We start from the raw sequence: 144179 nt of genomic DNA, 5'->3' as shown, positions 1-144179 counted from the left end.
CCAGAAGGTTTCTTGATCAGAGTTCAAGCCAATGAAAAAAACATTAAATACCTGCTTAATGTGCTATGCATTAGGATGAGGTGAAAACAACATAATGCTCATGGCATTGGTCCCTGAATTGTTTGGTGATCCTGGGTATAATTACTAGGCAGAGCATGCAGTTCTTCTGGATTTATATTGCATTCACTGTCAATTGCAAAGTAGATACGGTGCAAAATGGGCCCTTATAGTAGAGTGAAACCCTCTGGAGCCTTGTCCAGTTCAAACAACTAGAAAAAAGAGCAGTTCTCTTGTTCTTCTGTAAAAAGGAATAAAAAACTCTGATGTGTTTCCATCTGGGAGCAGTACTGCTTCCTTCTACCTATCTGTGCCAGGGAAGGTGTAGAGCCTCTGTTGTGGTACTGTTACTGCATGATGTGTTTATCACACAACAGCTCCTGTCCCAGGAAAGCAGAGAAACATCCACATGAGGTTGATGTTGCACCAGAGACATGGAACACTCCCTGTCTCCATAACTCAGCACAGCTCTGCTTGGGTTTGGGTTTTCACCTCTGACATTTCACTGGGAAAGAACTGGTGCATCCCAAGCACATGAAAACCTTGCTACTCAGTGGGCAAGTGAAAATCAGCATCTTCCCAAACATCAGCTGTTCTGGGAAGAGGGAGACAGTTCTACAGGGAAGATCAGCTCTTGCCTACCCTACTCATTAATGGCTCTGAGGGGGAGTCTTGGATCAGTCATGGCAGAGGGTCAGGGTCTTGGAGCGTGCTCTGCTCCTGGCTGCTCAGTGTCCTGCTCCGCTCCTCATCCTGCTGGAGGGTGATGAAAGTTTTGGCAGCGATGTTCACAGTTGTAGGACCAGCCTTCACAGCCGCCTGCCTACGGGTCAGATCTTCACCGTGCGGGGGTTAATGGAAAGACTATTATCTGCTTCAGTGGGCTCCAGAGCAGGCCCTGCCTGAGTGGCAGATCCTTCTCAATAAGTATGCAAGAAATGTTTATCCTTCTGAGAACTCTGACTACAGAACTGGCGTTAATTTGCAGGTCAGGACATTTGTTTCCAGCAAAATGCCTGAACTTGTTTCTTTAAGGGTTTTAATTTCTGTAACACAAAAGCAAAATATTTAATAATTTCTAAATATCCTCAAAGATCACACAAGAAAAAGGGCTTGTTTTGAAAGTATTTTCCCTTTCCCTCTCTCAACTGGAAATAAACTTTCCAATGTAGGTGTTCTAAGAAAAATATTTTTTTGGTCAGAAGTGCCAAAACAAAACTGGTGCTTTCCCAACAAGTCGGGGCTGCTTACACGAATGTTTACCAACATCCGTCTCGAGACTATGCAATTGTTCTCTTGTATTTCCTTAAAAATATAATAGAAAGGCAGAATGTGATTTCTCAGTTCTGTGCCTCTGATAATCACTAAAGTCTTTTGTCTGAGAAATTCTCTCTTGAAAATTTTTTTTTATATTTAAAATTAAATATTTCAATATTAAGAAGTTCTTACTGGTTTTGTGAACAAACAGGCAAGAAGCAATTCTTAGAACTGCTTATCAGAGCACTGGCTCAGTTCCGCAGTGAGGCAGGGCTGGGGGAAGCCACGCAGCCCAAAGGGCGCTCTGAAAGGTAATTTTAGAGTTAGCTGTTTGACAATCTTCAGTTTGTTTTCTGGGTTTGCTGAAAAGTCCTGCTCAACACCTTTGTGAACTGCCTTAAAACAATAAAAGCAGCTTTTAAACAGTGTTTGTTTCTTTGGCATATATGATACTGCCTTCGCCTTCTGATACAACCACTTGGGATGCAGCCTCATAATGCAGGTTTCCTGTCACACTGGCACCTAGCAGGTTGCCATAGTGACAGACATAAGAAACATTACTTCAGAAATGTTGCTTTATTACAGTTAAAGTGCATTTTGAAAAAGGATCAAATTTCGAGTTACTCCCTGTGTTTTATATAGGAATAAGCAGAATTATTGACTTCTACTAATAAGCATTAGTTTGAACCTGTCTTTCCCCAGCACACGCTCCAGAGTTTGTTGCAATGTCCTGGATGTGCTTCCCACTGTTTAGGTAAAACCGGCCCAAAAGCCCCCCTCTCTCTCTCGGTACGTGCACAAACACATTTTGCTGCTTTGCCACATTCAAAACAGCCCGAGAAGTGCTCAGTCACTGCTGCCTTTGACGTGCCATATCTTTTATTTATAAAGAACATCTTGCTTCAGACTCCATCGATTTTGTTCACATTAATGTAGAAGATACACAGAGGGGGACATCTGGGGAGATTTCTGAAGTATTCCTGGCTATGTTATATTCCAACAAATTAATCAAATAACAAGCGCTCTGTAAGCAGCCACACTGCCTGGCCGGCCCGTGCCGAGCCATCTCTCACATCTAGGATGGGGTTCCCCACATCAGCGCCAAGCCTGTGGAGATTCAAGCCGAAAATCTCATCATCCATCGTCTCCCTGCGGCGCAGGCTCCATGGCACAGCTGGGGCAGCCCGGGGCTACCAGCATCCCCCCTCTGCCCTGATTAAACCTATCCCCACCGTTTTGCCTAATCAATAAGATTAAAGGGTGCGCTGTGGAGGGGGAGGAGCTGGGGCATAGCTTAGAAACAGGTGAATTGCGCGTTTGTGGGAGGAATGTGCAGCCGCTGAGAGCCCTGCAGCCACTGGGCTCCCTGCCCCTCCGGGGCTGGTGGCCAGGCACAGGGGCTCCTCCCGGCACGGCCAGCACCGGGACAGGGCTATTTGCCACTGGGGAAAAGCATTCTCCTCTGAAGCAGAAAGGCCTGAAGTATTTCACTTTAGATATTTGGAAACGTACATGAGAGGTGATGTGCATTAACGTCCGTGGGGGACCCGGCTCTGCCCCCCCCGCCCCAAGGAGCAGTCGCAGCAGCTGGTGCTTTCGCAAGTGCAGAGAAAAGTTAAATCTGCACTTTCCTCAAAGTTATACCTTTCCACTCCCTGTTTAACATCACTTTGCTGTACACAAGTGGTAAGCAGTTAAACCAGTTTGGAAGTACAATTCATGCCCCGTGACCGTTGCTGACTGTGCATTTAAAAACCTGGTCTGAACCAACCACAAAAAAAGTGCCCATTTCACTCCCATGGCTGATAGTTGTCCTGCCCAGAAGTTCCTTTATAGGAGAGCAGCTGGCAATTATTAATACCATTGTGATTAGTTGATTGGCTTCCTAACATAAGAGGAACACAGGACAGAAAGATCCTGCTGCATTTTGGAACGGAGCTTAGACCTATGAGTCAGATTTTACAGCCTCTTCTTTGACATCCTTTGCTTTCTCTTTCTGTAACTCGTAGACAGAAATTATTTATTTCATAGTAGATAGCTGTGAAGGCTAAAGGCAGTATTAAAATCCTATGCTCTTGTGCATCATTTATGCTAATATTTTATACTAACAGTATAGTTACAAAGTAAAATGCTGGTTTCAGGCCTATCCAGCACGCTCCTTCCAGAACACACCGTCCAAGTCAGATTCCTTCACAGAGAATGGCCTCACTGTTCCAACAGCCCCTTCCCTCCCGGCTGCTGTGACCCCTTGTTCCCCAGGCTGGGAGCTCTAATGAGTTACTCTGAGATTCCCCCAGTGCACCCCATGCCGTGAATGTTAATGGTCTTCCTATTAGGGAGATTAGACTTCTTATTTTACTTCTTGCTCATTCCTCATCTTTCTACTTAAGCAGACATGACTCTATTTCCATTTATTTAACACAGATCTTCAATTACCAAGACAAGCAACAAGCACTGGCATCAGATGAATTCTTGTCTTGCATGATTTTATTTTCCTGTCCAATGGTTAGCAACTGGGCAACGAGGTAGGTTAATGTGTAATGCTCCAGGTGTGTTGTGACAGTGGAGAAGAGTAAAAATAGTTAACATAGGGGAAAACACTTTTTTTCCTGTCTGGAAAAGATTAAACCTCTCTTCTACTGAAACTGTAAAAATAAGAGCAGAAACCTGGCACGGGGAACTGAAGACCACAGCTTCAGGTGGCCACAGGCAAAGTGGTGATCGTGGGAAGTGTCTGCAGCTGTGATTGTAGGAGACCATCAGTGGTTCCTCCAAAAGATGGGCCATGATTTGAACCATTTGGTGAATGAGGTGGATGCGGAGCCAAAGGGTAGGATCTGCTGTAGCTTCCAACAAAGCCTGTGGAAGAAAGCCTGCCCCAGAAGGAGTTCCAGCATCAGCTTGCTGCAAAGAGCAAAGGACTGAGCATCAGGAGAGGTGAGGCTGGCTGAGGGTCTAGCTCCAGAGCTTGAGTTAAACTGTGCTGTGACTTTTTTCAGGTGTGGGAAATGGGCTGAAAGGAAGCAAAATGTGACAGACTATGTCTGATGGTATTCTGTATACCCTCACGCAAACATTATATTTCTTTCCTTATATCCCTGCATGAAACCACACACTTGTGGTTTGCTGTGTAATTAGTTTTGGTGCTGAGAGAAGACAAGAGAACTTCTTGTTAGATGGATTAAAGGGATCTGTGCTCTACACCATTTGAGTGACAAGAGTCATGTCAGAGCAGAGGCTGCCAAGAGTGACAGCGCACCCGGAGCCAGACGAGCTCTCCCGCTCGGAGTGGCGAGGGGCAGGCACAAACTAGCCCCGTCAAAGAGCAGCCACAGGTGACTGGGTCAAAACAACTGGGGCTGAGCCGACAGAAGTCAGTCCTAAAAGCAAGCAGCATGATTCCTCCCTGGCTTGGTTGAGGCTCTCCTGCTGAGACTTGTGTCTTCCTACCAGGAGAATCAGAAAATGCTTTCAGGTCTAACAGGGGGAAGGTGAGGAGGTTGGCATCGGTTTTGAACAAGTATTTCCTAGGTTGCAGCCACCAGTTTGGAACAGTGTTTACATGCCATGTGCAGAAACAGAAATTCTTGTAGGGTAAAAGAGGATGGAAAGTAAAATATGATGAGGAAAACAGAGCTGCCTTTTCCTGTGGCACAGTGTCAATGTATCTGAAATCCCGTCTTCAGGTCCATCGGCATCTGAAGCCAGAACAAAAGACGGAGGAAGGAATCAGAGATTCCTTTCAGTTTTCATTTCCCAGGAGTTCTGCTAACAACAAATGTCAGTGCAGCTGACAGCACAGGAGCACTGCAGGGAGGGTGACTGTCCACAAGCCTTAGGCCCAGTGATGGTCTACCTGGATTTCTTAATCCTGCTTATTGCATTAAGACTATTGTTCAAAATGGTTGGTTCCCAGCTTCCCAGGCTCTAGCAGCATGCCAGCAGTGTCACAATTATTCAAGATCCATATCCTTCAGGTGCTGCGGAAGTCAGCTGGTGAGGAATGAATGCTCCAGACTTGGATTCACAGAATTAATTCCTTGCTGGAAATAAACGTTCTCTCCCATGGAACCTTAGTTCTGAAATCTGCAAGCAAATCAAATCTGCCTTTTCTGTCTGTAACTTATATAAACATACATACAGTTTAATGCAAACTTTAATAAGCATGAAAATCGGTGCCCTGAAATTATATGATAAAGAAGAGCCCATGAAACAATGGGGTTTATTTAACAGCTTCATTCCAAAGGACTGGAGAAGGGAGAGCGAGCTCTGGCCCAGCCGGTGCGGAACAGCCGGGGCTGGTGTGGGCACGAGGTGCTTCCCTGTCACTTTGTGAAGCACTGAAGCGGCGCCTTCCCGGGGCTGGAGGAGCGTCCCCAGTTCCCCGCACTCTCCCCGGGCACATGTGGAGCTGCCGGCACAGGCTCCTGTGTCCAATACGTGTCTGTGGCTATAAAAGCCTAGGCAGAGCTTAGGCTGCAGATGTGCTGCGACTGCACAGACCATGTGGATGAGCATCCTCTCATCGCTCCCTTATGTTCCGCAGATCTTTGTGATCTTTACCTGTTGTGAATCATCTTATGCCTCGACTGTCAGCTCTTCAGGGTAGATAATAATGATGGCAACATCAGTAAAGCTGCAGTTTAGATGGATTCATGTGTGGCTGAAAGATGTGTGCCAAAGCAGCGGTGAAACTGCTGTGAAATGTATAAGGAGTAATAGGGCAAGAAGGGCAAAGAAAGCGATTTAAATGCTCTAAAGAAGAATGAACAGCTGTGTAATACTGATGCAGGAGATGAGGAAATAAATCATTTGGTGATGATCAGCAAAATAATGGCATGAAAATAACCAGCAGGGTGACCACAAAACCAGACATGTGCAGAGGGTGAGGCTCAACATAGCAGCATCACAGCCATTTGATCAATAGTAAGAGTGTTGAAGCTGAGAATTGCATGCAAAGCTGTCAGGGCACATATAAGCCATAAAATCTACAGTCTCTGGTTACAAAGTGACAATTGTCTTTTTTTTTTTTTTTTTTGCACCTTACTCTATGACTCTGAAATGTGGACAAGTTTGTACAAGAACATCAGAGGAACTAGAAATCATTAATCAACAACACCTCCAAGCTATTATGCTTATAAGTGTCAAGACAAAATAATGAGTAATGATTTTCTGCAATACATTTTCACAAACTGTTTAAAAAAAAATACTTAGAAAAAAATCAGCTTTTCTGGACTGCATTTTTTTCCTGCCGAATGAAACAAATATATTAAACCACAGTGATATTTTAGTGGACAGATATAAAATGCAAAAAAGGGATAAAAGATCTAGGAAGAAGATCTTGTCTGCAGTGACTCAGAGCTCAACAGAAGTCCGTACAACACGAGAATGACTTTTTCATGTTAGTTACAAACCAGAGAAGAAGGGCATCTGCATTCATTTGTCATGTTGTGAAGTAGCTTAAAAATCAGGAATCAGACTTTATACCTGTCTTGCAACTCACAGAAGCCTTTGGAAAACTGAAATTCATGATGGACTAACGCCACTAGAACTTCTTCTGTTTCATGAATTCTTAGTGCATTGGGTTGTCTCTAATTTAAGAACATCTTTCAGCTTTTCTGGCTGGGAACTGTAACTAAAGGCATGCAGGCATCTGATATTTTCCTGTCGCCCAGGGTATTTGCAATATGATGGATGAACATTCAATGCTTTGCATACATCCTACTTCTCTTACCTCCTTTTTATCATCTGAAAATAGAACTTGTTGAACTTTTCCAGACCAGGAATTTCTTCATTGCATTTGAGATGAACAAACACCTCAGGAGAAATAGTATCATCATGAAAGGTCAGAGTGGTTGCTCTGGAAAACGGCTTAAGAAAAATATTGGGATAGGTCAGACAAACTTTTCGAAACTCAAATAACTGGGAAATTGTCAGCCCACTTCAATTAAATGATCTTACATTTACATTATTACCTGAAATAACAGTTATTAGTATTCTGTGAATTTTAAAGCATTTTATACTCTTATACCGTGGTGCTAAGAAGCAGAAGGGGCAGCTACAAGTTGTGCCCGAGGCCATCTCTTGAGAAGGTCTCACTGCCTGGGTTCGGTGTCGGGGCGGTGGCTGCGGCCGGTCCCCTCCCCGAGGGTGCTGCTGCGGGACTGGCCCCGTCCCTGGCCCAGGGCCCAGCTGGTGGTCACGGGTCCCAATGTGCCCGGGGTGGCTGTCGTGGTGTTGTCAGGCACCGAGGGTGTGCACAGCCATGCCCCACGGGAGAGCCCTTTGCCAGCCGGGGACCATAACAGCTCCTTCCCCCGTCCCTCTCTGTGAAATGTCACTCCATCGTGCCACACCGCAGCCGAGGATCCCACATCCTTATCTTGACATTAAAGAAATAGATTTAATTGTCAGTCCTCTTAAACAAGCGTTTAATTCCATTCTGTGGGGACTAAAGACACTCTTAAATAATTGAGTGGCCAAGAGATTGGTTATTTCTGTTTTCATTGCCCATATTGATTTAAGTGTAGTTAATCCTTTCAAATACCCATGTCACACAGGGCCTGATGGCTCTCTTTAGGGCAATATTGTTCCTCTGGCTAGATTATTTGACATCAAGCATTGTAATGTCACAATAAATCCTTCACGTGGGCTGTTCTTTTCAAAGAGAAGTACCAGATGGGGACTTAGCCTCTTACATTAAACTCTTGGTTTTACTAGTCAGAAGTTGGGCTTGTGAATAATTTTCATTAAATTTTCTTTTGTGCCTCATAAAAGCTACCTCTGCAGCAGTGACATTAAATAATCAGAAGCCCAATTAAACAGGCATGTGGACATAAAACAAACTAAGGTGTTCCCCTCACTGCAAATTAAATATAGTTGTGTGTAAAATAATCTCATTTGGGATATAACCCAATACAGAGCTTGTGGAATGGATTTTACAGACAGAAGTGGGGATGGCTGAAGCCAAGAACTGACAGACATGTTTTACAAGTCATTGCGTCTTTTCTTACTTTGAGTCAAGTCCTAAATCTGTCTGTCTACCTTGAGCTCCATCCAATTAGTTGGGTGATACTCCACCTGTTACTTACAAATGGATCCGAATGGACCCAATGAATATCTGTTCTCTGAAACTTCCCTTGGTTGATGCAATCGTCTTTGTTTCCTCTTTTGCTGTACTTTTCATCACCTCAGAACTTCTTTATTTAACCCGAGTACTAAGTACCAGAGTACCTGAGCTGATGTACTCCATCAGCTCCCGCCGCAGTGTCCAGGGCCACCCTGCACCAGCCCCCCAAGGCTGGCACCGCTCCCTCTCCCCACACATCACAGACACAACTTCGTGCTGCCCCCGAAAGGGTTGGTGTCCCGGGGGGGTGCATCAGGAAGCGCGGGACCAGTGTGACTTTGTGACACCACCGCAGCCGTTGGGGACGGGGCCAACAGTGGGACTGACCAGGCAAGGGTTCTCGTCCCACTAATGAGTGGGCACAGGCTGCTGGCCTTTTCCTCTGGATTGATTTTATCAAAATATAAGATAATGTTTCTATTGGCATTTGTGATAATCAGCCAAGAGCTCTGAAGTCCTGGTCAGCTCAGCTGACGTGGCTCTCTCCTCTACTGATTCAAGTTTTACCATGGCATTTCTTTGGCAGTAGCAATAGCAGGACTAGGGCTCATGGATTTCAGTCTGTTCTGTGGGGAGTGGGTCACTCCAATGTCATAGAGTCACAGAATAGTTTGGGTTGGAAGAGAGCTTAAAGATCATCAAGGATCTTGATGCTACCTGGACCAGCAACCTTCATATAAACCAAGGAAAAATGATTCTTTATTTATTAATATGAAATTCTGCTTTTATTGCTGCCTTTTTAGTAACCAGATGTGTATTTGAATTTCCTGAATTTTATGCATCATCTGGATGAAGCATCTGGATCCACCTCATTGTGTACTGACAGAAAATATCTTGGACTGGCAGCTAAAAGGAAACAGAGGGAATCAGCTGGTGGTGTTCAGTCAGCTCCGGAGCGTGCTGGACCGTCCCCAACGACTGCAGGGAGCTGATCTGAAGCAGAGGGGAGCCCGTAGCCCTGCAAGATACCGGGGTTCCTTTCTGACCCCGTTCGGGCAGACGCTGATTTTCTACATCCCTGAGCAGCGAATTCTCACTTGGACTCACTCGGGAGGCAGAAATTTTCTGTCTATAGAACTGGAAGCCACTGGTAAAACCTGCAGGAGCAATGAGCTCACATTTCTGTGGACACCTACCAAAACCACTAAGCACCATTTGGAGCTGCGGATGGATGTTCCTTTCCCATATCCTCACAGCAGCAAGTATCGAGCAGTAGGAAAACTCTTACATCAAAATGATCAAAAACTCATTGCATCTGAACCTGTCATTGGTGCACAACCTCCATGGAAGAGGTCCCCTCCCTTTTCTGCCTTTTGAATGATGTTCAAATACCTTCAGGGGTATTCTCTGAGGAGTTGAATTATATGTTCTGTGTGGTGCAGCGTGCGATAAATGCCGTGAGCTCCTCCCCTTGAGCGAATGGAACAATCCCCACAGACCTGTGCAGGTGTCACAGACTCATTCTTAATGAATAATGACTTCTTAAAGTCCAGAAGTGACTTCTACAGTGGCGTGGTTACAAGGCACGTTGTGTCATCGTGTTCCCCACCTGGGGGAAGAACATGCTGCCCAGGGGTCAGACGGTGTCGGCACAGAAAAGGCCACCGTCAGCGGCAGAGCGCCGCATCCTCATCTGATGGCCCTGAATGCCCGAACGTTGGAATTTGCACGGAGAAGAGCTGCCGGGTTTGCTCAGTGCCCTCCATTAACATGCTGAGCTGGACAGTGAGCAGAGGTGTACCTTGAAGGGGATGCAATGCTAGAGATGGACAGCTGTTGGCCTAGATGGACAGGCAGGAGCTCCACCTTGTCTGGAAACCTCAGCACTGATAAAGTTTCCTCAGGCACATCACACCAGATTCCTGCTTTTCTTCCACAGTGTGACTAATGCACTGCCAACAGTCAGAATGAAAATATCATCTCCTCCTTCAGCAGGAGCGGCTTCCTTGTGTCAAACGAGGTTAAAATCTCTCCTCTCTTGATTGTCACGTGTCACAGCTGTCCATTCCGAGTAGAAAGATGATGTCCAAGAGCAAAAATGTGTTAGAAAACCAGGCAGACAAGGATGCTCTGCAAACCCAAATAAGTACGTGATTTAGGCTTTGGTTTTGTGTGCAAGGGCACAGACACTCATTGCACTGTGTGTTATGCCAAATCAGTTTCACGTTTGTTCACTGAATAGTGAATTGATGTCTGTTACCTGCCTGGGGTGTTTACAGCATAGCAGTGCGCACAACACGTTTTTTAACCTATTGGTTGCCATTCTTGCATTATCTTGCCACAGAGCTGCCCTCAGCTCTTTCTGGGTGGTCAGATCTAGGACCTGCAGCGAGGCACAGATGAACGTGCAGTTCAGTTCAGTCTTTCTAACGTACATTCGATCGCTTTTTTTCACAGTTAATTTTAAGAAATACATGTTACTGTCAAATCCTGTCCTTATTAAGTAAGAGTTTACATATTTGATGCATTTTTAAATGACATTTTAAAGAAGTTTTCTTAAGATTATAATGGAGACAGTCTGTCAAGAATGCAGCGAGCAGCAGCGAAGGGGAGCATTCCAAGGGCATTACCGAGGCCTCTGCAGCCGCACACCCAGCACGCAGGCTTTGCTTCGTTATGCCTAGAGGTGTAAGAATAGCTGTGAACAGCTAATAAGAATCAATGCTATTGGAGACATCTGTTTCAGTTTTCATTTTTCAGTGTTATTAGTGCTTATTGGTACAAGGCTCAGGAATGCAGCCAATCCCTTTGAAGTGAAGTGTATTGTAAGGCTAGAGGCGTTGTGAGCCTTGTTGATGACCCTGTGTGTAACCTTTCAATTAAACATCCGTAATGCACGGAATGAGAAAAGACCTCCTTAAAAGAGAAGACTGGAATACTGAAAATCACATCGTTGGCATTTTAGTATTCATTTTGGATTTTAGAAAGTAATCTCCAAACAAATAACAGGTTCTTTAATTTTCCAAGATCCTTTAGTTTTCAAAGAAAATCCGTCACTCTGGTCACGTGAATATGCCACTGTTCTTTTAGTTATTAATATATAATAAAAACCCTTAATCTGTGCACAGTACAAGTCACCAGAGAAGAGATGGCTGTTTTCCCTAAGCCTAGGAAGTCAGATGGAGACCAGCCGGAGCTGAAGTCAGCCAAGTCCTGTTTCCCTCAAAAAATCAGTCCTCATCACATCCACCTACAACAAAAGCTGGGATCAGGAGGACAATCTGACTTGTCAATAAATTGATCTGCATAAACTCTACAGATGAGAGTGAGGTTTTCAGAGAGGCGTTTTGCTGATCACAGGGTGGTTGGTGCAGCTGTGGGAGACAGGTCAGGCTGGGACTGGTGGCCCAGTACGGGCCAGTGGCCCTGCATGCGCCGAGCTCTCTGCGGCCACCTCCGAGCAGAGACTGGGTTGGTTAAAGACACAGTCCCAAATGCAAAGGTAATGCACTCTGGAGAAAGCTGACAGAGATGAGCTGTGTGGGAACAATCACTGTTTTGAAGTCAGTGCATGCTTTAAATCCATACACGGGAAAAGTTTCTGAGTCCCTCTGACGTGACAAAGTAGTTCCAAACACCAGGCAGCAACCCCTGTGAAAGGTACTTTTGCCAAGACAAGCAAAGAGAAGTGTGTCCGTCTGTCCAGTGTCTGTGCAGGGGGATGGCTGGTTGCTGCTCGCTCATGGAGGACAGCACGAAGTTTTGTTACTCCTGTGCACAGATCTAGGAAGTCTATTTTGGTGTTTATCTTACCCTGAAACAATGTGAGTCCTCCCCCCTACCTGCCTTGAGAGAAAGCAAGTGACAGCGTCTGCCCACCTTTCCCGAGTGGACAACCTGGTCCATGGAGGAAGCTGACATTCAAGTGGCACAATGCAGCTCCGGTACCTGGCATGCTTTGCTTAAAGAGACCCAGCGCTGGCTGAACGCAATATCGACATGTAAATGTAGATGAACAGAAGTGGAAAAAGCCTTATGGCACGGCAAAAAGTGGTGCAGTAGGTGACCAGTGGCAGTGGAACCTTCACCACAGTTCTCTGCTCCTCATTAGCAGTGGGGAGGATCAGCTCGGGTTTTTTAACAATTGGTGTGAAGTTTGAACTCATTCACTTGATTTTTTTTCATAGAGTGATTAATACAATTATTTAATTGTACTTAAATGGAAGGAATTACAAATATTAGCAAGAATCAAAACATAATAAAAGTGGGCCAAGAGGGAGATGAGAAAAGTGGCAGAAATTAGTTGGCCTCAGAGATGAGACGTTACAGCCTACACGTAAGTGGGAGAGGAATTACTTAGGATCGTAAAAGCAGGAATGATGGAAGGAATGAATAATGGCAAACCTTGGGCTGGCAGCGAACTCTGCTGGGCTGTGAGAAAGTCTCATAAGCAAAGGGTGTAGTACATCACTAAGGACATTAAAATCAACAAGAACGAGGTAGAGAGAAAACATTTTCTGAAAAAAACACTTATCAGTGCTTTGGGATGAGACACAAGATGTTACAGAGCCAATAAGTTCAATCTGTGTTTTAGAACAGACAACCAACAACCAACAAACACCAACTTTGCTGTTGGGACGTAGCTTGGCCTCAGCTTGGCTTCAGGGCTGCCAGACGTACGCAGGCAAGGTAGAGCAAAGCCTGCTCCGGAAACCTCCTGTGAGCCTGTGGAGGTCTCCTGTGGTGAAGCAGCACATTTATGTGTGCAGAGAGGAATCACCAGGGTGTAAAGTTTTTTTTGGCTTTTAGGGTCTTCAGGGAGAAATTTCCAGGAGAGAGTACATGATCTGAGTGGAGGGTAAGGATCTGCCTGTGGTGCCCTGAAGGCTACATCCTCAGGTCCCAGGTCTTGGGTGTTGTAGGTCATTTTAGTTTTCTGCAATGTTTACCTGCTGTGAGAGTGTGTCAGCAGTGCCAGATCCTGTTCTCCATCCTCAACTTTATCCAAGAAACATGTCTTTTCTGATGCCTAAATTTAGCCTGGGACATGACACAATGCAGCATCATCTGTGGATCTCTAGTTAATAATTAGTCACACCTGCATTATGTTGTACTCGTGCTGCTCAAGAGGGACATGGGCACTTCCATTATGTTAAATGTCATTTTCTGTCACCATTATGTGCGCAGCCTCCTCCTGAGGCCAGTCTCTTAGTCCCAGTCCATAAAACCCTCTGGCAGATGACTCCACGATGCTATACAGGGATAGCTTTGGAGAGCATCAGTAGTGCAGGCTTAAGTTCACCCTGTGACTTCTGTCAGAAAAGTGACATGCTCTATGGGAAACCAAGGCACATTTAAGGACCCTGTTCTCACACGAGGATTAATTCACTGAATAAAATCATATATATGCACAATATTGTCTGACCCCCCTCCCACCCTTGTTTAAAACAATAGGATGAAAATCAATGCCTACATAAATCCATTAACTTAATAAAATGCATGAAAATGGAGAAATGAAAAAAATTAAAAATTAATTTAAGTAACTCCTTTTGGGTTTTAGATAGCAAGACTTTCAGCACCATTTAAGGCTGTGCTTGCAAAATTCAGATGTATTTGCTCACCTGTACGTATGTATGCATTATACAAAATTCTAGCAGATACAGGGAAAAAGTAACAGAACTGTGTGTAGGTGGGGAGCCTTTGATATTGAAATCAAGTTTGATGTGAAAAATCTTTAACAAAACTGGGTTTTTTAAATGGTTGTTGGCTAGGGGGGGTTATTCACAGAAAATGTATTGGGAGAGCAAATGAAAACTGCAGAGTGCTTAAGGTGCCTTCTAGCATAGTTCATTGACAGGAAAAACAGTGTATTTTTTATCATTTGCACATATCACCATTGAGGAAAAAAAATTAAACTGAAACCACAATAACAACGGCAATTTTTTTAAGAAACAAACTGTCCTGATTATGTTTTAAAAATTTTGATATGGAGGAACATAGCCCATATTATAACATGGTGGCATCAAGATTGGAAGCGTTTCTTGTTCTAATAGCAATAACGGATGTTGCTGAAAACAAGATTTTGCTCAAAGATTCCATCGAGAACATTCTGTTGTAACCGAATGGAAACATACAGTAGGAGCTGTAAACAGTTCTTAATGGCTCATCACTTTCAGATTTCTTCAGAAAAGATGTAGACATGATGAGAAACTAACTGGAAATCTGTGACCTTCATTGTCTTAGCAGAATGACCAATCAGACCAGGAAAATGTTATTCTAAAGGGAAGAACTGGTGCAAATTGGAGCACCATTTGTAGAAACACAGGGAACTTTTTCACCCAACTTCTGAAAGATGTTTAGAAGCTCCTAATCCTTTATCTCGTCAGAGATACACTCTCTGCGGCTTTTTGACAGAAAGTTACTCATTGGAAGATACTTCTTTAATTTTCTTCAATTTTTTGATCAGCTGTGGCTCAAATTTTTACATTCTATATCTGTGTTTGCTGAGATGGGAATGAGGCTCATGAGTACCTGGTGATTACTCTGCACTGGATGAACAAAAGAGCATGAAGATTTAGTTAGAGCTACACAGCAGCACAGAAAGAATGTCTGTCGTGCTGCAGAAATACTGACTTGTTTAAAAGTTGTCCTGTTCAATGCATGCTTGCAGGAACCCTTGAGTAGAAACAATAGCAACAAATCAAGTAAAGCTCCTGAGGGAACTTTTCTTCATATGGAAAGAGTCATCTATGAATTTTTTTTAATCTTCTAGTCACCGCTGAATTGCTCTTTCCCAGTACAGACAGCAAGGATATGTTTTAAGCCAGGAACATTTTTTCTCTGATAATCCACATAAGAATGCACTTACATTTTCTTCACCTGATGACTCGTTACGAAGAAACAAGGTGGCACATTGGGACAGTGGATAAAAACGTGGAACAAAGAAAACTAGCCCACCATGGAAGTGGAAATAAGAAAACTGCACATTCCTATGCCTGGGGCTTCTTCGCACCTCAGTATCCTTAATTGTGTTCCAGGGTATTTTGGCGTTCCTTCTATTTGCATTTAGATCTTTCATCAGGAAGTTAATGTTCTCAGAGCAAGTAAGATCTCAAACCCCATAAATCCTAATGTTTAATACGTTAACGATATAGAGATAAGTATTTAATTTTACTTTATGCATGACAGAGAAGCCAATGACAAATAGCGCTGAGTAATATTTATGAGTTCCACGCCTGGAGGAATAATAAGCACCTTAAATTATTGTAAATTCTGACAAGGCACATACATCGAAGACTTTATAAAACTTTATACTTTATGCATGTAACTACAACACTGCTCTTCTCCCTGCCACAGTTCAGCTCCAGACACTTCCAGCAGGATCTTCCCAAGCTGAAACAATCTGTGAGGCTCCAACTGTCCTGCTTCCCATTGCCCTGGCCTGCAGATTCCAGCTACGCTCGGACACGGGCAAATCTGTCAGAGTGCTATGGAAATAGCATCAGGTTCTTATACGTTCATCATGGCTAGAAACATAATAGTGTTCTTCTTTCCTTCTTTTCTTTCATTATTTGCATATTAGTGTTACATGTTCTGTATCTCCCTCCCTGGAATAATTTGCAAACCCTCCCCACCTGCAACACCCCAACAGGTTCCTCTACCAATGAGCTGGTCACGTCTTCTAGGAGTGTCCAGGAAGCATCAAGCACCTAGTTTTAGGAAACTCCAAATTCCTATACATTTCTTATAAAGATAATCAAACAAAGACCTGGTAGAGCATTTGCATGCATTGCTAACTATTCAGCTTCACAAGGTTCTCCAGGTTTTGGTGCAGTCAGCAGCGGTGCTTGAAATGGGACAACTGTGCAGGTGAACATCCTGTAGGCATAGTGTTTGCTGGCTGAATGACAGCTGGAGGAGCAAATCTCACACGTCCAAGAGCACAGCAGAAATTTCTGTGAGTGTCTGAAAACACTTCAGCAACGAAGAATGAAGGGCTACAGGAACAGAAGATGGACTATAGCAAGGAAATCTATAGGAAGCCACTTATCTCTTGGATTTTCAAGTGCAAGCCTACAACTGGATTCAAAAGAACAGTCACAAATGTACATGAAGGTACCAATTCCTCTGGCTGTATTTGGCTCTGATAGCGATGGCAAATTGAAGCTGCCTTGGTAGGCAAGGAAATATTTACAGATACTATTGAGAGAGCATGACAAGGCATGAGCCTTGTTCAAAATGACACAGTTGGCAATTCCTATCATTAACAGTAGTTATACACTGTAAGATTTAAAAGATGTTTCCCATTGTACTATTTCAAGAGCATTGTAGTAAGGAGGCAGCTGCCAGAATGAATGGAAAGTAACCTGCTGCATGAATAAAAATGTTTTTTTCCTCTGCTCTAAAAAAAAAGAGAACAACAGAGAATTGGCTACTTTAATTCAAATAGTTTTTCTTTGAAACATGTGTGGAGCAGAGGCAGTGGCTGGCACATAAATGGGTGCAGTTTTGTGACTGCATTTCATGACATCATTTAACCAAGCGTGATGAAACGAAAGGGGGTAGGAGGTGAGAATTTTCCTGTCTGGAGTCGTGTTTAGGCTGGCAAAGAGGTGGTTCCCCCATCTCTAAACACCATGTCTCACCACCCACCCTTGTGCCACCGCACCACATCGAGCCCCGTGCAGCCCGACAGCTCTGCTCAGAGGATGTCCAGGAGTCGGGGGTTCCCGTCTGCTGCGCCAGCAGGAAACAGAGCAGCAGAACCAGTGTCCCAGTCCTGCTTGGCAGGACTCCCTCCTCTCCTCCCTCCAACTGTTTGGTAAAAAAAATAATAAAACAAACCTTAAAAAAAGCCCACAACAATTCCCCAAAGCAAGCGTCCTTTTTCCTCTTTTCCTTAAGGGCAATTTACACAACCTATACCTTGGATGGGACCTCTTCCAACAGAAGCTGAGTTTTGTTTTTACTCCGTTAATCAGGCGTGGCAGGAAACTGTTACCAGTTGTGCACAATGCATCTAGTTTCTTCCCTTCTCTGTTCCAAATGTGCTTGGATTTATTAAGGTACTGAAGACTTTGAGAAATGTGATGTTGTGGGCTTGCCAAAATAAACCACAAGCGATGATGAAGCAATAATGTATTTAACAAAGTGTCATGGAAAAGACAAGCTGCAAAATCTATTTGCTGGGCTGCTATCTACACTTTACTGTCTGCAGCTGCATAAAACAGAATCCTGTGTATTAACTGAGCATTCTACACACAGAACTGCCACATGAATTAACTCAAGTTCATGTGCTTAGCCCAGATCCTGATCTTGGTTACAGTTCTTTAAATTCTGATACCAATAAAGACATGTTGGGTACAGAAACCTGTGGTCACGTCCATCCTTTGATAACAGGAACAAATTATTCTTGACAATACCTTTAGAAGAGACCTTGTGAGCAAGACATGGCCACAGAAGGAAGAAACCCCCTTGAATTCTTCAAACGCCAGTTGAGGCACGAGGACGTGACTGGACTGTCAGAAGCAGCACATCCAGGAGATGCCTTCTCTAATAGTTATGTTCACTTACTACAGGTGTAACATCCAGGCCTGCCACAGTGACGGATGCTCGAATGTTTACATTTAAATGCTCTTCCCGTTGTGTTACAGGTCTCTGAGTGTGTTGGTTTGCCCCTGCCTTGCTTCAGAGAAAATGCATAAAACATCTATGATACCTGGTTAAAAATGTGATTTCACTTATGCCAGGCCCCAGGGCTGTCGACTGCACTTGTGATAGAATCCTAGGTTATGTCATTTAATTCTCCTTTTGATTTCCTAGGTGATTCTTTTGGCTATCTGTTCCAAAGGAAGATACTGAACTTCACCGAGGGGCTCTGCCCTTCCTGAGGAGCGACACGGAGAGGGAGGTGCTGAGCTCTTCTCCTGGGATCCAGGGATAGGACAGGTGGGAGTGGTTCAAACTGCGTCAGGGGAGGCTTACACTGGGCATTAGGAAGCGTTTCCTTACTGAGAGGGTGCACAGGGATGCGAGGGCTGGGCTGAGGAATGCGGGATGGAGGTGTTTTTGGGGAAGAATGTTCAGGGCAGCAGCGAGCGCCGGCTGCTCGGTGTCACAGCGCAGACCATCCGCTCCTCCCTGCTTGGTGGCCTGTTCCCACTGCCCATCCTCCCTTTCAAGACTGGTTTTCTAAAAAGCAGATATACATATTCTATTAATGTATTTTTAATTCTATTTTTCAGTTGAGCAGCAGAGACTGGCCGTCTCTTGCCAGCTCTTGCTATGTTTTGCATTTTGGGTGAAAGACGTCTATATAGAGGGTCTTGAACAAATAGTAGCATTCTGTTGCACTCAGTGCCCATCTGTAACTCATTTTCAGCTCATTCTAAGGCTTGAACTAATGAGAGTGCTGAGGACACTCAGCAAGAATAAAACAAAATTCAGAAAGTTGGTGAAATGTTGTTTTTCTTGGCAACAGGAAGGAGCATGGGCTGCCACGGGGAGGTGCCTGGCGAGTGAGGGAACCATCCTCCCACGGCCGGCGGATGGGCATCAGTGGGCACCTGGGAAACAGAGACCCGCTGGTGCGAGTGGGACCTGTACTTGGCTGTGGGACCCGTACGTGGGCAAACCCCCCTCGGCTCGGTGCCGGTGGCTGCGTGTCACCCATTGCGTGGAGACATGCTGCCCCTGGGCTCTGCTTCCCACTCTGTTCAGCCCATAACCGAAATGTTTTCTAATGCATTATTTCAATTAATGTATAACTAATACAGACGGTAACACTGATTTCTTAAATTTAGTAATGCTACGAGTCTTAATGGAGATGGGAATCAGTACTGCAGAAACAATGGCAAATATGGAATGTAATAATCCAATTAACACTAACAACTCTTGTGTGAGGACAGCATAACCTCTATTCACGATTGTGACTAAAATGCATCTACAAGGTGAAGAAGAGGTAAAAAAATTACCAAAAGTCACAGCGCATCAGGAGCCCTGAACGTGAGTTACTAGTCACTCAGACACCTCTTTCAAAGCCCATTTTAAATTTTTCCCGTTTGCTGTCACCCTTAAAAAGTGTCCTACTGAAATCAGGGGCTTTCCAGGGTGTACAGGTGTTGAAAGGAGGTCTGGCTGATTTGAGCCAGAATAGAGACTCTAATCAGCCAAATTGTTCTAAAAATAAACTTTGCTCCTTGCTTCCCACCCTCCGATTCCCTGCCCCTGTCACTGGGACATCCCCTCCCGCCCGGAGCAGCCCTGGTGGAAGCTGCTGGGCTGGTCAAGGTCAAGCACCTCAAAAATTGCCAACTCCTGTGCTGCCGTTGGAGGCTGTGCACGGGGACTCACTGGTGGGTGGTGGTACCCCAGGGGTTGGTATCGAGTCAATAAACCCACATTTGGGGCTGTTGTCTCTGCTATGGGAGGTCAGGTCCTGGCTATGGGTCAGACAGTTTTTACCAGCCTCCACTTAATTTATGAAAAAATTAATAAAAAAACCATAAAACATTTTTTTTTGCTGGAAGTGTTGCAAAAAGATTTTTAAAAGCATATTTCAAAGCTCTGCTTAACAGGGATGCATGGCACCTGTGCCTTTCCTCACTGGTGTCACAGGATGAAGTGAGGATGCTGTTCCTCTCCAGCCTCTGTTAGAGTGACCGAGTTACCTCGATGTGGAGGAGAGTTTTTAAGTGTTCAGGGTAGAGGCAGGCTGGGAATCAACCAAGTTTTAAATCTGACAAGGCTGTATTTCTCTGTTCTCCAAATGAATGAAAGTATTTCTTTGGGAGGAGAATTTTCCTGCACTCCCAAACAAGTGTTGCAAGAGAACATTTAAAACATTGCTGTCGGTGCCTTCTAGCACTAAACCTAATTAAGTTTCTTTCATGTCTTGGAGGACTGCACACGCTTGCTTTCAGGAGGATGGCGAAGTGCCGGCACTGCCAGGAGATGTGTGTCAATGTGTGAGGTACCTCTGCAGTAAAAAGTAAATGACAGTCAGAAATTGGTAGCTGGTGCTTGTAACATAGACCCAAGAAGCTAAGATTGACATTTTCTGGCAGCAGGTTTGTTGTGGTTAAATATCTTTTTTCTTTAGCCAAGGAAAAATACTCACACAAAAATTACTTGATCCGCAGCAGAAGAATAGGATTAGCATCAGGAAGGGGTGTCTGGTGGCAGCCTCCACGGAATGAGCCTCCCTCCCTGAATGGGATTCATTCTTCCCCAGCTGGGCCGGTGGGAAGTTCTTGCTCTTACAGGAAAGTGCACAGACTGCTGCCGTGGTGTTGTTTTTGCTCTCATGTTATGCCCTTTTGCAGGGGTCAAGAGTTCTTCCATAAAACTCACTCCAGGCTGTGGGTCCTAGCATAAGTAGCCTATGTTGCCTGTCCTCCCAGAAGGGGTTTATAGATGGGGTGCTGGAGCCCTTGTGAAACGCTTGTCAGCCCAGCACTGTTTGCTTATTCCAGGTTCACTGGAAGGAGACCTCACTTCACTCTTCAGCCTGTCGTGGCAATTTTTTTCACACATTTTCTCTATCTTTTTTCCATAGCCATCTCTCAGTGAGACCTCCCCACCACTGCCAACCAGCTCTTCCAGGCTGCGCACTCTGGCACAGAAGGAGACAAAGCCAGACTGAGTCATTTACAAAAACAAGGCGCCGCCCATTATTTTAGCAGGCTGGAGTGGACTACTGCTGGGAGATCTCGACTGCCAAACAATAAACGAATCCTCTCCGGTTAATCGTCATCCCTGCCAATGAGATGGAGGTTGGTCGCTCTTGCAATAAAGGACAAAAGTCTTTTCTTCTGCCCTTTGTTGCCTGTAACAAAGCTGGTTGGATGCAGCTGGGATCAGGCCCACAGCTGATCCTCCTCTCCCCCGCCCCTGGGCCATTCCTTTGGGCTCAGCTGGGGTCGCTGGGACAATGGGGAGGCTGGTCGGCTGCAGCTCAGGATGCTCGCTCTATAGTTTGGGCAGCCCGAGAATACGCGTGTATTCTCCCCATTGATGTTCAGGGGCTTGGTACCTCTTTGTTTGGTTTGCTTTATTGAAAGGTAAGACGGAAGAAGGGATAATGCCCCTGCTTAGAAATATAGATGCATGGTGACATAAAAGGGACAGGAAAGGAACATTTCAGACATGAGACCTGAATCCACGCTCTTTACGGGGGCGGGACGGGAGGAGCTGCTGTACCAGCTGTGCTGCCCCACTGCAAGGTTTCCTCAGGCAGGATACTTTCCTCCAAGCAGAGCCCTGGTCCGTGTCCCGATAACAGGCTGCCTGGGCATGAGGTGTCCGGACAATCTGGCAGCTCCTCTCGCCTCCGGCAGGTACCTCTCCGAGCAGGTGGGTCTGACGCAGCTGCAAACAGGTAAGCCACCAGAAAACCATGATCAGAAATAGTGCTCTCCGTTTTCCGGTGTTGGGTCTTTGCTTCCCCAATGTGTTTGATGTAGGTGCATTAGAAGTACAGGATTTTTTCCAGCCTCTGTTCCTGTACTTTTGTGGTTACCTTCCTCCCAGCTCAGCAGCCAGCAGGCAGATCCTGGCATGTCCGTGTTCTCCCCACTCATGCCTCAGCAAGAGGCAGAGCTCCCAGAGCCAGCAGCGCAGGCTGTGCCCCTCTCATTAGCACCTCACCTTGTTACCTGCTGCCCCACGGTTTGACCTGCTGGGCCTTATAGGAAACCACCACACAGTATCCTCATTTCCACAACACAAACTGTTACCAAGAGCACCCCAGCATCTCGCTGCTGTTTCCACAGTCTATCACAGGTGGTGGATAAATTTCATTTATTCTGCGTATCAGTCTGAGAAGCAGTCTGTGTTCACATCTGCACTGGACACCTAAGGGACAATGCCCAGTGCTGCACGTTAAATAAAAATATGCCATTTTCCAGATCATACCCAAGGAGCTGGAGAACAGTCAAAACTGCAGTGTTCTGCTTCCCCTTCTCCTGCTGCTGAATAACTGTTTTTGTGCCTTCTGTGCAAAGAACAGCAGAGGCTGATAAGCATCTTTAAAGAGATCATTTAAGTTGTATTTACCTATGCACACAAATAAAGCTCGAGACAACACAGGCAACATCACATTCTCTGGCACCTAATGTTAAAGATATGAATGGCTCTTAGTCCGTTTACTATTCTGGAATAATGTATTTCCTGATTTTTGAGGTGTCATTGGATTATTGATTGTTGTTGTGTTCTATCTGCATATCAATGCTTGTACTCCCTCTGCAAACGAAGCTCACCTAGAAGCCTGTGGAAATCGAATACATATTCAGGACTCAAAACAATTCTTGCCTGATGTATTCAAACACAGGAGCAGAATTTCATCACCTACCTCACCACCAAATTCTTTTCAGATCTTATCTTTTCCAGTCATAAGCTAAAAAAGATGCATGATACAATATCCTACCAGTGCTGCAGGGGATGTGACTCCATAGGTAATTTGTGAGATAGATGTTGGGAGTGTCCCTCACTAAAATTGTTTGAGGATAAAATTACCGAGTGCAGTGCTGAAATGGTGGATCACCCACTGGCCTGGCCTAGGATTTCCAGAGGGCTTCTAGGGTCTAGGTGCCAAAATTCTACTGAATATCAATTAAAATTGTGTTTCTAATTCAATTCCATGAAACTCAACTAATCCTTCCCAAAACATTTCTTTCTGCTTTTGGATGGTGATTACATTAAAAATCCTATAGACTTTGATCATAACAGACAACATTGCTATAGCAACTGAAGTATGAAACGCTAATAACTGGTCTGACCAGACAGACTGAACAATTCGGTGGCATCATGATGTGTGTGGGGTAACGAGACCCAGAGTCCAGTGCCTCTGTGCCCCACCAGCTCACGCGCCAGCAACGCCTGGGTCGGGAGCAGAAAAGGGCCACAGTCAAGTTTTTCCATAGGGGGTTTCTTCTATAGTTCAGCTCTGAGGAGCCTGAGAGTGGCAAGTGAGGAGAGGGGGCTGGAGATGGGTTTGTGGTGTAAGCTCAGTTTTCTCTGAAGCACTGAACATGCAACTATTTAAAGAACCAATCTCTTCTAAGTGCATGCTGTCTCATTGTCTGAATAATGCGAGTTCTTCCCTAGCCTTGCACTGAGTTCACAGATAACTAGTACTGAAAACTGATTGAAAACCATTCCGTTTCACTAGAATCTAGGGAAGAAAGAGTTAGTCCATGGAAGTGTTAGAAAAAAGGAAAATATTTTCTGTATGGGAGAAAAAAAATGTGGGGTTCACGAGGAGCTCTATTAGGTGCTATATTTAAAAGGTTGATTTTTTCAGGTGGGATGGAAGATTATTTTTTTTTCAGATTCAAGGTGTTCCTGTGGCTCAGCTCCTTACCTATGTGTTGTCTCCTGTTTGTTTGCCAGCCACATGGCAAGTGGTTTTTGAGCCCTTTATCCTGTTGAGGTTCCAGGTGAGATCACTCACAACAGCAGGATGTAATTAACACAATGGTAGCATTCTTTATTAGAATTCCTTACCTGCATAAAAAAAATCACTGCAATTGATTATAACATAGTGTTTTGTAGTTTTTTATTGCAACTTATAACTTCATTCAAAAGACACTTTTGGAACGGAGAAAGATTACAGCTACTGTCTCTGGCATCACCTGGTAACACTATATTACTAGTGGATTATATACAATTCTTCATAGAAAGATATTAAAGAATAAATTGCTCTTTAATAGGAAGTTATTAAACCACTCAAAATAGAATCTTAATGAGAGATTTTTGCAAATTAATATTTCAAGTATTTCTACTATATACATGCTACTGCACCTTTTTACTTTGGAGTCAACATTTTTGAAGTTTAGACTATTAAACCTTGAATTGCTTGTTTACTGTCTCGGTGCCATGTGAAAAAGGGCAATAATACATCAGCAGTGATCAAAGCCCACATGTGCTGATACTATCTCAGCGTCGATTTTTGTGTCCATGCTGAAATGGCAGGAGAACATGTCTTCACGCAGCTTTCCCAGCTCATTTGTCTTACGTAAAATTTCACTCCTGATTAGAAGCTGTTCACAGGGGTGGCCCTGTTGAGCTTTGGCCTCAGCTGCATCATATTTTAATGACCCAAAGTTTGAAATAAACAAAAAAAAAACCTACTTTGGTAGTAGAGAGAGTTGTCGTCTTCTTAGCACTCGTGAAGAGGATGGGCAGGTAGTGTGTCTCTACGCCAGTCTAGAATGAATAAATCTGAAATTTCTAGACTTGGTTACACCAAAAAATACACCACAAACACTGCAGCACAGCAGAAAATACAAATATTTAGGTGAGAACTTTGTGCAAAGAATTTGGATACTTAGAAATGGATGGGTTTTTTCCCTCTCAGTTTTACTCATGCAAACATGGAAATGTTATTCATGGCTCTGAGTGACACAAGATGTTCAAAGAAGTGGGTATGATATGGTTGAACAACAACTTTTGCCATCACAACTGCATTTCTAGAGACACCACAGGCAGCAGCTTCTAAGGCAAGACGCATATGGACTGATGAGTGAATCCAGCAGATCCTGGAACGGCAACAATCAACCATCTGACATGGAACATGCAGTTGCATTTCTGACCTGAGATCAAAAGTTAATGCAGTAGTGGATGAGTTGTGTGAAGAACACAGCTCATATATGGTCTGATCAGGGGTGGGACTTTGGAAGCCACCCTTTGTCAGAGGTACTCCTTCCAGCAGGGCAGAGAAGCCCAAGGCTGCTTTTTTACCAACAACATTGCAATACTAACGCGAGCAGCCTCGTCAGATGTTGCTAAGTATGTGGAGAACTTAATGGCCAGAGTGTACAGCAAGTCAGAACATCCACTGCGAGGCATGAATCTGATGCCCCCAAGATGAGTTATCCTGGAGACATGCTGTTTTCTGATGTTTTAACAAGAGCCAGACTTACCTGTATTTGCTTTGATGTGTTAGAGCTTTGATACCCACATCAACATGAAATCAAATCACGAGAAAAATTTAGCGATTTGTATCAGCTTATTATGGCAGCTACTCATAAAAATATCTGATAGAAAGAAGTGCATAACTGATGTTTACATACATTCTTAGAAGCACAAGCCAGGGGACAAAGGTCTGATGCAAAATTGAACTGTTAATGACAAAAAACCAAGCACTATCATACTTGGAAGTAGGAATGATAGAAATTATGAGACTTGTGAAAACCTGTTCCAGACCAGACTGCTGGTCTGGGAGTTGCCATCATCTCCTTATTTGCCACCACAGACGATAACGTGAGTCTTTTTAACAAAGAGGCAAGAATCATCAGTTGGTTTCCTGACAGAACATCACCAACATTGACTGTGAGCCTGGGACCTGTTCAGTTATGGCTGCTGGTCCTTTAGAGGAGGACAAGATCTCTGGTACAGATTTACTTCCCGAGTGCAGGTGTGCGGAGGGAGCACCCAAATCTAAACCCTTTGGTTTCTTTGTGATACTGAGAAGAGGCAAGAGTTACTGTCTGAAATTACCTGCAAAGAACATTTGCCTGAATTTGATTTTTCCAGCATCAGTAATAATGACAGAGCTGTTAGGCCAAGAACTGTTGAACTGCAGGCTGCGAGTGAGCAGAAGAGCAGGTCAGTAATTCCCCCTTTTCCCAGGAGATACGTGAAAGGAAAGCTAAAGACCAGTGTAAGAGGGAGGGGGAAAGAGCCATTGAAGAAAGGCAAAGGATGTTTTCAGGCTGAAAAGAGTGATACCGGAAGTCACCATATGAAGGTGGACTCATTCAGTCCAGCACCGGTGTCTCTAGTACCAGCTTGGCTCTCCAAATTTTGTTTTCCGTGTTGAACAAAACCTTCCCTGCCAATTCACCCATTGCTGCTCCTCCTTTGATTCTTCAGTAAGTGGGTCTTGACTGGAGGGACCATGCTCACTAGAGACGGAGCCTGCTTGCTGCCATGTTCTTCCTTATTCCTGCATTGGAAACTGCCCTGAATTCTTCCAAACTAATTATCTGGAGAATGAACTCACACAAAAGCCAAGCTGTGCAGGAACAGGAATGTGCCAATGATTTTTACTTTGCAGGACCAAAGCGCTGGAGAGAAGGCTGCCCTGTGGAACGGAGTCCTGCCCTCCATCAGCATCTGTAGAATCCACCACAGGGTCATGGAAGGCATTGTGTGTAACTGGAGAACAAGATTTCCCTTTTGCTGGTCACAGTGTTTGTACAAGAAAGACCTGCATGTCTGATTGGGAAGAAAAGAATATTTGTACCTCATATATTGGAGAAAATGTTCAAGAACAGTTAATCCTTGTGAAAATCTTGCTGTGAAATGCTGCCAAAAGCAGCGGCTGTGTTGTTACCTGCCACCTCAATGCCAGTCTGTGAGCAGCAGCTTCTTGCTATGTAGCATGTAGCTTGGGCATCTGACAAAAAGAGCAGGAAGTTTTTCTTCCAGATGGATGCAGGGGATTCCGTTGTCAATGCTGCCCATTCCCTGGGTGCTCTGGCCTTTCCTCTTCCCCAGGCATGTTCTGTATCTGCTGCATAACACTGGAAATGCTGGGTTTGTGATGTCCTACAGGTGGAGCACACGGGGCACTGTGTTTTAAATCTGCCTTACCTGGATCACCCTCTCACACTGTATGAACATACATGTACACTGCACCTCTGTTTTATTCCACTCATCTTTTTGTTGATCGTGGCATCTATCATAGTTTCATACTCAACTGTGTTCTGCACTCTTCAAAGCCAGGTTCCGCTCAGGCTGCTGCTGTGGGACGGGATGTGCTGGTCAACTCTGCTCACCTCAGTGACCATGCTCATCATTTAACATCACCCTGTGCTTTCCTTCATGGTTCATTTGTCCCGCTCTTAGCAGCCATAACAACTCTGAAAGGTAAATAATGGGAAGACCCAAGTACAGAGGGGAAGATTGTTTGATTCTCCTGCAAAATTGGGAAAGAAACGCCACAAACACCTTTTGATTTTTGCATATATAAGTCATGGTTCATGTCACAACCATGCCAGGCTCAGAAAGATGCTTCCATTTTTCCCCCTAGCCACCCATACAGTCCTTACATATAAACTTATTTTCAACAAAAGAATATTTTTAATTCATTAAACATTTCCCTGCCCTTTCTATCTGATTGGAATAACCATCTATGCTCTTTGGCAGCCTTTCTGAAAATAAATGCTGTTCCCTGAATCGCAGTGCCTGTAAATGCCTCCTCTGACTGGAGCCCACGACTGCTCTGGAAGTTGCTGCAGGACTTAACTCCTTACAGGGTCTTAAGGAGAACGTACTAAAGATATTTTTCTCTAATTCTTGCTATACCTAATATACAAGGGCGCTCTAAATGCTTGCATGCTACTCTCAGATTGTTGTGCAGTGTATTAGACGGGTTGTTCATATTCCTATTTTTCAGGCCCATTTAGGATGCTTTCCTGTTTGCCTGGGGCTCTGTGCCTCCGCTCTGCCCCTCTCCTGGTCCTGAGCTGGCTTCGGCTCCCGGCAGCAGGAGCCCTGGCAGGGCAGGGGGTCCCCACCGCCCGTGGGTGTCACAGTCCAAAACACCCGACCCCTCACGCTGGATGCCAAGGGAGAGCCCAGGTACAAAGGCATCGGGGCATGGCGTCAGAGACTGTCACTGCGGTACCATCGTTAGAGACCATCACTGCAGTACCAGCATCAGGGACCATCAGTCAGTACCCCGTGTCGGCAGCGGGGCCCAAACGGCCAAACGGGTAAGGAAAAGCACTGGCACTGATTCCTGGGAAGCTGTGAGCTGGCTCCAGTCTCCATCCTGCCCCGGATAAGGATCTAGGTCAGACTCTGATTTGGCAAAATAGGAGATGGGTATCTTTTCTTTTGGAGGAAATAAAGTGTAAGAAATCCTCAGGTTGTCAGAGTGAAGCAAGGAGACTGCTTTTTATATGGCTGCGAGGCAGAAAAGAGACAGGAAAATCAGGACAGGTATCTGGAATATACTGTAGTTTTGCAAGAGCAGGTTTGGGGGAAAATTTGTCTCATTCAGATCTTCTTAATTTTATTTCATAAATAATAAAATAATGATTACATAGGAATGTCATGTCGGGTAAGCTTTTTATTTAATTTTCAATTATATTAAAATATTCATGTTACGATTGCATTTTCATTAGTAAAAGCTTTAATCACTCGTATATGCATTTGGTTCAAAACTAACCATCTAAGATTTTTTTTTTTCCCAACCTTCAGAAAGTTAGCTTTTCTTCCAGTCTGTCAGATTTTTCACTAGAATAAAAAATCCATTTTCCTCCAGTGTTATAAGGTAAGGTCTGGCAAAGCAAAATAATGATGATTGATAAAATATTATTCCCTTGCTTTGATTAAACCTGTTCATTTTTATCTACTTAGTCTGTGGAGGTTTGTTTTTCTTCCTATGGTGTAATTGTTGCTTTTGGTACAGAAACACAAATATTCCAGACTTGCAGATACCAGCTCCAGCTTTCACAAACTCCCATCTGGCAGCTAATTGAGGCATTGCTTCATTAGTAGTACGAGCAGGAGCTGCAGTCGTCCTGACCCCTGAGGAGTGATTCCTTTTGGAGCGGGTCTGCAGAATAACGTAGGGAAAAGTGGTATCTGGTAGAATCAAGGACTGGTGAATCTGGAGGGGTTTGTCATGGGGTGTGACAGTTCTGGACTGAGTCCTGGCCGTCTGGAGGTGGGCTTGATGTCGTGCTCTTCACTGTGCCCCTTCAAGCCTCCAAATGCTGCTGCACGTTGTGAGCAGATCAGAAAAGAAGGAGGCACAGCATTCTTTACTGGAAGCTGCACGTTGCTGAAAGCAGTCGTAGGTTTGGTGTGCAAGTCTGAATAATGGTTTGAACATGTGAATTAAGGTCCAGAAATTTAGCACGATGCCCTCAGGGGCAAGTCTTTGCAGTAGCTCTATGCAGAGATAAGCAAGGAACCATGAGAATGAATTTGTGCTTTTTGTAGGTACGGTAATTTGGGCTAATTAGGGCAGGCTCAGCACCACCCTGGTGCAGAAGAGAAAGCTGTACAGACATTCAAAGAAACTAAGCTGTCAGCTTCAGCAAGTTCCTCATCCAAAAGACCTCACTCACAATCACCCATGGAAAAAAGCTACTTGCACAGGCAGGCCATCCTGAAAGCATCCAGATCCACAAAAAATAATTCAGTTCTGAAGAAGGTGAGATGTTTAGAGCCTCTTGCCAAGACTCCCTGGTGATGCTTGCAGCATACGTAGGCTGCTGACAAGCCCGGCAGCAGGAGATGGGCAGCCCAGTAGACAACCCAGCACCTGGGGACCCCTGGGATGGCTGCCTTGTCTCGATGGAGGCAGAGAGAAGCCAACTTCACTTCTCATCTGCTCTGACCAGCTCCCAAGCCCAGCAATGCTCGGCCACGCTTCCAGCAGTACCTGCAAGATGAAAGGCCAAGATCTGCCCTTGGTTACGACACTTCCCTCCACCCCAGCCCAGCACAGGCATCGGTAACGCCCCTGGGGCTGCCTGAATCATCGCTGCAGCACCCATACCTGACACTTTGCTTTGCAAAGCATTCGCTGCTTAATGCCTGTCTCTGCTTCAGTTCCCACTTTGTTGGAATGACGAAACCCTGCGCAGCATCAGCCTGAAACGGCTCCTTTCTGCTGGCGAGGACTCATTTGCTGTATTGACAAAGTTGCCAGGTATGTGGAAGGGGAAGGGCTAGGGCTGCGCTCACATGCTCCGAAAGCAGTTGAGAAACCTGAAAACACAGCATAATCTGATGTAAACAAACAAGTTCTGCATATTCTCCTTTCCCAAATATTCAGAAGTCTTAAAAGAATTGGGCGTGTAATTGAAAGTAGCCAAAGGCAGCTTTATCCTGTGCTACCAGCACTTACGCAGCCGATCACCCAAAGTTTCACTTGGCAGGGTGACAGGGTTATGCATTTTCATATGGGTGAACAGCTCTCTAACAAAGCATTGCAGCCCGAACAACACCAAAAACACATCGTCTTGTTCCACTGATTCTTATTTCAGCAGGCTGGAAAAGAAATCTTCATTCTTCCCTTGCCCCAGTCTTGCCGTCAAGCCCCTTTCCTGATATAACAGCTTTCCAGCACCAGAAGCTTATTTTCTTTTACCTCTTGAATCTCGCCTACGTTTCCATTAAGCGGCAATAGGAATGATCATTCCTGTGTAAAGTCCGTGTTCTTGGTGAGCTCTTTTGAAGACATCGTTCCTGATGTTATGGGATCCTACTGTCAGGACAGGATCCTGAACCTGCAGCATTTTGGAGTTTGGAAGGTGTTTTATCAGAAAATCTGGCACTTGAAGGGGATGCAATGGAGAAACCAGGAGCATTTCCCTGTAAACCAAAGCGCTCTGAGAGCTACCGCTGCAGGCACCGTGCTGGTGCCAGGACGCCAGGTCGGCTTCCTGGCGTGCTGGGACCTGCACTTTTTTCTCTTATGGGCCAGAGAAGAAAATCATTCCATGAAAGGAGAACTTGGTAGGTAACACACTACTGAACAAACCCAGGAAGAAGGGGGTAAGATGAGCCTCTTATAGTTCTGCATTTGAGGGAACAGAGAAGGTTGTCCCTTCTACCATGGAAATTTAATAGTTCTCTTAAAAAATGGTGGATTTCCCACCTTTTGAGAAAAATTCTCACTTCTGATGACTGTGTTCCAGGCTAAAAATAATATGATTTTTACTGAAATATAGCAAGATAAACAGAAAACCCCATAATCTGGGCAGAAACTACATGATACTAAAAATCTGATACTTTTTTCACCAGGATAACTATTTTAATTCATGTATGTGCTCTCCTGTCTACTCTGCATAACTTAGAAATATGTGGAAGTAGGAGAGTGAGTGAATGTCCTGAGAGCTCCATCCTAGAGAAACTGTGTGAGCTGCTGAGCTCAGACAGAAAGAGTAATTCTCCTGACTAAATTCACGAGCAACCATTTTAAAGAAAAGGGGACAAAAAAGAGGAAAAACGAAAACAGGCTCTTCACACAGTTGATTTCTGTTATTTAGTAAAAAAAAAAAAAAAAAAAAAAAGTGCTTTTTCTCAATTGTGGCTCTTGTGAAAGACAGAAAAGTCCACCTACAATACAAATCGTATCGTTTACCAAAACTACAAATGAGTGCATTTCTGGTTCCTTCTGCGGCAAGCTTTGACGTCGAGTGGCATTCCCAGCATGGAGACAAATTTATTTATTCATTGATTTAATATATTCAATAAACCAACCAGCACACAGACTTATTCTTTACAAGTAATTAGAATGTATTACAAGCATACAAATGTGCCTAAGATTGAGAACTTGGGCTATAATCTAATGAAAATATTGTCGCTGAATTAATTTCCTATGTGGTGCCAGAGCCATGGAATAAAAAGTATATTGAAAGTCTTCAGAGACCTACTGTCAACAGCCTAGCACTACCTCTATTTTAAGCTGGAGAAGATTAGATTTCAAAAGCCTGTTCTTTTTCATGCATGTTCTAGTTGTCTTACAGGAATCTTCCATGCTTGAAAGGACTCGCAAAACTTTCAGAGATTAAAAAAGTGAAGAAACAGGTAATTTCTGCTACAAATGTAATTGAAATGCATTAGTCTCACAGAAATGCAGCTCAAATGCAGTTTTACCAGGAACTTGAGGCAGTTGGTCCTCTCTGTGCCAAGTTGCAGCCCCACGAGCTGCAGTTGCATCATTGCAGCAAGTGAAAACTTCGCTGTCGCGGGCTGTTGTTGGCGGCAGCTGCAGCTCCGTCTGTCAGAGCTGCAGCAGCAGCGGGTGCCGGCGGCAAACGGCTTCAGTCCTCCTAAAAGTGATCAGATTTCATACTAGCCTAGCATTTTCATTTTGTAAGCATTTTTCAAACTAACTAATTATATCAAGTGAGAAAAGGAATATTTTTAAGAATGGGACCTGTAATTGCAGCAGATCAACGCATACACAGGTGTTTGGAGCGAAGCGGGATGCGGACACGGGCTGTGCTTGTGGCTGTGCTCAAGAGAAGAGTTGCAAACTGCAGGAAGAAGCTGTTGGGACTCATCCTTTGAGTTGCTGTTGGAAGTCAGATGGGCAGATCAACTACACCTGCGATACTGGTTCCAGCTTTCTGTTCCAGCCAAGGGATGCAGAGGGCCAAGAGAAGGCAGCAGAACCAGCCCTGTCTGGTCACGGGGTTTGGGATACAGGGTCTGGGGTAGAGGGTGCATTGCAGCCCTGCTGCATCCCCGGAGCTGCAGTCTATTAGCAGCCTGCTCTCAGACACACTTTTGTTTCTTTCTACCCGGTGTAGAGATCTTGGGGCTCTCTTTATAGTAATGAAACAAAGAGATTAGGTCACCCCGGTCTTTGTGATTCTTTTGGGTTGTTTTTTTTTTTTTTTAGTCACATATATTTTGCCTGCCTCACTAAGCAGCAGGTTTCCATTGCTGTGTCCTGCCTGAAGGACTATTGCCACCGGGAGTATAATTACCTGGTTCCTCCTCTCAGTCCTAAAGCAAAAGGTTTTCACATAGTGCTAAGGTGTAAGGAAAGATCAAGGGAATGCACGGGGTTCCCTGGGAGCACTTCTGTGTAAGGCTTATCAGCAGCTCCTTATCGGCACTAATCTGACAACACAGGTGTGAGGGAATGCCCCAGCTGGGACCCATCTCTGGGGATCTGATCAGGAGGAACCCATTGTGTTCTTCTGGACACCAGCTTACTTGTTACCAGTCAAACAAAGGAACAAATTAAGCAAGGCTGATTAAGCAGTGTTGGTAACAAGGGAGGAATGGTGGCGAGTGCTGTGTGTCTCGCTGTCTGTGGGTGTGCAGGTAATAACCATTAGACAACACCCACAGACACGCTCCCTCGGGGAGAGGGCAGGGTAATTATAGAATGGGTGTTTAGAGGGGAAAGGCATTTCATATCCTATGTTCCTCATTTTAATAATACAGACTGCTGCATTGTGAAACACCTTCCTCAGAAAAGCATTAAGTGCTGTGATCCGTGCCCTCGCAGAGCCAGCCTGCTGCACGCTCACACTGTGCCCTTGGAAGGGTCCCCTCCCGCCTGGTGGCTTGTCCCAGGGCCAGGTTAGGGACGGTCATGGCTAAAAGGGCCAGCATCTGACCAGAGCCAGGGCAACAGAGCAGAGCTGGGGTGTGGGGGTGTGTGTGTGTGGGTGTGTGTGTGTGTGTGTGTGTCTTCCCAAGACACTCCCCAAAATACCTTGTACAGAGGCAGACATCAGTGCGGCAGTGCCAGCTCCGCTGCAGGCCCTGTCTCCATCATCCTCCTCCTCGTCCCAGCTACCGGGGGGGTCCCTCAGGTGCCCCATGGCCCTCCTGCCTGAGGGTGGGAGGCAGTACACAGGGGCTGCAAGAGCTGCAAGCTCCTTCCCAGCCCAGGCTCTTCCCTGGCCCATGCCCTGTCCTGGGCAGCCGCTGCCGGGGTCTGAAGGGATGGAGGCTGCTGCCCCACCAAGTCCTCGCTGGTGGAGAAGGGGCCGAACGGGCTCCATGCAGGGTCTGGTCAGCAAGGGCACAAAGCTGAGATGCATGTGTGACTGCGGAGGGGAGGCAGCACGAGGCCCCTGAAGGCACGCACTCCTCAGTCCTGTCTCACAGCACCAGAAGGCATCCTCACTGGGTAAGGACAATAACTTCAGATCGCCATCATCCTGGTTACCGTCAGCTTCCTTGTGACTCTCTATCTTTCTGCCACAGCCATTGCCCAACTTCTCAACTTCATTTTGTCACCACTTCTTCGCAGTTCCTAAAACAATGTCTTGAACACTGAACTGAAGCAGCAGAAGAGCTAAAAGTTTGGGAAAAACTGTGTTGAGGCTGTCATAGTCCTGATACTCCAGAAGGAGGTCAATTTTTTATGAGGGAAATGTTTCAGGTAGAAAGCTCTAAGAAACCCTTCAGTATCTTACCCTTTTCTGCAGTAATTTGTATGGGAAAAATCGCTCAACTCTGACAAAAACACTTGAATTCTGAGTAAGCTTTTTTAGAAGTAAAATATCGCAACATACAGAAAGATTTTTTTGGAAGGGGAGGGACTCACGAGCACAAGACAATGAGAACAATCTGTGTGTCACTGACAGCTGATAGGGTTTGAGCACTGGAGCCAGGCTTCTGGGCTCTGCTCACAGCTCCAGCCTGTCACCCTCCATGTCAGCTGTTAAATGCTTGTCATAAAAGCATTGCTTTTATCTGCCTCTCTTCCAAACTCCTTTTTCCTTTGGACATCATCTGACTATGCCGGGGTCTAATCAAGCCCTCATTACCTGCGACTGTGAGGAATAGACCTGGTGCTCACCACCAGTCAGTGGTGATGAGCTGGCACAAATGGGGAACAGGAGGTTTCTGAGCCAGCAGATGTGGTGTTAGTCTCCTGCTTAGTTCCTTGTGGACACACCATCCCAAAGGAATACAAAAATATCACTCTATTTCCTCTTTTTGGCTAAAGAAGAGGGAATGTGATGCCCCCTTATTAACTAAAGGTCAAAAGATTATCAGTTAATGTAAATTCACGGAGTAGAGAAGAGCAAAACGGTAAATCCAGAGGGTAGAGAAGAGCAAATACTCCATCAAGAGCCAGTAAAATGCGCATTGCTCTAATTCATGCTGTGTTTTACATAATTCTTGGCTCAGTATCATTTTCTTTCCTCTGCAGTTTGTGGTGCAGCTCTGGCCGTGTCTGACGAGATGGTGTGATGCTCAGAGCCTGTGTTCTGTGGAGCTCGCGGGCTCGGGGCAGTGCTCCGACTGCATCCGACCCCGGCACCCTCGGTGGGAACCACCATACCCCAGTGAGGAGCTGTGGCCGAGGAGATGGGTATGTGCATATCATTTCTGAATTTATGGTCTTCCACAGGTACAACCGACACTGTGCTTTCACTTCATCTGAGTAATTCATATTTAGTTCTCAAAGTATGAGAAAAAACAGTTTGGGAATGCTAATGGTGGCTGTTGCTGTGATAGATACTGCAAGCCAAATTCATTACTGGGCTTTCAAAGAGAATTGTTTTGTTTTCCCATCATAAATAAGCAAAGAAATAGCATTCTCTATCATCTCGCTCATTTCAGAATGTACCTGCTGGTTCTTGTGCTAATTACCATGGTCCTTCTGTAGTAGAAAATAGCCCCACAGCATCTTAACTGCAAAATTTGGTTTTCAGGAGAGAACAGTTTTCTGAGATTGAGTAAAAATGTGCTTTATTCTTACTGAGTAATTGGTTTATATTTGAATATAAATAAATGAGAAGCAAGTATGCTATTTATTTAATAGCATTTAATGTACAATCATTTTATACAGTGGGGCCATACTCATAATATTTCTTTTATGTTACTGAAAATATCAATAAAACACTAGATATTCATTAGTTATACCATTTCCAAGTGCACAGGAGGATGAACAAATGTGTTTTCATTATAAGAGGTAATAATAATTAAGAGTGACAGCCCCTTATCCTCAGGATCTGCCTCCCAGCAGCAGTTTGGCTGATAAAAAAACAGAAGTTAAGATAAGGCAGCAATTATTAAGACAAATCTTTTGAAGGGCTGTTTGAACTCCTGTGTCCAGCAGATAATCTGATTTTACAAGGTGCTCCAAGGGGGGGAGACTGCATGGGAAGCAGTACCCAGGTGCAGGCCTTGAGCCCTTTGCACCGGCATTTTTACCTCTAGCCATTTCCCTGGTCGCTTCTTCTTTTGTTTGCTACAGCTGTGGCACATAAATCAGTCTTCATTCTGTCTCACTGACACCAAAGAGAAACACAGCACAAACAATGCAGAACGCCAAGCCCCGAATGTATTAATCATCTTTTTTTTTTTTTTTTTTTTTTTTTTTTTTCTGGTTCCTTTCACCTATCTTTTTTGGGAGATTCAGAAATGGCTATGGGCAACTCAGTAATTCTTCCTTCATAAATATTAGATGCACGCCAAGCATGAATATTTGAGTAGCTAACTCTGACTTAGGTGAAACCAATTGCTAATGGCAATTCATTTTTCCCTAGCGACATTCCACCAATAACAAGCATGAGGGAGACAGGATGATGCAATTTGGAGCTGGACAGCAAAAGGGAAAGAAGGTACTTGGCTGGGAACAAAGATACTGTATTGATCAGGCCTTTAGGTCAAGCTCAGGGCTGTGTGTGCTCCCTTACCTTGCAGAGAGTTTTAGCAGAGACACTCATGCTCAGCAGGTGTGTGCGTATCCTTAGGAACTAAATACTGAAAAAAGTTTTAAATGCTTCCGACCAATTTTTATTATGTCATTGAGCTACCGCCTCTTGATGTACCGTGCCCTGTGTGATGTTCCACGACTGAAGGAATGGAACGAGGGGGAACGAGGAGGGGGTTCTCTGACATCCTGCACCCGGGGTGCACCACATCCCCACTGGCCAAACTGGGGCTTCCCTGGGAAATGGCCGTTGGGGTTCCCTCAACCCAGCCCCAGGTCCCCGGTACATTCCCTTTCTCTCACTGACTCTCACAGCCCTGTGCTTACAGTGCAAGTCAGACTAAGCCGATGTTCCAGGGGAAAACACTGTCATTTTTGTCCTTAACAGGCTGCTTTTCAAGCCAGATGAACTCACCCTGCTGCAAAGGACGTGCTGAAACAGTGACCAGCAGTGGCGGGTGGAAACAGGGCTGCCCCTTTTGGTGATATTGGGTTAGCTGTAAAACTGTATCTTTTGATTTTTAATAAAAAATAGAAATTGTGACTTTATGCCTGAGGCATAGAAAAGAAATGTAGTGTGTCTGGACCTGGGGAATGGCAATGAGTAATCAGATGTGACCAGATCAAACCTCAGCTGAAGCTCATGTTCATGTTTACATGGCCCAAGAGACACCAGCATGTATCTATCACTTTATATTGGTCTCAAATTTGCCATTACTAGATGAGTACTTTATAATCCATTGGTAATACTTGCACACATTGGTCTATTTTAGCACACTGCTCCCCTTGCATGCGTTTTGCCCCAGGAAAAGATACTGTTAGATGTCTCTGAAATCACCACGGCCGCCACATGCCATTTTGCCAGGGCTTCTGTCTGGTTGGCCCGTGCCGGGGCGGTGCTAGTGGCGGTTCGGTCAGGGCTCGCACCAGGGCTTGGCCACTGGCCGTGCTGGTCTGTGCCCTGCAAAGAGTGCCTGGGGAGGGCCTGGGCTGGCTGGCTGGTGGGCAGTGGCCTTGGCCGCCATAAGCCAAACCTGGCCAGGCCAAGCCACCATTGCAGTGCAGGCGAAGGGCCCCCCGCTCCCTCAGACAGCCCCGCCATAGCTCAGGTGCTGGAAACACCCAGCGGGGCCTGCACGGTGCTCACGAGGGGAGGGTAGTTTCTGAGGCAGCAGAGCAGCCGTTCCGGGGCCGAACAGCCAGTGCTGTGTTTGTGGTTAAGCTATTTGCTGCAATGAACAGGCGTTTTCCCGCTTTTCAGTACAGCTGCGCCTGTGACAGTGGCAGAGGAGTGGCGCAGCCAGGCTTGTCATGGACCCACTGTGTGTGGCCAAAACGGGCATATCCATGTGCTCCAGAGTAAGCCTTCCTGGCCCTGCCAGGAACAAGAAACGCTGGCCCCACACATATCTTGATTCTGACATAGCTCCATCTGGTCTGTTTGCACCATCTTTAATTCCTACAGACTTCTCTTGTCCTAAACTAGTCCATGCAGAAATGGCTGAGGGCCGTGACGATGTGTAAAAGACTGTCCCCATCCCTACAGAGGAGCTCCCGACCTGCAGGGGCCAACGAACAGCATGAGAGGAGACTGCCCTTGCCCTTGCCGTGTCTCCTCTTGGACAGAAGGGCCCCCCAGAGCAGCCTGGACGCATGTCCCACACACTGAAACCCCCAATGCAGTGCTCAGTCCCCCGCTCCCCCTGCCCGAGAGAGCAGCGGTGCCATCCCCAGTAGAGAGAACACCCCTTCAGTCTGCCAAAGCAAAGAAAGAACTGCACACTGAAAGAAAATCCTGCTTTGTTTACAGGTTGCTTTTATTTACAAATATACTGAAGTGTAATCTCTCTCTTTTTTTTTTTTTTCTTTTTCTGTGTTTGTTTACTGTGAGTGTGTGTGCACGCACGTGCACGCGGGAAGGAGCATAATGTATGAGAAACTCATGTATCTTAGCTGCCAGGCAATGGTGGCAGGAAAAAAAATGCAGTGAAATGAAATTTAAAAACACTAATAAATAATTTAACAATGACAAGTAATTAAATTAAAAAAAAAAAAAAAATCCGATCTACATACATTATGGTGGCTTGTTACCAACACGGGGGAAAGGAGCAGAGAATCTACGGTGAGAAGCAGCTGGTTAAGTATGAGAGAGCATAGTCGTATTTTTTACAAGTTAAACAAATTGTAACAGACAGCTACAAAATACTACATTTCGATAACATAAATACAGAATATATAAATATACAAGTAATACAGCCATACACAGCTAAAAAATAGGGTGTTCACTTAAAAACAGAGTTCCCAATGCAAAGTATCTGGCAGTCCCTCCACAGTCTCTGCTGAGCAGAAACGGGGTGTGCAGCACCGAGGGGACCCGGCTGCGTCCTTCAGGATGGCAAATATAATCAGTGTACTCAGAGAGGCCCCAAATGAGCAAGGCCATGCTTGAATCCCACCAGAGCCAATAGACTTCAGGTACCTGCCAAGAAGCAAGCAACCCCCCTAGCACCTCCCAACCGGGGCAAACGGGCACCCGGAGCCCTGGCCAGGCTGCTGTGGGTGCGGTGGTCGCTGGCCCGTGCCAGTGCAGCGAGGAGGGCGGCTGGAGACGGACCCACACACAGGGAGCAGCTGCTGCTCAGAAACACCATGGTCTGGGCATGGGGCTGTGCAGAGCTCTACCCGGAGCACTCGGGACTTTGGGTACTGTGGCTCCAGCTCCCGCGGCTTTGATGTGCTCCAGTCGCCTCTCTGACCAAGCGCCTGGCTTGAAAGAACCTTTCCCTTCCTCCTGGATTCTGCTGTTAATTTCTAGTGACTTTTGGGGACAACGAGAATTATTATGACATGGTTCAGAGAGGTGCCCTCGGAAACCCCAGCTTGCAGGATCCCTAGCAGCATCATGGAGCCGGGTTCCCTGGGGCGATGGCTTGGGACATACTTCTGATCCCTAAGGAAAGGGAGGGAGTCCTGAGCACAGTAGGAAGAGGTAAGTGGGTTCACATCATCCCTGGAAGGTTTGTCGGCATGAAGGACCTCCTCATGCAATGACGGCACAGCGAAATGGCTGAGTTGCTGCTGACAGAGCAGGCCCAACCCTTCAAAGGACCTAGGAATATTCACCTGACTTGTGCGGGGTGGGTCTGAAGAATCCCCCCATCAGCCGTGGTGAGACCCACCGAGTCACATCTCAGGTTAGCAGCAACTGAGCCAAGTGATCTGGGTGGTTTTGATGACAGAATTTAAAGAAGAAAAGGAGATCAAGATGCCTGGGGTGGTGTTTCAATCTCAGTGATTGCAACCACCACACTTTACTGATAGCAACATAATTGTCATCCCTGTTGTGACTGTGACACACATTCCCCATCAGCCCCAACTGGTTCCGATTCGGGGTTCACCCCATAGGGCTGTGGTAAACGAGAGGCTGGGATCAGCAGCACGTGGCAGGAATCATGCCCGACAGCCAGCCCAGCCCTGGAAAGGTGCTGCTGCCCAGCCCGGCACCCGGCAGCGGGACAAGGAACCACCTCTGAACCCCGGGACATCGCCATGGGCCACCCTCACAGAGCACGTGACTGCCCAGGAAAGACCTCTCCGAGGAAGCCAGTACCGAGCATATTCATCCTGATCTCAGAGTCATCTTTTTTAAACATTATTGAGCAAACACTGAAACCTAATCAATCATCTTTTACTTAATTGCATCTTGTCACCACTTTAGCTTAACATGTATTCCTTGCTTAGCCAAAACAACATGATTGAAACACCATGAAGAGCTCACTTGATGAATTTATATGAGAGAGGGGTTAATTTCCTAGGGAAAATGATCACTGTAAGGTGCATGTAATAAACTGCTGTCATGACCTCTAGCCTTCAAGCTCCCATATGTGCAATCATTGTTTGTGGTTTCCGTGGAAGTGCCAGACGCTAAGAATTTTTGGCAAGAGTTTATCAATTTGACTCAGTGTAAGATATTACTGTGATATGGCCCATTAAACATTTTACTTTCACCTGATCGGTGACATTTCCCTTGACAATAGAAGAGTAAAGCAGAAATCAAAAAGGTCAGAGGTTGCTATATAATCTTTTACTGCGGGTCCCAGGTTAAAACCACAATGATCACACTCGAGTAGGATAATTCATTCCACAAAAAAAAGTGACATTTATTTTGCTTTAATGAACTTTGGCCTTTGCCAGATATCTCGGGTCCGCTGGAAATCATTGGCTATGCATTCCTTCCCTCCACCAGCAGCCGCCCATGGTGGCATGGGAGACGTTACGCATGCCAGGGGTCTGGCTGCGTCCTGTGCGTGGCACCAGAGATGGTAGAACATGGGGAACAAACAGCTAAGGCATCATCATACAACACACCAAGGGAAAAGGAGATGGTATGTACAAGCAATGAAAAGAAAGAGGGAAAAAAAAAGGTGGCAGTCATCAAAAAAAAAATCAGCAAAAGGTTCAGCTGTAAAATGGGATATCTGATTCTCTCCTTGGAAATGGATTGTTTTTTCAACATCCAGCCCAGAAGCAGAGGTAGAGTTAGGACAAGGCAGTTCTCCAAACTGTAGGTCACATTATAGTTCTCCTATAAGTCCCTGTAAACACTAAAAATGCTATTTTGATCCTGCCAGTAATGAGGGACGAAGCAAGGTTGTGTCTATGTGTAGTCTATAAACCTGGTATGTTTGAGATGGTGAAGATGCTTTTCTATGACTCTAAAGTAGCACAGCAGAAGGGTAGGGAGGAAAACTTGATGAATCCATTGAGATCGGAGGTGACAAATGTTTATAATGTGCCATATGAAACCTGCTTGCCTTCTGGCCTGCAAGCAGTGAGGATCACCTGAGTTCTTTATAGATGTTTGCTATCATGCAGAGAGAAAGGAAATTGTTAATTATTTTGATACACAAGAAAAAGGAAAAATAATTGAGGGGGATGGGTAAGGTAAGAAAATTCTTCCAATTTCAAAACATATCCAGGGGCTCACAACCCTCAACTGAAAATCCACATCCCTGTCAGAAAGCATGGGAACTGTCTCTGGCAAAAGCAGACGGGTGAGACAGACCCATCTCCCCGGGCAGGGTGGCCCAGTGGCGAGGGAGGCGATGGGACCTGCAGGGAGGGCAGCGCCACCCTGGATCCTGTTGAAGACCCGGTTCCATGGTGGGCGCGGGGTCGTAAATGGGCAGAGGAGGGTCTGCCACTGCCCAGCAGCAGGGTTTGCCTTGGGCTCACGCTTCGCTCTCCTGCCCTGCACACACGGAGCCTTCTACCCCTGCACTTTCCTCGCCTCCACAGAGTGACAGTGCACACACTCATGTGGAGAGAAAACTCTGCTTTCTCAAGAAATCTCTAATGCTCTCGGTCCACATTTCCATGCCAGGGAAGAACGTGATCTTACTTTTTCCCTTGGACTTGTCATTTGATCCTTGCCATCCACCCCTCCAGGACACAGAGAGGACCTTTCTCCGTCAGTGGAGGGGTGTGCGGCTGCCCGTGGGGGTCCCCAGCAGGACCCCTCGCCCCGGCCATGGTGTCCCCGGTGCTGTGGGTCCCCACGATGGGCATCCCCGGAGCCCTGCGCTCCTGTAGACGGTGCCCAGCCCCGCGGGAGACGCTGCCGCGCTGGCCTGGGACCAGTCCTCAGCCTGGAGGAGTCAGATTAACCAACGCTTTGGACTTGTTTTCAGCTATTATGGTCAATATATTAAAGGTATTTATTTAAGAAAGTGCCTATCCTGCCAATCTTTCCCCATGAGCTCTATTTTGAACACACCCTATAATTACTGATATTACCCTGGCAAATTTTCCCCATGAAGTTTTCTCCACTAAGAGCCATGACCATACTTGTCTGCTTCCCCACATTATAATTATCACCAGGCAATATTTATAACTATACTATTATTATTTATGATATTTTATGCCCTACGAAAACCTATATGACATATGCTCAAACTTCAGCATCCGAGACATTCAGACTTCAGCTGGGACATTCCCTTCAATTTGTGTCCTTGTTCTTACATCCGCACTAATAGGTTAGTTGGAGCATTTATTTTAAATACAGGAGTCCCGTCAGCGTGAAACCTGCAGGACTGGGCTTAGACTCCAGCTCAACATATCTAAACCTGCCATTGTGATCTCTTTCATACTTTTTTTCCCGCGTTGGTGCACATTTCAGGACTTCTGATGGTTCAGGCTAGAACTGTGTATCATAGATTCTTGCTGAGGCGAGATAATTAACTAAAGGAGTGCTTAATTATTCCAGATGGACAATGGAGCACAGCACATTTATGCCTCATGCAAAACATAAATAAACAGAACAGAATGAACAACAAATGTTTGCCAGTCATGGTCTAGACTTGAAATTTGGCACCGCAATACTTGCAAACAAATGTAAAGGCTTTATTCTCACACAAAAAAAAAAAAAAAAAATTAAATAAAACTCTGTCTTGTAAGCACCTTTAGCTTTAATTATTTAAGATCAATACTAACCTAAATGCCTCTGTCCCTAACATGCATCTCCTCTCCAGGGTCATAGACCTTTCTTATCATGAAATCACTGGCCTTCTCCACAAATATTACTGTTAACCAGTTTCCTCAGTATCATATGCATATAAACTAATGAGCAGATCTAGGTTATGTAGAAAAAGTGTAGAAAGGAAACAAATGTTGAACGTCACATTTACATTAACTTCTCACAGTTCAAATGGCAATTTATCCACAACATAGTATGAATCATGCAGTAAGAAAAGGGAGGAATCTCCAGTTTCTTTGATTTATTTGTCATATGGTCGACTGATGTCAGTATCAGTGGCTTTTAAAAAAAAAAAAAAAGTTTAAACATCCAAAAGAAAGGAAGAGAGAAAGGAGGAAAAGGTCTAGCTTTCCGCAAAATCCATTTCCTTTACAACGATGAGCTCAAACCAAACCAAACCAAAGGCTGCTGACGAGCAGGGTCTTCTGTTCCTTCCGTGCTGGTCTCGTGGTCTGGTGCAAGCTGGGAATCAAGGGTAGGGACTGGTGGATGCATTTTGTTTATATATATATGTATGTATGCAGGTAGGTATTAATATATATGTACATACATACACATATATGCACACAGATACAGTCTTCCTAAAAATGCTCTTTGCAGTCCAGAGGCAGCAGGAGTCACTGTGAAGAAAGAGCTGGGCAACATATGGCTGTAGAGTCTGCACTGGAAAAAGTCACTGGCTAAATACACGCCGGCTGTTTGTTTTCCTTTATTTTCATGAGGCGAAATAGGAACTCTGCATAGAGTACAGCCTGTCAATGGGGTTTCCTACTCTAGCCTGCATGGAGTTAACTTCGGAAGAGGCAAGAAAACAGTCGCTCAAGCTAGTTAAAGAGGTATCACTGTCGATATCATGAAAAATGGAGTCGTTTCCTGCAAATGAAACGTATACGTTAAGCTGGATTCTGTGCAGCCAGAGGAGGACACAGTACACACGGATGCTCATTAGTTGCACGCTGCAGCAAACGGGAACACTCCCGGTTTTGTTTTTACCCATTAACGCAATTTCTCTCTAAGGGTCTGGCCTACAGAGGGGAGGCCAGCGCCGACCCGCAGAGCTGGGCTGGCAGCGGTGCCCCCGACCCGCCAGCACTTCATTTATGCTTCAGTCAGCAGCACAAAGAGCTCGGCTGAGGAGGGCACCGCAGCAAAGGGTGCCGGGGAGGAAGGGGTCCCTGGCTCTCACCAGCTGGGATCCGGCATTGGCGGGGACACTGGGGCCACCGAGGGAGGTGGGAGCAGACACCCAGTGCCTGCGACAGGGAAAAGCCATAACCAGTGACAGTCTTCATTTACAACAAGGTAGCAGATAGTTCTATGAATGTGATGGGCCCCAGGAGGAGTCCCTGCTTCCCTGACCTCAAGTGAGCTACAGTTGTAAACGTGCTTTCATTTCAGAAAATTCCACTCTTTTTGGGCTGGTTTGGAGCAGCTCCTTTTATTTCCCTCAGCAGCTTAGATTTCGGCTTACTTCAACACTCAAGATACCAGAAAGAGCTCTAGCTCAAGTCCTGCGAGCACTAAAATGTGTTAGTCAGGCTCTTTTTCCTCATGCACTCATTGGAAGCAGCTTTGTGCTGTCCCTGGGGCACACAACCTGCCTCCCAAGAGCTGTGCTCAGAAAGCCAAGCACACCATTTGCAACAAAATCACAAGCCACCTCACACTCATTTGTGCTTCGGATGTCTCCGGCTCCTTACAGGATTTACCAAGTTGCCCGGTGTGCACTGTGGACTCGTCTCAATGGGAAAGCGATCAGTCAGGCGCCGGGCAGGTCCCTGCTGGCCCGAGCAGCCGTGCTCCATGGCCATGGGCTCCCGGGCCTCGGCAGCGCAGCGCTCCCGCTCGGCAAGAACAGCCCGGCCCAACGGGCCCTCCTGGGCTGCGGCACGGCCAGCAACCACAGCCTGAGAAATCCTCTGAAACTTCATTTAAATGCCACACTGCAACTGTCCAGAATCAATTATTAGGCATTTAACGCTTGTGATGCGCCTGGTGTACCTATCCGCTTGATGGTGCCTGGTCAGGAAATCGTGAAAGCAAACCATAAAAACTACGCAGGAGAAATGTCCGGTGGAGACACATCTCTTAGTGGCTCAAGAGCTGTTCTTTAACAAACCCAAGCATCCAATCTGAGGGATCTTAGAAGGGTGCTTATTCATTTTGGAATGAATAGACTAATTCTCTTTATTAGACCACTTTTCAAGGCACTTTTTCCCCAAAGTTTCTAAGAAAAAGGAAAAACTTGTGAGGGAGCTAGAATTTGGCAATGTTTATTTTTCAATGTCTTGGATAGTGGTTTAAAAAAGTAGAGCTGGAGAGGTGATGTTGCTTGGTTTATCATTTATCAGAATTATACTGTGAAACAGTTCTGAAGGGCGTCCAGAGCCTGGGAAGAGCTCTCTCCTACCCCCTTATGTGTACATGAAAATATACACACAAAACTGACTAGTAAAAATTCCCTGGTGCAAATCCCAGAAAAAAACATTATAAAAGCAAGTATCTCTGCTGAACCCGTGGTGTGCGCACCAGCACAGAAACCCCGCTATTGCTGGTGCGGCAGAATGACGCGTGCCTTACCATAAGGGTTCATGTGGTCGCCTGGCATTTGTGGCGGGGTAAGACCCTGCTGAAATGGGTCTGTGCCATAACTGCTTTGATCCATTGCTACAATCTGCTGCTGTGGTGGTGCAAGTGGTGTGTAAGATGTCATCATCCCTTCCATGCGGTTGGACATCACTTCTGCAAAGCAAACAGGAGGGGACAGTCATGGCATGGGCACAGGGTGGCTGCAGATACCACCTCCCGTGGCAATACCCAACGTGGCTGGGTGTGCCCTGCTGGCCAGAGGAGCCTTCCAAATTTTGTCTGGGAGTACAGCCCTGAGCACTAAGTTGAAAGACTTGTAATTTCTGACTATATAATTTCTGGAGCTCCTGGGTGCTGGACCGTATCTTCCCAAAGTCTGTCCTGTGTGTGACACAGCCCTATTACTCTCTAACTTGTGTTGGTACCAGTTTTTCCAGCTCTGCATGAAGAGGAGGATTTGAGGCTGCAAGGCCTTGGGAGCTGGAGAACCTCAAGAGCAGCAGGGCAAGCCCTGGTGCCTGTGTGCAGCCCCTGCCTGGGGTGCAGCCAGCCCTGGGGCGCAAGGGGGCTCCCTGTGGGGGTGGCAGCAACACTGATGCCCTTAGGGGCAGCTGAACATGGTCCCCTTTTCCTCAGGAGAAAACAAACTGGAGGATCTTCCTGGAGCAAGCCTCCTGGAGATTCCCTGCAGGGAAAGTGCCTCTGCAGGGCACATTTCTTCCAGAAAGGAGGGAACAGCTTCCGTGTGAGCACCTCCGGGGCCTGGCCCATGGGAGAACGCCGAGCACTCTGTGTGTTTCCACTGATGATGGCACATGTCACCCACAGATGTGTGTATGCCCTTATGGCTCTACTTCAGACATTGTGTGGGAATGGCACCAACAGAAACCCTGCAGATTCTTTTGCCCTTATTTTGCCTTCATCACAAATCCCTACCTTGCCCTAGTCGCTGCGAGTTCTGTTGCTCTTGCTGCTGCTGATGCCTTCGTGCTAGTTTTTTCATCTGAATAAAAGAGGGAGAACAGAACAATCTCACGGTTCTGACTACAACAATTTTGTTTCCTTACAAAACTCTCTGCAAACATCAAATCAACGAATACAGACCATTTACATCCATGCACGCACCACTGTGGGTTCAGTTTCATTTCTAAGCTTAAACATTTCAGTTTCCAGTTCACATTTGCATGCAAAATTTACTCCCAACCTCATGTTGCTTCAAGCACATGAACTTAAAGTCTGCGTTTGAAAGTTGCCTTTCTGGTGCAGATGCAGACAGCAGTGCACGCAAAATCCGTGCAGTTCAGCCCCTGGGATCTCTGGTACCCACTACATATATGGGGTCTTGGAGGATAATTTGTGTTTTACTTTTGAGAACTTGACAAACAACCTACCTTTGCTCTTTGGTTCTGAAACCAGACCTGGACAACTCGCACGCTGAGTCCTGTTTCAGCTGCTAGTGTTTCTCTGACCTACAGGAGGAAATGTTTAAGGATGCAATTTTAGATAATTTTTTAAAAACTAATCAGTTATGTTAGGAGGAATATGCCTGCACTTACAATAAAAACTGCATTTACAGAATTACTTTTAAAAATTTCCAGAAATAACAAGGGGCTGGCCCTAAGCTGCAACGGGTACTTGGGTGAGCATTGCCATGTGCCCGCCCTGGGTCCTGTGTTCACCCTGAGGCAGATGCTGCTGTCCTGGGAAGGGGCAGGGGGCTCTCGGAGCCCTGCCCTGGCCCTGTCACCCCCATGGCCTGGTGTCAGAGCTGACTTGAGGTCCCTGAAGCACCTACCTTCCTACAGGGCTTTGAAGACACTTCAAAGGATGCTTTGAATGCTCGTCTCTGCTGTGTAGTAAGTATTGTCCTTGGTCGTTTAGGTCTTCTTGGGTCCTTCCCATCATCGCTTCCTTTTCCTTGGGTTACTTGTCCTTTGGTGGGCTTTACATCTCCGTCTTCCTCATCACTTTTAACTGGTGAAAAATAAACAGCATATGAAATTGTACTTGTTCCACTAAGATAACAGGGTGTCTGAGAACTGCTCTCCAGCTGCCGAACGAGTCAATGGGTTCAACCAATATCCCATGTTTATTTGAATACCTAAAGCAAGTCCGGGCAGGAAGAGACTACCTTAGATTTGTGTGCACTGCCTAAATCAAATGCCACAAAAGCATAAAAATGTGTTGAATTTTTAATTGAGGGCATGGGGATGGAAATTCAGAATTTGCTTCAGTAGTTCCTGGAATTGGGCACAGAGAGATGCTGTGCTCTCCCAGCGCCGCCTGGTCCCCGGGCGCTCACCTGCTCCCACCTCACCCTTTCCCCCCGCAGCATCCTCTCCCGAAGCATTCAGTGCAGGCAGGTACCGCTGCCCGCACCGCTACGGTAGCACAATGGTGCCAATGCACAAAAATCACAAAAACATCTTAAAGTCTGCTTAGCTAAATACAGTGTAGATTCCAGTTACTGTTCTGAATATTTTGAAGCTCTAGAGATAATATTAAATATAACCTTTGCCATCTCACTTCTGCATCCCACAGAAAACGTGAGTATTCTTTTTTGGTGTATTTCAATGTGTCTATATGTGCATGCACAAATTACTAAATACATACAAATATATATGTGCTTGTGTAGACCAAATACATTATCTGTATTTTCCACAGTTAAATTCTAAATATTCATACAATCTGGTGATATTAAATGTCTTAGTATATTGTACTTAGAAATCCTAATTGCAGTGGCAAAGGTTGAAGACTAAATACTAATCCTGTTGTGAAAAACTCAACTCAGCATATTTTATTTCAGCAGACTACCGATTTTCCTTCCAGAAAACATTAATACACTATTATAGGGATTTCAACATGAAGAAAACACACTGCAATTTCTATATAATCAAAGATTACGTTTGGGGAATTAACAAATTAGACTTTAATTCATTTTAGGGTCTGATTATTATGCACCTAGCAATCTAATCACCTTTTACTTTAATAAGCATCTTTTGCCTAATGATTAAAGAGAAGTTCAGTCATTTTAATAACCATGACATTATTAACTTTCCAGCATGCCATTTCTAAGGAAAGGTTTGTGAGGATTAATATTGCTCATTGGAGAGTTACTGTTGTGTCCAGCGGATAAATATTTGATTGGGGAAGGACACACAGCCCATGTGAAACCATTTGCTCTCACATGGGCATCTGGGAGATCTGCGTTTCCAGTGTATCAGACAACCGGAGATAAAACATCCCATTTAATTTGTCAACTTGTTTTTCAGGTTTGGGTTTGGCTAACAGGGCATAATGAGGGGAAAAAAAGCATCTCCAGGAGTAAAAAAACACCCCGTGTACCAAAGGGAAATGAAATGGAAACCCAGGTTGGTTCGTGCCGCTGTGGCAGCTGCTGCTGATCACAAACTACAAACCCTGGTCCCGAAGGAGAGCCCGCCGTGCCCAGAGCAGATCCCAATGAGCCGGCGGGCAAACAGCGGCCGGCAGGGAGCAGGAAGGCAGGAGGAGGATGCCATGGTGCCCAGAGCAGATCCCAATGAGCCGGTGGGCAAACAGCGGCCGGCGGGGAGCAGGAAGGCGGGAGGAGGATGCCATGCCCACGCTGCGATGCAGGGACAGCCCCACACCCTCCGCTTGCCAGAGGGGGTTTGTCTGGACATGGACAGACGGACAGATGGGAGGATACTGGGGCTGGTGATGAGAATGACATGCTGAGGGGCAAGTACGAAACTCACACGCTTTGGTCAAACTCACAAAGAGCCCAAACCCTGTGCCACGAGATTTACAGAGCAGCGTACTCAAGGTCCTGCACATACAGTACGGCAATAAATAACGTGCTGCTCCGAGAAAGGCCCTGGTCCCGCACGTCCCGCTGAGTCAGCACTGACCTTTGTCTTGCAGCATTCCTGACATGAAAATATAAATTTCAGCAATGTGGAGAATACGGCTCTCAGATTAGAGATTAAGGATAATTACTGCTCCTAGCTAAATTGGAATAATGCATTTTCCCATAAACCAGAGGCAAACATTCATGTCATTTGTAGGCTTAATGGAATGGTAATTGTTGATTTTCTTAGACATTTTCTTGGGAAACAAGCGTTCTATTATGGTGTTGGCAGCAGTCTGTGTACACTCGGTCTCCAGCCCCAGGATCAGACAGGGCCCACCGGCAGCAGGAGGGTCCTGTCCCCGGAACAGCCCAGGAGCCCGACACCCACCCCTCACCATGACCACTGCTGGTCCTGGGGTTCCGGACTGGAGACCCCAACCCCAGCGTGGGAACGATCTGTCCTGGGCAGTCCCGTCTCCCCAGCCCCACACAGACAGACAGCGGATTTTGCTGACTCTCTTTTAAAACCTCCCCTAGAAAATGGGTTGAGGAAAGGGAGGGTCTGTCTCTCCATCACCATGAAGAACTCAGGGAAGACACCCATCAGCTGCTATCGGCTGTGAGGGCTCCACTGGCCTCTGGAGAAGGCAAAAGCCTTTATAAACATAAAAATATGTTAAAATTACCACAAATATATGTTAAGTGGGTGGGAGAATGCCTATGGAGACCAGGACACTGTGGATGAGGTCTCAGGTAACCGAAGTCAGTCTGGTGCACACTTTGTGATCTTACAGAAAAATACCTTGATGAAAACAAAAAAGTTTTTGTCCCTTACTAAGCAGCAAGTTAAGGGAAGGAGTCAAGCAAGGGAGAACAGGCTGCAAGTAGGGATTATTTCAGCTGCGGCTGCTGATTTGCATGGGTGGCATGTACATACGGATGAAGTGGATGTGTACATGGATATGGTTTTCTATAAGAAAGCTCTACAAACCCTTGCGGCTTTTCCAGTCGGAGCAGCTGTGGGAAAAGCTCACCTGAGTCTGAGTCGTCTGGGCTGACCGAGCTCAGCAGGTCTTTCTCTTTTTCGTAGTCACTTTTGCAGAGCAGTTGCCCTTCCTTCAGGACAAACTCGTCGCCTTTCCTCAGCTGCCGCTCGCAGACGCAGCAGCAGAAGCAGCTCAGGTGGTAGACGCACTCCAGGGCTCTCATGACAAACTCTGTCGGGGCAATCTTCTCCATGCAGCCACTGCATTTGGCAGCAAACAGCCTGGGAGGGAGAGAGGCAGAGGGAGCGTCAGATCACACACTGCGTGAATTTAAATACAGCAAATTCTTTAATTTAACTACAGATCAGCTCGGCTCACGTGTTTGCTCCCTGGGAGACTTGCACCCTTAGTCTTGGAAACATCACAGGCAGGCAGTTTATTCAAATTGCAATCTCTTTGGTCTGGAGATTCCCAAATCACCTTTGCTGGATAAAAAAAGTACACTAAGATTTGTCCTTATCTCACCATCTTGTTCCTCTTCAAAAAGAGAAACAAAAAAGAGCTCTCAGAGTTTGGGTAACTTGCTCAAAACCAAAGTTATTTTAAAAAGTAAATTCACACTTTGTTTCATACAGGCTCTCCGGTTTCAGTGCTTAAACCCTACTCTGAATAGATTTCGTGAGTTTCCATTTTTGGTATTGTCTGTCTCTGAGGGGGCTGACAGACGGACACAAGAACAAGCAGGAAAAGCAAGTGCTATTGCTGAGAAGACGACACACACACACACGCAATCGCACACATGCAATTGATAAAGAGAGGAGTGAAATAACACGGTTTTTCTTTGGATGTTGAGTTATTCCAGAACAACCTGTCTCCGAAGGGAGGACTGTGCATTTTAAATGGTGTGAAACATCCTTTGGCAGAGATAGGCAGTGATACAATCTGCTAAATTACCACTATAATCACAGGCTCTAGAATATACACGGTATTCCAGACTAGTTCTTATTAAACCTTTACAAACCCCCCTCTTTCATCCATCATTAATTTTCTAAGATAAAGTTAGAATTATTTAGATTAATTTTATTTTGCTTTTCTAATGGCAACTGGGAATCTCCCTAAGTGAGCTTTTAGGAAGAGGTCTGCTGCAAATAAAGATGAATAGCTGAGTTACGTCCCTGTATCACGCAGTGGGCTTGGTCATTTGAAATTCAGTGTCTTTTATGGCGATACATCAAAGTGCAAGGTGCATTAATATTTACATTTAGGCAACGAAATTAACACAACTGCACCCATGTGCTCACAGGAAAAAAGGAGATTCTGCCTTTTAGGATGGGGTACGCTGATTTTTTTATTTTTTTTTCCATCCTCAAAATGATCCCCTTTTCTATAAAAGGTGATTGTCTTTGATTTCAGAAGGCACAGGCTGCAGTAGGTGCCGATTCCTCCAAAGCCTCCATTTTGTCTGAGCCCAGACGTGCAGCGAAATGGCAGCCCCCGGCCCCCAGCGAAGGGATGGAGGCAGGGACGGGCAGGGGGGGAGAAAATGTAAACCCATTTGCATATGGCATCCAAAAAAAGGCTGAGCTCCCGAGAACCTGTGGGGTTTCCCCATCTGCATCTTCCACCTAATAAACGAGATGGACACCATGAACCTTGGCGTGGCCCCGGGTCCCGCTCTGCACCGGCCAGGCCTTGCAGGGCACCTTTTGGGTACAGAATGGATTAAATCCGTTACAGGGACAGTGATGCCGCGCAGCACCCACGGCCACAGCCACTGAACAGCCATCGTTACTTCATACAGGCCGTTGGGCTTGTCTGCAAGGGGTTTCTTCTGAAAAACGTTAACAGAACGAGAAAAATATGATTTTATGTTCTGACTAGTGAACATCACAGAAATACGACAAAAGCTTTGGTTAGCAAATTCCTGAGCAGGAAATATTTTTATCTATACACAATAACATATCCGACAGGATTAAAACTCAAAGGGAAATAAAGAGCAATCAGATTTTAAGCACGTTAAAAAGTTGTTCCTATTTAACTGCTTAAACCTATTTGACCCAGTCTAACGAAGCCCGTCCCCCCCGCAGCCCGCGGGGGCGGTGGAGGGCGAGCAGACCGGCTGCGGGGGCACCGGCTCCCCGGGCCCGGCTCGGGGGCCTTAAAAGAATCTTAAGAGATTTCGGAAAGTGACTGCGACCCTGTCCCCCGCCCCCCCCGCCGCCATGCGGAGCCCCCGCCGCTGCGGTGCCGGCGAGGGTCCCCCGGTGGGGCCGGACCCGCACCCCCCGCCCCGGCCGGTACCGCACCGGGGGTTGCCCGCAAAGCGACAACGCGGGACACCCCCCGTAACCCCCATCCGCGGGCTGCGGCAGGCGCTGGCAGCCGCCGACCCCCCGCTTTTCGGGGGCAGCGCCGGGTCCCGCCGAGCCCAGCGCTCCGCTCCGCGCAGGCGGGAAGGCACCGGCCGCGGGCAGCAGCGGGCAGCAGCGGGCAGGGCCCCCCCTGGCCGCCCCGGCGAGGGGAGAACGGGGATCCTCCGGGGACTGCGCGGAGCGGAGACTGGGCTGCGCTGGCTCCCGCGCCCCGCACCGCGGGCACCCCCCGGCGAAAAGGGAAACACCAACGTAACAGGGTTACAAGCGATCTTAAGCAGGAAAACATACACACACACACACCCCCCACTCCACTCCCCATACTCCCCCCCTTCACATTTCCTCTAACTGGGACATTAAAATGCCCCCCTTCCCCTCGGGCGGTGCCGCGGCGGGGGCTGTTCACCTGGGCAGCCCCTCTGCTGTCACACCGCTCTGCCCAGTCCGGGGCTTTCCGTCTCAAAATAAAAGATGACTAACATAAATACAAAATATTTTGTGTTATCTATTGGCAATTGACTATTGCCAGAAAGGTGGTACTTTCACAGCAGCGTTTCCAAAGGCAGCCTTTCAGTTACAAAGAATTACATGGTCGTCAATGCAGCATTAACTCATTCAAATCAACATTAAATTGGCTGACGATACTGCACGGGCTTCATATCTTTAATTTGCCCGTTGTCAACACAAGAAAATTCCATGCCCTGCACCCAGGTGCTCTCTGCATTACAGCCCGCAGTCACACAAACACACACACTCTGCACTGTGTTGGATTTAATTCTGAGATTATAAAATCTTCATTAAATCTATCTTATAAAGTGTTTATAGGTATTTTTTCAGCTTCCAGAGAGTAACCCAAGGTTATGCACTTTTTTTGCACAAGGCAATCTCACAACAGGAAACTAATCTTGACAAATGACCAGACTTTGATATCTGTGATCTAAAACACTGCTCATTAGACTGTTCATTTTATAAACGAATGGTAATAAACCTGTTGAGAAGTGCAGGATAGCAGGAATACTTTACAGATCACCCCTTTACAGGTTTCAATCAAAGCCATAAATTTGAAGGAGGGCATGCAGATATGCTGAGCTGAGACAAAGACTCTGTCCCGCACCAACCACATTTAAAGAAGTATTTATTTTGCTTTCTATACATTTTACAAATAATTTGCATAACTGACTTTTTACCCCCATGGCTGATTATCTCCAGCTCTCCTAAGTTAATGTCAAACCTCAAAATCCTTGGACTTGTTAAAGTATGTGGAGAGTGGAAATCAAATGCCTTTATTAGAAGCCCCAGGAAATCTCCGACTCCTAAGCACAACGAAAACATTCCAAAGAAAATTCTTCAAAGAGGACAAAGGAGAAAAGCAGAACAAGAAAACCTTGTTTTGAATCAACGATTGCAAGAGTTTTATAAATAAATTCTGTTGCCTGGACAATTTTGAAAGACAACTCAATAGGTTTAGGAGTTTTTAAGTGTGTTTGCCTCTCTGCCTGAAACACTTGGGGGATTCAGCTGAGCTAAAGCTTGGAACAATGGCCTGTCTGTCCATCCCAGTATTTCTAATAATTGCTGAGAAGCAACTTTACAGTACTAGATAGTCAAAAAATATTCACCAGCTAAAACTGGGTGAACTTAACAAATTAATTATGCATATATTTTAGGGGCAATGAAAATGCTGAGACATGTGGTCCTGTCTTTAAACAGTAGATGAAAATGTTCACCAGCGGAAGAGGCCATAAAGATTTTATTTGTTAGAATATCCCTGCGAAGTCAGGCTGAATCAGTAATCCTCAGAAACAACCACAGTTACATGATCCATTGTGCCTTCCTGCATGGGCACAACCATCTGGTGTTTAATATCTACCACTGATTTATTATCTCTCGCACAGTTATCTTGCAGTAAGTTTGACCCTGCTCTGCTCCCGAGAATCACGGTTCTGCTGTTTGCTCTTCTGCCTCCTGACAACCCACCCTTTACCTTCCCACCGCTCGCCAGGCCCTTCATTTCCTCCTGTCTGTGGGCAAATAGATTTTAATTGTTTTATTATAACTAATTTAATCTGTGCTGAGAGATCTCCATGTGCAGTGCGAAATTTGCTGCTCATATTAAGTGTGGTTCAAGAGGTTTGTTACACAGGACAGAGGTATAAAAATAGACTAATTCAGTCAGGTTGTTTATTTACTGGACGGCTGCCGTGGAGCAGTAAATAGGAAGTTATTAAGCCGTGTTTGATATATGCAAGAGGACAGATGCTGCCGTCTACCTATCGGAGACATTAAATCATTTTCCTTTCTGTGTTATTCTGACATTATGTGTTGCAAGAAACCACTGCAGATACCTGGCTTTTCTTTATTTAATAAATATGCAAAGACAGTGGTCACAAGCTTTTGTAAAGGTTGTGGGTGTAGTCTCTCGCTCTGAGGCTTCTCTCTCTGGTAACAGCCTGCACACGACATCCCCGTCGTGCCTGCGCTGCCAGCTGGGAGCTCGCCTGGCACTCCTATAGGACCAGATATCTCAGAGCTGAAGCAAAATATATTATGCTTTTCACACAACTGAGTTTTATTAAGAGAAGAAATTAAATTACTAACGAATGACATCTGTTACTTGTTCTTTGGGAGAAATTTTGATACTTCTGTCTTCTTTAGATGACATAGAATGGGGAAAACACTGTGCATGGGGTTTTCTTCTAGCATAGAACTTGAAAATTTTTGTAGCATCTTATAGCTTATGGGTGCTTTTTAAAAAAAGAAAAACTGTTGCTTAGTTACACTGAATTCTGAACATTCAAAACATCTCAAATGCACTAAAGCAAAACAGAAATATTATCGTTTTATGATTTGAAAAAAAAAAGAAGAAACCCTAAAAAAAGAAACAATCCATTTTAAATATTTTCCCTGCAGAAAAAATAATTGCATAGTTTATTAAAGCCAATTTCACAGCTGAAACTTCAGTAAAAGAAAGCTAATTCCCTTTCATCAAGTAGTAATAAAACACGCACAAAAATTAAAAGTTTCTAGGAAAAAAATGTAATATTTAGAGAGAAACTAAAACAAAGAAACCTTTTTCTTCTTCAGGGAGAACTGAAGAAAATACTGATTAACCCTCTATCCACAGGTGCTGTAGTAAGAACCCCAACTACTGGTGAAAGCCTGCGTTTAACACTGTGCTTCACAACGTGCAGTTCGGTTCACAGGCTGAAACGTAGCACGTATTGGCTCACAGTCACCTTTCTGCCCCGCGAATACTTCACCTGTATTTTCATTAGTCGGGCTCTGCTGCCACGCAAAGGCAACCCAACAGATAAAATAACGAGAGAGGCCACTCGTTATCCCATGCTAAGTCAAATCTTGCTCTGAAGCTGGTGGGAGTTCGACCATGGACATTGTCAGTGCCACAAGCCCAAGCAACTGCTCTGTCCACCAGAGATGGACCCACCAAACCAGCCCACGTCACCACTCTGTCCACCAGAGATGGGCCCCAGGCAGCATGACAGGACGGCCATACCCAGATAATGGCACGTGTCACAATCATATCCACAAACACATTACACTTTGCTTGATTTTCTTCCCATTGGAATACGAGGGACAAGTCCCATTTGCCTTGAAAGGAGCAGAATTTGGTACATTTTTAGAGTCTGCTTCCCATCAGTGGCAGGGACGGCAGCGCTGTGAGTACCTCTGTGCCGTGTGGCTGTCCCGGCCGGACAAACATCACTGGCCTCTGCAGAAATAACAACCGCCAAAAAGTCTCTTGTGCACCGGCGGCTCCGGCATCGGGAGCATCATGGACAAATGGAAAAGACCCAACAAAGGAATTCACTAAAGTGCATAAAGACACAGAGAATTCAAAGCTGCCATCCTCAAATGGGGCCAGAATGACCTAAAAAGTTACATCTTCCTTCACTATGAAGTAAAACATAAAATGTAAAGTGCAGAGGAGTTTCTCGCTTCAAGCAGAATGTGGCAGAATGGATTCTTCTCTCTGCTTAATTTCCATCCCCTAATTGACCACTTTGTTCAACTGTCTTCCATCACTGCCACGCAGTTCTATTTTATAGCATTTTTCCTTACAACACTTTGATGGAAAAATTTATGAAGAATCGAATTATTGCTGTTAGAAGGGAATTAAAACAATTTTTCATTTACAAAGTCACTGATATTGCTCTACTGTGCTCCACCTTTGGGAATCCAATTGCTCTTCTCAGCTACTCCCATTCCTCTTTATAGCACGGCAATTGCACTGTACAGATTATGGCTGCAATTTTCTCCTAATCTGTTCTGTAGAATAGAAACTGTTATAAAAGTTAAGGGCGCCAATTGAATTGATAAAGCCAGGGTTGCAATTAAGAAGCCTAATGGATTAACAAAATATGATGATTTCGTTAGGATTGTATTTTTAGGCAGTGCAAACATTTGGGAAATAATGTTATTTTTGTCTATGATTTTAAAAAAGTCTAAAGGGGCTTCTGCTGCTGTGCTTCCCGTACTGCCTCACGCGGTGCCGCAGCGCTGCGAGAGCACAGGACGCGCTGGGGAGACCCTGCTTTGCTGCCGCTCAGCCAGGCCGGGGCTTTACTGAAAAACAACGGCTTTTTCATTTTTCTTCCTCTGGATTTTTATTCAGTTATTTACACCTATTAAACTAAATCTATCTTTATTTCCTACCTGTACAAGCTTGCAGGTTTGCAGTGGGCGAAATGGGCCCTGATCCCACAGCCCGGAATATTCACCAGCCTGATCAGAGTCTTATCCTTCTTGTTTGCTAAGTGGCACGCTGAATTTACAGTTGCCTTTGAATTTACATTGCCAACAACACAGGGAAATTCTTCTAATATGATTTTTATATGAAAATTCACCCTAAAGGCCCTATAAGCAGGGAAATTGTACTGTTGGTGATTCACTGCCCCGGCCTTCACTTTTACAGAAAAAAATAATCATGTGTCAAAGCAATTCAAATGTAATTTCTAAGTTATTTCTTGGCTGGCAAGAATGACTTAGGGAGAGAATTTACACAGGGCCTTTCCTCTCAACTAGGAACATTAAGAGGAAGAAACGTTATTTGCCAGTATAAAACAAAATAACTTCCTGTGCCTGCTGCACTGACGCCTACAAGAGCTTGTGCCCAAACCCATCAGCACAGCCAATTTAGCAACTGATTTGCAAGGGAAAGATACCTTAGTCCTGTGGTGTTAATGTCTTTACAGTGGGGGGTCTATTGCCAGCTTCTCCAAACTCATCAACACAATCTATTATTAATACCCAGAAAGGCTTTATAGTATCTTTATAGCACAAGGCAATGAAAGCTCTGTGGTGTAATCTGTTATCTATATTGCAAAAACATGTGAAATAAAACAAAACATAGACACTTCATAAACAAAATGTTTCATCTGTTATATCTCTCTGCCTCTCCTATATATAAAGCAGTAGGGTGCAGGAAAGGCATTCCGAGAGATTTGCTGTTAGATGTGGGACTGGCTTCTTTTTAAATTTTATTTGTAATGTCACAAACTTAAAACTGAATGAAAATTGCCGCTTCTTTCACTGGGATGAAAATGTTTGCAAAATTGGGCTGCATTTGACTTTTAGGAGCAAAATACAGTATCCAGAAATCCGGGGGAAGCTCCATCGGACGTAGCGGTGACCGGGGCAGCGCTGGGAGCCCCGGCTCCCACGGGGGCAGCACCAGGTACCCCCCTTGTGGGCATCGCCATGGCAAGAGCTAAGAATTTCTCTCCAGTAAGCGGCAGAAAACCAAGTGCCCACTGGCATTTTCTTTGGAAAGCTTTCAAGAACTGAATTTGAGCAGAGCTGGATCATTTCTTTTGTTATTGATCTACATGTCCGTATTTTATATGAAAAGCTCAGAATCGCCCTACACTTAGTGCCTAGGAACAGACACAATTAGGAATATCATTTAACAGCAAATAAATAAACACACAGTTTAAAACCCAGGAAGATTTTGTTTTGAATAAACAGACTGTGGCAAGGGTGGAACTGAGAAGGGGGAATAGGAAAGTTTTGTGTTCTCGCTGCATACATGTTCGCGATACAGTAAGAACCAAAAAAGCCCTAAGCGCAAGCCCGTGTCTTATTTCCCAGATGCCCTTTTATTTTCTCTGCCTGTTGAAAATAAATTGTTCTTTTGTAGTGTTTCTCTTTTCAGTCCGACTGTCAGCTATTATTTTTCTATTTCCTCTTTTTGTCACTTTGCATTATTTTTGGTGCTGTAATTCCCATTTGTTCCCACTCCTATCTTCCTGTCTCCCATTGTTCCATTTTTTAATCCCCAGTTTTACTCTTCTTCGGCTCTTTTTTGGCCCATTCTCAGTAGGGTTTGAGAGAATACCCAGGCGTGACTCCCTGCTATAGCAACCACACCTCCCCAGGAAAGCCACAACAATCTCTTCGGGAGGAGGAAAGTCTTTCACAAGCTGGCAGCAAAAGTAAATCCTTCTTCAAGGAACAAGGCGGATTAGCAGAGAGCAGTGGGCTGCAGACTTAACCCTACCCCTCATTTCTTTAGAGCACCAGTCACTCAGAACCCCGCTGTGATGTACAATTAAACAGGACCCAAAAAAATCCTGAATGACACAAGAGCCGGATTGTGTAAAGGTTTAATTCCACTTTAATACCTTTCCAAGTTCAGAACTCAAAGATAGCAATTTAACCCAAGAATCCCCATCTGAGCATGAAAAGTTGCTGTTTGTCTTACAAAAGTCCCCGCTATATTCTGCTCCAAATCATGCTCTGTTACCCTGACCTTTAATGGATGAATTTTCCCCCCCCCATCATCTCACATGGTTTCTCTTTACTATCCTTCCACAAACTTTGTTCTTCTGATAAGACAGAAGGCTCTTATCAGAGGCACCGAGCTTTGGGAGAAACTCCGTAAAAAGGACCAGTGAAAAAGGAAAAGGAACGTTAAAAAAACCCCAAACTAAACCCCCAAAACTCAGGGAACTAAAGGTGTGTCCTCCAACATCCAGGAATGATAATTTATTCTTGTAATGTGGAATCACTCTTATTAACATCATGTCAATTACGTGTTATTAATATTATAATGTAAAATAAATAGGTCTCTTAATATGGGCTTTTTTGAAGACTCCAAACATCTGAGTCATCTTTTTTATGTTAATGAGCATTCTAGTTTAGTTATTCTGGTATGGGCGATTACTATAGTTGCTCTATAAACTGAATTTTTAGATTAACACGGAACTACCAAAATCTCCTGGCTTCTGTAAAGCCAAATGTGGTTGATAGAGTCCAAAAGACTTGGCTATCAGCACCTGTGTTTGTGTTCAGGTTTTGGGAAACCAGACTCCCTACACCCACACAAAAAGACTGATCAATAAGCAAGGCCCTATAGCACGCCCAGACCCTCCTTCTGCCTGGACATTAGCATGGGTTTTGTTATTCCAGAAGTTAAACATATATCACACAGGACACTTCCACATGTGTGAAAATGAAATCCCATTAGACACCAACAACATTATTAGGCATGCAAAGAGGATTATTCCCTTAAGCTCGCAAGAGTGAAAGGTTTGTCTAAACATTTTATTAACTTTTTCAGAATTTTTTTTTTAATTAAATGAAAACTTGTAAGTAGGTCAAAGCTGGAAAATACTACTTAACTTTTGGTTATGTATATGTATATATATTATAGACACATGAACACACACACGCATACAGAGAGAGAAAATAGAGATGCCTGTTAGAGAGAAAGGGTACTAAGTCCCCACCACACCAGATCACCATGGCATTCCTTTCTTTTGGAGAGAAAATTTGTACGGTTTGGAATTGTTCTATAAAAGCACAAAAACATCCCGTGGTATTCCTGAGGGTTCTGAAATGTTTCCAAAAATTAGGTGCTTTGTTGAATATCTGGGTAAAAAAATTCCTGCTCTGATTGTACTGTCCTTTCTGCAAAGTTGACAAAGCACTTCTTTTCTAACAGAATGTTTGCTGAAATACAACCAAGTTTGCTCACCAGTAATTCTGAGGTTCTTAAGATCATCTGCTAAAGATAAATAAAAGAGGAGAAGCTGTGTCAGTTTTTGCTTCAAGTAAGTGAGAAACGAAGAACGTTGACACCATCAGGAACAGGACTGGGTCCCCAGGCTTCAAAAACACCTGGCTCCACTGAGAGTTCGGTCCTAAACCCACAGAGTCCCCAGCTCTGGCATTAAAGTGCTGTTAGCGGTGTCTCAGTCTGCTGTTGGAAGGGAAATGATTGGTTTTTTGGATGTCCCACCAACACACGCCACCGCTCACAACAGTGCGCAGTGGGAATTCCGTGGGCGCCACAGGAGACGCCGTAGCACCCGCCGTCGGTGCCGTCTCTGGCATGATGGACACGTCCCACAGTCACGTAAGGGGCACGGCCCATCTGCACGTTTCTCTTGTACTCATTTCACTGACAATAGGCATTAAAATATTTAAGATTTACTTCTAGCACTGCACCAAGCAGGCAGGAAGTGTAGAAGCTTGGGTGTACAAGTTAATGAAATATGGTTGGGTGAACATAAGCTCTTCATTTAGACAATAACAGTTACCGCTGCAGTTTCTTTGTACCCGCTTTATGAAAGTCATAAACTCTCCAAAGAAAAGCATGAGCTATTTTACCCCGATGGTCTTTGCCTCCCTCTCACTACCTGCTGGCGCAGTTAGAAAGTATGAACTGCCTTTGAACAGATTAGGACCAAGTTAAAGTGTGACAACATCTTAAGCTTTCTCCACATGTTGCCAATGATTCCCAACTAAAGATGTTACCCTCATCACTTCTGCCACAATGATAAGAATCTATAGCCCACTCACTTGAGGACATAAAAGCGGTTTAGCTGCAAGTATAAAGTACTCCGACTTGCTGAGTGGCCGGCTGTCCCAATCTAGCTGAATTTTTCCTCCACAAAGCACAAAATCCTTATCATTAGGGACTTAAGCTGCTTTTTATTTTGAGACAAAAAGAATACTGTTTATTGGCATCCAACTCAAACCAGCTGTAAACAGTTGCTTTGATGAAGAAGCAGCTACAACTGCAGGATGCCCCAAGGCACATACCCACTGAGTGTCAATCATTAAAGGAAGAATGTAAGGTGTATACCGGGTCAAAAGAAGGCCAAGGGACATTTAAGACCTCAGGGATCCTGGATAGCCCGGTTTGCCTTTAGAACCAAAGGAGGATTTGAAACTATTCTGCTGTATGACCTTTATCTCAAGAGGCATGAGGCTCAGCCATGGGCTGCCCCAGAGGAGCGATGGGCTCCTCTCCCCATGGTGACACGGGAGCTGGAGTTGGCAGAGCCCAGATGGCTTCAGGACACTGCACCTCCAGACAAACCCAGGACCCACACAGAAGCCTTTGGCAGCAGAAGTGCTGCTGGTTTCTGTAGATATTTGAGTCACAGATGTGCAGGGCACTCAAGGTAATTTTAATTCTTGTATTCACCCTTCTTGTAACTTATTTCTTTCATCAAGAACCAGTTTACTGGCTGCAACGACTATTTTAGAGATGTCCCACCAACCATTTTGGTGTGAGAAGTACGAAGTTGATATAGAATTACAGATGAAGTGGCAGGAAGATCCAAAATTTAACTAAAAAATAAGTTTGAGAACCAACATCAATAGCTCTGTCATGAAACATGTCTCTACAGTTATAAATCCTCTTGTAATCAGATACGTACCAGCAAAAAGCCCAAACCTCAGGACACGAGTCTCAGGAGTGCCCAGGCAACCCACAGATTCTGTTTGGAAAATAGTAGCTTTTGGATGTGGACTTGGAAGGGGCTCATGGTCATCAGAAGAAAGCAAAATATTCCCATTTTTGTCATACAGTTCACTCCGAAAGTGCCAGCTCTTTTCTGTTTTCCGCAGCGGGTGAGCCCAGCCACTGCTGCCGTCGGAGTCAGAGCAGGTCTCAAGAACATTAATGCACAAAGGGTGTGGGTTTCTTACATATCCCTGCTTGTTCACAGTGCACTCTGATGTCTTTATTTGGACAGTAGCACCTACCTAAACACCTTCTAAACACAGAGAAAATATACAAATCCTGGCTAGAGGATTTATGAAAGGACCCTTTGATAATATATAACTAGAAGGGGACACTTCTCTGCCACCCTGTCCTCAGTCTGACGCTGGAACTACCTGCAAACCCCCATCACGTTTCAGGCTCAGCCTCCTGCCAGGCACCGCGTAACCAGAGGCATGTCCCCTTCCACAGGGAGTAAAGGGCCGAAGAAAGATGCAGGTGGGGCTGAGGAAGGGCACAAGAGACCATCACCAACAGCGGTGACACCTGGGAGGGAGCTGCAGTGTGCAGACAGCTTGAAGCTGGTCCCCTGCCGGGTTCCAGACCTGGGGACCTCTGGGGCATGGACAATCCAGCCCAGGGCTGCTGCTCGGCTCCGAGCTCCTGGCACCGTGGTGGGGCAGAGTGGGACCGGCAGCGCTGGGGCGGTTGGTGCCTCCCTGCTGCATCCCTGCAACGCCACCCCGGTCCCCTGAGGCGGCTCGACGTGCAGCCCTGTGTGTCCTGCATGTCCTGCCTGCAGCCACCCCTCAGCTCACGCAGCTCCTCCCAGCAGGAGACACCTAAACACCTGCAGCCCCAGAGCTGCGGAGACCCAGCCATGGCCCACACCTGCACAAACCCAGCCCCGTGGCCACTGCCCTGTGCCCATAGCCAAGAAATACAGGGGCCCTGGGCCAGCCCTAAGCTCCCCCGCCGGTCTGCTGTGAGTGGGAGGGAAGCAGAACACCTGGTCAGTGGCATCCTGGAGAGAGCAGGCATTCCAGAGACCAGAGGCATGGATGGAGATGTTTGCTTGTCATGGGAGCAAAGACATGCTGGGGACGCTTGGCCAGCCATGCCCAGAGCTTCGTGCTGCAGCCAGGCTGGCACAGGACCGACAGAACACCCAGGAGCATGGGCCGGCACCAGCTCCTGGCCCCCGGCCACCTTTCCTCCCCAGCAGACCCTCTGCCTGCTGATGTCCAACAGAGGACCCCACTCCCCATCCCCGGCACAGCCAGAGCTGTCCCCAAAGAAGAAGCAGCACAAGGGGCTCCAGCACCAAACGGCAGCACCGGTCGTTGGGTCATGGAGTTTATGGTCCTTTAGGAGACCCGAGTGACTGTTTCAGCGTGAGCTCAAACGCTGAGTTAACTCAGCTGCCAGGTGGGCCAGGCCAACCAGACCCGAGTCGTGCCACGTGAGCTGGAATAGCTACATATTTTATGGGAAACTTATTTCTGTAGAATGCCCTGGTGCCACCAGAGATGTGGCTCCTCCAGGCACAGGCTCAGCACCTCCTCCTCCTCCCATGGCTGGGAAGATACTCACCAGTTTTACCAGTTCCCCTGGCAGATACAGGGCGCATCTCCCTGCCCACATCCTCACAGATACCAAAAACCAGATACCCTTGTTTTGGGGATTCAGTTCAAAATTGCCACCTGGGCTTGAAATCCTCCCCCGGGCTCCTGCCAGCCTCGCAGCCTCTCCCCGTCCCTGTCCCTACGCACAGCACCGTCGCCCCACTGCCCACCCATGCGGCCAAACTGGGAGCCTGGTGTTCCCACCACCGCTCCCCCCACCCTCCCCAGGAGCATCCCCCGGGAGCACCCCCAGCCCCTGCTGGGCTGGTAGGTCCTGGCCTGCAGCTTCTGAGCACCCTGCGCTGCGGCTCCCAGGTCCACCTCACACGGCTGGAACTGCAGGGGTTATTTTGGGGTGGCATGACAGGCAAAAGACAGTAGAAAGTTTGTGGTGCTGTTAGATTATACAGCATTACATACATAGTATAAAAATAGAAGTCTTCGCAATTTATTCTGTTAAGAAATTTTCCTGCATAAAACCTCATAAAATCTTTTTTAACAGAGACAGTAGTTCATCTTTATTGTCACATTGATATCTTTATAAACTTACTCTAGTGATCTATAGGAAAAGCAAACCAGACAGCTCTGTATTTATGGGCATATTTAAAAAGCCTCTTATATTTAACAACTGCATTTAGCTGCGTTAACTGCAAGTTGCAGTAATAAAGGCTCTGCACACTTCGATGCTAAATTAAAAAAAGTTCTGCTGTTCAATAATACATAGATGCTGTTTTTTTCATTACTCTTTAATATCATTTCCATTTAGTTTATAAATAATTGTAGCTAGCTAATGAAACGAAATAAAACCTGCCTCCAACCCATTCCCTAGAGCAAACTAAACTCCTCTTTTTAAAGCTTCTTAATCACCGCCCAGTTCTTACAAAATTAGCATAGTAATGGGCTTTAAATTGAGCCTCTTTGTTTTTTAATTAAGCTCCCAGCAGGTAAAAATAAAACAGATTATTGAAGAATATGCCAACACTAATAGCCTGAAACTCTTTTGACAATTAAAAAGATCCCATGTTAACCCTTTTGAGGAATCCTGCATGCTAATTAGTCACTCTGAGGCCCAAATCCATCAATATTCCATCTAGACGCCTTGTAAAGTTGTGATGGTGATGCTGGTCTGTGTCGGTACCTGCTGCCATTTCCGAGAGCCAGGTGAGGCACAGACTCCCGGTGGCAGCGGGACGGGATGGGATGGTTTGGGACAATGCGGGAGCCACAGACCCACAGGCCATCATCTCGCGGGTGGCTCGTGATGGCCACACGTGGGCCAGCGTGGCCAGCCCGGGTGCAGGAAGCTGTGGGATGACGCACGTTTTGATGCCACCCCCACATCTCCATGTGCCATCCCAGGCTCGGTGCCTGCCGAGCCTGTGTCCCATGTCCCCTCCGGCTCCTGGCCCCCCGGCAGCCCCCCGGGCTGGGGCTCTGCATCCAGCTCCCGGCTCCCGCGCAGCTCGCGCTGGGGCACAGACAAAGAGCCCCTCTCTCCCCCTTTGAACTCCAGCGCTCACTGTTTGGCAATGCCTCCTTGGAACCTCTGCTGCATTTCGCACAAAAAAAATGAGCTGGATGCCAGAGGCAGCAGCCCTGGTCGGGGTTTCAGCCCCGGGGGTTGTTTGCAGACCCTGCCTAGCAGCGCCAGTGCCCCAAACATGCCGGAGACGCGACCATTCTCTTTTGCTTAGCAACATCAAACTGGCCCAGAGGCAAAGGTAAATCTTAAGCAGAACAGGGGGGTTAGGAGAGAGCAATGTCGAAGCCCTGTCGTGGGCAGCAGCGATTCTCTGGGAAAATTTACTAGATATTGCTGGCAGTCTGGAAATAGGAATAGCACCGAGTTTCACCGCCAGCTCTCTGTCAAATATTTGGAAACCACTTTCCAGGTCCCACGCTTTATTTTCAGTGTCCGATTCAAGTGCCGGAGTGTGAGGAGCTGGCTGCGCTCTGCCTGCTTCCAGCCAGGACTATTAATCCCTCGCTTTCGGGAGTGCCGTGTCCATCCCCAGAAATGAAAACAACATGAAAAGACCATTCATTTCCAAGAACGCTGATCACTCTGCATCCTTCAGAGACTCGCAATAAATGGAACCGAATGCTCCTGTGTACGCAGGAAAATGCTGTCAGGTCTCAGGCAGCTGCAGTAACTACTGTCAGTGCTGCTCTATATTACACCTCACACCACGAGGGTCTCCGTGATGGAATTAGGGGCCAGCAGAGAATGTGATCAGATTTAAGGGCAGACTCCAGCCATGAATATATGCTGCCTTCTTTCACTGAAGCATTTAGGAGCCTGTGACGTGTATCCTAATGTTTCAAAGATAAATGACATTTCTCATGTCTCTTAACTGATACCAGATAATTTGGAGAAAGAAGGTACCTTTTGCTTATAACTGAATATAAATTCATTAGGCGAAGCCCTTCATTTACCCTCTGTGCAGGGACAAGCATTACAAACTTCACTAGGCATCTCTGGACTGAGCCCTGTCACAAATAAATATCACCAGCAGAATCGTTCAAAACAACATAAATCCATCACAACTGAATTAAATTCCCCTGATCTACACATATAATTTATATAAGAACTAGAGATGGGCTGCAAACTGGGCTGCAAGATGGTGAGGATGACTTGGGGTGTCTGAGATGGGATCCTCCGCCCCACAAGCTCCTCACCACCCCTGCCGGGGTGATGGAGAGGCAGATCATGTGTCCAGAAATGCTAATTCCTCCTAGGACCATTTCAATTTTGGGGACCTCTCTGGGAATATATTTTCTTTAAAGCAAAAAGCCGCAATGCTGAGAATAAGCTTGCAACGCTCTCAGCACATCTGGCTGCGAACAGCTGGAGGGGCAGCATCCAGTGCAAACCTACTCATCCTTGTTCCTGAGGTTTGTCAGCAATCGGGGGGACTCGGGGCGGGGGGCCGGGGCAGAGACCCCCGAGTGAGGCCTTTCTCAAACCCTGCAGAACTGGCTGCAGAGAGGGAAGAATCCACCGCCGCAAACAACTGAACTCCAAGCATTTCATACTGAAAATGTCCTGCAGGGTGAGGATAACAATTCCCTTTGCCTGCAAGACTTAGACTACAGCTGTGGGGCCGGGAAGCGGCTCACATACATTTTGCATTCCATACCTTGGGCCATGCCACATGAAACAGGCTTTTCTGTGAAACTGGGCGAGCGTAACCATTTGGAGACACGCACTCGTCCCGATGCATCCCAACAACATAGAAATACAAGAGAAGCTCAGCACAATGGTGCATTTAAAAATACTTCTGCCTTTTTTGACAGTTTTTACCAGGCCCAGAGACATTCCTTACTATATGAATAATCCCTCTCCCACCACAGAATCCGTCAAAATGGAAGAAACTTTTTTCCGTGTCTAATCCCGATTGGTTTTCAGCTGCGGATGGAACTACAATGAACCCACCAACTCGTGCTCTGTGTGCACAGGCTGTTATCTCCACCAGCGCCTGACCTTTTGCAAATATGATCCAAGGTGACCTTTTACTATTATTGCAGCAGTAAATGCAGTTTTTCAAGGAATTCTCACTGGAGCATGTTTTACATTAGTAGTTGGTATGCATCAGAAAATCCAACTTCGCCTCTGCGTAGGGTTTATTAAGGCCGCTTTCTCTATAGAGATGTACAATTTTATACCAACCTTCTATGAAACCAGTGCTATTATCACCCAGCCGCTGCCAAGCAGCACCTTTCGGTGGGCGACGCAGCTGTCCAAACAGCGCCTGTGGTACCTGGGCGGCACAGAGGGCCTGTTTACTCTCTCCCTGCAGAATACACACAGGTAATTCTTCTGGATTTCATCACTGTCCCTTGTTTTATGCTTTATATTCAACCACTCAGGAAATCAGAGAAAGGTATTATTTCCTAACAAAAATATCTGTCATCTGATCAGGGCTGGCAGCTCCAGCCTCCCCTCCGCCCCCCAACAAGTGCTTTTGTTTAATGTCTCCTTGTTGGAGTGTGTTTTATACTGGCCAAGTGTAATACAGTTTCTTTTGGATAAAGAATATCCAGCCATTGCTTGTTGAAAGCTCACACCATCCTTTGTCTCATAGTGAAGCTGGACTTATTGGTTGCTCAATAGAAAAAAAATAATAAAAGGTTACACACGGCTTTTTTTGTTTGAAAATCAGTCTCTCAACAGATAAAAATGTCAGTACAGAACCAACTCTGCCGATCCAGGCAAGGGGCTCTCTAATAACTTGGAAGCACATTCAGAAGTTACCAAATCCAAATAATAACAATAACATGAAAAGAACAACATTTGAATCCTAATGGTCTTTTAAGAGTTCAGGTACTGGGAAAAACACATCTGCAGAAGACCAAGATCAGAAACCCGACAGCAGTGCCACAGACTCCAATTTTCCATCACCCCCCCTCCTTCCCGTACCCACCTGGTTCCCTGAAAAACCTGCACAGCCTTGGCCATGCCAATCCACACGCTCAAAAATGTAGCTTTCACATGAGTAAATTTATACAATCAAAATAATTTGTCATGAAAATGCTATGAGCAAACCCTGTCAGCCACTCTCCCACACTCTTTGAGACGCGTCCCTAAGGGAGACGACAGACCCGTGGAATCACTGGAGCTGCGATCTCACCTGGACGATACACATCCATTCTTATTTCCAAATTCTGTCAGAACTTGGAGAAACACTGCGCAGCTTTGGTAGCTAATAGCACAGCAGAAATCAGCATTTTCCCAACACAAGGCTCTGGAAAGAAGTTGCAATACCGAGACTGTGTGCAGCAGTGACCTGCACGGGAACCCCCAGGGCGCTCAAGAAAAGCTCATGTCCCTTTGTGGGTTAGTACAGGATGAACAGATTAACAGGGCGCCCTTCCCAGTGAGCCCTTATCCACAAACATTACTGAGTTCAGGAGAAGAATATGATGAAATCTACCAGCGATCCCATCGGCAGCCACATACACACAGGTCTTGGGATGATGCTGGCAGAAAACACAAACCGGGAAGGGGAGCACCCCATTCAGGCATCAGGAGGATGCAAACGGCTCGAGCAGCGCAGTGTGAGTCTGTGCAATCGCATTCCAAAGCTGGGGCACACCAGGTAACAACCTGCCTTAAGTTTCTATTACTTTTCAGGCCATGAAAATTAGTAGTTTTAACTAAATTTTTACTAAAAAATTAGTAAAATTAGTAAAAGCTCATCAGTAACTTCCAGCAGAAGCCCTAGCCTTTCTTGATAAGGCTCTGTTGCTGATTTTGTTAAATCACTTTACAGTAAATGCTAGGATCAACCTATAAATGCAAAAAGATGCTATTAGAGTGGTTTCTGTGGTGACACAGAGATGCAGGAGTGAATCTCGCTCAGCTGCTGGTGTTCTGTGTCCTGGCGGAAACACATGCTGAGGAGCAGGGAGATGCCCCAGCACTGAACTGCCCGCACGAAACGCAACATTGCGGCCCTGCAGTTTGCATCGCGCTGAGAAAGGGGAGATCACAAAGCAGAGCAAAAAACCTGTGGGTTGGTTTTGGGGGTTTTTTGTTTGTTTGGCAGGGGTGCATGTGTGTTGTTCTTCTGTTGTGCCCCTCTGGGGACTGCAGAGACTCGATGAGCTGAACTGAAATGATGCCCTTACTGCCGGTGTTTGCTGAAGGGAGGTAGATCAGAGGAGGAAGGGGATGGGTTCTGTTTTTCTGTGTCAGAGAACAGCAGGGCAGATGAGACACTGCAGGAGGACCCTTTGAGTGCCCTGCTGAGGGTGGCAATAGCTGACGTTAAAGTCAAACTGCGTGGAGAGAGAGCAGCTCTACAGCAGTGACCAACACCCCCACGCTGGGAAGGGGTAGGGTCTTGGCCTGGAAATACGAAGAGGGAGTAAGTAGGGAAGTGAAATTTTGGTCAGCTCAGGAAGATAAACAAGAGACAGGCTTTTGTATTGTATCAAACACAAATGTGATTTGCGGGCTCACCAGGGCAGGCTGCTCAGCACTGCTCTTTGTGGGCAGGGAGCCCACCAGTGCCCCTCGGTCATTAATCGCTCACAGAAGATGTTTCTTTACTGCTCTTTATTGAAGCATCATCTGCCTCACCCCAGGCAGGCACAAGGGTAGAGGTGTGACTTGTCAAATTTCTGCTGCTTAACTCTATTCACAAGTGGTCTTTAACTCCTCATCGCCACACCACACTTTCTCATCCCTCTTGTTTTCTGTTCTAGTTCCAGCTGTGCTCCACCCCATCAGGCACCCTCACCCTAACACAGTACCTGCCTCCTGTCTGGCTTCTCCACGCATTCCCTAAGTTTTCACGACAGCAACTTTGTGCTCTCCAGCGCTGCGCGGTGCCGAGCCCAGCCAGGGCCATTTCTGTACTGGCCATGGCTGACAGAACGATGTACCCCCACAGCGAGTGTGGGAAAAGCGAGGATGGGGAAGCAGGACGGTGGCGCTGGCAGCTGGGGACGGGGTGGCTGGTGGCCAGGGACGGCTCAGCTTCACCCGTGGCCGTGCCCCCGGCAGTCGCGCAGATGGCAGCGTTACGGCTCTGCTGGTTTTCTCCCTTGTCTCACAGGCTGACCTTGCTCATCAGCTGCCCAACGGCCGAACCAGAACAGGACAGACATATGTGGGGCTGAAGGCCAAAGTGTCGTTTCGCCCTGGGGTTTCTTTTGCTCCTGTGCGCGCTTCAGCATTTGACATTTCACAGAATGTATCGGTCAAAATTATCACCTAATTGCACTAACGATCTCTCGGCTAAGAGCAAACTCTTGGCAAAGCTTCGAGCCCTAATCATTTCAACTGAATCCAACTGCAAGAAAACAAATACCTTTAAAGCTGTCATTTCTTATGGTGTGACCGTTACTGCCACCCCACGAAGCACATGCCACATCCTCCGAGTCCATCCTCCAGCTGACCCACACCAGCCCTCAGAATCCCAGTGGGTTTGTGGTTCCCATTGAAAAGACCAAACTCTGGACAGTTCTGTACATAAGGCAGACTTTTACCTGGAAGTAACTCAGCAAACAATTTTGTAAATATGAAAAAGATAATTAAATAAAAAGTAGCAAAATATGTCTCCTGTGCTCAAGACATTGTCTTCAATTTTCCTCTCATTTTTGAAGCAATATTTTCCAATTTAATTTTTGTCTATTTAAAATTATCTGAAAGTGAGATAAGATAGCCATGCATAGTTTATTAGATGTAGCATTATGCAAATCAGAGAAGTTTGGACTTAACCATAAATTAGCTCTCAGCCCCCCAGAGGCTGCTCCCACGATTTCCCACCTACTGAACACTGACCCTCAGCATCCTTCTGCTCTGGAGGAGCCGAGTGCAGTTCCTGGCTTGACCCTGTACAGATAGAGAGAGTGAGACAGGTTAGGGCTTTAAAAGCCAGCCCGGAAAGCAGACCTCCTTCGGCCGGCGATGGAACTGTAATTATTTTTAAAAACTTTTCAATGCAAGTGACACACAGAAAAGAAGCCCAAACACTGTTTATATGGTTTCCACACTCTGAAACAGCGCTTTTGATTGGGCTTATGGCACCGTAGCGTTTACTTCAGCAATCCTGCACACTCATCTCACAAAATAACAGGGAAATCCATAATTAAAGGCAGATTGAAATGCTAAACTCAAAGCCTTCTGACTTGCCCATTCTTCCCCTGCAACATACGAACATGGATTTGAGCATCCACAAGCCAGCGCAGCCCTGGGGAGCCATCGCACGTGCCTCCTCGTCCAAGGGCCAGAGAGTCTAGAAGGTATTTCTCGGGGAACTCTTCTCATGATTATTACTTACAGCACACAGTTTATTTGCAACTACCAAACCCTACAGGCTGGGTGAATCTCCAAGCTCTTCTTTTTGTTACCCAGCAGAACTAGAAGTATGATATGCTTAACTTAAACCATATTTCTCAAACCTCTAAGTGGTTTAACAGAGCTGAAAAGCTTGTCACCCTGTAGAAAACAATTTTATGTAATTTTTCTACCAAAAATTCACGAGCTCTAATAAGCAAACTGAAAAAATAAATTATGAATGTGTCCTTCCCAACAGATACCTTCTTCCTTTAACGCACATTTTCGTGAGCCCGTGGCAGACTTTCTGCACAGCATGTTAGAGCAGAGCAAGATGCATTTGTTACAGGTATGTAACTTAAAACTGTTTGTAAGAAACATCCTAAACATGTCCCTTGCTGTAAATGTGACATCTTTACAGCATATGCTTAGTAAATGAAAGCCCTGGGAAAAGGAGGAAAGTCAGGATACCTCCCATATAACTGATTGTAAATTCTTGGGCACCAGGTTTATATTCTTAATAACCTACTAGTTAGACTTAGTGTGTCTGTTCCATCTAAGTCAATTTAAATGAGGTGTACCAGATACAGTACATAAAGTGTTTCATACTTGTGGAGATATGTTTAACTATTGTTTCTTTAGGAAAATCTAATAGCTAGCTCCATTTAATCACTGTCAGATGTTCTACATGTTGCAAGTGGTAACTTCCTTGACACAAACTGCTTTTAATCAGGAATCTCCAACATATCTTGCATACATCTCAGACTGACTTTTGTGATACATTAAAAAGTTTTTATAGTATTTATTTTTTGGTCATGTTACCCTGGTTTACTTTTTGCTTTACTGGGTACTTAGGGAAAAACCCTACAAGGTAACTTTTTCTTTCTCTGGAAAAGGCCACGAATTCCATGGGGGTTCATAAAAATTAAAACACAAATGCAAGACCCCCACCTCCCCCTCCCACAAGCTCTCACTCACTTGAAGTCTGGGTTAATACAATCAATTTTGTCAAACCCGAGGCCCAGCGCTGCGTTACTGCTCCCCCCATCTCAGCGCCTGTTTGTAAACATGTCTTGGCCAAGAGCACGCGGAGGGAGCACCCATAATAAGAGCCTTCAAACTATGTTCCTTAACTTCTCTGACTCTAAAAAGGCAATCAAAGCCACCCCCCAATGTGTGATTAAATATACGCAGGGGATAATCTCGCCTCCGAAAAGCTGGAGAAAAGGTGGTGTCGAGACTGGTTTGAAGTGGCCTCCTTAATAGAAAAGGACGGTCCCTTTCTGTGTACATCATGATTTGCTTTGGGATTTCTGTTGTGCCCCGTAAGCCTACAGGATATTACAGCAGCTTTTGTGTCGCTGGTGACCCAGCTGTTCATTATTGAAAAATTCCACTGCTTGATGCTGAGGGCAGGAAGGCTGACCCCTCATCTTATGGACGTTACTATCTTTCAAAAGATACAGGATTAAAGGGCCGAGCAAAATCTGGAGGAAAGCTATGTCTGGTTTTCTGTGTTTTCGTTGTCTTTTGCTATATTGGCCCAGAGAGGGATGTTTGTACAGGATTTAATTAGTTGGAATCAGGCTGAGATTATTGTTGAGACTATTTACTCAGCAAATCTCCAGTCTGAGCCGGAGCTCGAAATGAGTCTGAATAAGAAAATCGAGGAGCGCTCGGTCTGTAACGAGCAGCAGGACATGGATGCGAAGGGTCTGACCATGTGAGATGCCGAATGCCCTTCGTTCCCACTGGGATCAATGTAGCATGGGGGAACTATCATTATATCACGACTGAACCTTAATCAGCTATAAATAGCAAGTGAGAAGATCACAAAAGCCCCCGAGGTTTAAGAAGAAATTTTACTGCATTCTCTTGGGGAGCGTGGCTGTGACGCAAGTGCACGATACAGCACAAGAAGCAACAAAAGGCATGTTGTTATCACTGCTGCGACTGTGGGGATCCAGTCGTTCCATACAGATCAACTTTCTATTAGAAAAAAGGTTAGGAACAATCTTTTTTAAACATATTTATTTTTTAGATTAAACCATCAAGATTTGGACATGAGACTCTGGACCCCCTCGCTCCAATGGAAAAGAACACACTGCATCTTCTAGATACAAGTAAGGGAGCTGGAAGTAAGGGAAGAAGGAAGCTTCTAAGCTGGAGGGGCGAAAGTGAGGGATACGGCCCTGCAGCGGGACACCAGTGGATCTGAGAACACCGGGCTTTCGCCATCAGACACCCCCCCCCCCCCCCTGGTTCTGGGAGGGAGGAGATTCTGGCAGGAGATTCCTGGGGATTCACATCTTCAGCTCCTCAATAATTCAATTCTGAGCTCTCTGCGTTTCAGGGGGAGGGCAACCACTATCAGGGAGGATTGTAGAGGTCAATAAGCTGCTGTTCATACATTGTACAGTAACACAGGTGCTTCAGTTGCCATGTGCAAACCCAGATATCCATGTACTTTCTGGGCTCTGGAGGGAGCAGAAGTGGTCCCTCCATCCACCCTTCCAACTGTGCTCCTTGGGGAAGGCAGAGCCACAATACACATTGTTATTGGGCTACACCTCCTTGTAGGAGGACCTCTACCAAGATTATGAATAGCTGCTTGCAAAGGTGGGTGGTCATTGTCCAGTGCATTGGAGGAGACACTAAGATCGCTAGAGAGGAGAAAAACATGTGGGGTCAGCTGCCCTTAGCCAGGCACAATCCTCACCAAAAAATCACTCCCTGTGATTTATTAGGTTTGAAATCTTGATGATGACCCAGCAGTAGCTGCCAGGACTTCAAGTCTTGAAGGCTAAGTGAGCCCAACAGTATTAGTGCAGCAACAGCCTGTGGTGACATGAGAGAGCACAGAAACCAGGAGGTTTCTGCCACAAAGAAGGATGTTTAAGGTGAGGTGGCCGTTGCTTGGGTTGCAGCGGTTACTATGGCAGGAACCTGGCCCTGGCCACGAGGGCACAGGGAGCTTTGCAGCGCCTTGGTCTGCAGATGTGGCCACTCACGAAGCTGCTCACCACAGAGGGGAAAAGTCCTTCCCAGAGGCACAAGGCCCCTGTTGCCTGGCTGCGCTATTTCAGTCCAAATAATATTGTTTTAAAGTCACACTGGCCAGACTGAAGAGTGGCAGATACAGAGAAAGCAAATGCAGCACCTCCAGCGGATCCTCACCAGTCAGACACCAGTGACCGCCCGTTTCAAAGGACAAAGGCTCGCTCTGGCCCAAGCTCCGACGTGAGAGGCAGAGGCACAGCCAGCACCCCCCAACGCCTGGAAAACTGAGACAGAGCAGGGAAGAGGAGAATTTTGTGCTGCTCTCAGATCCCAGCTCTGACTTTTTACCAGTTTTGAGCAAACTCTTGGCATTGGCTCAAAAGGCTTTTTGTGAGCAAGCATGTTGTCAGCATTTTTGCTTTAAAGACATATAACCTAAAGTAAAAGAATAAAGCCAGATTGAGATTTATGCTGCAGCTTTCGTTCACTCCCCCCCCCTTTGGTAAATCCTGATGTTGATGTATTAGGCAGCTCCGCAAGCTGTGGGCATATGACTTCAAAGGCAGAGGCTTACCCTGCCGGGAAAGAGGACAGGATGGACCTCTCCGGTGCCGGGGGTGCAGATCCTGCAGCTGAGCAGGGCAGGAGGGATCTTATCTGTAGCTGCTGTGTAGTGCGGGGAACTTCCCTAGACCTTTGCCAACTGCTCTCAACATGCCTGACGGATCACAGGGCCTAAGGAAATTATTGCCATGTTTATATTACATGGTTATATTATCTGCTTGCAGAAACCATAGCCCCCTTGTGCTCAAGACTTCTCCCTAAAGAAAGGAAGAGAATTTGAACAGAGTCTGAACGGCAACGAGATGCAGCAGGCAACAAACAGAAAAACCTCTTTCAAATATTTTGCTTGTGACCCTGTATGAAACGGCAAGAACCCATTCCTCCCTGAAACGCACTATGAGCTTTCACAAACAGATTTTTCTGAAGCACAGCAGATAGTGAGCACATCGGGAGCTGACGCTGGACGCCAGGACAGGCACTCACCAGACACAGGGCCACCAGAAAGCGAACCGAGACCAGGTCTGGGGCTGGGATATAGGTGGGACGTGGGGTTTGGGTGTGTTTTGGCAGACACAGGTAGATCGTGGACACACGGCAGTACCCCCAGGGCAAACCATGTTAATCCTTTACTGCTGATGTAAACAAAGATACTGATGAGTATCCACGCAGCACTACAGCTGCACCTCCAGCCACGGGCCGACAGCATCAGACCTTCACAGCCTCTGACGGGAAATCACCCCTCGGCAGGGCAGCACCAGGACCCTCAGCAGCTCCGGGACCCCCTGCCCTGGCTGCGTGGTTCCCTGTGCATGCTCCTGCGCTGAGGAAAGGGGGACCCCGCACAGCACCGACACCCACGCTCGGCACAGAGCCCGCTGGGACCGCAGCGCTGCGGCGCCGTGGATGCGGGCGGCAGCGTGGATGCGGGCGGCAGCGCTGTGGCTGCGCGGTTATTCACAGATGACCAGAAAAGCATTGCAGCAAACGCCTGTTTGTTTGGCTTTGCAGCCACAGCGGCTCCTTTGTCGAGCCAACACACACAGGAACAGGCACAAAATGAGAGCCGAAGGCAGCCGGGCTGCGAGCGCTGCCTCCACGGGCTGCGTCCACCCGGAGCTCATGGAAGCCCTTCCCCCTCCTCCTTCCTCCCTCTCTCTCCTCCTTTTCACAAAGAGCGAGCGGGTGGTTACAAAGCCCTGATCTGATAGCCCGGTCCAAGCTGCACCTTGAGAGAACCCACATCCAAGCTGTCGACAGCGCGATTTCCCCATCGGCTCATCCTCCCGTGGAGAGCGACCAGGGCCAATGTTTTTGGTGATTTATAAAGAAAACTGTTTTCACAGACAGAACATGAAAGACACAAGCTCTAGATTACCACTAAGATTAGCATGCAAAAATGTATTTGAATTTCTGATCAGCAGGAGGCTTCAAAGGGACCCAGTGCAGATTAGCAGGTGTTACGTGAAAAAGGAGAGAGAGCTTTTGTGCTACAAAGTTGCACGAGCAAAACAAATATGTCTTTCACTTTGAAGAGCTGGGGAGGAATTTGTGGCCATTGCCATGGAAACTCAACAGGCCTTACGCTGTAAAGCCAGATTTTGGAGACAGAACTGCCGTTATGTCTGTATGCGGCTGAATACAACGTGTCTTTATCAGATGGCTGGTGGGGAAAGTTAAATGACAATGTGACACCATTACGACACCTTTGTTTGTTTCAGCTGAATTTCCATTATCTGAAGAAGGAAAGAGCGCACCAGGCACTTGCTTTCAATAATGGACCCCAGAAATTACAATAACTTGAAGAAAAATTTAAAGGTTCCAGAGGACCTCAATTATCATTAACATCCAGCTAAATCTTCTGGGCCAATATGGTCCCACCCAAAAATTCTGTAGGATCTGTCTCTGGCTTACATGGTTTTTAATTCTTTTTCTAGTTCTTTTTTCACTCATCTGGGTGAGAAAGGCCCCCTGCGCGGGGCAGCCGCAGCCGGGGAAGGGGCTCAGGCTGCAGAGCTCCTCCTGCCTTGTGTGTGGCTGCCCCACACAGGGGTATGGCTTTATAAACACAGCACCCCCACAGTCAACCAGTTCATCCACCACTAACTCATCACCATCAGCACACTTAGCACACACAATTAATTACTGATGCCAAGATATTATGCTTAATACACTGCTACCTACGACTGCCCTTATGGGCGGTGAGGAGCGAGCGCCCAGGGCACCCGGAGCACCTCGCGTGGGGGACAACATATGGAGGAAACAAAAACTATGGAAGACTTGAAAAGGGAGGCTTCAGAACCCCCTCCATGGCCAGGGACAGCAGGGGACCAGGCAGTGCTCTGCGCTTCCAGAGGCCAAGGATCCGGCCTCCAGGCACCTCTCCCAAGTGTGTCCAGGAGGACTTTGTGCAGTCCTCCCAGGGGACAGAACAGGTTTCCTGGGGACTTTCAGGGCTTTGGGGCCCGAGGGCAATAATTATTAGTTTTGCTCCACTTCCAACTGTCCTTCCTAGAAAACCCTGGACAGAGGGATCTGGGCACCACGTCAGACGAGGCCAGTTCAGATCCCGCGGGTGACACGGGGGGAAGCGGGTTTCCTCCTTCTCAGGTTGGAGTGTCAGAAGATAATTCTTAGAAACACTGGGGTTTGCTTAGTTTCTTCCTGTTGAAAATCTGAATTGTTATTTAAAAAACGAAAAAGAATCCACCAGTGTTTGAGTGAGAGTAAGCCTTATCTGACACCTTAAAACACCCAACTGCATTAAATTAAGAGCATATTCTGTATGAAGTAGAAGCAGCAGCACTATTCACATTAGATAACGAATGCCTGTGAAAAGAAATGAGTGTAACAATAGTCACTGGGAGCGCGTGAAACCCAGCACACTTGCTAGAACATGTATTCCCTGCCTTAGATCTCATTTTTAACTTCCACAACCACTTGCATAAGAATACCGACTTCCTTCCCAGCTTGACTTACCTTAACCCACTTCATTCATATTTGCAAGTATGCATTTTGCCCCCGAGAAATCTGGCAGAAAACAAAAGTGCTGTCCTTCTCTACTTGTTGGCTACTTATGAAAAGACTTACAGTATTAAAAGCTAAAGAACTGGTTCCACAGAATTCCACAGAGATAAAGCATACAATTTGTTGCAGATACTGACTGAATTTCAGTATCATTTACATTCGGCTAAGGGGGAGCAAAGACTTTTGGTTTTAATCACTAACTAGTCACATGCCTGTATACACAAAGTAAAAGGCAAATAACACTTGCATGTGAAAAAAAGAAGCATGCTTTAAAACAACAATCCTCGGAGCATATTTCATATGGGCCAAGCACTTTTAAAGTAATTAGTTACATCCAGATAGTTTTTGGAAAGCTAGGAAGGGAATATTTAGATATTTCTCCATGCCATGGGTTTCTGAAAAACTACTCCTTCAAGTGTAACATACAAGAAATATGCAAACACATCATTATCTAAGTGAAATAAAAAAATGTAGTCCTTACATTTTTAGCTTGTTTACATTTCTAGTAAAAAAATATCTAAATTCATATTTAATTCTAAGATAGATGTGACACAATAAAGATAATCAATTCAAAACAATTGAATATAATTTCAAAGTATGGGTTGGAAATGCCCAAAGATTATTCTGAACAAATGAAGAAAGAAAAAAATTTCATGATACGGATCTAGAAGTTGAGGGAATAACTTACAGTCAAACGCCAAGATTTCACACTGTCAGTTATGTAAAACAGCATAAGACAAGGCAGCTGAATTTGTAACTCACAAAACCCTGACAAGTGTGGTCAACCTCCCGAAAGCAATAATTTATTATCAGAAATGTCACGCCTACACAATAGCCTTATTGTTGATTCATTAGGTAATTTCCCTTGAAGACCAGCTGTTTCTAGTGTGGTAAGATGAATAATGAGGAAGATATTCAATGTTCAGGGTACAAATGACAGACATAAGGAGGTTCTAACACCACCAGCGTCCCACCGCCTACGGCACCAGCCCCGCGCTGGGGGTAAAGGTCCCGCGCCTCCCACTCGCACAGAAAACCTCCCAGGTGCCAGATTTGCTCAGGGGGCAGGTTGCTCTGTGCCACCTTCAATGGGATCAGGAGACCCTTGTGATGTGGCCAAGCGGCCCTGGGCTCATTGTCACCTTCTATTTCCATTGACGTGCCCCCGGGGCGGATACTTTCTCCTCCCAGCAGACTCAATTTATTCCCAGGTGCTCGGGGAAGGTCTTGCCACCAGTACAGCCTGCGGAGCCCCCGCGGCTGTGCTCCAGGCAAGCTTTTATCCTATTTTCCAGAAGTGCCTCTTTTTTAACCTTACGGAAAGTACTATCTGGATAATAATTATTAAACTATAATGTACTATGGCTAGTAGTACTATCTGCCAGTTGTTGGTTGGTGCTTTTTTTTAATTTTACACAAATACATTATTTGTCCCTCAAATGATCCCTCTGAGGGCTACATCTCCATCACACAAGTAACACTGCAATTAAAGTGAGTTAAATTCACCAATAAGCAGACAAGCACCATGTGCTGTATGGTAGGTGTTCATTATGCTCAGTACATTAATGCTAACAGTTTGTCAAGTCTTCTCATGCTACAGCCACCCAAACTGCATTAGCCAGGAAAAAAAAAAAAAGGAAAACTTGTCCTAAGCCTGCCATTTCATCAGTCCTCTAAAGTGAACCTGGAATGCAAAAATCAGGTGGAACCATTTTTTGCCTTTCAGAATGCGTCTATCTGGACACACAAGCGCCGGGCAGCGGCAGGAGCAGGAGGCGGCGCAGGGAGGATCGGGTCAGAACTGCCCCTGCCTCTGTTGTGTCCCTAAAGGCTGCGGGACGGAGCCCTGGGCGCTGCCCGTCACCGCCACAGCACATTGAACCAACACAACACGTGGGCTGACATAAGGCACGAGATTTTCACTGAAATTAAAAAAAAAAAAAAGGAAAAGAAACGCTCTCTACCTTGCCTGGTGATGGGTTAAGCTTTGAGATGATGGAAGAATAATTCAAGCTCTAAAGGCCCGTCATTTGCAAGCGTCCTTATTCCTGCCACATTTTCCTTTACGTTGCAATTATATTAACACTTTCAGTTAGACATGGCTTTATGAAAACCAAAAGGAACCCCAGACAGTAAATATTCCTTGAGTATTTTTTTCTGTAATAAGATGCACCTACATGGGACTCTGCTAATGGTACACAAAACAAATAATTGTTTTTCAGTGAAAGCGCTGTATAAGATCAATAATTTAGTAAATATCTTCAGCTGAAATCTGACTTGTGCTGCAGCCGAGATCAAAACCAAGCTATTGTCCTTACCTGCCTATGGGGGGAAGGACTGCAATAAAAACCTGGATTCACAGTTAATCTGATCTGCTGGCTTTGTGACTTCTGCGTGCATTTCAGTCCTGCACCAGAATAGGTGCCCTCCCTCACCACAGCCACACTGTCAGGGTTCTATTGCTTTTAAAACCGTGCCCTTTTATGCTTCAACTGAATATAAAACAGAATATTGTTATTCTCAGAAGAAAAGGTGTGTGAAGACTGTTTCCCCCCAGCAAGGGGGACACTGGCCCTTAGCGCGAGCTCCCCAGGAACGTGCTGCGGGAGTGCTGCCGGCATCCATCGCTCTCTGAAGCCACTGCCACAAGAAAGTCTCCCTGCAGTTAGATCTGACCACGAGCTCCTCCCTGTCAGAGACAGCACAGCACTGACATTTGTGAGCACCAAAAATCCAGCCTCAGGAACCCGACTGCACTTTGGAGAAGCCTCCCACGGCGGGGGCACCTCTCCTGCCTCGCCGCAAGACTCCTCCCCGTGAATCCCGGAGTGTATTGCACTGAGATCCACGCACTGTAAGAACAAGCGAGAGCTGAAGAACTGCTCCCTGCTCACCGGGCTCGGGGGTCCCGCTGGGACGGGAGCAGCACCACCGACCGCTGGGAGACCCCAGTGTTTCAGAAGGACAGGACCCCCCTTCCTATTGTTTGGCCTATTAGACCTCTAAGTCCACACCTGGAGATTTGCTCAGTACAATTTCTCCATGAGGAAATTTATAAACTGTGCCCCGCTACAGAGTCCTGTCTGCAGAAATGGATTTGCAATTAACAAAATCTTGTCCACGGTTCAGTTTTAGAATCTGATTATTGTTCTGCATTTATCTTAAGCAAAGTGCCTGACAAATAACTGCAAAATAATGTGATAAAAACCATTTATAATGCCAGCTTATTCCAGGTCTTTCTCCCTAACTAGTTATGACAAGGTAATAATGCTGGTTATGCATTTGTCTGACTTTAAATTGGTTACTTATAGCCATGATGGATGAGGGGAAAGATCGCCTTATTCTGAAAAGCAGCTCTTGATTTCTGATCTCATTTTTGCAGGTAATGAATTATATCTAATTAGTAGGTTCCAAATCTAATCAAGAGGTTGAGATGTTGACCCAGAGACGGCAAAAGAGGGTGAGGAGGCCTCCTTTTATGTTTTTTGCTTATCTTAAATAAAGAATGCTCCATAAATGCAGTCTTCAGGAGAGCATGGACTACACTGGCTAAAGATGGAATCAATTTTAGAAGTCCCTGTTTCAGTTAACGGTTTAATGAAACTCATCTCCACAGATGTATTCTTTCCATTGGGAATGTAAACTCCTTATTCACCATTATGGCCTATTTATTTTGTTATTTAGGAAAAGTATGAGAAATTGTTGTTGTTGTTGTTGTAAGCAAATCAGGCTCGGGTGAAAGAAATTACTTTTGATGAAATGAAAAAATTCTGTGAGTTAAGAAAAATTTCCATCAGAATTCTTGAGAAATAAACAATTATTAAAAAAAATTCAAGGAGCTGGAGCGGAAAAAATAGCACAAGGGATGGATGGATAGATAGATAAAAAATGTTTTTCAGTTTTACATCATAGTAGCTGCAAAACAAACACAGCTACATTTCTAATCACATTTTTCTATTATAAGTGCAATTTTCCCCACCAGAGCCAGCAAAGTAAAGTGAATATACGAGTACAAAATCTACTCCAAAAGCCAGTCAATTGGCTAGTCATGTCTGTTGCTCTTTGGCTTGCACACTAGACCCAAACCCATTTTTTCACACCTAAAAAGATTAAAACGTACCTTTGCAATGTTAGTACCCTGCCAAGGCTGATCATCACCCGAAACCGATGCAGCCCTGCGCCGCCCGGCCAGGAGACCACGGGAGGTTTGGCCACCACTGCATCGAGCCCCCAGACGCCAGTGGAGCAGCACGTGGTTTCTCTTACTTTCCCTTTATGATTATTTTAAAAATCTATGTTAAGATATTTTAAGGAGTGTTAGTTATTAAAATAAAATGGGCATTTAAAAGACAAATATCTTCTGATTAAGTTATGAGGACCTATGCCACAGGGTTTATATTCATAAAAAAAGATAATATATTATACAAGTTCTTGCAATGCTGTAGCTAAAGATAGAATAAATCCCTTCTTTAACGGAAGTCCTAAATAGACATAAAATTTTCCTAAATATTCCTAACATATCCATCCAGTCTGTCTACCTGAAACTTACACAACTCCAAAGCCCAGCAAAATAGTTTAGTCTAAAAAGCACAAAATCCTAATCCCTTATTTACAACTTGTGGATGGGTCCCTCTGCACAGAAGCTCCAGCTGAAGATGGTGACAGAATCACCCCTCGCAGGCGGGGGCCTGCCTGGCAGCGGGGTCTGCAGGGGGACAGCAACGAAGCCAGGGCAGAAGGCGGTTTCCAGAAAGCAGATTTTCTGGGGCAGCAACCGTGCACAAAGGGGCAGCTTTGGGAGCTCCTCTGGGATCCACCGCTTCTGCTGCGCACCCTGGAGAGGGCTGGACTGGGCTCAGTCAAGGCCTTTTGCTGGGTGGATGAGTCCCCAGGGAAGGATTTTGAGTGCAAACCCCCCACTTCCCCAGGTCTGAGCCAAGGTGGGAGAGGAAAAAGGGCTAAGCATGACTTGCAGCTCAAACACGACGGGCTGCGAGCGCTGCAGAGCGCGCCTTGGGGAGATGAGCCATCAGCTTCCAAAGGCAGCAGGGTCAGGGGACGGGACACTGGGAAGCTGAGGAAATACACTGCTGATTCATTACAGCAAAACAGAGATATACTTGGAGGCTGGCCTCAAAGCGTATCGGGGTGATCTAAACTCCTGCTGTTGTGTGGTGACACCGGGCACGGAGAAGCTCAGAGGACAAAGTCCCTGCGTGACCCCCACAGACGGCGTGCGCAGTCTGAGAACTGCTGACCCATGTTTGCTTTCCCTGGAGCAAGCAGAATTTTATGTGACCTATCAAAAGTGAAATAATCAGCAGTCTTCTGGTATTTTCACCTGCCAGAGTCACTACATAACTCTTATTTCTTGTTTTGATCAGAATTTGGGAGTCCCTTCAGCGCTCGGCACACAGCATTCACATCACCGCCCTTCCCGAGGATGTTCTGTCAAGCCACAAACCAGCTCCGTGTCAGACTCAATGCAACGAGACACTTAAAGCCCATAACGACCGCGGAGGGAGCGCAGGACTGAATAAACCGGAGCCATCCCAGGTCCTGCTCGTGCCTCACACCAATAAGACGACACTTGATTAGTGCGCTACTGAAGGGAATGGTACTTTATTTTTTTTATACTGGGGCATCCTAAAAACTCTTGGTACTTTGCTTGGATTTTCCAAGTGTACAAAGAGAGAATATCCTCTTTTAAAATATATTGGTAAGACGTCTGGGTCAGGAGGTCCCTGGGCGACATATTTACTGGAAGACAGACATTATTCCATGCCGTACTCACTTCATTACACGCCTGCCCTGCTCTTATGCTCTTCCCGATCCTGCTGTCAAGCATTTCAGGTCCTACAGCAGAAAATGTGATGAAGGAACACTGCTATAGTTTATAATAAGCACATATTGTGCAGCAGTAGCCACTAAGGTGTTGTTCACTGCAATTCCTTAACTAAAGGAATGGCTTAACAGACCACTGCAGTGTTATGGACAAGCAACGGCAGCTCTCCTGTTAGGAACCCTAATTCTATGTGATTTATAACTGGGCTGCAAAAACTATTATTGGCTTCAATCCGTCTGTACAAAGTCTTAGCGTGGAAACTTTCTCAAGCATCTAAGAAATACGGCAAGACAGCCACAACAAGCTCTGTTAGGTTAAACCAGACATTTTTAAAAAAAAAAAAAAAAAGCTGTGGTGAGGTCTCTGGCAGATAGTGATCACTTCAGTTCCATCCTTTGCCTTTTGCAGTTACTTTGACAACGGTGAGATAAAATGAATATTATAAAAAAATAAAAAGGATTCAGACATGCTTTCATCTGTGTTTCTAACACCAAGTTTATTTTGCTTCTAAAGGAATTTTCTTTCTAGGCAAGACTACTTCCTTCTCCTGCCTTCGTGTGTGAAACCATACTGATGGTCCCGTGCGAGAGCAGCAGTTGGGTCTCAGAGCCTCGGGAGGCAGATCTCACCCCCGTGCACCCCCTGCAGCCGGCTGCCCCCGCGCCCGGGGGCGTCCCGCACGGGCTGGGATGTGCACGCTCTTCTGCCCGACAAAACCTTCCCCATGTTTAACTCCTGGCACCCAGCGCCGAGGAGGGGCTGGCCCTGTGCTCCCCGAGCTGAGTCCTCGCAGCGCGCCTGGGAACAGGCACCGCAAAGCGCAACAGCCGCTCGAGAAGAGCCACGTTGGCTTCCCAGGCAGGGGAGTGAAACGACAGATTCATAGAACTACGTCTTTCATCTAACGAGGTTAAGTGACCGGTTCCAACTATGCCTGTTTCTCAGGCAATACCAGTTTTAAGAGCTCATTTTTAAAGCCAGACAACTCTATTTTGTGTATTTATCTATTTATTTATGCATTTCCAAAGATGACCACAATATTTACTCTGTTATTAAACTCCATGTGTCAGGCAGTAATGGCCTGTAATTATCTTTGAAACCGGATTTGATGTTGCAAAGTTACAGAGTGTAGACAAGTGTCTTAATGATGAATGTCAGTGTCAGGGCTGCTGGTGGAGTTTCATCATGAGAAACACCGTTCTGCTTTTGCAATTTGCTTGGAAAACACACCTGCCATGCAGAGCATAAGAAAACAGACCAGCAACGAGCCTTACTTAAAAACTGAACCAAACCAAATCCCAAATACACCAAATCTATATGTCAATCAATTTCAAAATGCCCTAGAAAAATAGCATAGAGAAGAAAATTACATTTGCCAATGCTCATATTCTGCAGCTTGTACTTAACTGCATAAGCCTACGTTGATATATTACTATTTTTTCTTATTCAACAAAACAGTTCACAGTATAATTCCACAAAATTAGCATAAAACCAGATGTTTGTGAGTGGTATTTCCTTTGTTCCCCTTGAGTTTGGCCCAAGCAGCATATTCTATGTCATTCTTCTTGTGAAGAAATGGCTGAGAGCTATCGCTGCCAATTCCCCATTACGTCCCTTTGCCCTCACTCATTCTGTCTGCATCCCCAGCAGAACCCCCCCAGCAGCGGGAGCACACCGCCATTAATCCAGTTACCCAGGGAATTTCACACCTTCGCCAGGCCCTTTATGCTTCTCATTTCAGTGCAACCTAATCTCAGATGGATGCAGAAAGCTGTGAAGAAGGGCAGCTCAGGCTGAAGGCAGCAATTAAATGATAATTAGGGCTTTACTTCATCTTGTGATTGATAGAGGCTTACCGGGCCCAAACTGCATCTTGTCATCTACTAATAGGCCAGGCAAGATCCTCCACTCCAGTCTGAAGGATTTTGTCTTATCTCAAGAGAGATAATCTACTCAACAAGTAATCTCCTGCCTGGGGAAAAGTGCCACTATATATTTACCAGGCCAGTACTCTTCATGGTCCAGCCCCAAACCAGCCCCAGGACCCAGGGGCTTCTCTTTCCCATTTCCAGGCTTTCGGGTGTCTCTCCCAGTTCAGCGGCCGAAGGGGAACCGGCTGCTTCGCCCCCCCCCCCCCCCCCGGCACAGACCCTCACGACAGCCACCACCTTGCAATCTCAGCAACAGAAAACTTTTGAAGTGCTTTTAATCTTTGCGGTTCCTGGGAAAGTTAACGGCGTTAGAGAGATCAGCCCCGGCCCCAAGCAAGCACGGCCTGGGCAGGAGCTAAAGCACATCATCTGCAGTTCCTGAGCTCCAGTACTCATCTGTGTCATTTGGGCCTTTGTCGACCCAATTACTTATTATAAACAATTCAGTTTATCTTTATCAGAATCATTATCTAAATTGGCTACATGACACATACTGTTTTTCTAACTGCACTCCTGGGAAAATCTGCTATAAAATCCGTGATTTTGTACTTTGTAATTATCCCTCTATGGGCTATAAAACATTACACTCGTGTTTAAAAGAGGTATAGCTAGCATTTTCCACTGCTCAGAAATGGAACACTTATTCTATCTCACAAAATAAAACGCAGCACAACGCTTGGTGCACTCAAGGCAGCGTTTTCGCAGCAGCCATGTCGCAGCTGCCCACCCGATTCCAAGCGCAAAGGAGTTTCTTGTGATGGGCTCCATTTCCATTAGGGTTTCGATCTCTTGCTTGGTGTTTCTTTTTCTCTGGGCAAGGCAAAGATGACCTAAGTTAGTGTCAAGTGAACCATGGCCTTCGCTGGCATTTTAGTCTGGAAATGATGAGGTGTCAACAATAACAGCTAACAGGATTGTACTCCCAGTGTCATTAATTTTCTCTTTTCAGTATCCTCCACATTTCCTGTTGTAAAAATGCTGGCCAATTCTTCCCTGTTGCTGACTTTTGTTTTCCTTACTGTTTTGAGAAATTCCTCCTTCCTCAGGATTTCTAAATCTATTTCACACAGTGCCAAGCCAGCAGCTCTCCCCATGATTAAAACAAAACACTTTAGTTCTAAAGAGCAAAGACCTAACCTCCCATCTCGCACAACATGAGGTGTCCCTGGCCTCCCTTTTTAGCCGATTCTGCTTGCTTGACGTACTTTCAGAAGTTCAGTAACGAGCAGCGGAGGGGTCATGTTTGCCCTCAAGTTGCTGCTTTTCATGCTTGACATGTTTTTCTACTGTCCGGTCCCTTAGCTGCAGCAGGGTCAGGAGGATGGAGAGGAGGGTGGGGGTTACAGAAAGGGTATTGTATTACACAAACCCCAAAAGGTTTTGGTTACAGAATGTATATTGTCCATGCCTATTGGGCTTGGGGAGAAGTATCAAGTTCACCACATTCTCATTTGGGGACTTTGATCCTTTCAGTTAAAAAGAAGCTGCTTAGAATTACTCTGCAGAGCGAAGAAATGAATCAGTTGTACTCACTCACCCAGCACTGAGGAATGCCAATATTTCTGTTAGTCAGCCCAATCCTAGGGAGATTTACCCAGCTGCAGAGAGGCTGGAAGGGGCTTAAGTCTATCAACACAACCACAGGCTCCCCCTCCTTCCCCAACGGCCCGAGCACCTTTTATGTTGCCTGACTTTCAATGATGTGGAGCCCCTTTACGCTGCTCCAGAAATGTGTGTAATGTCATGCTGGGTTTGAGTATTTTTATGCTCCTTTCAAACTTGAGTATTTTAATGCTCCTTCTGTAGCTAAAGTAGCTGCAGCCATGCATTGCATCTCCTCTCCCTCACCCCTGTTTCTCCAGGTTATCCACAATCAACCAGCTATTCCAGCTTAGGGAGTTCATCAGACAGATAAAAATAAATATGGAATCACCAGAGCAGTTGTTTCTGCTGCTCTGTCTTTCCTGTCCCCCTGAAAAAGGCCGATATTTCTCAATGAACTTTTATTTTTCCAAACAGTATGAAATTGTGTAATCATCTTTTCCTATAGGAGGCCCTGTATTTTTTTGCCTGAAACATATTTATGCACATACTATGCTTTTTTTTTTTCATTTACAAATATAGTTCCTTTACTCAGTAATGTTTGTTAATCTAGTTTTTATGGCCTGATGACCTATGTGATGCACATACCATCATAGTCTCTCTCATTGCTAAACCAGGGAGACCTTATATATGGGGCTTCTGTCTGTATTTTACTAGAAGTAGAGAGACTCGGAGCCATCAGGTGTCACAGGGTCCATCCCTAAGCTTTTATCATTGGGACAGCACCTACCCAGGATCGAGACAGAGCCCTCAGAAGCTGCCATAACACAAGTAATAAGAGGAGTGACAGAAACTGTCTTTCCTTTTGCCACAAAACACGTACTTCACTGTTTAGTGACGGGGAGCCTGGTCCCCGTGAGCGTGACGGCAGCTCAGCCTCGGCCAAAGGATGGTGCTTTTGCTGACCCAACGTAGAACGGTGTCACCCAGCCCAAGACACGGCATATTAGTGCTTCAGGCACAGACTCCTCTCTTCCCGCTGTAGCTCAGGGGACCCCCTCACACAGCCCGGCTGGGGGGGCAGCGGGAGCTGCACAGCCGACACCCAGGCGGTGCCTCCGAGCAGGAACAGTTTTGTGGGAAGCGATGCTCTCGCGAACAGGGTCAAAGGGACCCAGGAAGGCATAATGAAGCGTTAGCTGATTTTTCAAGGGGCTCTGTTTTGTTGTGTTAGCAATTTTCTACAGCATTAAGCAGTTTCATGGTACATTGTTACTGTGCTGCCTGAAATGGCGCAGACTATTTCCAGCCCAGAAAGCTGAAGGATTTAAGTCTTCAAACATGGTGCTGGGTAGAGACTAGTAACAGAATAACAGCCACCCACATCAACGGATCCTCCTTCCTGGGACTGCAGCCCCATCAGGAGAGTCCTGCTCCAGCCTTCCCACGAGCGGCTGCACCACTGCCCGAGGACCTTTACCAATCACTCCCTACACCTCTCGAACCTCTTCTCTCTCCTTGCTCCAACCCGTATCCCCTTCCCTTCTTTCTTCCTTCTTTCCTTTCCTCTTTAAACAGTCTTCTTTCCTATTCTTTTTCACAGTGAAATTGTCCAGAGATGATGATGATAATAAACAGAACAGCTTAAACAACTGTGGGGTCAAGAACTGTCTTTTTATATAACAAATGCAATATATGTATTTCATCTCTACTTGTCCCTTCAGTTACACAAGGAAAACAGCAAGTTATCGGCATGCCCACAGCGAGAGGGGCTCTACAACGGGTGTCTTAGGATGGTCACACTAATTTTCAGAAAAAAGTTAGGACATGGGGAAAAACGTTACAAAAGGGCCAGGTGATGTATCAGCTGTATGCCACACACGGCACTCTCGGCTTTCAAGAAACAAACTGGGCCACATCAATCGTGGCATTTTAAAAACACAACACTCAAGAGCAGCCAGTGAGATGCTGCCAAACACACAACACATCGGGACTCCAGTAAATGGTGCGTCACGAAGGGTCAGGTCCATGCATGGGAACTGCCCTGCGCCCGGCTGGGCATCTTCATGCAGGACACAGAGGAGAACTTGGGAGCATCTGCAGCTTGAAGGGACATGAGAAATACTGCAGGGCTACTGGGGTCTTTATCCTTTAAGATCTTACCTTCCCATAACATTTCTAATAGTAACAACAGTAATTTTTTTTTTTATTTTTATTGCTGCTTGATTTCCAGTATTTGAATCACATTGGAATCAAGGTCTTTGGCAATGAAGCATTCCATAAAATATTTTGCAATATCTCCTTTTTATTTATGATTATAATCCTAAAATCACAGCCAGTTCACATTGGGAGAGTAAAGGAGCAAAATGCTGTAAAGAGAGCTTGAAGAAAGGAGAGCTCTCATCTATTACAGGGAGTGCTGTCTCATTTAAAATTTCATGAATATTATTAGAAATTATGGTCATATATTTGTCACTGGAATATTTCTCAACTATTATATTAAACTTCATAGATCAAACCACATACAGGTTTTCAAAACAAATCCCCAAAATAACCCCCAACCAAGGTGCTCAGTACCCTCTGCAGATGGTGCTGGGGGAGATGAGCTCCATAGGCCTCCCTGGGGCTGTGCCTTGACTCTCTCCCAGCTGCTTTCTGGGATAACACCTGGAAATAAGGCATCCTCTGCACTGATCTCCTTTGGAAAGGAGCCCAGGAACAGAAGAGGAGATGCAGCCTGGTTGCTCCAGGTGGGGCACCCCCAACCCCAGCCGTGCAGCGAGGGAGCAGCATCTCTCTGACCCAGGGACACGCTGCCCCTCCGCAGTGTCCCATAACCTCTGCCTGGGGGTAACTGGGGATGGGAGGTGGCCTGGCACCACCAAGTCATCAGGGGCATGTTCTGCTCAGGGCTGAGCTGTGTGAACATTTCTGCTTGAGTGTTTTCTGCTGAAGCTGAGCGAATCCTCCGGGTGCACCTCCTCCAGCCTCACCTCCATCCCCAGACCCGCTGTAACGCTGGGGTGGCCCCGCTGCCCACACAGCTCATCGCCTTCCCATGGCAAACCCTGTGCCTTCAACTGCACCCGCTCGTGTCCTCCGCAACCAGAAAGGCTCAGATTAAACAGCACCAAGGCTTGATGTTGTTTCTGGCCTGTCCTAGATATTTACTCAACACTGCACATCACTTAACATTCATAATGTTGTTTTTAATCTCGGATTCTCCCTAAGAGGTAGAATTTTTCTGCACCTAAAGATAGCACATTCTCCATTTTTTGTCACCTTCTAGACAACAACTTGACTAAATGGAATTAACCAAAACCAAACTTCCATTGCAGAGAAGGCGGCTGCCCTTTTTGCTAATCCGTGTCCATTCTTGCTGAAGGGACATTTTTAACACGCAGCCTACCCTTCTCAGTGAGATAAAGTTTGAATAAAGGAACATATTAAAAGGAATATAAAAGTATACATGTGAATGAAGAACTGTTCACTGGAAACAGCCACAGATAAAAATCCCTGGAAATGTCATCATGCACTGTTTGTAGATACAGCTGTACCCCTATCTCTAAATTACAAATGATAATGAGGTGTAAAGATTTTATCAGATACCTAGCCTGCTTGAAAGGCCTTTGTGTGTTGGCTGGTGTAGTCTCATATTAGGTGGTAGGAATTTTGTTTTCTTTTCTAAGTGGAACATCAGATTACACAGGTCTTATTTCACTGCTGATTGCAGTCGTCCACTTAACATCTTGACAGATATTCAAGAATGGAGCAAGGCTGGTGGCGCTGCCGCTGCCGAGTGAGGTGCACATTCATCCATCATCTGCTAACAGATCACTTGGAGGGCCAGCCCTTATGTCATTAGCCTGCCGCTTTCCACAACTTGGTGGCTTTTTCCCCCCCTCCCCTAATTCCTGCTAACTAGGTTTCTCAACAATTTTGTGACAGCCTGTTAGCTTTTGTTCCTACAAACAAAAACATCAACTGAAAACATCATAGGCCAGAGCTTGAATAATGTGATAGGGTTTTTGATATATTTGCTGGAGACACCACAGTTGCGTGATGTTCTGGCCTATTTCCAGTGAGCAAGCCCCGGGTGGGACAGTGTCCTCAGCCATCCCCAACACCCCACATCCTGCCAGGGGCCTGCGGCTGCTCGCACCCGCACTTTGGCTCAGCTGAAGGAGGAGATGCCCAAAGAATAACCACTGCCTGTGACCCAGCCCCATCCGATCCCCGACCGGTCTTCCTGAAACGCAGTTTTCCAGGAGGCTCTGGCATGGACTTTCCTGGCTCCAGGTGACCTCCAAACCACCTCTGCTGCCAGCACTGGCCAACCACACGCCCAACCTCACTGGGACCCCACAGCGCTGCCCACCAGTATGGGACAAAACAAGCAGGAAGACTTTTGCCCCATGGATGGCAATGTGGCAGGTAACAGCTTCTCCTTTACATGATTGCTGTTGCTCTTGCCATCTCATAGGTTCAGAGAAAGAACTTTTTTTTTCTTTTTTTTTTTTTTTTTAAGGAAAATATTTGAGGGAAAGAATTGAGATGAGTTACAAATGCAATTAGTGTTTGTTGCTGTTGCCAGGTCCAGCACAAGCAGCAGGAGCATCCGCACCACCACGCTGCAGAGGGGCACGGAGAGCCTGTGGGTCGGCAGGAATCTCATCCAGAGGGCAAACTGGCCCACCAGTCCAACACCACTGCTGAGACATTTTGTGAAACACAAAGGTGATTGTTCTATATCCATTCATTAGTGCTTTCGGCACCTCGTTCAGCCTCCTTTATGACTTCTTATTTTTGTCAGCTTTTATATTTGGTTAGATTAAAAGAGGAACTCTCTTGAACCTCTTTAATGTTCTTAAACTCATAAACCACAAAAGCATGTTCTATTTCTGGCAGCCTGTAAGATTTATTACACTGACTGGCCTTGTGTTCTCACCTCTGTTGAAAGACAGAAACAAACTCTTCAGCATCTGAGAAGGAGAATCGTGGCTTGTCAACATGCCACTGTGGGGTTTGATCCCCTGGACACACAAGGAGAGTAAGGTTTCTCTCTACCTCTGTTGTCTGTGAAATAGTCCTTAACAAGGAGCAATGAATACAGAAACCTGAAGCTACCTGTGCACATGAAATAGTTATCATCCTGCCTGCTTTCCCGCAACACCCAGTGGAAAAAGGCATTTGCTTCTATTTGGGAAACAGTAAAACCATTAAAAGCCATGGATGAAACCATATAAAATAGATTTGTGCTTCCTCATCCCAGTGTACTTGACATAACAAAGGGCATATACTTCTTAATGTAAATAGATCACACTTGCACAACACTATTCTAAATAAATCTGGGGCTAATGTAGTTTATGAGATACACTGAGGAGGTTAAATTGTTTCTGACTAGGTGGTTAATTAAAGGATTTATTTTGCAATTGCAGAGGACCCATAACTCATGAGTTACTGCACAATAAAAGTGTTGTAGATGTGTAAAATAACACCACGATTAACTCCCCCCAGCCACCCAGCCCCACGCAGTTCTCTGTGCCCCTTCTTTGTGCCAACGGCCCCAGTCCAAAAGTCAGGAACTCCTACCAAACTGCGGCTTGGGGTCGGGGCTTTTGTTGTTGTTGCTGGTTTTGGGTTTGGTTTTGTTTTAGTGAAATAGATGCATCTGATGAAGTGGTTGGCTCAGGGCTTCTGCCAGCTACATCAGAGGAAACAATATATGGAGGATTAATTATCAAGTGAAAGTGGTCTGGAACAGAAGAGAGAAACAGCCCGATAAGACTTTTTAATAGATGGTTCTCATTCTGTTTCTCTCTCAAAAGACTCCTGAGGATCTTTGAGCGCTACAATGAAGCCTCCATCAGAAGACATATTGCATTTGTATTTCATTCGGCAAGGTCTAGCATTTGTTTTACCATTTCTTCAAAGTAATCTTAATGTTTAATGAAAAGTGACAAAGAGGAAGTGTGGAAAAAAAATAGAACATGGTTTTCCTTTTAGTTAAAACTCTGATTGTTTTGGTCCATAATAAAAAAATGATTTTCCTATATATTTAGCCCTCTAAAATCCATGCGATTCGGCTACCAGCATTAATGATGTTAGGGTGAATTATAAAGAGAAATCAAATTTTCCATAGCATTTGAACGCCATTAAAATGCCAAACAATAAACTACCAGACTGCAAATTAGATCAGTGGAAATATCAAACACATTGCGGTATAAAATCCATAATTGCATTTAGCGCTTTGGCTCCCAGGGGACAGGCTGCTAAAGATCATCACCGTGCCACATATGAGAAGCTATTGACAGAACGATAAAAATCGACAGGCTAACCAAATAAACACTGCAGGCTTCATTAAATATTCAGCAACTGAAATTTGACTATCATGCGCCTTTTTTCCCACTAGATGTGTCCTGCTGCAGCTCTCAGAATTTTTACTGTGACAGCAATATGGGATGCTGTGCCCCGCAGGCCTGCGCGCGCCGAGCAGCGGCAGGACACGGTCAGCGCCGTCAGGTACCAGCACCATCAATAAACATGCTGCAGCCCAGACAGGATTATTATTCTTCTGAATACATTATTAGCCTTGGCCCCAGGAATATCTGGCTCCAAAGGCTTTAATTAGAGGAAGTGTAATATCTACAAAAGTTCAACACTTCTCCTGTGAGGACAGGGACATCTCGTCCCCAGCAAGGTGCTCTTTGGAGGAGCTGAGCACTAAATTACCTCCTCTCCTCCTCCTGCTCCTGCAGTGGGGGCTGCCGAGGCTGCGGGATGCTGCGGTCCTGCAGAGGGAGAGGGTCTTGCTGCCCCAGGATGGCCAACACTCCAACAGGGGTGTTCGGAGCTGCGGGGTCCCAAACAGCTCCAACCCAGACCAGAAAGTGCCCTGGGCTCGGGGATGCTCCTCCCAGCCCCGGCCTGGGGGAGAGCGGTTGGCTTTATAGTAGCTCTGGCTTTTACACCCTGAAGGAACACAAAGGGAACAAGTGTAGCTGGCAGAAGACAGGATGGTGCTAATTTTCAACGTCATTAACCACTTATTCCTTGTTGTTCTCTTGATTACCTGCTGCCAGGAAGAACACGTCTGTGGCTCACACAGCCGTTCTTTCTGTTCGTGGTGAGACAATTGGAGCTGCAGGAGAGTCTGGCAGAGGGCACAGAGTCGTGCCACACACTTGGGGAAGAAAGAAGAAATCTAAGGAAAGCCAGCGTGTCCCAAGTAGTTCTGCAAGGAGAACACCCTCACTGCTCATGGACCTGCCCTGACTGAAAGGGAGAGAGACTGGGACTTGGGACAGAGACCGAGTACCAAACTGTTTAAAATATATAAAATATACTGGCGTATTTCTTAAAATTACATTGAACATTTCAAATCCTGGAAGTGGTTCCCAATATCCTGTCAAGATCCATTTCAGCCTGCCTAGAGTGGCACACTTACTGCTGCAACAGAAAAAACAACCACGAAAAGGCTACGTGTTTCCTCTCTCTGTTCCTACAGGCCTTGAGTCTGAAATTAGAACAAATAAAATGTATAATGCATGCTCTGGAAGCACCCAATAGGGTTATAAGCAGCCATTCCCTCTTCATGGAGAAAAAGTTTATGTAAATGACTGATGACAGTGTTATTGTGTGAGGAATATCAATGGAGTAATTACAGTTACATAGCTTGCTGCTGCACTGCTGCTCTAAGCCTGTGTTAATTTTTCACACCACTCCCTTGGGAAAGATCGCAGTGTGCTCCTAAGAGCAGAGCTAATAATCGGAGCTCTGAGCCACTGCCGCTGAAACTAGCCCCAAGGTCTTTCTGAGCAGACTGCTAAACACTGACTGTCTCCCCAGAGAGAAGAGAACAGAGATAAAATGATTAAAAACTGCCAAATTGGACTGGCAATCACTTGGCTATACTGTCAGCCCAAGACAAGACAAATCTCAGTTATTTTTTCTTTTGTGAACCGGAGAACTAGGATAGCACAAAGCAGGGTGGCTGCAAACAGAGCAGCGGACTGCCCGCATCTCGGGTCTGCCCAAGGACTGTGTCAACATCTGCAGACACAAATGATGTGTCAGTGATTGTATTTAACACCAACACGAATCAAGAACCTGAGAAAACCAATTTCTATTTAGGCCTACTGGGACCCTTATTATTATGAGTCAATTCCACTTGTTTGATCCCAGGAATAATTTCAGGACTGAGCAGATCACAGACTCAATAACTACATCTTACTCTATATGAGCAGGTCCCTGAGGTTAGATACTGCTGATACTGTTTGTCCTAAAGTTTTAGACAAACGACACACTCTGGTCAGTTCTGGCTGGTGAACAGCAGTGCAAGGATTAAGTGACAGAACGCGTCTTAAACTTTGTCCAATAAATGTGTTTTTAAAAAGTCATCCAAGGTATCTCTGCCCTCAGCTGTGCGAACGCTGCCAGAGGATCCCAAGCTCCACCTGATGATCAGTAAGAACAAGGTTCTGCTTCCCACTGCTTGGAAGAAATACTCCATATCGAGAGAAGAGTGTGCCACAACTGGCCTATGGGCTAGAAAACAACAGCTCAGAGCAAAGCCAGCGGGCAGTCCTGCCCCCAACCTCTGAAAAAGGTACATCAGCCTTTCCTGGGCAGGGGACGTGGAAGGAGAGGCTGAAATGGCTGTGGACAATCCCACCAGCCTAACACATCGCTGGTCCACAGCTCCTGTGTGGTGTATTCTACCACCAGCTTGACACAGCTCTATCCCTGTGAAGGGACAGAAGGGTGACAGCCACCACCCAGTCACAGTATTTTTAGCTCCAATTAATTGCATGAAATCATAAGTGCAGGTGTCAGCATTCATAATCACCCACCCAGGCCCTTTACTGGAGTCTAATTGTCAAGTGGCTCATGCAAAATAATGGAAAAAAGTTATCCCGGTCTGGAGCTGGGCTCCCTGACTCCATCCTGTCTATGCACAGAGAGAGAGATGGCATGGGGGCTTCTCTCCCCCACCCCCTAAATTTCTCAAACATTTGTTTGTGATTAAAAATACTTTTAGCCCATTCCCTTTTAAAGCAAGAGGAAGAAATCCGGCAAGACTGAACGCTGGCAGCTGGCTGGGATAAAGTTGGGCTACAGGAAGCAACTTGCTTTGATAAATATTCTCCAATGTTTCTCATTTTCACCAAAACACCCATTGCCACGTCTACTCCCCAAATATCTCATCTGCAGGACAGCCAGTGGAAGCCGCTGCTGGAGTTTCACAGGGATTAAGATGATTTCTCAGCACAGGCTGCCTGGGGACTGTGGTCTCCTGCAGTACCGGAGCAGACACTCATGTGGTCCCCTGCCAGCCCAGAGCCCCGAGGGACTGGGCCAGAGCCACCTTCTGGTCCGAGCCACGGGCGAGGGAGGGGAGATCGGGTCCTCCTGGTGCCAACAGAGCTGCGTTCTGGAAATGGGACAGTTGGGAACCTGCACGTGAAGGAGGGAAGGAAGCAAAGCAGCCCCAACATGGATATGGTTTTACTTTGTTTCTGCTCTCACTCTGCATCACGAATTGGGGGGAGTAGAAAGGGGTCTGTGACAAGCCAAGGGATTCTCAAGGGAGGGTCTGCAGCAAGTCCTCCTCTCTCCACCCCCGAGGGGGACGCGGAAGGATCCCAGTGTGAGCCCAAGGGCTGTCCCACAGCGAGGGGCATGCAGGGACATGGGGGTGAGGATGAGACCCCTCCCCATGGGACATCAGCGGGTGCTGCCCAACGCAGGCTCTTCTGTAGGAAAGCTGCGTGCCGGGGCTGGGCTCTGGATTGCTGAACTGCAAACACATCCAAGGCAGAGGGTACCGCAGTTACTAAGTTTTAATTTATTTCATTGATAGCTCATTTTTAGCTGATATTTATTTTTTTTTTAATCTCAGTGCCTTGTCCGAGACATCCTTCAGGTCCACCCCAGCCTGCTCCGGCAGTGTTGAAAATCACCATCCCTGCCTTCAAATCCCGTGGCTTTTGCTTTTCCTCAGGGTAAGACGCACAGAATCCTTTACACCTATTCCAAAACTGATCTCACACAGAGAAACAGCAGAACCAGACACAGAGCTCTGCAAAGTCCCATTTACCTCCCAGTTATCTATCAGTTAAAGCTAATGTTTCCTGCCTGTAAAAGAAGCTGTTGGGTGATCTTTAAAATAAATTCAGGAATGATACAGCCACACCACAACCCTTTTCCACTCAGTTATCCACTAGAATCTTAATTTTCATACACAAAACCATACCTTTTTCACACAGTAAATATATAGTCTATGCACTCACAAAACGCACACTTACCACGCACTTAAAGAACACTATTATGAGCAGAGGGTCATATTGTAAACAGAAAAACAACTTTCTACTTCAGCTGCTACAGATCCAGATGCTTTCTCTGTTCTGCAACACTCCAGGCACGTATGATTAAAAAGAACATACCAGGTATTACAACTATTAAACTGTTAGATACAATTTACAATGGCAATAACCCACTTGTCGTTGGTCTTTGCTAAAGTTAACCAGAAGTTTGTCAGATATTTAACAGCCCGTGGAGCAAACGGAGTTTGTGACTTGTTTCAGAGAAGTTTGGTTCAGTTATTTCTTACAATCCCTAGTTTCTGCTTTAACTCGGTTTGCTCAAGTAAAGAAAAATGTGAGGCTAACTGGTACGGGGTTTTATTTTTGGTCCATTTATCCAAAGTGTTCCATTCATACTCTGAGAATCCCTGACTCTATTCCCACTCTGTACTTGCAGGGCTCTGGGGACAGGACACCTGCAGTCACAGGCTGGCAAACGGCACCCAAGCACCATGGGGGCTCGGGACACAACGGCCGCACAGCCTGAGGGGCAAAGGCTGCCCACACAGGTCCGGGCACTGGGACGCCCATGGCAAGGCTACCTGCCTGGCCCCTTTGGGCCACCCAGCCCCACACACAGACAGGGCGCAGCCTGGCCACGTGTCCCACGGTGCCAATGTGGCTGGGGAAGGTCAGCCTTGGTGGCCCTCCTGGAAGGGCTATAGACACGTCCTAAGGGATCAGTCCAGAGGCAGAGGGACATCTGGTGGACTGTTCTCTGGAGTGAACCAGGAGAAGGCACCAGGTTGGCCTCTCCGATGCACCTCTGTGGCCCTCCAATGGCACCAGAGACGGAGTGCACTGGCTCTGGCATGGACTTGGGTGGACAAGGGTGGTAGGACTGGCCAAAAGACAGGAGGGGAATGAGCATCCAGCAGTGTCCTGGGCTTATGGGAAGTTCTATTAACTTTGGTAGAGATGTATGAACCAGGAAAGCTGCTGGTGCTCATTCACTGAGAGTAACGAGGTTTCACAGATTTTTCTCAAAGATTACAGGATATAGGCTCCCCTACTCATCAGAAGCAAGTTGTTGTCTGGGTGGATGTCTATCTTTCCCACAAGATCTGAACAATTTAAACATGTGAGAGCATGTACAAGTCACCATAAAGTTACTCTGTTATTGGCGTCCCCAGCGGGGCAAGGAATGCAAATGTGAAGCAGCCCAGCCTCGGAGTACCCAGGGAGATGCACGCCCAAATGAACGTTTTCTCAGTACAAGTCCCTAAGCTCAGCTTGTTGCCTGCCACCTCTGGCACCATTCACAGAACTTTTCTGGATTTTTAGCTTAACAAAGGACCCCTGGGCTTAGCAATTCCGCCAGATGATGAGAAGACCAGTTTACAAAATGTCTTAACTTTCTAAATTTATTTCTGGAGCGCTGATAATTTAGGGCCTGACACCACGTGCAAGTCTTGCCTGAGCAGGAGCCCTGCCTGGCGTAATCGTTTCCTGCTGCGAGGGCACGGTGTCTGGATGAAGGCTCGCAGCCGACACGCTCCCGCCTGACATCAGGCTGGGTCAGCGGCTGCTCCGTGCCACCGGCGCAACCCTCCAGCCGCTCCTCACCAGCCTACCTTCCCTTTCAGCGGCACAAGCGTCGTCAGTCTACGAGTTGCCTTTTTTCTTTTTTCCTTTTGCTTCAGTTCTCAGGGGAATGAACTGGGAGGTGCAGATTTTATTATGCTAATGAAATAAGAACACAACAGCCCTCTGAAGCATGCAAGCCAGAGTCTAGGGGCAGGGCGAAAAACTTCTCCCACAGGAAAAACAGATACAAGGCTGGCTTTGAGAGTGGGCGTCTTCTACACTAACCACCGCATTGTCAGGAAACCACAGCTGTCCACCACATGAGCGAGCCCAGGGGGAATCGGCCTGGGGCGCGCTGACAGCGCCGTGCCCGGGGGCTCCCCCCCGTCCTGGGGCACCTCCTGGGGTCTCTCCCTGCTCTGTGCTACCCACCCCGCAAGACCAGCGCTCGCACTGGGTGCTGAGCCGTGCCACAGCGAGCTCTCCTGTTTGTCTTCCCAAAGGTGAGGTGCCGAGGGGCCTCCCTGGGTGTTTCTAACATGGGAAATTCCCCCCCCTCCTCCTTTTTGACTCTTCTATAGGCGCCAGTTACTGGTGCGTCTCCTGCAGCGCAGCACCGACACCAGCCCGCAGGGTACATCCTCAGCTGGGGACCTGCACAGTTCCCACTGGATGCCCGACCCTTGGGATGCTGTGCATAACCCCTCTCAGAGCCACTGTTTGCCTCATCACACTCCCACAGTACGTGCACAACAGCCTGGGTCTTCCAGGAGAAAAAACAACAACCAGGCCATTATTAAAATGAGTTTAGTAAACAATAATCATAGGAATAGTTAATAAGCACAGCCTTTCTGTGTTAAGTAGGAAATTAGATCCACTGCCCCATTACTATTTTGAGTGAGAAAGCAATGATGCCTTTAATTATGCATAGTCTGCTTTATTTGAACTGTGTTGGCTGTTGTGAGGGAAATAATCAATGTAAACGCCTCCTGAGGTCGCTCCTGAGGCAGACGTGAAATGAACTAAGTGAGCAGAGCAGTGTGTATAATCATATCAAGTAAATCCCCAGGTACTAGCCTGAGAATCACACATACATATGATTTATACACTCTCAACAACTCAACACTGACACCCCGAGCCATTTTAACAGCAGAGCTTGCATATTGCTTTGAATTCTTATCTACACATGACAAGTCAAATTTTTGAGGCTGGAATTAATTCTGTGCGATTTAAAATGCATATAGCCTACACTGAATTCAGTGGAAATCCTGCTTGCTCACAGATCATGGAACTCAGCTCCTTTTTAAAAACAGTTTGCATTCTAGGGTTTTTAAAGCAGAACTCCCCACAGAATTTCTTCAGATGAAGATAGTCTTCAGTGGAAGTTCAACACGAAAAAAGTTTAGAATCAAACCCTGCTTCAGTGAAAGATGCAAGAATCAGTCTGGAGGTATTATCTTTTAATTTCTATATTGCTATAGTATTTATCTAATAAAAAACTTTGATCTGAATTTATTTACAAAGCTACCCAGCTTTTTTGTTATTTTTCAAGTTTTTGAGTTCAAGCAAATATTTTAAATATGAGTACCTATTTTTAGTGTGAATAGGCAGCATGTGTGTTTAAACCATGAAGGAGAGAATACAACACCTGGGTCGGATTCTTTCACCAATAATCCTTCAGTAACTGGGATGCTGTGGCAGTGCTGCAGCTCACCTCGATACGCACATTCTGCGGCTGCGGGGAGCCTTCACCAGGAAGCGTACTTAAAATAAAAAAGGGATTGTGTTGTGATCCAAAGAATCTATTTGGCTGCTACAGCTTGTAGCAAAAACTGCAGAGTGCAAAACCCAGTCCTGGAATAAGCACTGAGGTTTCTTCCAGCTCTGCTGGGAAGGCGCTCGCTCCAGAATTCCTCAGACTGGGAGATGCCGGCAGCGGGAGGGGCGGCACCGCCCCAGCCCACCCTCCGCGCCGGGGCTGCGGGTCCCAGCATATCCCAGGGGGTCCCAGGGCATCCCGAGCCCCGGCCCAGCATCAGCCCGGGCCACGCTCCCTGCTCACACTGCCCCCGGCACAGCCTCGCTCCGCAGCAGCCGTTTTGGCTGGGGGGAATCAGTGACGGATCAGAAAAGGACAAATCCTGACTGATTTACATCCATGTGAACCTAATTGCTTCGGTTTGCACCCTGTAAATCATATCTGCCAGCGAAATAATCCTGCCACTCCCCTGCACGCAGCCCGAGTCTGTGATGGATTTGGCAACAAGACTCAGGTATCACAAGTCCCAGGTCAACACATCCATCATTTATTGGGGATGGCACAGAAGTCCTACACTAAACCATTTTTTACAGCTGCTTGCTGCAAGAACTCTTCTCAGTTAACCCTGATGAGCTTGTTTTCTCCCAACCCATCTGCTGCAGCCCTGAAAACATGATGTTGCACCTGTGACATCACCTTCATCGCCATGGAGACAGACCATCTCCTCAGCTACAGAGGCCTCCTTGAAATGCAAATTCCTGTAAAGCTGCTCTGCACACACAGAGGTTGGACACATCTGACCAGGAACAGAGACTGGGAACACGTCCCGTGGCCCTGGACATGTTCTCCTGAACAGGAAAAGGCTGTTTTAGAGGGAGCGGGGCTGGTCCAACCTGCTGCGGGAGGCTGGGCTGTAGCACACGGAGGTCTGTGCTGTATCACCTGTGAAGACCAGCTGCTCCCTGCGCCCCACAGCTCGGGCAGGGGGACCTCAGGGTCAGCGATGCCCCACCGACCAGCAGGGGTGCGAAGCACAAAGGTTTCTGCCCTGTTCAATGTTTTCCTTCTGTGACAACAGCATCCTCACACACTTCACAGACTCTGCCAAACTCCAAAAGTTTATGTAATCTTTTTCCCCCCAGAATAAAGTTTCTAAGCTGCCCCACGCAAGGCCTTCTGCTCCAAAAAGCCCAGGAGAAGGGGTTTTTGCTCACAGCGGACCTACCATAGTGTTTGCTCAGCACCGTTTTCTGACATCTCGTCACTCCAGGCGAAGGAACCGTATCAGTTATAAAGAAGTTCCTCAGTGAACGTTTGGATGTTTGTGTCTGAACATCTGCTCCCCACTCCAAACGCAACATTTCTGCAGGTCCCTCATCCATGTGTTAAAGGGAGTTTGATCTTTCACAGAGACATGCACTGGCGTGAACTTCACCCTAAGGAGTTAAATCAGCTTTTGCTATGGAAACTCTCATGATAAAAATAGATCCTCCTGCTCTAAAGGATTTGTACTGTGCATGATTTAAGGGGGCTTATTGAACTATCCTGTGCAGTTTGTTTTGTTGCACTGGAATCATATTTGTCAAAAATTTCTTTCTTTCAGCAAGATTCATTTGAATAGGTTCTGCTGTACTGGCCATATTATGGGAAAATACTAGCATCTCCTTTTCAGATGGAAAAGACAAGCTTATGCTTCTTAGCATTTTGGCTAAAAATAAAAGTTTTACAGAGTAAGAGCATATGGTGGTCTATAATTATTATACATAATCCTCCAACCTATCCCTAAGCATGTTATCATAAATCTTTAACAGCAAATAAGTCTGAATAGAGGTACCCAGGATGATGAAGAAATAGTATTTCGTGTGACTTCAGACTTTTTCAAGTTTACAAGCAAAATAAGTGTCTCCAAAACATGATAAAGAAATCCAGCAAGAAACTACGGGCTATTAGTTGTGTTCTTCGCTGGATTTGACTGTTCAATGCTCTTAGAATTTAAATGCTGCAATGGTGATTCTAGAAAAATATATTCAGCCCCATGATTTCTGAGAGCTGGGTAGACACAGAAGCTTGTTTTAAGATTATTTGAATGCAGAAATATTGTTCATTGATTTTAGTTTTACTTTTTTAAGAGGACTGTTAATTCACCTGCGTGCAAAGGCCCATCCTGTGGCCCCAGGCTTGGCAGAGAAGGTGGCTGGCAGGAGTTGCGCAGGGGCTGGAGGCAACGACCAGAGTAACCATCACCTTAGTGCCTGCCCCGGCAGCACGGAGGATACAATCCTCCTGAGTGAGAGAGACAGTATTTCTTATCTCAACTTCTCACTTTACCCCTGCATAAGATGTACAATACGTGGAAGTATTTTCTCAACAGTTTATGAGCTGTGAGCTCCAGCGAGACGATGCATCTGGGCCCTGCAGCGCTTCGGCTCTGCCCGAGGAGCCGTAACAATGGGCTTTGTCAGTGCGCGCAACCACAGAACGTGGAGATGCTCCAGGAGCGCTGAATAGGCTCCTATGCCACACACACAGCTGGAACGACCTGAAATTCCTGTCCCCTCTCTGGAAATAACATGGGTAGAAGCAAGTGAGGTTTCCAGAGCGGGGTAGGATCAGGAGGCCTGTCTCCTCCACCTGCGGGTCCGCGCTGCCCGACTGCAGAGTGGTTCCCAAGGGCTTGCCCTGCAGCAGAACTCAGGGGATCACACCGCCATACACACATGTGCACACAAACACATCTGCACACACTCACATTTTCCAGCCCCCTAAAGAAAATAAATTGCATGAACGTCATGCATATTTTAAGCTGATACCCTGGGGGATTTTCAGACCAAAAATGCCTTAACCAGAAAACTTTGTATTTTCCTTGCTCTCAAAAACTCAGAAGAATTCATATACAAACGATGACAAATACTTCATTCAAAGAGACAGTTACTCCCAGAGCAGAGGGAATAGGGCCAGCTCAAGTAGTTAGAATGGCTGCATGCAGCTAGCCCCTTTGCTTCGAGACCACAGGAATTGTTTATCACTGAGACTCTCCCAGGCTAATTGAAACCAGCCCTGACTTTTGAACCTGCCAGCACTAAAGAAACTTTAAGTGTTTTCTCCTACTGAGATTTGGCCTATGGGGACTGCTCATTGCTCACCCCTCCATCATTTTCAGTTCATTTTATTTCCACCTTGAATGAATCCTTAGTCTAAAAGATGCTTAAGCAATTCTCATTTATAGGACAACGAAATTTTGAGACTGTGTTGCATCCTCCTAAGGACACTGATATTAAGTAAGTTTGAATCCGTACATTAAGGACCCCTATTATGAGGCAGTTTCAATAGGATCTTTGTGGTTTGCATTTTACAAATGTAACTTACTGACATTTGCAGTGTGCAGCATGCTCTCACTTAGGATTTCCACAAGCTCTTGGAAACAGAAATTTGCACAGGGAATTGGAAAGAGAGTCCAGCCAACCTCAAGCTGGTTTAACATTTGCTAGAACTAACCTGAAAACCATGTCTTCGTTTGGATGCTGCACTAACAGGACACCAATGTATAATGCCTCCTGACAAAAAAACAGGTTGGAAAACATCACCAGCACGACACTCTACTGCTAACGCACAGTCAACAGCCTTATCATTGATGGAGAAACCGATACAGGTCACATCGCCAGGACCTGGCAGCCTGACATCCCCAGCTCCCTTCCAGCTCTCCTGATCCCCCCAGGACACCGCTCAGCGCATCACAGATTAAGTCAGGACAAGCAGGCAGGCAGCAGCACATTTATCTTCTCTGCAAACATCAGTTCCAAGAGAGATTCCACAGATAAGACAAGTTCATTCAAATTCATTCATCTGAGAATAGAAACCTGAGCCAAAACTAACATGCATTTTATGCTTATTTACAGACCACCAGAGACTAAAGGATTCACCAAGAAATTCACAGGTACCTTCTCTGCAGCGGTGGTGAAATGCCACAAACTCCTTCTCCCGGGAGGCTTCACTGCGCACCCGCCCCGGGCTCAGCTCCCTCCGGGGCTCTTCTGCTCCTGCCCGCTCCCTCAGCCGTGCCACAGCACCCACCTTCGCCCAGGCAGGAGGAAGGAGGACACTCCATGCCTGTTGCTCTCTCAACCGACGATCCACCTCGTTACCACAGGAGCCAAACAACCACTAGCCCGCAGGCCCTAAGAAACGCTTGCAACTCCATCACAAAAATAACTTCTCCACACTCTTGGAGTTGAGCACATCCATCTGCCCAGAGGCTCGGGGTACCCTGAGGAGCCCCCCTACTCTTGTGCCTGTAGCCCAGAGGGCAAGTCACCTTTTCAAACCTCTGGAGAACTGGGCAGCACGTGAAGCTCATAACGAGGAGCTATGGACCTCACCTGGGCCTCTTGAGAGAAAACCAGCAGAGGCTCAGGGAAGAGTAGTAAAATGGTTTAGATCTTTGCCTCCAGGTGATTCCAAGCTGCAGTGACAATACACTGTTGGGTCCCTTGCTTAAAGTCCCTGCAAAGATCAGCTCCTTCTCTGATGTCTTGTGTACGTGGTACATACAGCTACCAGTTGTCTCTACATACGGAATACAATTGATCGCTTTAGAAAAAAAGAGGCCAGTTCAGTTAAAGACTTTTTCCACGTTGTGTCCTGAGGAACCCAGTGCTCAGGTGTCAGTAGCCAGGTCAGGTCATACGTGAACAAGATAGAGGTGATGTCAATGAACAAGAGAGAGGGAAGAAGAAAGAAGAATTCTCAGTGAATCTATGCCATGATCTCCTAGATCAAAAAAGGACCAACCCAACCCTCTTTTGCTCATTACACACCTTTTCCCAACCTTGTCTCTTTTGAATGCATAGTCCGAGAACCTCATCAAAAGAGGACCCAGAGTGGCCATGCCTCTCCTTGTGGGAAGGACAAGGGAGAGCAAACAGCACGTGACAGAGGTTAGTCACAGTGCTGACACAGCTCCATGGTGTTTGGGTCTGGAGACTCTAAATGCTGAGACATTTAACTAGGAAAATTAGGAGGGTGAGAGGACTCTATGCCTCAGAGCTCCGTGTGCCCTGAGCCCCAGCCAGGCGCACGGTGAGGGCTGGGGCGGGAGCTGGAGAGAGCAGGGTGTCCAGGGATGTAACGGGACAACCGGCTGGACTCGGGGATGCCCAGGTCAGGCTGACCTGGTACAACTCCTGTGTCCACAGCCAGGTCCTGCTCCTACAGACACACGTTCAAACAGTGAAGCTGATGGCCGTCCCCTCGTCACCTCTCTCTCCTCACAGGCTGACGGTGATGCTGGCATGATCCGCAGGAGTAACAGCTTCCAGGAGCTCTGCAAGCCACAGCGCCAGCGTCTTCCACACATGCCAATACTTTCAAACGGTGGGTACTCCCTCCTGACAGGATGCAGGAATGCTTGGGGGCTTTGGATTAGCTCCTGGAGCTGGAACAGCCATGTCAGCACGGCACCGTGCCCAGGCTGAGAAAAGCGGGGGCGTAAGAGTCAAGTTCACCTGGAAGTGGGACAGGGGGTAAAACAGCTTGGGAAATGCTGACAGAGGCTGGTTGACACTCAACCTGTCCCGAGGAAGCCTCAGGAATGCTTCATGCTCAGTATCATGCAGGGATCAGCTTGGCAGGCTCACACGTGCACACCGGTTGTTTCCCCCGGGACCGGAGCAGCAGCATCCCGTCACCCCACGCCTGGGAGCCGTCCCCGTGCAAGTGTTGATGCACGTGGCGTCACCCCCAGCTTGCAGGAGGCCCGACTGCCGAATCACCTCCTCACAGCCTCTCGTCCTCAGCCCTGACGAAGGGAGGAGCTCCATGCTGTGCTGCTGTCCCTTCCCCACTGTGGGCATCCCTGCCCGAGCACCCAGGTGTGTGCATACACCATCTCACAATGTACAGAAAATTCACGTTTCCTCTGCCAAGGGGAGGCTGCCAAGTGCTGACGGTTCCACTGCAGACCTGAGAACAGTGAAAATGGCCCATGCTGCTCCCTCGGTGCTCTCAGCCAGCACAGAGAGCTGAGATGCTCAGAACAAAACACACATAGCGACTCTGCTGGTGGAGCGTGACGATGTCCTGGCTGGTGCTGAGGCTCTACGGGACCATCGCTGCTCCCTTTGCAGGACACGCATTAACACACGTTACCCTACAACACCACAAAAAGTAATTAGGACTCAACTGCACGGTACTATGGAGAGGCCTTCACTGGCAGGCTGCAAAAATGAGATTGTGGGTGGCAAGTTCACGGGTTAAGGAAGAGGGAGTGGCAGTGGGGTCTGTCAGCGCACCTCTCCCCTCCCCTTGAGGGGGTTCACACCTTCCACCACCCTGGAGAACACCTTCACCTGCCAGCCACGAGGTGTCTGGGGCAGGTCCCATCTCCACCCTTCTGTGGATCCGCTCCAGCGCGCAGAGGAGTCACCAGGGGAGCATCCAGGGGTGACAAGCAGGGAGGGCAGTCGTCCAGCCAAGGGCATCGGTGCCAGTCCCCGGCCAGGGCTGCTGGCGAGAGGAGCGGGGCGCAGGAGGGGGAGAGGGAGAAACACGATCAGCCCCTCCTCGGGCAGTTCTTTGAGAGAAGGTGTTGGCTGTGAAACCCATCTTGCCGGGTGCGGTGTGCTCTCTGCACGCACCGCCAGAGCCCGCAGGCCGGGAGTGGGAGCAGCGATGGCTGAGCGCGGATGCCGGGTGGGAGCCGTGGGAGAAGGCAGCAGCCCCAGTGCAGTGCGACGCGGCGAGCAGCGACAGGAGGCAGCCCCGCGCCTCACATCCTGCGGAACACGCCATCTCCAACACCTGCTTTACACCTGAACTGGGCCAAACTCCCCACCTCCATCAGTCTGGGCTGCAGCTGCCCTGCCAGCCTCTCCCCTCCTGAGCAGAGTCCAGACACCAATCCACAGCCCCGGTCTCCCCCAGGATCAGCTGCGCTCTGGGCATCCTCAGGAGAGGGACCAGGGACCGCACTCTGCCCCAGGGCTGGCAGTGCCACGCAGCTCGGTCACACTGCCCCGCAGCGCCGCCACCGCCGAGCCCCCCCGACCCCCCGTCCTGTGCCACAGCAACAACATCACACCCAGGGGCGTAAGCTCAGTTCCTTTACATTATTTATATCAGCAAAAGACATACCCTGACTGTTGTCTACATGCACATTCTCCATAAGGATGAGACGGAAAAAGGGATTTGAATCCAACCTTTAGAATAAGTATTTAAATGCTGAAATTGTACAGGCCAAAGTTTCTAAAGACCTGCTCCCCTGCCCTGGAAGCCCCCGAGTCACCAACCCTGGAGGCTGGGAGAGGTTGTGGGGGCGCATCCCCCTGTGCGCCCTGTCCCCTCCCGAGCACCCGTCACCACGGGTCCTGCGCTGATCCTCACCAGCACTCAGGCGTCCCAAGTCCTTCAAGTAAATACCCTGCCTTCAACATGGAAACACAAAACCAGCTTCTATTCATTTAGAACAACCGCACATGTTAATTATAGCTATTAAACCTACTCTGTATTTATACTTAATAACAGCATCTTTACTGGGGGCTTGAGAGTTCACACTCATCCGACAGCCCTTTTCTGGAAGGTCTGAGCTAGATAAAGTTGCATGAACTTCACACCGGCTTTGCCCTGCTCCAGTGAAAGTACTGTAGGTTTACACTGCTGTGAGACAAAAATTTGGCCCTAAAAATGTAAAATTGTGAATCTAACCTCTACAAAATCCCAGCATAACACAAACTGAATTCAAATACCAGGCACAAAATATTTTCTTTTAAAAATTCTTGTGTTTTTAAGCATGAATTCATTCCAGCCCATGTGACTCTAGCTGGCAGCCAGCTTAGCACTGCTCCCTACTGTCAGTACTAAAACAAACAGAAATTTACAGCCTTTCCTCCATTCAAAATTGTCAGAGAGCAAATTACTAAAAACAAGCAGCATATCTGTTGATTACACCCCTTCTGCAGGTCAGAGGTTCTCCATTTATTCGTAATGGGTAACAGAGTAAATATCGCTCTTCATAACCTCTCTGCCTTATCAGAATTACTCTGTAACTTTTTTTGCTTATTTTCCATATTCCAGCCCCAGCATTCGTCCTCTGTTCATCACCCACCATCAGTCGCAGCACGCCACATCCAGGCATCGCTCTGGACTACTTCTGTTCCAACCACCTCGGCATTTCTAAATGCACATTGTGAGATTAATTTCGAAGAATAAACAAGAGTTTATTTGTTTTGTTTTTCACAAACACGTGTACATATAACGGCCAGGCTGTTTCAGAAAGGATATTCAAAAACATATTGAAAACAACAGCTTTAAAATAAAAAGCCACGGGAAATGCTGCTCACCCTTCCCTGCTGACGAGACTCAGTGAGAAGGGCCCCAGAGTCCCTCAGGGAGGGAGCCGGGATAACGTCCCCTCTGGCCACTTTCTTTCTCCAGCTGCAAGTCTTTGACTTGTCTGGAAGAACGGAGATGGTGAGGAAAAAGAGAGAAAACTGCAGCAAAGGTGATGCAGAGTGGCCGAAGAAGCGTGCTCAGATCTGCCTGCCCAGCCTCAGTAGCACAGAAGATGCTCACAGACTCAGTGATTTCCCACTTCGTGGTACAGCAGCTGGCTAAACGTGGCACGGTCCCGTACCTACACAACTTCCGCAGATCAGCTAAAAGGAATGATTCACCCTTTAGGCAGGAAAAGTCGGATCAAGATTTCGGGGTTTTTTTGTTTCCTCCACACCACCACAACCGGGGGGTTTTAGCAGCGTCCCAGCCCCTGTCTCCTATCCGGTCACCTTGGCAGGAATGTGTTTAGCCAGAGCTGAAACACAAGCCAGCGCTGATCTGAGCCGTGACTGACCCCTACTTGATAGTCCCATTTTTTTTCATGGGGTATTAATTCATAAAAGATTCTGCAGATCCACCTAAAGCTCCTTCCTCTCTGAATTTCCTCATGATGCAATCCATTGAAGTTTCAGGATGGCCTTTATTGCAGCATATGCTGAGGCTTCAAATGTAAAGCAACATTCTGAAAAGGCAGCATCTGTCTCTGCAGGCAGGAAAACCCTTTTGTTACCATATTGAACTCTTACACATAGCAAGAGATGCAGTTCAAGCAGTAAACTCTTGATCTTCCCTCAAAAGTCTCTACTTTCACTTATCAGCCTGACATCTCACAGTGGGGCCACCTGCCCAGACCACGGGGCTGGCTCCAGGGCTCGCAGACTGGAACCAGACCTCGGAGGGAACTGGGGCGGACGGAGGTGGCCGGCTCCCTAGGACCCCCCAGCATAGTTCAAAGTGACATGTTTCAAACAGTCCTTCCCTCCGTACCCCATTGCCTTCAAAGCACAGCAGCTTTATAGCCTGGAGCATGTAAAGTCTTCATCCAGGGATGCTCGGCAGTTGCTCGTAGCAGAGGAAAGAGTGCGGCTTTGCAGAGACTTCTGCGCTTCCAGGGTTTTTTCTAAAGGAGTTTAAAGCCGATTCCCTTGCTCTGGTCCATTCTTCGACTCCTGCCATCCCATTTCTGCCAAATCCTCGCAGCTGTCTGTCAGAGCTCACACATAGAGAATTTTAAGCAGAAATACAGTAACCAAAAAAAGAACTAAAAGCTCCCCAGCAATTGGGCTCCGAAGTTCAAGACAAAACTTCTCTGAAGTAGAAAATGAGTTAACACATAATTAGGGGTTTTCCCAAAGAGACGGAATAATTTATGGAAAGTTACTGACATGTTCCTGACATGTTTAGTCCAGTTACGCCTTTGTACAATATTAGGCTGTGACATCACAGCACTAAAAGACAATGTTTTCAAAAGAAAAATCAGTTATTGTGAAGCCAACAGAGTAGAAGCTCCAGAAACTGCTAAACTTAGACCATTTTCCTAAATCACTATTTTATAAAAGGAAAAGGAAAACATTCCTGGCTGTGTGCAATGTGTGCTGAAGTCACAGGATCCCACTTGTAACAACTTTCCTTCCCCTTGTCACAGCTTAAATTAACTGCGCTCACAAGGAGGCAAATGAACAGAACCAGAGCGCTCTGTCCCAGTCCTTCAGCAATTTGTTACCAAAATTGTTCCCGGAGCAAAGACCTACTCACTGCCGGCCAAAAAGAGAGAGTCACTAAATCTGCATGGGCAAATTTTCCATATGGATAAATGGATTAATGGAGAAGGTATTTTGCAGAGAGCTGCAGGAAAACAACTGTCCTTAAACAAAGAGAGGGTGCTCCTTTCTGTGTGAAGACACAGACACTGTTTATCTAATGGTTGGAAAGTTTACAAGAAAACAGCAAACTTCGTGCTGTGGTTGTTGAACTGAAGTAGTACTTTACTAGAACCAGGTTTTTTCGGTAATTTTGCGGTTGTAACAACTATTTTCTTTACATACTGCTATAGAAAAGGGACTCTTTTTAACTTAATTGAAGACACTATCAAGAGTAAATATACTGGGGCTTTTAATAAAAACAGTATGAGGAGAACATTCAAAGCTAAATAATCAGAAGCAATTTGTGTTCATGAGCAGAATGATGTGTCATTTTTTTCCCTTGCAACGCTCTGTACTGGATCAGTTTTGAGACTGTGGCAAACTTTAAACCTATCTTAAAATAATGAACAGCAGTGAGGGTTGAAGATAGTTTGAAAAATACGCTGGAAAGAGAAAACATATGCCACAGAGTGTGGTGCAAAAGTCATATTTCATGCATGACTTTAGAGAATGTTAATAAGGATTAGAACCATACTTCAGCAGAATAACAATCAGTCAAAGAAGTGTAATTAATTTTTCTTTAGATCTCTGTTAGACAAAAATACAGGAGAGATAGCATTGTTGCCTATAGATTTCACTCCAGCTAAGAAATATAGCCCTTAAATACACGCCGTAATTGTACACTATAACTGGAGTGTAGTACATGACTCATTTGCTTTATAGTTGTTGGGTTTATAATATTATGAATCCAAAAATATTTTAAACTTCAATTTTTTTGCTTTGGCCAATAAATATGATTAAGATAATACATCCAAAAACATGTGTAAGCTGTGTATGTGGGACATATGGAAAGCAGATGTGTTCTTAATTTACATATGACCTAAAAAAATCAGCTGATTACCAGAGATGGTACTCTGTGAAGCTGTGGTGGACTCAGAAGCATTGTTGCTAGCTCAGCACCATTTTAAAGCAGGCAGTTTGCTCCTCTTGTGTCTGAAACCGCACCTCAGTGCTGCAGAAAAACGGAATCCCCGGAGCAGCGATCATTTGGCTTTGCACAGAACAGCCCAGAAATGGAAAACCAAGATAATTTGTTTCTAAACACAATTGTTATTGAAAAGTTTGCTTTAGTATTTTAAGTGTATGTTCCAGCACATGCTTACAAAACTTCAGTTGTGCCCTTCATAACGCTCTTTCAACCGTAATGATAATAAAGGCCGTGCTCGGTTTCCATTATAAGCCCAACTCTCAATGCCAAATCAAAAGGCAAAGCTGTGTCCGTCTCACTGGTGAGAAACCCACCCGAGGTGGGGGTGTCTTTTTTCAAAATCACAAAGTCACTTTTTTCAAAATCGCAACAGATCAGAGAAGCGGTTTTTTAATTATAACCTCTCGTGACAGAGGTTCTCTGGGGACTGTGTTCTGGTTTTCATTTTTTTAGCTATAACCGATAAGAAAACAGTAACTTACCCTCAGATATAAAAGGCAATGAAAAGCTCCGCATACGAGGCTCTCTCGGTAGCACGTACAGCCAGGTAGGAGAGTCCCCGCGGCAGCACCCCAAGTCACAGCTGAGCTGCAAAGTGGGGCACCAGAAACACGGGGTTCCTAAATCTTTTTAAAGCAAAACATTTTCTAGCCTTTTTCTGAGAAGAGGTGGTTCAAATCGCGGGGGGGGGGCCGCCAGAGGGACTCCAAAACGCAGGCTAATTGAACGCACCACTGGTAAATAGAGACACATTTTTTCAGGCAGGCATTTGTCACAGTTAGGAAATTCTCGCTCTCTGCCAGGCTCCAGCTTGGCAGCGTCCGCAGGCTCCGCTCCAGCCCGGGTCCCCCTGGCAGAGGTGCCAGGATGCCAACCCGCCGCGGCCGCCTCGCCTGGTGCTCCTGGTGCTCTGCAGCCGGAGCCGTGGTGAGGGTCTGGGCAGGATTGGGCACTGGGGTCTGTGCTGGAGCGGCAGCGGGAGGCAGCTCCGGCCCAGCTGCAGCCCCTTCCGCACCCCCTGCAGCAGCACCCTCCGCCCAGAGGGGTGCTGGGGAGACCTCGCACGGCCTCTGCACTCCCCCGAGCCAACAGACTATATATATTATTTTTTTTTAAGTGTACAATATTTTAAAATCTGTCTCCTCTCTGCTCCCTGACATGTAATTTGGGATTTGCTGCTGCAGCAGTGGCTGCACCAGCCCCACTGCTCGCCCTGCTGCGGCCCCAGTGTGGGACGGGGCGTCCCCCGTGCCCTCGGGTAGTGTCCCCGTGGTGAGGTGCCACCGATGCTCCCAGTCACGCTGGGGACATCCCAGTGGGGTGTGAGGAGTGTGCTCAGCCCGTGCCCGCCTGGGTGACGTTGGGGGGTCTTTGGGCACCCTCCCGCCGCGCTTCCCGCCAGGACTGAGGCTGTGGCCCCCATGGGACAGGGAGCGTCCTCTGGCCTCACAGGGCCCCGGGGCACCTCAGCCTGGGCACGGAGAGGGTCTCCCTCCAGCAGAGACCCCAGCAGGCACCCAGACCCAGCAGGGCCACTGTCTGCTGTCTCTCCTTTATTAAGCTTTAAACCAGACACAGCTGGATGTTTCTCCAACCCTCCCCAGTGCAGGGATGCTGAGATCAAGGGGCAGAGACTGCTGTGGCGAGTGGTCGGTGTCACAGGCTCTCGGCATTAGGATCCTGAACAAGTTCTCCTCCTTCTCCGCTCTGCCAGTATTTTTCTTTCCTTGTCCCAGAATCTGTCCTCTTTCCAGGAAATATCTGTTTATATCAGACAAGGCAATGGGACATGCAGTTATTGTTGGACTCTTGTCCAAGATCTATTGCTCTGCTGGCGCTGCTCCTCTGCAGAGAGCCCCCTCCACGGGCCACTGCCCGGCTGGCAGCACACACGGCCGAGCTGGGACCCTGCCACCACCAACACATGGGGCACAGCTGGTAACACAACCCACAGGGAGAAATTAAAATCCCACCCTACTTTTCAGAGCTACCTAATATGATAAGCACAGAGATTCTTCCATGATAAATCCTAAAAACTCAACCCTATGAGACACGGCATCACTACACTAAGAAAAAGAAAAGAAGGAACCCAGCCTGTGGGCTGTTGGGGGCATTTTCTCGTTATCGTCAGAGATCTCATGATCTGAAACATCTGCATTGTCTTTCGGTGGTCATCAAGACCCACTGTCCCTCTGAACTCCAAATGTTTCCCTTCTTGGCTGCTCGATGCCTCCCTGGGTCACAGGCCCTCGCACACAAATCACTGCCGCCCTCGGAGGGGGCCGGGAGGAAGGCAGGAGGCTCTGAAATTCAATCCCCAAAGGCTTTTTCTTTTTTTTTTTTTGGTCCAAACAAAAGTTATTTTTCTTACAATGAGAATGCCTTAGCATCAAGTGCTGCTAACGCAGAAGGAGCACCCCAGACCCGATGGAGGGCTTATGCCCCGTTCGCTGCCCCTCAACCGGCGCCGGGCAGGAGGTGTTGGGAGGAGCTGGGGGGCTGCGTGGGACCCTCCAGGGCAGGCAGAGAGGGGAGGACTCGGCTGCCTGCGCAGGACACAGAACCGCACTGCCTACGTCCTTCTGAAACAGCCCGAGGGTCGTCACTGCCAGCGCCTGGCGCAGGCACTGCGGCTCGGGGGGGCTGCCCCTGCACACCCACCGCAGGGGAACAGCCCCAAAGCTTCACACCGTCAAACCCAGGAGATGAACGGGACCCCGGGCTGCTTTCTGACATCACCTTTTTTGACATACACACAGCCTCGCACCGCATCACTTTGGCTTGCATTTAACGTTTCCAATGTGCTAAAACACTCCTGTTGGAGCATTTTGGTGAGACTTTGAGAAGCCACATGTTTTGAGGGACATTCGCAGTTTTACTGAACCTTATCCCCACGCACAACCTGACACCGCACTGTCAGCCGCAATTCACCTAGCAGGTAACTGACCTTAAAGAGTTTACAGACATTTTACAGACCCCTTCACCAGCCTCACCGACGAGGTGGGTATTTAAATCTGTCCCCAGCTCCCTACACTCGGTCCCGTCCTTGCAGCCAAAGGGATCCCTGATAACCGATTCCAGGGCTCGTGTTTAAAGCAAACATGCTCTGCTGAAGGAAAGCTGCTACCTTCCACATTCCTTCCCTTGCTTTTTTTCTTAAGTAAGGCAGTGTGCATGCTCCCTTGTTTGCACTGCATGACGGCAGCCGCTGGTGCTCAAGGCGGCGGAGCAGCAGGGAAGGGCTCTGCAGGCCCCAGAGACGGGAACCTTCCCGTCCCCACGCCTGGTCCAGCCCCGTCCTCAGGGCCATGGGAAGAAACGGTGCATCCCAGGGACCAGCGCGCCCGGGACAGGCCCCAGCCTGCAGGAACCCCGGGCAGTCGCTTCCCCGGGACTTTGATATCTGCTGGAGGAAAGTGCCACCAGAGATGCAAACAGCTCCCGCAGACGAGATGTGTGCGCAGACTGGGGAGCATGTCACCAGGAGACTGGGCGGGGGGACAGGGAGGAGAAAGGGGAATTCCTGAAAGATAATTTCTTAAAACATTTAATTAGCACTGACTTTTAACATCTAAAATTACTTTTAAAATGTGCATAGAGATGAAAAATACAGAGGCGCTGGAGACAACTTCCAGAACTGGGCCGGGTGAGCGGTGCTGACCGAACCAGCTCCTGGCAGAGCTGCTGAAGGAAGTTTCATGCAGCATCTCCACTGTAGTGCCAGGCCGGATGAAAGGAAAAAAATCTTAAAACTTTCCCATTCCCTTGCCTTTGATTCCAGCTTGAAAAAATACTTAACACAAGAAAAAAATAATTAGTCTATTCCCCAGAATGCAGCATTCTTTTAAAATTTCTCAGACTTCTGTTTCAAAAATTACAGCGACCAGTATAAACTTCACAAATCCACCAAGGAGGCAACTCTTCAAATACCTGTGGTTTCCCACATTTTCCAAGGAAAACAAAAAGATTTATAGTTTCTCATGTTAAATCTGAGAGGCTAAACTTTGAGAGACATACTTGCCCACCTGCTGCACGTGTATTAGTTCTAGCTGAAGAGAAGTCAATAAAAATGGAGAAAGAAGAATTTGCAGAGCTGGTTAAAGTAATAAGATTTGTTTCAGAGCATCTGATCTTTAGACTAACAGACTTCCAAACAGTTGGACAAGTAAATAAAGCACCACGGGGGACCACTAGTTGCAATAGGTTACCGCAGGGATACGCACAAAGGAATTCCTACAACTAAGAAAGGGCCGGGGCTATGAAACTTATAATACCAGTGATTGGGATGAATTGCTGACTTCTACGACACTTAGGAGCAAATTCTATAGGTACCCACGCTCTGAGGAGGACATAAAACTCTGTCCTGAGCTTTGGGAAGTATTACACCCAATAACAAGTACCACTGAGCAACAAGGCGTTGATCCCATGCTTCTGAAAAGATACGGCTTTTTACTTCCACTTACTCCTTTTTCTGGATGGAAGGTTGGAAGAAGCTTAGTGATACATTTCACTACATGGTCTTACATACACGATGCAAAAGGAAGTATTTCCTTTAAAGGCTTTACTTTCTTTAGAGAAATAAAAAGAAAATCCAAACAAAAAAAGAGTTATCCTGTGCAGCCTCCTGCCACCTCCCCGGGATTTTTCTGCACTGCACACAGCCCCCCCCGGGGACGTGCGCCAGGCAGGGCCGTGCGGGACGGGAGCGGAGACCCACGGACAGCCCTGGCTCCCGGGCGCGGGGCCGGGGAAGTAGAGCCGGCAGCTCCACTCCGACAGAGCCTCACAGACGGCAAACAAAGCCTGAGATGTCCCGTGTCCATCCAGCGACGAGGGGGTGGAGGTGACACTGTTGTAAGGTGCCATCTGATCAGGACTTCTTTTCTGTGCTTGACATGAATAAGGGGATTAGGATGGCAAGTTTCCGTGAGCTCACTCTATCGGACAAAAGGCCCTGAGGTTTAGTGTCACACTGCCTGATAAAAGTACAGGAGGCTGTCAATCAAGGGCTCCTAGGTACTTGTGTCGGTGACATAATCTTATTAGAAGATAAACCAGTGAAATCCTTTTCATGATGAAAAGTTACATTTAATTGCTCCTTTGCTTTTCTTCTCTTTCTCTTGTTCATTTGTCCATTTAACTTTGTTAATGTTAGCTATTACAAGAATATAGCGGCACAAAGATGCAAGCCACCTACCCTACAGCCTCACTCATAATAAGCGAACGGGTACGGATCCTGAGGGACGGCAGCGTCTGTGCAGAAACAGCATCCGTTGAAATCTTTTAAACAGAAGGTCGAAAGAGCTACTGAATTAATTAGCGGGAGTGCTCATGCACAAGGATAAAGTTAAATGTTATGTCAGTTGCTTTAATACCAAAGTAAGCTGACAAAAAGACTAAAAAATGGCAAAGCTCAGTCTCTGTGCAACAAACAAAGGGAGACTTTTAATATCCTTACAGGAGCAAATCCATATTAGCCTCAGTAACGTGGCTGTTTCAGCCAATTTCAGGTTGTTTCTTTTCGGTTTCACAAACAGGCGGCTGATGCTGATGGTGTGAGTCACCGCACGCCGGGAGTGAATCAGGAGGAACTTCTCCGGAGCCCGGGGGGGCGAGTTGGGAAGCGCCAGCGTCTGCACCCACTGCGTGCCGCTGCGGCGCCCGGGGCCTGCCCTGCTGCGGCGAGGGCATGGCCGGGAGCGGGGCAGGGTGATGGAGGAGCCTGGGCGGCGCAGCTCGCGGAGCCCCGGGGGAAGGCACAGTACTCTCCTCTGGGGAGACAGGAGGACAGGGTCCTCGGCCCCATGAGAAGACCCCGAGCCCTGGTGCAGAGGAGATGGCTCCAACGCCGCAGTCCCTTGACACCCTTGGCACCGGACCATGCGGCTGTGGTGTGAGCACCCACCCCGGCTACACCGAGCACAGCCCCGGGCACAGACAGGGCTCACGTCCTCATCCAGGGTCCCCGAACCTCCCCAAGACACCCCTGCCATCGCTCTGTGCCAATGTGGGCCGCTCGCTGTCACGTCACACGTGTTTGCCATTGGCACCTCTCTGTGCACACGTCAGCAGCCTGGCACTCGGCACGTCACGGCCAGGGGGGAGCAGCCACACTGCCCACGCTGCCGTCCTCGCTGCTGTCCCCCCGGCTCTCACCCTGCCCGCAGCCGAGCCACGGCCCCGCCATCGCTCTGGCTCCAGCTCCCAGCAGCGGCAGGAGCAGCAGAGAGCAGGAAGCCGTGCAAAGGTTTAAAGCTCTTTTCCAAATATTTTCAGTTTGGGAAAGAGAGCTTGGATGTGATCTTGCTTTACCAGGAGTGATCCAACAAAGGCTAAATTGAAGGTCAAGAAGTTTATCAAATGGACAGTCAGAGGAGGGGAGCCTTCGCCAGCAGAGAGAGCTGCTCTGGTTGCTGTGGCCCAGATTGACCCAGAAAACGCCTCTGGGAAGTAAATGAGCAGTTGAGTTACCCTCAGGCCCCCAGTTCCCCACCTAGCTGTGCCTTATAAATAGGTACTGAAGAGACTGAGTAAAATTAACCATCTTATTAATGTGCAGGATCTCAGCCCGAGCTGGAAGCTATGCTTCTCAAAATATCTATTTTTAAAGCATCATATGATCGTCATAATTAATAAACTACAAACATATTCTCAGCAAACGACTAGTGCCATTTAGTGCCATGGAGTCCCACTAAAGTAAGTTTTACACAAAGTACCTGAGTGTGCATATTATCCAAATAATTTAGCTCCACAAATGTGAAATGTTTAAAGAAAAAATGAATTCCATTCATTTTACACATACTGTTCCTTATTTCATCCAAGTGCCTGCCTGACTGAGAACAAACTAGCACTTTAAGCTGAAATGCTTTGAGAAATTAAATGTGTAATTCTCTCCCATAACTCAGATGATCTTAAAGAAAATAAGTCTTCCAGAGTTCTTCAAGAAAACCACATTTTCATTTAAGGATTAACAAAAAAATTCTGTCAAATGTCTTAATGCTTTGCTTTTTTAGTAAAAGTACGCATGAAAAATCGTAAGAGAGAAGGATCGGGGGGCTGATGGCAGAACAAAAGCAGCTGAAATATGTGATTTAACGTTGGTTAAATCAGTGGTAGTCGGTGATTTAGTGAAAAGACAATTGTTACGTTACCGGCTGCTGGTCACATGTCACTGGATTCCACAAACGCTTTGCCAGGGGAAATCTAACTCCAGGTTTCGGGAAGGCAATTTCAAAACAGTGCAACATATTATAAATTAATTACCTGACTTTCTATTTTCTCTCAAAACAACAGTTTCTATATTATGCATATTTACAAAATCCTTTATTACATTTTCAAATATTTAATCACACATATTTCATACCTGCCAGTTCTGCGTGAGACTCTAGAGACTCCAATCACTAAATTGAGAAAGGCTGCCAAAAATATTTGCGCGCAGGTTATTTGCTATGCACCCAAACTTTTCTTAGGTTTCTTCTGAAACCAGGGCGAGAGGTGGCACCCTGGGCTCTGTCAGGCAGCTCCCCCGGTCACCTCCATGGGCAGCGCCGCAGGGCACGGGCTAATCAATAACCCAGACTCCTCCAATGCAGGTTTAAAAGCTTTCCAAGCAGCGACGAAGGAAGAACAATGGGGGAGCTAAGCGCAGAAATTTATTTTTACTGATCGAACCTAAGCAAATCCAAGAAACCATTAGGAAGTGCTGTCAACTAAAGCCTGAAATCTAAGAAAGTAGCCATTCAAAGCACAGTAGGCCCTTATAAACAGTTAATCCACGCAGCTGCAGTAGTTAAAGCAAACACACTACCCTTCACTGCGCCATCAATTACACCTTCCCAGAAAAAATTACACAAACTTTGTAGGATTTTTCAGAGAGAAGATGGATTCTTTTGGAGACTTGAGGTCAAGACTGGGCTGTTTAAAGTATATTATTAACAAATAAACATTTATTGCAAAAAAACCCTATAGGCCTTTGGGGAGGAAAACTGTGTTATTTTTGGCATCAAATGACACAAGCCATTTATGACATGAATGGCTATCACCAACAGACTGATGAAATGGCAAATGTCTCCCACTTAACTTCCCCTGGCTTCCTGAATAAACTTTTTCAAACACTTTTTTCCTTCTGAAATGGCAATAAACTCCATGTAATTTTGGTTTTCTCTCTGTTCTAGCTATTTCAAGATCCGTAGCTGGAAAGGGTTGAAGGTACTTCCAGATGGAAGCTGAAGACTCCCCAAAGACTGGTAAGGCGATGAAAATCACATTGTTAGGATCCGGGGCTATGCACTGCCCTTGTTTGTATGTGTTCTTGCTTGAGTGACAACTCGCAATTGGCTTTCAGATGGCTGGGTGAAAAAGCTGAGGTTTAATTGTGGCATCCAACAAATTGGATGTTATAGCTCTTGTCATTGAATGTATCCGCTGTGTGCTCAGACAAACCCCTGCCAAAATATGAGCTGAATTTTTAAGTAAGAAAAAAAGCCACAGATGGAACAGGCTTCAATTATGCTAGACAACCAATATTCATAGGACTTGTATGAAATGAAGACAGCTTGCTTGCTATGGGCTTGTTTTCCAACCTTTCTATAGGACGGGGATCACCCCGGCGAGCTCTGTTACTGCCCAGCGCTCAGTCCCATCGCCCTGGGCCAGCCACAGAGCACGGTGGCTCGTGGGACCATGGACCACCCTGCTCTGGCCTCTACCACCAGGGATGCTGCGGGCGGGTGACGGGGGGAGCGGGCACTGCCAGAGTGACGGTGCTGCTTCCCTGAGTCCTGCTATCTCCTCCGCGGGGACCTGGAAGGGGAGGATGCTGCACTGGGCAAGGCTGCTCTCCCTGTAATTGCCCTGGAATCTCTGGGGATTCTCCCACATAAAATTAATGCAGGCGCCATCAGGGCTAATTTATTCCACACCCACAAAACCATGCTGGGGAACTGGCCCAGGCATGGGTGGCGAGGCTGAGGCAGCCCGGCTCTAAGGACGGGGCTGGCAGGAGCCACACAGCCCCGGGACACCGCCGGATCCCTCTGGCTTGGGACACCCACTTGGAGGTCCTGGGAACCCACAAAGGCCACGCATGTCCCTGCAGCCCCGCATGGCACACAATGCAAAGCTGCCACTGAAATACCAATGCTCCCTCCCCCATGCCACATTCTCCCCTGGCAGCTCCCCCAGCAGCAGTGGGGGGCAGTGCTGCCGTGGGGACCCCAGCAGCGGCATCCGCCTGCTCCTGCACTAAGCAGGTAGCTGTTGGCTGTAACGCTTCCTGCTCCCATGGGCTGAATCACTTGTTTGCTGCAGCTCCAACCACCAAGCCTGGCAGGTTCAAACCAACAACACCAAGCAGAGATGGTATCGCTGCAACATTTCACATGCCATTTATTCCCTCAAATAATTTTACTCCATTTGTACCTTTGCAGCATTTCATAAATTGCTCTTTACAATAACCTGTTTTTCATACTCCGAGTACTCCCATCACTGGGTCCCAGCGGTAAAAAACCGGAGCGTTGCTTTTCTTTTTAGAAAGGAGGACTCTGCAACACCTGCTGCGGGCAGCAGCGCTCGCACGAAGGCTGGGGTAAGCACAACCAGCGCTCGGCTGCAGCACCGTCACTGCCACCCGCTCACGGCTCGCAACAGGAAAATGCACGGACAGCTTCTTGCAGCTTGGGAAAATGTTGGTAAACCAAGTAATGAAGTAAATCATTTCTCGTATGTGTGTGTAAATAAATAAAAGTGAGAAAGTATCCAGATACTGCAAGGCTTTGGCATGTTTGGCTGACACGAAAGGGAATCCTTAGAAGAGCAGCATGGCCCCGGGGCAAAGTGATGCCCGGAACACGGGAGCTCTTCCTCCCCAGACCTCAGGGAGGACCAGATTATGAAAATTGGGCGGCAGAGGCTGTCAGTGCAGCCTCCCCAGCCCTGGGCATGGCAGCAAGGCCTCCCAGTAGCTCCCGGCACTGGGGGACAATGGCACCGGGGCCCACGCTTGTCCCTGTGCCCCTCCGACAGCAGGGCAGGCCCTCGCCCCGCTGGAGCCTGGGGGCGCGGGGCAGGACCCCTGATACTGGGTGGCACCGTGAGAGCCTCCAGCAGATGCAGGCACTGGCCCAGAGCGACGGCAGCGCGGGTGCTGCCACCCCTGCGCCCACCCCCTGCTCTCCCCCCATGAGGGCAGAGCTGGAAAGGGCACCCTGCGACCAGCAGAGCTCAGGGCCACCGCACCGGGCTGGGACGGCGTCAGACGGACGGGCCGCACGGACATTGACCCTGAGCGCAGAGCGGGGTCACTCCAGTCTCACCAGTGTGTGCTGGGGACATCTGAGCCCCAGCAGGCGAGATGGCACCAGGTGCCCCACTGCCCCCCAGGGCTGGCAGCAATCCGGGAGCCTCTGCACATCCCCGTCCCACGTGCAAACGCAAGTTCTGATAGCTCGGGGGGCTCGCTCTGTGCAGCTTCGGTCCCCAGAATTTCACTGAGCCTTCCTTCATCACCTCTGTCACCGTTACAAAGAAGAGATGCTGAGCCTGCGTGATTGTTTGCATGTAATAAAACCCAGATCAACATGTAATAAAATTAGTATCAACAGAATCACTTCAGAAAAATGTTTTCTCTTAAGATTTCAAGAGAGCTGTACACAATATGCAAAACTTGTTCACCGGGGCTGAGGGCAGACTGGCTTCCCATTGACCTCTGCAGAGAGGCAGCTCTTCCTCACCGTTCCTTTCTTTCTCTCTCTTCCCTCTTCCTTTCTCACTCTGGACTCTAATTATTATGATCAGAAGGTGACTGGGAAGCACTTGAAATACAATATTTGCCTTTCCGCAGTGCAGTCATAAGCCAAGTGGCTTGCAGAGGACCAGAGAGCCACCAGTGGAGTGAGGAGCCCACGCTTGGCTTCAAGCCTCGCTGCTGGTCCTAACGCTCACACAGGGCCCCTCTGCACCTTCCTCCTCAGCCCCACAGTGAGCTGACCCACAGGGTTATGCTACACATGGGAAACTTTTCTTGCCATCAGATGAAGCCCATGCCAAGATCCAACAGAGAAGACAACTCACAATGTTAAACCGCGACTTCTTTTTAGGGTGGGTTTTGCCTACAAAGAGCCCCATCCCCAAAAACTTCAGTGAGCAGCTCCACCGAGTTCTCTCGAGACACTGCTGCCGGGTAAGTGAACTGACCTGGCGTGACACTGCAAGCCTCTGCATGCCGGGGAAACTGGCTTCCATGGCATTACTCATGGGAGCCCCGGGAGTGGGGATCTGCCAGCTCAGGCCTCCGACGGGGCCGGTGACCTGGCAGCGCCAGCCCCTGGGCACAGGGAGCGCTCCCGGCGCGGGTGACGGCCGCAGGAGGAATGTGCTGCCAACCTCCCTGAGCGCTCGCAGCCCCCTGCACGCAGCGGCAACCTGGACATTTCTCTGAAACTGTAAGAGACAGGGACTGCTCCAGCCTGCATGTACACAGGAACCTTCATGGAGCGGGTACTTGGTCTGCAAAATTATTAATGGGGAGGGAGGAGGAGAAGGAGGAGGAGGAGGAGGAGGAGGAGGAGGAAGAGGAGGAAGAGGAGGAAGAGGAGGAAGAGGAGGAAGAGGAGGAAGAGGAGGAAGAGGAGGAAGAGGAGGAAGAGGAGGAAGAGGAGGAAGAGGAGGAAGAGGAGGAAGAGGAGGAAGAGGAGGAAGATCAGCTCTCTCTCTGAAGGTGAGAAATACAAGCCCCCCGATGCCCAGGCAGACCCCACAGCACAGATAACACGCATGAGCCCACCCCGCGGGCAGGGAGCCCCAGCTCGCCCACACGGCCAGGACGAGCCAGCCTGCCATGTTGACGCACGTTGCCCACCAGCAGCGCCAGCACAGCACCAACGTCCCCAGCACGCCATGTGGCTGGCAGGGGGGACGGAGCAGGGAACCCAGGTCTCTGCTGCTGGAAGATGTAACTGATGTGGAACTGGGGCTGAGTGTGCAGTGACTCCAGCCCGAGCTGCCGTGGTGGGACCCTGGAGCTAGGTCACCCCTTGCTCCCCCTGCTCACCCCCATCCCTCAGCTCCTGCAGCACCTTCTACTGCTCCTGTGGCTCCTGAAAAGCTCTCGGTGGGGGCCATGAGCCGGGCGGGTTGGGCTGCTCCTGTTCAGGATCTACCAGAGCATCACTGGAGTAAATCGCTGGAGCTGCTGCACTGGAGCTGGCTTAGCCCAGGTCTTCAGCTACACAGAGATGTCCTGAAGATCCTGAATATGTATGAATAGTGCTGAGGCTACCAGACTGTCACCTACGGCTGGACCTTATGTACCAGAGATCCCCCTAACTGAACACGACAACATTTCAGTGTTTTGGTTTGCTTTGTTTGTCTCAGTTTCATGAGTTCCTACAGTGCTTTATTGTGATTTGCTAATAAACCACTTTTTACAACACAGAATTAAATACCGGTCTCCTTTCACATGCATTATCAAAAGAAACCTCAGCAACTGCACCCGCATCCCCCACCCCCTAAAACTGGATTAGAGCTGTGACATAAGAGAGAAACCAGAGGAGCTTCTCCCTCCGGGGAGCCGCAGGAACAGCTCTCTCAGGTGACAGGAAGATGCCGGCTGTAGGCAGGCAGCTTGTGTCAAAGGATGGGATCCCACAGGCTGAGAACAACTGCTTTGTGGCGTGGCTGCTAATGAGAGCTGTAACCTGTCTCACTAATGAGTTTTGGCAGGTATCATGCTGCAGCCCAAGGGTCTGGTCCCGCGGAGCTCCCGGTGACCCTGGCTCCGGCAGCCGGCGGTGCCAGCGCTCTGCGAGCCCCCTCCAGAGACAGTCGCCATCCTGCGTCCCACACACACCCGCACCCCATGACGAACCTGCTCTCTCGCTAACACACAGGAACGCACCGCGGCTCCACTTGTTCGGAGACACTACTGCAAGAAGTACTGATGCTTCTGTCAGTCCGAGAGAACAACGAGCAACCACTGGCTGTAATTGGAAGTGCTTTAGAACAGTATTAATAATTTCTTCTGCAAATTCAAAGTTGCTTGCTTCTTTTCATCATAATAACCTATAATAAAAGTAACAACTGCAAAAAAAATTACTCTTGATGTAGACTTCTGTTTTGTTTTGTTGTTGTTGCAATCAGGGAGCAGTGGTTCAGGTTACACGAAGGAACAAACACATGAAAGTGAACTCCCCAACAGCTACCAGGAGGATTTGGTCCTCAGCATGTGCACATAAATTCCATTAGCTCTTACTGGTAGAGTACACGTGCACTCTTGTACATTATAAATAATACACTGATTGCAGTAAAATCAAGAGCCAAATTCTATCCTTTGATGAGCAAGGATGGCTCTCATTGAAGTCAATAGGAATTGCATGTTCACAAGTTCATGTCAACATTTGCAAAGGAAGATTTTGTGTATATTAAAAAAAACTATGATGCTTTGGAAGCAAAGCAAATGACCTCCATGACAAGTGTTCTCTGTAAATGTATTGGCTTGTGACAGGAGCGTCAGAGTACAGCCCCCTAAAAAGTTCCCAAGAAATAGGTTATTCCTTGTCCATGTTGGTATTAAGGACATTTAATCAATTTGTGCCGTAGCAGTTCTGCTGTATCTATAAAGAAGATCACTGCAAAATTTCAAAACCAACAAAACAACAAACTGCAGTTAATCAAGTTAACCATTCCTTCACTGTAACACAATCTCGCAAATGTCTACTCCTTCAGTTACCCACAGGCAAATAGTTTTTGAAAGGGGAGTGAAAACCCCCGGTTCCATGTGAACCCAGTTCCAGGGCTTGGCTGGGCCACGGCATCCCCAGCCCCGTCCAAAAGCTGGTGTCACACCCCTGGGTTCCTCTGGTGACACCGAGCTGAATGTTCCACCTTCTCCAGACAGCGGATACTTAATGTTCCACACAAGATACTTCACTGTAAGGGGTTTGCTTCTACATAACCTGCTTTAAAATTGCACAATATGCCAGACGTGATGCTTTCTACTTATAAGGTATATTTAGCATCCCATAAAGGGCAATGGCAACACAGACACTGTGCATGAGTTAGGCATGTAAAAGGAGAAAATATTTGTTATCAGTAATTTGCTTGGGAACAACCAGGGCCTGTTTTGCACAAGGGCTGTTTTGAGGACAGCCCGCTCAAGCCCAGGGAGCAGAAGCCCTGTCCGCTCCCCCCCCCCCCCCCCCGCCCAGGAACCTGCCCCCACGTCCCACAGCATCCGCTGGTACCAGGGGCTGCCCTGGGCTCCCCCACCGCGACGCCCGGAGCCACCGGGCGAGTCGGTCTCGATGAGCTCAGAGCAACTGCAGACACACCAACAAATAAAACAAAAGTAAGACACGATTTCATGTGAGGAATATCCGTCCAGCCACAGCAAGCCCAGGAACTTAAACTGAACGTAAGATGCAAGATTAACATTTAAAAAAAAAAAAAAAAGGCAAAGATTTGCTTTAATTTTATGTTGAATTTATAGAGGCATCTAGAAACAGTGAATAATTTGCCTGAACAAGGCGTGCAAGATCTAGATCTATACAACATGCACTTATAAACACCAAAGAGCATTACATTTAAAACCTCAAGTCAGCTCATTTTACCTTACGAGTGTTGTCATTTTTTTCTCTCTTATGGCCTGTATTCTCAAACTCAGAAGTCTAGCTTTGCTTTCAACATTTATTTTAAATTAGATATGAAATTGTTAATGTATTTTTTTAACTTAGTTACTAATGGAGAAAGCGGCATCTCTTTCCCTAAATGTTACCAGCGCTGTTAAAGCTCCCACTGCTGCAAAATAATCTCCCCTTGTTACATTTCTTTAAAATATCTTAACTCAGAAAACAACACTGCTTTCTAAAAACAAATTCTAATAGTTTTTTATAAAAAAAAAAAAATCAATATAGCATGCCACAATTACATGGTCTGCAAGGTACATATTCAATAATCATTCCCTGCCCACTTGATATATTTACTCCAATTCATTTAAAGAAAGGAAATCTCTCTTCTTAATTGCACCCACCTAAATCCTAAGCAACTCCTCTAATTTCACCATTTGGCTGCTAGAGACTCAGCTGTCAAGGTTCACATCACGTTGTTACTTACAACTAACCTTATTCTTTGTTTCAGAACAAATGTGGAGTTTTTATATTTTGTAACGAACAAGAAACTGTCATTTCATTCTGAGTCAATCTCTGCCTGGTGAGTAATGCAGTCATCCCCAAATCACGCCAGAAAAACCTTTCTACCACACGAAACCATCCAAGAGCAATACCTGCTTTGTTTACCTTTACTGGAGATTACTGTACAATTCACTTCACAGTTTTATTTATTTACTTGCTTTCTTACCTCACTTGAGCAATAACATGATATATCATGGCGGAAAAAAAATGTAGTCAAAGAGAAGCATTTATCCCTGTTTTTTCTGCAAGTACGTGGTTTGAACTAGCACACCCTTTATGGAGGACACTGTAATGGTCTTTTTTCATCTCGCTGGGGTTTAAAATTCACAACCTTTTCGTGAATCTGCATTTTATGTAACTCGTGACATGGTCCAAGCCAGCCCAAGCAGCAGAAAATCCCTTTCTAATATTATCACAAAATACTGCCGTTATATTTACACACCACATTCTTCCGCAGCTGCCAGAAGAACCGAGCGGCGCAGGAAGCACCGTGCAAACAGACAGAAACGTCCTCGCCTGCTCCTAGCCCGGCACTGATCCGAAAAATGAAGTATTTTACTGATTCCTCTCCCGCCAAATTACCCCACTGAGCATGTCAGCAGACGTCCATGGGCTCCCCTGCGTGTGTGGGGGGGTGGGAGAGGTATGAGCCTGTGCCCCCTTGTCCCAGCACTGGTCCAGCCTCCTCCCCGCCCCGAACCCCCGGGGTGCGGGAACCCCCCCTCCCGCTGAGGATTCACTGCATCTGCTGCACCCTTCATTCCAGTAGAAGGAGATATTAAAGAAAATTAAATCAATTCCTGCTACAAGACGCAGCAGATTTAGTATAAATCTGAATTTTGACTGGAGTGAAAAATAAAAATCACAGCTGCATTATGAAGAGTATACTCCTTTTTTCCCTGAATATTTCTTCCCAACTATCTGACTAAATTAAGCAGCCTCTAGTTGTTACTAAATACATGCCCACCTTTCCCAGTCCACCAGAGCAGTAAGCATTTTAAGACATACCATGCTTTATAGGTTGTCCCACAACAGAGGCGAGCAAGAGGGGTATATATTTACAATTGAAATACACTAATAACATAATTAGTCTAGAAACAGACACTGTAATCCAGCTATTTTCTCATGATATATTATTGATAGTTGAAAAGGTGTGACGTATGCCTTTGAACTAGTTCAAAAGTTTAGGCCAAAAAATAATAGACGTGATTTCTAAACAGAATACAAAATGTTCCCATTTGTTATATATTTCAGTGAAGAAAATTTTGCAGTGTATTTCATATTAATTGGTTATTTTTTCTCAGGTTAGTAGTTGAGCATTATAAATTATCCTCTTATTAATCTAACTGCATATTGCCTACACTGCAGACGGATCCTCCCTATCATTTTCTACCACGGATTAGTGCAAATTACCTATTACCATTGCAGTTACTTTGTCCAATAAGGTTACCACGACTGTAGCAGAAAACCAAAATGTCTCCCCAAATTCTCAAAACACGTTCCACCCCAGAGCCCCGCTCGTATTTACTCAGCCGAGCTCCCACTGGCTCCTGGCCAGTGCTGGCCCTGCCGGCCACTGCGGCTCCCGCGGCCGCGCCGTTACCTGCCCCGCAGCCCCCTTGCACCGCGAGATCAACCCCTGCTGGTACCGGGGGACCTGCGGGGGCTCGGCCCCATCGGGGCCACTCTGCTGACGTCATTGGCAGAAATAACTGCTGCATTTCCTCAACGCTCCCACTTTTGGGACAGTTTGGAGGTGCTACGAAAGCCTGGTCATGCCGAGGGGTTTTCATCGGCTGATGTGTCCGATAGCGCAGGTTCTGGTTGGATTTTCAGCAAAAATGCCAGAGTACTTCACTACTTTTAAAAGCATTTTTAGTGGATGACATAACTTTAGTAATTACTCCATGTCCTGGGCACGTGCTTAGGCTGCTCCTCATCTCTAAGTTTCGATGAGTTTTGATGCCGTTTCCCAATGACACGGGGACCGGTGCCAGCCCGACGCCAGGGGCGAACGAAGCGGAGGGGACACCACTGCTCTACACAATTCTGCCGAGTCCACATGATGAACGATTGCACTGATGAGCGTAACCACACGTCTGGTGCTCCTCAGTGAAAAAAAAAAAAAAAAAGTAAAACTGAAAACAAATAAAATCTCCCTGTTAGCAAATAGCTATTGCCCATCCTGCACGCAGCAGGATCTGGGAGCTCGAGTCACCTCCTGCTCCGCGGATCCTGCCTACATTCCACAGCCCGCGCTCGCGACAGACACACGCTCACCCTCTCTGCAGGAAAAATAACATTCACAAAAATAAGAGACATTTACTAATAGGAAGCTTTTGTCTTATTTCAAATATAAGACACAACTGAACTGGGAAACATCAGCCTCAGTATTATACTCATGTGAAAGAATTTCCAGACTCCGGAGAGGGTAACAGTTCCCTCAGTAATGAGGCTTCGCAGCATTTGCTTCCCTTCCTGCGAGGTACACGCTGCTCCGGGCTGCGTGCACACAAAAAATAAGCCCAGTCACTGACAGAAAAGGGCTCAAAGATGAAGAACAGTGCAAAGACATAACAGAAATACACAGTAAGTCTTTTTCAACAGCATCCAACAACGATGCTAAAACAATGCCTGACATATTTTGCAGAATCTAACAAAAATCTAAATATTTCTCTTTCCCACCCTAAGCAAAACTTAGGATGCATTAATGAAAAATTATGAAATAGCAACTGTGATTGTTTGCTGTCCTACCCCTTGAATAAACTACCTCTTTTACAGCCTTTTTTTCCAAAGCTAGAATAGAAATATGGATCTTTCTAGAAATTATATGCATTTCTTACAGATGAAATATGTAACCCGAAACAGGCATTTTTCATAGCATATATTTTCTGTTAATATCAGCAATAACTAGGGCAAATCATTACATAACACTGATCAGGGAGATAAAAACAAACCAGAAACAACAAAAAAAAAGATAAAATATACAAATGGGAAAGAAATGTAATATTTATAATTATTAATGTTTTATAGCAGGAAGCACTGTTATGAGTAGTACAATAAATAAATCCATTTAAGCAAAGAACCAGAATATAACTACTGCAGCCTCCCTATTTTTGATAAACATTAATTTTGAAGGTTTCGGTTTGCCAGAAAGAAAACTTATTTTAAACAAACAAACAAAAAGTGTAAGGTTCCGAATGTGCAACAATCCTGCAATTTGGAAAAGCTCTCATTAAAATCAGAGAGATTCTGTTTGACTTGGGCTTGCGAGAGTCAGCCTCCCTGGTGCCATTGTGCTACTCTGTTTTTTTTCCCCCTTAAAAAGCTTGCAATCAAATGTACCTGCCACTCTCAAAATCTTAAATTTTAGCAAAATAAGTACTTTGCATTAAATCAAAAGATCAGGATATACTTGTGCAAAATTTTGTTGAATCTCTTGTATAAAAAGTCTAAAATACACACATAGCCTAGATGCTGGTCCCATGATGTACCAATGATATTTTTGTGATAAATTACACTTATCAGGCACCTCTGACTACTTCAAACTGTGCTTGGGCCACTAATCCATCTCCCCCAGGATTTATTCTAACATTCCAAGCATAGGGGTAGCTTCAAACGGCCAACATTTTTATTAAAAAAAAAAAATAATAGAAAAATGTTTTCACCCTTCCCCCTAATGTGAAATGCCCTTATCCAAGGATGGGCAGTAATCATTCCTGACCCAGTGAAAGGTTTAAGGTCTGATATCTGACCCATCAGAAGCTTGCTTTCATTAGAAAGACGAGACACCAGTTTTCCAAAGATATACATGCAGCACTTGATTATAGTCCTGGGAGTTCTGGAGAAATCTGACCTTTAAATTACATTACTACGTACAGAAAAATCTATTTAAAGCAAATTTCAGTAACTAAGATATTTAAGTAATTTTTATTCTCCCTCTTTTTTTTTTTTTTTTTTTCCCCAGAGATCTGCAAATAGGACTCAGGATAACAAAAAGCATCTGATTTTACTGATACTGGTCCTCCTCTGCACTGATACAGCTCCATCTCACCACCCCAAAGCACGCTCAGCACACAGGCGTTTCACATCCCGGAACGGTGCAGCACGGGCTGATGGCTGTGCCCGCACGCTGGAGGTGACTTGCACAACTTGCTCATGGCTTCACTCCTCCCCCCCGCTCTTACTGATAAAACTGATCATCTGCATCCAAAGCCCTTTCATGTATGAATAGCTACTTCTATCCTTTAACCATCACAACAGGATATTTCTCCGAGTATAAAAGGCAGCAGCCAGGGAAAGCACACAAAAAACGTCCACGTAGTTTCACATGTTTGCTCTTTCGGGCTAATAAAATTTCAGAGAAAACAAATTTTGATTTACCGTGTCTCCCCTCCCCTTCCCATGAGCTGCTGCTGCTGTCAGTCCTTAGGGGCACACACAGCAGGTTACCATGTAATGTCACACTAGGTGCTGGGATTCAACAAAGGCTAACATGTTGATATCTTTTTATTGCTCGTCAGCCTGGTTACCCCATTTCCCCCCTATACAATGGGACACCTTTGATAATACAGAAAGTTCCGAAGCAGTGACATTTCTATTTTCCATCAGAAAAGTATTTTTGTTTTTACAAAGCAATAGTCTACGATTTTGCTTTTTAAGTAGCAAAGCGTGATCCTTTATTTTACAGAAACTAAAGATGGGACTTAGAGGGTATATTTGTTTGTAATTAATGTAAATATTTACATTGCCAAATAATGCTTTTTTAGGTAGCCTAAAAACTAATCTGAATTCTTTCCTAATTAACAAAAATATCTAAGGTACTACAACCTACAGAGGCAGAAGTTTCATCGATCTACAATTGGAGCTACCACGGGGCGTTTTATTTAGCGTGGAAGGAAAAGCCCCACTCCGTGGATGTGCTCCCTGCGCGGGGGGATGAGAAAACGCAGAAGAGGCTGCAGCCCCAGCCCCCGGCAGGGCAGCACCGCTGCGGCCCAGCGGAGGAAAGCTCTGGGTTATTTTCGCGTGAAGCGCCCGGGCCCATGGCAGCCTCTCTGGTAGCGTGCTGGTGAGGGCTGCAGTATGAAATAACACGTTTTGTTGTAATTCCTAAACAGGGGGACATTTATCTGGGCCATTTATACAAGAGTTATAACCCTAACAATATTTATACTCAGCATGTCATGTTAGCATTTACTACCAGTTTCCATGGAGATGGATTTTCATGCTGTAGCTATGAAATGCACATTGTTGCCACTAAGCCACTTCAGGCCTTTCTGGAAGCCTGCTGAATGCCTGACAAAAGTTGATGCAAACCAATAGTTGTTGTTCTTTGTTTGTTGCCAGACTTCTAGCAGAGCCATATTATGTCCTAGTGATTGAAGTGCCCATGTTCGCCCCCCTCCCGGCACAAAAAGGATCCTCAATTTCGGTGACAAGCATGAAGTGGGCTTCTGCAGGGGAGGACAAACGCGGCGCGGGGCAGGGGCTCTGTCTCCGCGCAGGGACGCGGCGCGGCGGGGGGCGGCCTCCCGACAAAGCCTGACATTTGGGGATAAAGCCTAAGCGGAATAAAGCGCGGGCAGCGCCCGGGCCGGGAGGGCCGGAGCCAGCGCCGGGCTCCTCCCGCCGCGGCCGGTGGCGGAGGCTCGGCCGGCGCCGGTCCCCGCGGGCCGCTGCACCCTCCGCGCCCGACGGCGGCTCGGCGGGACGGCGGCGGCCCCGCGCCCGGGCTGGCACGGGGAGCGCACCGACGGCCCCGTCGAGCCCCGCTCCGCGGCAGGTCAGCGCCCGGGGCCGGCGGCGGGGCCGCTCCGCGGGGCTCCCGGCGCGGCTGCGGCGGGACAGGGCTCGGCCCCGGGCAGATGGGCCCCGCGGGGCGGCTCCGAGCGCGGCGCTGCCCCAGCCGCGGCGGCCGGGCCGAGCGGGGCAGAGCCGGGCCGAGCCGAAACGGGCCGCCCCGCCGCCGCCGGCCCGCTCCGACGGCGCCGCCGGCTCCCGGTCCGCGGCGGGTCCGAGCGCTGTGGAGCGGCGGGGCCGGGGGGGGGGGTGGGGGGGGAACGTCCCTGGCCGGGACCGGCGCTGCGGCTCGAAGTTCCTCCGGTCCGCCCGCCGCCGCCCGGTCCCAGCCCGCCGCGCCGCCCGGCCCCGGGGCTCCCCGCTCGCCGGGGTCGCCACCCGCACAGCCGCGGGCCCCGGCGCGGCGTGTCCCCGCTCCGCCGGGCTCCGGGCGCCGGCACCGGCCCGCTCGGAAACGCGCCCCGAGCCCGCGGCGCGGCGGCGGGCCGGGGCGGGCCGGGGTCCCGCGGTGGCGGCGGCGGCTCCGCGGCGGGCCCCGCGCTCTTACTGTTGGTAGTCCTGCTTGCAGTAGAGCTTTCGGTCCCGGAAGTAGCAGCTGGTGGTGAGGGCTTGCTGACACGCCGCGCACTGCAGGCACTCCTCGTGCCAGGAGGACTCGTTCACCCGCATCAGGAACCGGTCCGAGATGGGCCGCTGGCAGCCCTCGCAGACGGCCTGGTGCTGGCACTCCGACCCTGCGAACGGCACACACCGGCGTCAAGCGCTGCCCCGGCCCCGCTCCCCCGCCCCGGCCCCGCTCCCCCGGCCCCGCAGCTCGGCGGCATCGAGCGCGACGGCCGCCGCCGAGCCCCGCAAACGCCGGCGAGCGAGTCCCGCGCCCGCCGGCAGCCCGGGCCCGGCCCCGCCGAGCGCAGCCCCGGGCACCGAGCGGAGCGGGTTTCGGCGCGGCCGAGCAGCGAGCGGCAACTCACCCAGCAGCACTCCCAACGTGGCGGGACCCGAGCGCAGAGGGTGGTCTTCCATTTTAATACCGTCCAGCATCTTTGAGCAGTCCGACGGGCCCCGCGTGAAGCACCTCTCCAAGGACTCGGGACCTGTCGCGATGTCCATGGGGCGGGCGGCGCGGCCCGGCGCTCCGGGGCGGCGGGGGCGAGGCGCTGCCGGGCGGCGGGGCCGGCTCAGCCCCGCGTCTGGGCGAGCTCGGGGGCACTCTGCGGCCGGGAGGAGGGAGTCGCTTTTATTTTTATCTGGGAGACATGAGGAGCGTTTCCTGCCTGGACTTCCAGAGACGGGGGGCAGAGGCAGGAGCCGGCGCCGCCGCCCATGGGGGCTACAGGGGCGCGCACATGCCGCGCACACGGCGCAGGGCTAGCCCGCGGTGTCACCTGCTCGCCGGCAGCGCCGGAGCCCCACGCCCTCCGCGGAGGGCCCTCCCGGGGCCGGGCCGGGCCGGGCGGAGCGGCGGGGCCGGGCGGGGCGGCGGGGCTTCCCCGGCGCTCGGCAGCCCATGTGCCATGCGGCGTCCCGAGGAGCCGCGCCGTTTAGAGCAGGGGCCGCGGCGGAGGAACACACCCCCCGGCGCCTCACCCCTCCTCAAACTTGCTGACATTTGAACTCCATTGGTGCGCGCCGTATCGCTGCGCCGCGGTGATCCGTCTCCTCGACGTCAAATAGTGCCCTGGCCCCGCCGGGCCCCCGCGGCCCCCGAAGCGCGGCGGCGCCCGGGGCGCGGGGCGGGCGGGCTCCGCGCACCCCGGGGCGGCCGAGCGGGCCGGGGCCGGGGGGCAGAGGGAGCGCGGCCGCCGAGGATCGCAGCGGAGCGGGGCCCCGGCCGTCCCGCTCCGCTCCCCGCCCCGCCGCCGGCCCCGGCCCGACGGCGGCCCCCGGCTCCCGCCCTGCCCGGGGTAGGTAGCAGCGCGCGTCCCCGCCGGGCCGCGGGCAGGTGGCGGCGGGACCGTCCCTCGGGGCAGCCGACGCCGGCGGGGACGCGGGTCTGTCCCGCGGGCGGCGGGGGCGGCGCGACCGGCCCCGGCGGGAACGAGGGACGGGGCGCGGGGGTCGTTCCACGCCCGCCCGTCGCTGCCGGGGGGGCTCCGCACCGTGGCAGCGGGGCTGCTGGCGAGCGGGCCCCGCGGGCGGCGGCCCCGGCGGAGCCACCGGCCGCCCCGCGCCGAGCGGCGGCCCGAGGGCTGCGGGACCCCACCGCGGCGGCGGCCCGGGAGCGATCGGCGGCGGCCCCGCTCCCCGACCCGCGCCGGGGGCCGCGCCGCTGAGCGATCGGCCGCGGAGAGGGTCCGCTTGTGTGTGCGGGGCGTGTGTCCGCACACGGCGTGCGGGTGCGGGAGTAGCCGCGCTGGAACACACCGCGCTCTTTGATTCCGTCCGAGGAAACAAAACAAATGGGAAAAGCGATCCCCCCCGATCTCCCGTGCGGGAGGCAGCGCCCAGCCCCGCGCCGCCGCTTCCCTTTCGTTTTTGTTTTTCTGCCGATACCGTTAAAAATCTAAATCTGGGGAAACAAAAATCCGGAAAGGATTCCGCGCGGAGTTTCTTAATGTGACCCATGGTACGCTGTGACCCCGCCGAAGGAAGGGAGTTTATTTTGTAATGCTCCCAAAATATTGATATTTAATAAGCAGGACAAGTGTTAACTTGAATTACTTAATGCTTCTTTTTCTGGGTCTTAAGATAAAGCCTTCTTTTTATGCCGTTTTCGTACAGAAACATCTCTGAAAGAAATTCGTGATTATATTTTAGTTAAATATTTTGGAAAGGTTTTTCAGTAATAGAGCTTATTTGGTTTTTGTTCTGGACAGTACAAATCTGAAAACCTTTGTAGCTAATGCTGAAAAAATAATATATGATTATTTAATTCTGAGATCAAGATAAAAGCTGCTTAGATTTCAGAGTTCAATCAGTGGAGAAAAAGCTTCTCGTTTACATTAATTTTTTATGTTCCCTTTTTATTTTTGCGTAAGGATTCGATGTTCTCCATCACACGGGGCTTCCGTCAAATTATCTTCTACAGTTGCGAGGAAAATTAGAGCCCTTCTTTCCGCACTAGTTTTCGTAACTTCTCATTTAAAAAAAAAAAAAAAAAAAAAAAGAAGAAAAACAAAAAAGCAAGGCTGTGCGGTGGGACAGTGGGGAGCGGAGCGGGAACCCTCCCAAACTCGCACCCGCAGCAATAATTCAATCTTTGTTCGTGGGCTTTTACTCACAAATATTACACCAAAGATTTGTTGCTTCTTGCCATGTGTGTATGCGAACGCTGCACCGGGTAATTATTATCCCTGCCTCTTACCCCGAGAACAATTCGATGAGGTGTTATATTCGGTTTATATAGTGCTTTTAACGAAAAACAAAATACAATTAAAACACCCACGCGCAAAACCATCACAGAAATAAAACCAAACCAAGACTAACGCAACCCCACCTCCCCGCGGCTTGGTCCTAATTCTCTATTTATTTGCAAGGCAAATCTTTTTGTTTTGAGGTGTTTTGTTTTAATTTTGAGAGTCGAGCGAGAAGTGCAGCCAGTCGCAATTCTGCATTTCCTAAACCAGGCAGGGAAGAACGAAGCACCGGAATAAATAACGGCGGGCTGCTGCCGCCGGCGGAGCCCCCGCGGCCGCGCAGCTTCCCCAGCGCTCCTGCTGCGGGCGGCGGCGGGACCAGGCGCCCCGGTCTCCTCGCGTCCGTCTGTCCCGCCCGGTGCACACGCACGGGGAGCGCTGCGGGGCGCGGCGAGGCCCCCTCCCCCGTGGGGCTGCAGCTGCGCGCGTGACAGAACCGGCTGGCTCGGTGGCCGCGCGTGTGGCGGTGCGGGGCGGCGAGGGGCCCCGGGCCGCTCGACAGCGGGAACGCAGGGGCTCCCCGCTTTCTCTGCGTAAGCGTGCGGTCCTCGGGGGCGCGGGGGGGTCTGTCCGTCCCGGTGCCTGCGCGGCCCCCTTTGCCCGCGCCTGAGCGTGCCTGGCTCCGGCACTCGGGCAGCCGCCGGCCGCGGCGCGGGCTCCCCCGGGACCGACCGCACCGACCGCTCCCCGGTGCTGCCCGGGCCGCGGTGCCCGCACCCCGCGGGGCGGGAGAGTGCTCCGCAGGCTGCGGTGTTTGCTGCGCTGGTGCGGGGCGTGCGGGCCGCTCTGCCGGGTGAGGGGTGCGGGGGTGCTCCCTGGCCGGGGGGGGGGGGGGCGCGGCCCGGCGGGCCCGGCCCGCTGCCCGGTGCGTCGGGGCCTCGGGCGCAGCCTGCCCCCTGCCGGCGCGCGGCGGCACGGCCGGGGCTCCCGCGGGCGCGGCGGGGCCGGGAGCGGGGCCGAGGTCAGCGGGGGCCGGCGGGAGCGGGGCCGGCCGTCCCGGGTGCTGCCCCGCGGGGAGCCGCCGCGCTGCCCGCCCCTTGACGGGACGGACCGGCCTCCCGCCTCGCTGTGCGCGGCCGCCGGGCCCCGGCGCCGTGGCGCGGGGGGGGGGGGGGAGGCGAGGGGGGGCGCGGGGCGTCCGCAGGGGCACCAGCTCACGCTGTCCTGTTTTTCTCCACCCGCAGCTGGACTCGGCGGAGCCCCGGCCTTCCCCGCCCGCCAGCGGCCGACGCCGAAGCATCGCTACTCGAGGAGCCGCCCGCGGCGGGCGGTGCTCGGGGATCACCGGGGCACTGGCCCGGCTGCACGGACGGGGCCGAGCTTGTCGCGGGTGCAGACACCGGGACAGAGACCGGCGGGCGCCCCGCGACCCGTGGAGGCGTCCCTCCGCGTACCGGGCGCTCCCCAGAACTGCTCTGCCCCCCGTCGCTCCCACCGAGCGCTCGGCAGCGTCTTCCGCCCCGCGGTGCCTCCCCGCCGCCGCCGGGCCGTCGTGCAGGGCAGCCGCACCGGGAGACGCGGCGGAGCGGGGCTCAGCCCGGGAAGAGCCGCCGCCGGGCGCGCTCGGCGATGACTGATGCAGCTCCCTCCCTCGGAAGGACAAATGTAAGCGAGCTGCAAAGTGTAGTTACTAATAACAATAACAATAAATTATCGGGCTGTTGCTCAGTAGCGCAAACAAACGCCTGCCCTGAACCACGCGGAGCCTCCCCGCGTCTCGCAGCTTCTCCCCCCCGGCCCGGGGACGGGCCTGTCCGCCGGACCAGCTGCGCCCCGGCCCCGGAGAGGGTCCCTGCTCGCCTCGCAGCCTCGCGGAGCAGGTGACCGGGCCGCGCCGGTGGGTGGGTGCGTGGGCTGCAGCCGCGGGGTCTGCGCCCAAAGAGCCCGACCCCCGCCCGGGGAGCCGGGGAACCCCCGCGACGTGCGGGGGGAGCGGGCCGGCAGGCCGCGGTCGGAGGCCGCGCCGCGTGGAAGGCGGCGAACACCGAGCCGGTATTTTAATTAAGCAGGGTCTCTTTGATATAGGCAGCCTGATGCTATCTCTGCGCGCTGTTCCCTCCACGGCAGCTTTTGGGTAGGAAAATTGCTGAGAAAGCTGGATCGGGCGGAGCGCCGGAGCCGCCAGAGCAGCCAGAAAGCCCCGGGGGAGGCGGCGGGTGCGTGTGCGAGTGCGCGGCGCCCTGGGAGTTCCAGCTCCGCTGCGGTGCGGTGCGCGTTGGGTGCATTTTCGGGGGGCCTGGAGGAACTAGAGTCAATTTACCATGATTAAAGGCACAAGCAAGGAGGCGCCACACATTTGCATGCGCCTTCATCTCTCCTAAATGGGTTTTTGAGGGCAGCGCGGCAGACAGACTTGGGCTCCGCGGCCCCCTCCGACGGCGGAGCGCCTTGCCGTGCGGCCTCGGGGACCGGAGCTCTCGGACCGCTCTCCCGTGGGAGCGGGAGCCGCGGGACAGGCCTCGGCACCAGCGCCCCGTCGGGGCCACGCTGACCTGCAGCGCTGCCGCTCCGCCGCCCGGTCCCTCCTACGGCGACAGGCGCGGCTCCGCGCTGTCCTCCCTCTCGCCGCGGGCCGGCGGCTCGCCCGGCGCCGGGCACGACGCGCAAGGGCCGCGCCCGCGGAAAGGGCTGAGCTGGCAGCGCGCACCGGGCGCCCCGTCTGCCGCTGCCCGGCTAAGCCCTCGCCCCTCCGGCCTCCTCCACCCACCGCCCCCGGCCCCGCGTCCGGGCAGGGCCAGTGTGACCAGCGCATCGTCGCCAGAGCCCAGAGCAGCACGGCCGCCCCCGCCCCGACCCCCTGGCTCTGAGCTGCACGGCCCGGCCCTGCGAGCGGCCGTCGCGCCCGTCCCGGCGGCCCCGGGCAAGCGGCTGAGCCCGGGGGCAGCGGAGGCGGACGCCGGGGTTGTGTCTCCCGGCTCCGGGTCCAGTTCGGACCAAATCGGAGCGTTCTGGACGCCGCCCGGCTAGCCTCCCCCCCCAGCCCCGCCCGCCCTCCCGACAGGCGCGGGCAGGGACCCGACGGGGCGGCCGGGCCCCGGCTGGCAGTGGCGTGGCGTGCACATGTGTCTCCGCGGCGGCCGGTGCCAGGTGCGGGGCTGGGGGCAGAGTTTACCGCCAGCCTCTGACGGCTCCGCGGGTTTCCCAGCCCGGGGGCGTGGGGGGGTCTTTTCCCAGTTCGGGGCAAATACCTTCGTTTCACTGGGAAATTTAACCTCTCCTTGGAGTTGGATCCATTATACGGGTTTAATATCCGCTCTTTTACAGCTCAGTGTTGTAAAGGCAGCAGCCAGGTCTGTGAACTCTGACATGTGCACCCGCGGGGGGGGGACGGGACCTGCCGGCGCGGGGCGCGCCTGCGAGCGCAGCCTTTCATCTGCGGGGCCGCCGCACCGGCCCCGCCGACGGCCGCGGGAGGGGGCGGCGGCGCTCCTCACCCGGACCCGAACCGCCCCCGCTCCCGCCCGGTCCCTCAGGGGCCCCGTCGCGGCCCCGGGGTTCCGCAGCCCCCGAGCCCCGCGAAGCTGGCCCGAGGAGCGGGCTGGGCCGGCGCGGCGGAGGCCATGCCCGCGTCGGTGGCCTCCCGTGCGCCGAGACACGGCAGGTGCCCCGGGGGCGCGGGGGAGGCCGGGCGCTGCCGGTCCCGAGGGCTGTCCCCGCCGGTGGGACGCGGTCCCGCAGAGACCCGCTCCGGAGAGCCGCCTCTCCCGCACGGGCGCGGACGGGGCGGCGCGTCGGAGGGACGGGAAGGGACGAGGCGACCCCGAACATTTCGCGCGTTCTCCCGCGAACTGGCAGGTGCGTGGGGCGGCCCGGGCGGGGGCACCGGGCCAGCGCTGACGCCGGGCCGGGCCCTCGGCCCTCGCTAGCCGGGCAGGAGGGACCGGCGGTAGCGGCCCGGCCCGGCCCCGCGGGCTCGGCGAGCGTTCGGCGCCAGCGCTTACCGCCGGGCGGGCGGTGCTGCGGGGCGGCGCCGGGAGCGCGCTCCGCCGGTGCGAGCGGCCGCGGCAGGCAGCCCGGCAGCATCCCGGCACCCGCGGCCCCCGCCGCCCCCCGAGCAGCAGCCCCGGCTCCCGGTGCTGCCCCTGCCCGGCGGCGCTGGGGCCCGTCGGATCCGCGCGGCGGCGGGAGCGCCTGTGCTGCTGCGGCGGGGCCGGTCGCCGGGCGGGGAACGGGATCCCGTCGGAGGGGGCCCGCTCTTCGGCGGGGAGGGAGCTGGCCGCTCCGCTGCTTTTCCGACGCGCTGCGGTATCATTTCTATATGTTTAATCGAGGGATCTAAATAAAACTCGATTTTCAGAAAAAAAAAAAAATAAATCCCCAAATGACAACAACGAGAATTCGTTTCCTCCTGGGGCTGGGCAGCCTCTGCCTTACGATTAACGTTTCCCCCGCCGTGTCCACGGCACCGCGGCCGCTCCGAGCCGCCCTCCTTCCTCCCCCGCAGCGCCGGGGCTGGCGGAGCGCGGACAGGACGGCTCCGGACCCCACCGAAACCGGCTCCATCGGCGGCCCGCGGTTCTGCGCACCCCGCGCTCCCAGACCCGCCTGGGCCCGCGGCCCTTCCGCGCCTCCCGCAGCAGCGCCCGCTCCGCGCCCAGCTCTCCGTCGGCAGCTCGGGGGCAGCGCGGCGGCTTCTCCTCTTCCCGGCCGCCCAGCCCCCGCCTGGGGCCGGTGCGGGTGCGTGGGCCAGGTAGGGCCCGCGGAAAGCAGCCGGCCCTGCCCCGGGGCCCCGCAGACACCGGTCCGCCGGCGCGCCCTTTGCGCGGGCAGGCTTCGGCCGGGAGCCTCCACCGACCCGGGGAGACCGGGGCCCTGCCGGTCCCGTCCTCCCGAGTACCCACTCCCGAAGGGCCCGGCGGGCGGGGGGAAGCCTCTCCCCGGACAGGGCTCCCCGGAGCCCCGGGCCCGGCGGGCCGCCGGTAGCTGAAATGTCCGTCCTCGGCGCGGTGCCGGGATAGACCAAGCCCCGCTCCCCCGGGGGTGGGGGGCTGCTCTACCCGGTGCTTCTTGAAGGGAGAAATGAAGAACAGAGAGTTTGGAGAGGAAGAGGAGAGGGCTTTGCCTCAAGGCCGTATCGCTTTTTACGTAAAGATATTAATAGTTGTAGAAAATGCAGCCGGTAGGTAATTGTGTTACACGATCTGATTGGGCTTTTCTGCTGTGGCTCTCCTGACCTGCCTTCGTAAATACACAACGATCACGTAAAACGGGGAAATATCAGAAGTCGTGCGAATAAATAGTGCTGCAAACCTCGCCGGGCTGAGCACTGCCTCCACCAGCGGAGCGGAGAGCTCCTTTCTGGTTTGTATTAGTGATTATTGCACTGTCATTAAGGAATGCAGGGGTGGAAATATTTGCTTCGGGACTCTAAGAACACGCGGTACAATAAGAGGGAAGCAAAACGCTGCAGCGTGCGGGCCGCACAGACAGCGGAGTATCGCTCCCCAAACCCCGCCAACATCCACAGGCGGGAGAGCGGGGCGGGGAGGGCCCGGCGCCCCCCGCTCCGCCGAGAGCCCCGGGCCCTGCGGGGCTGCTCCCGACGCATCTTGCTTCCGGGCTCCTGCCGCCAGCTCCTGGCACCCGCCGGCGGCTCGTCACGCAGCGTGGCGACGGGATGCGTCTCCCCAGCACGACCCGTCTCACCTGGAGCCAGCCCATCCCCAGGATGCTCACGGAGCTGCGGGCTCTTCTGGCAGCGTTTCCTTGTCCTCGCTCTCCCTCGCCCCTGCGGTTCCACCCTGCGCGCCGGGGGCTGCCAAGAGGGGAGCCGGCTCAGCCCTGGGAGGCTCCGCTCGCCCGGCCCCGGGGCTGCGGCCCCGCCGTGCCCCCCCCGGCTGCCCGCTCTGCCCGCAGCCCCCTCCCGCTCCGGGACACCGGCAGGCACGGAGGAACGCGGCTATTTTTAATCCCAGTATCAATAAGCACAAAGTTTACTATTTCTAGTTATCTCGGAACGAACGTCACGTAAACTCCGTTGTGGCGTCGGGCTGGAGAGCGATCCCTTCCGAGGGCGTTTTCCTAAAAGAAATCCTCTGATCCCGGGGCTCAAAGGTTATCACGAACAATAAACACTTTCACCCTCAGCCTCATTTAGACAATGACAGATGAGCCAATTTAACACTCCTCCCTGCACTACAGATCTGCTCCTCTAATTATTTTAGCATTTTTATTTTTGGTCAGAATGAGGGATCTGCATCATTTTCCCCGGAGCTGCGGTGCCCGATTTTGCCTCTCTCGCACGTTCTGTAGCTCTGCCTGAGGAAAACGGGGGAGAGGAGTCAGGGGGCGACGGAGCAGGTTCTCCCGCTTCTGGCCCCAGTCTCGGTTTTGATCTTCCTGTAGAGATTCCCTGGGGATTTCTGCAGGTCGATATTTGCACAACACCCGGGGAAAAGGTTTTCCCCAAGAACGCTCAGGTTATCTGATAATCGTGTACCGAAACAGCCGCATTTGCCACAGATTTAGAGGGCCCTTTCAATCTGGGTGAAAAAGGACTATAAAGCAGATAAATGGAGCAGTGGACGGAGAACTTCAAAGTCTGTTTTTCAATGGGATCCCTGCAGACGGGAATGCATTCGGTTGCAGTCTCGGTCACCTGAAAGCTTAGGGGACAGCTTGCCACCCCCGCACCTCGCCCCCCGGATGATGATCTTACACTTTTGAAGCAGCGAGTTTCATAGCATTAATTCTGATTTGATCTTATGCTTTTGAAGCCGCGAGTTTCATAGCATAAATTCCGATTTGTCCAGTCCCTTGTCCGCACAGAGCGCCGGTTAAATTCCTGTTCAACCCGTAGCGCTGTTTAAGCTCGATTAAAAAAACAAATCAAGCCCCGCACACAACCCGAGAATCCCGCCATATAAACTAATCGACAAACGGTTTACACGTCTGATTTGGGCTGATTTGGGCACCAGCCTGGTCAGAGTACCCGGTTCTCACAGCGGAGCAGCCGCTCAGCCCCACAGCCCCGGGCGAGCGCTGCCCCCGCAAAGGCCCCGCTCGGACCCCCCCTTCCCCGCACCGCTCGGCGGTTCAGCCCGGCTGGGAGCGGCGCCGGGCGCCGCCGGCT

The 144179-nt window shown here is 48.3% G+C and overlaps 1 protein-coding gene across 2 annotated transcripts; it reads right to left on the bottom strand.

The window, feature by feature from the left end:
- Positions 1 to 43798: 43798 nt before the first annotated feature.
- Positions 43799 to 134861, bottom strand: LMX1B (LIM homeobox transcription factor 1 beta). 2 transcript variants are annotated; one of them, XM_074161199.1, is made up of 8 exons: positions 134723 to 134861; positions 134299 to 134485; positions 50542 to 50774; positions 47468 to 47646; positions 47064 to 47141; positions 46609 to 46675; positions 45664 to 45825; positions 43799 to 43956 (listed from the first exon to the last, which is right to left on the bottom strand). In XM_074161199.1, exons 1-8 carry the CDS (start codon positions 134859 to 134861, stop codon positions 43799 to 43801), a joined length of 1203 nt encoding a protein of 400 aa, XP_074017300.1. The 2 variants fall into 2 exon arrangements, with proteins under 2 accessions (XP_074017300.1, XP_074017301.1); XM_074161200.1 differs by having other exon boundaries at positions 45685 to 45825.
- Between the last annotated feature and the right edge of the window lie 9318 nt (positions 134862 to 144179).

The sequence above is a fragment of the Numenius arquata genome, chromosome 19 (genome assembly GCF_964106895.1).
Source record: "Numenius arquata chromosome 19, bNumArq3.hap1.1, whole genome shotgun sequence".
Classification (NCBI taxonomy): domain Eukaryota; kingdom Metazoa; phylum Chordata; class Aves; order Charadriiformes; family Scolopacidae; genus Numenius; species Numenius arquata.
Note: the sequence above shows the minus strand (reverse complement) of the source record. Positions and strands in the feature narration are given on the sequence as shown.

Bases quoted from the DNA above. Each gene is read 5' to 3' on its own strand.
- LMX1B (XM_074161199.1), bottom strand. From the start codon at position 134,861: ATGGACATCGCGACAGGTCCCGAGTCCTTGGAGAGGTGCTTCACGCGG. The intron at 47,647-50,541 runs GTGAGCTTTTCC...ATTTTTCACCAG, and splicing joins CCCAGACGACTCAGACTCAG to TTAAAAGTGATGAGGAAGAC. The intron at 43,957-45,663 runs GTAAGGCACGCG...TTTCATTTGCAG, and splicing joins CGACCACATGAACCCTTATG to GAAACGACTCCATTTTTCAT.